The sequence below is a fragment of the Protopterus annectens genome, chromosome 8.part1 (assembly GCF_019279795.1).
Source record: "Protopterus annectens isolate FY-2018-M chromosome 8.part1, PAN1.0, whole genome shotgun sequence".
Lineage (NCBI taxonomy): Eukaryota > Metazoa > Chordata > Ceratodontiformes > Protopteridae > Protopterus > Protopterus annectens.
This window is the reverse complement of record NC_056742.1, coordinates 168062389-168206567: the sequence shown is the minus strand read 5'-3', so window position 1 is coordinate 168206567 and position 144179 is coordinate 168062389.

The window sequence follows — 144179 nt, the reverse complement described above, 5'->3', positions numbered from 1 at the left end:
ATCCATGTACTTAATATAATTTGCTAATATTTTACTTGCTGTATTAATGTTTACAAATGCTAAAATTTTCTTCATTGTTGTACGATTAGCATATTTAAATGTATGCACGATCAGTGGTGGTGATTTGTTAAAAGTTTTTAAATGCTCAAGGTTACGTCATCAGTTAAAAAGCATTTGTTGGATAGTTTTAGGGATTTCATTGTTCTGATGAAGTTCTTGTAGCAATTAAAGAATGAAAACGTTTAACAGTATATTTTAGTGCTGTGGTGGTTTGTTCATTCAAGGAGCAGTTATTTGGTTACTTACTTGGTTTTTGCAATGTTTTTCAGTGTATTGGGAATCTTCAAATTTTGTACCTGTCCTTACTGTGAACACCTGATTTTTTTTTTTTTTTTTTTACTGCTATAGTCCTGGGGCGTGGCTGAAACAGGAACATTTTTGATTGTTCCACTACCCTGGTTAATACACTTTAATAAATAAATAAAAAATACATAGATTCCAATTTCCACACATCATTGAAAAGTTCACAGAGGAAAGGCCAACACTAATCCTCATCACCCCCAACTGGTCAGGAAAGATGTGATTTTTTTTGGTTCATCTGTTAATAATATAGGAAGCTGTCATGACTCTCAGTAAATGAGTCTTCCAAAGTTAAAGTGGCAATTGTCTCTTTGATTTTTTGCTGTTGCCAACCATATCAACCTGCCGGACTTTCTGGCTGTGATGTCGGAAGTGACCAAAACTGCCAATAAGCCTTTCAACCAACCGATTTACTCTACTAGCGCAAGAGGTTTTCCTTTGGACAGAGCAGTGTCACTATCAATCCAGTCAGCTTACGTACAAGCTTGACGTAGCTCAGGCACCTGTATAATTTGTGCATCATTTATTTTCTGTTCATGTCAGATGTGTGTGCTATTTCTAACCCCTTATGATTATGTAGTAGGATTGTGATCCACCACTGGCTTGTCAAGCAGGTCCTGAAAGGAGTGCTGTATATCCACTCATTTTGAAGACTCCTGTCTCTCTGTCAGAGTTGAAATTCATGATTGCTAGGCTTATCTTAGCTTGTTTAAACTCTGTAAGTTGATTTAAAGTTTGTACCTTGGAAACTGCTTTAACCCGCGGTAGTGGTGCTGCGGTAGCATTGTCGCCTCACAGCAAGACGTTGTCGCGTTTGATTTTCAGCTAGAGTGTCTTCTGTGTGGAGGCATGTGTGAATGGGCATGCCTTCGTTGAAGGTTGTGCATCAGGGCTGGTAACTCGGAACGTAAAAATCCACTACCAAACATTATCGGACCGGAGTTCCGCTGTGGCAAACCCTAACCGGGATAAGCCGAAAGACACAACAATAACCTTGGAAACTGCTTTCTTAGATGCAATTAGAGAGAGAAAGACGAAGACAGACAGAGAGAGGGAAAGTGAGAGAGACTGAGTGATTTACTTTCCCATCCTAGGTAAACATCAGCAGTTTGTGTTTTACCTGAAGTGTGCGCCTAAGCGTACAAAGCACAAACAGATGTTAGTTTCCTTTACTTCAAGTTGGGGATGTCTGACAACAAGCAAACTCTTCCAAGCAGTTTGTCAGGTGCATTGTTTTCCGAAATCATGTGGCACACCACCAACCTTAAAATGCCAAAGGTCAGTCCAGTAGAGATGTGGTTGCTTCCAGCATTTGCTTCAGGAATCTCCAGTACAGATATTTGTGCTGCTGTCACTTGATCCTTGGTTTGTACCTTCAGCAAGCCTTACTGTCTCAGTCGTATCTCTAATAATAAGCTCTCCTTTGGGACATCTGTTCTTCAGGTATCAAACCACCTGATGTTTATCATTTTTGTTGTCCTCAAACTCTTTCCACCTTGATGGACATGCTGCTTGGAGATTGAACGTATGCATTTCCTTGGCTTCAAGAAGTGTCCCTGGGGTTATTAGATATAACAGATTCTTACCGTATCAAGTTATGTACAGGGGCACCTTTAATTTGGGTCCTTAGCATGCTCCCTCCATTTCCCTTTGCTTTGACTGCTTCTCCATTTAGCCTTGGCTGTTGGATTTCCTGTACCACTAGGAAATTATATATTTGTGCATTTCTTGTTATAAGTGTAAGCAGCGCAGTCCGTCTGTAAACCAGAAAAATATGACAAATGCCATGGCCTTTGTTTGGAGGGCACACTGCAATGATTTCAAGGTTTGGGGTTCATTTTGTAGGGAAATCAGCACATCAGCTGTCTATTCTTCATGGTGTCATAGCATTTAAGTCAACCCTGAGAGCAGGAGTTTTACAAATAGTTATTAACAACACTACATTTCTGTGGTTCATTAACAGGGGGGGGGCACACTGTAATCCTCTTTGCAGACGTAGTGTGACAAAGGCACTAAAGAACTGATTTTATCTTATCAGGCCATTCCCATTACAACAGAAGTAAACACTTAAGACATTGTAAGCAGAAAAACTGGTGTGTCCCACATATGAAATAACAGTGAAATATGTAAGCAGAGAAACTGGTGTGTCCCACATATGAAATAACAGTGAAATATTTTCATGACCACCTGCATTCATGGTCTTTCAAAAGTTGACATTTGCCTTTCATTTCAGTTATAGCTTTAGTCATTTTCCTTCCAAAAACTCTCAAAAAGTAGCCTTGGAAATAGATGGCTTTTTCTTCCTGTTATTTGGGATCTGGGTTGTCTTTATACTTCTCCTTCATCTCCCCTGATTCAGAGGTTGCTGCAAAGATAAGAACACGAAAGTCTAATAGTACTGTTTAGCATAACACTGGCTTGACCTCTCACTATTTTGCACAGAAATCTATCTCACTGAAGGAGCAGAGTGTTGCATTTCCACATAAACTTTGTCAGATTAACAGCATGGGGGGACCTTTGGCTGATACTCTCTTTTTTTTTCTCTCCAGATGTTCTAGCTGTTTTTAAACAGAATGAGACCTGTCACCATGAATCAAGTTTTATCTAAATGGCACTAGTTTCCTTGCAGGTGTTATGTCATAGTGTTCTTTCTTGTTCTGTTCAGTAGCTCTAAAGTATATTGCTGCTATGTTTAACAGAGGACTGGATTAGCCTTCAGTGGAGTTCCACTTATCTTCTTTCTCTGTTTGTTTGCTTTTATGTCCTGCTTTATCTTTTGCTAGTTTGGTGAGCAAGTTCACAAAAGCTGTCTTTCACCTAAAACTATCAAGTCATTCTTTCAGTACTTCCTGAGATTGCAACTTTTTTATTTTGTGACTGAGAAGTTGATTTTGACTCCTTTAAAACTTGTTTACAAAGAAAACCTCAGGTACCTGTTGAGGCATGTGTGTACTTTGGTAGCAGTCATCTCATCTAGAAGGCTCTCAAAGTTGCAGGCCTCAGTCTGTGAAAAGAAAAATGCACTATTTTGAATATGTTGTTGGAAATTAGTTACCTGGTCATCAGCCTTCATTGGGACTAATGGTCCTTCATTATCCTCAGCCTGCATGAAGCATTACCCCTATTATCCCATGAGGGTGGTCTTTTCACTCCAGAGTGGAGCTGATGTAGGAGGGTCTTCAGTTCTCTTCCTTGCAATGTGGGGTGACAGCCAGGGCAGATTTTGGATGTTTGCATGCTGTATTCTCTGCTTCTGTACTGCAATAAGAACACATGTAGTGGATGCTTCCGAATACCTGTCCCTGCTGCAGTACATGCATACACTATTTGATATGTTGAGGCATCACACCTGTCAGCATTTGCATTAATTTGAACAGATTGTGTTCATGCACTTAAACCTTCCTGCGTGATTTAGCTGACACCGGTCACTCCAAGTGTCTTCTATTACTTGGGCTCACTACTGAAATTCAGGTTGTTTGGACTGCATTCAGGGCTTCATCCCTCTGTGCCACAGGGCAGTCTACATTATACATTTTTTTCATAAGGACAGTCTCACTCTGAGAACAAATTACAATTTTATGTATGATAGTTTCTGAGATCTGACTGTGCAGTTACTGTTCTCCTTCCCAAAACTGTGCTTGAGGAAGAGCACTGTATAGTACTGATGGCCACATGTGTTTTAAGTAATACAGTAAGTATCAAAAATCTATTTGGCAGTTTGACCAGCTGCTTGTATCCTTTGTGAAGGAAAAAGATGAGTGTGGTACAAAGAAGACCATTTCCAAATGTTTTTCTAACTGTAATGTGTTCTGCTGTAAGAAATACAAGAAGTATTTCACCCAGGCATAATTTGCAAATTGGTTAGTTGTGATCGGTGGACTACCCTTGTAAACAAATTTAAAATAAAATAGTGTTTCACATGGTTTAGAGTTTATTCTATCATTTCAGCATCCATGCTATGGCATTTTATTTAATGTTTCTGCTCAGAATGTATACAAGATTGAACCAGTCTTCCTCTGGTCACAGTTTTTATTAAACATTACAAAACAGGCATCCGCTCTAGTATTAGAGCAGATTTGTCATTCCTTTCAATGCAAGGTATGTTCCCTACATCTATTACATCATTCATGGAGTTTTGTTTGTGTCTTTCGGCTTTTCCCGGTTAGGGGTCGCCACAGCGGAACTCCAGTCCATTAATGATTGGTAGTTGATTTTTACGTGCCGAGTTACCAGCCCTGATGCACAACCTTCAACGAAGGTACGCCCATTCACGCATGTCTCCATGCAGAAGACGCTCTAGCTGAGAATCGGTCTTACTGTGAGGCGACAACGCTACCGCAACACCACCACCGCGGGTACATCATTCATGGAGTAATAATTCTTATAATGCATTGTGTACATTTGCAAGACTATACTGTCTGTAACAGTAGCTGTTAGAAAATAGGAGTATTGCTGCAGGAAAGTTTTCCACATAACTTTTTTATGGATCCGCATTCCTTATGGATATTTCTGTGTATAGTTAGTCTTGTCATGCTAAATGCTCTTTTTTTTTTTGCTGCACATTGTATTCACTTAATATGTTTTACTTTATTCTAGAAATATATATTGTATTAGTCATGCAAGATTTGTACTTATTGCACTCTTTTTACAGATGTAGTGCATGGATCGTCCAGATTATATTCTGAAATCTGTGAAAATACATGCTTTAAGCATCTTTCTGACATCAGAAGGGTGCTTAACAAACTTTTGTAAAGCACCTCTAACCACAGTTAAGCCTTAGTCTCATGCTAGAGCTTAGACAGCTTTCAAATGTGTAGTAACAAAAAGCATTTTACATATTTAAAAGCCATAAAACACTTCTTGGCGCCAAGCAGACAGCAGCTGTACAAAAAGATAGAGAATGAGAGATTTAGCTTCCAGTCAGTATCTCTGTGGTAGCACATAGTGTCCCATGGAATTTCAAAGCTGAGAAACATGCATACCTCTCAAGTGTACATTGTTCATTCTGAATCTTAAAAATTCCACATTCCTCTCTTTTCACACTGAAATGGTTTGTCACACATTCAGTGTTAAGAACTTTTTAACTGATATCTGTGGTAAGAAATACTAAATTATATTAGTTCATAAAAAAAAAAATATTAAGTATAAAGTAATGCATCTTAAACCATCCTGTCAGCTTCTTATTTGAAGTTGTTAAACTGTTAGTAACTGTTCCACATTTTGCCAATTTGTTCAACATTATGAGAGAGAGTTCTCCACCTTTTGGTTATGGAATGTCGATGGACGAGATCTGTGTTCTGACACTTTCTTCCTCTTCTTCTTTTTATCTGCATGTAGTAGTACATCAAAGCAGATGAAGCTCCATGTACTACAACGAATTATTATCGAGTTTCCAATCATAAGTAATTCAACTTTCCTTTGACTTATACTGTGTGGATGTCAAAAAATTCACCTTTCAAACTTCACTTTGCTGTTAAAGCAGATTTCCTGACATCCATGTCTTGAGCACATTGCAAGTCAGTTATGATTTAAAATATATTTAAAGCTGTAGTATGTTTGTATAGATTTTTTTTTTGTTATACTTGTATTAATTAAAAAAATTCACTCTTGGGATATTTATATTCCTGCTCCGGAGCATTTGTTGGTACATGACTTTCCCCTTTCTGGGGTTTCAGAAAACAACTGAGTAAGGCTACATTGCATATACCCACAGGGATGGCTGTGTGCTGAAAGAGGTTAGGCCAGGGACTGACAGCCACATCCACCTTCTCATCCACTTTATTATTCCTGCACGGAAAACGTTGCATTTAAACCATCCAGTTTTATACTGAGTACATTCATTCAAATAAAGTTTCCTTCCTGCAATACTGAACAATATGTTCTGTCAAACTTCTGTTTATCACAGTTATATATTGACTAGTAGAGTACTAAAGTAATATACCCTGTTGTTTTGTGCAAAAGAAGGATGAGGCTGATGCATTTATTTACAAATACAATGTCTAGTTATCTGTTAGTGCTTGTTCTATTCTAATGTCAAGTTTTCAAATTCCACACTCATTAATTCTAAACAAGTTTACTTCATCAGATTCTATTTCCATGTTATGTGTAACACTGTCTGATATCCTTTGTTGAAGGTTTGCAGTTACTCATGCCTATGATGTTGATGTAAAGAGTAAAAGCCCCAGCTACAGCCTAGGGAGACCCCAGTCCAATTAGTATCTCAGTCACTTGACAGTGCAGGCAAGGGAAGACAGACATGCCAGCTCCTTGTGTAGGAAAATGATCCTGCTGAGAAGAGTAGATCTCTCATCAAGCACTGGTGGAAGCTGGGGCTGGCAGAGATCACAGCACTGGGAGAGGAAGGATGTGTGGGTGTCCTAGGGCCAAGTATGAGTAAATCCTTACAGGGATCATCTCATTGCCTAACCAGACTTACAAAGGTAATGTCAGCATGTGGGAGGGGAGTTGGGCCATGTAAAAAAGCCTGGTATGCACCTGGGTGATACTCCAGGTACCCACTTCCAAGACACCTCTCTTCCATTCTCCTTCTTAACCTGATGCCAGTCCAATCCAAGAAACAGAACTTGAGCAAAGTCCCTTAACACTCCCCTTCCCTCCTTACCGGCAGCACCAAAACAGATGGTAGTACCAGGGTTGAAGGCTAGTGCAGTTAAAGGGATGGTGGACAGCCAATGGTCAGAAGTGCCACTGGGACCAAAAAAAAAAGAGAGAAATTCATGCCTGTATTTCGTCTTGGGAGAGGACTGGTGGATCAGGGGGTGATAAAATCATCACCCCAGCATTGCCACTGCTCCCTGATGATTCCCTAACTTAATTTTTCCTATCATTTCCTAATTAAAAATGAGAAAAGGACAGCAGATGTCTTCCCTGAATCATCTAATCATCTGCTCCGTCTTCACCAAGATATTTTGCAAAGTAATTCAACTTTCCTTTGCAGCTGACTTATTTGAAACACGTGACTTACTGCGCTCAGCTCTGCCTTTGGCTTTCTTCATACCTAACACTAGGCTATATGCGGAGGCTGTGGATTTTCATAACTATGCGTATGTGTTCATGTATTAATATATGCTTTGTGGCATATAAACAAAGGTCAGTGCAGTTATTTTATGAATGTTTAGCACTTGTTGCTATTCAAGTGACATTTCAGCCATTCATTATTCTTCCAGGAACTGTAGGTAGGAGGGGGCGGAATACTGTATGCAAAGTTAAAATATTCACATTGTTTTTAATTTCTGTTTTTATATATCAGAGTGCACAGATATAGGGCATGACTCACAGCTAGTGAAGATCAGTGCATCACAAAATTTGGAAATATAGTGCAGCTTCTACTGTGAACTACAGTAAAGCAGCCTGTGATGAGTGCACATGAAATCATAGCTCATTTCGTCTTTGTTCAAGAATCAGAAACAAAGCCAAAAATAAAGTGGAAACAAAGGCTCTGAATAAATATTTTTAAATACTAGTCTAATCCACTTCAAAAAATAATAGAACAGGTTTTGCATCAGTAGTCATTTTCTGAACAATATGAAATATGAAACTTTGTCTGGCATTATTGACTAACTGTAATCCTCAGTGATTTACCCCCCCCCCCCAAAAAAAAAAAAATCAACAGTTTTATGAGGGAGAGGGAAAAAAAGTGAAGCAAAACCAGGGACAGGTGAAAGGTATGTGTGTCCCCCAACAATGTTAACATATTACAAGAAAGGCTAACACAAAAAAATGATTGGTGTCAAAGCCATGGTCTAAAACTAAATGGAGAAAAATGCATTATAATTTCCTTTGGCAAAACGGAATTCCCATCAAATTACAGTATTGACAGCACTGCCCTGAGTTCCCACCTAGTAGTGTGATACTTGGTAACACAGGTTGATAGCAATCTGAACTTTGATCACCAAGTTTCAACAGTGGTAAGGAAAGCCTTTTACATAATGCACATCATAAGTAAGGGCATAGCATCCAGGTCAAAGGATGTTATAACTCACTGTACTCAACTCTCATCAGACCACTAATAGAGTGTAATGCTCCCTTTACATGTACCTCACCAGACACCTGCAGGAGCTGGAGAGACCACAGAGGTTTCTCACTAAGAAAATACAGGGACTCCAAACCATCACTTACATGGACAGGCTGAAAGCCCTGTGACTTTACTCTGTATCTTATAGGCTGCTGAGACATGACTTGTGCCTGGCCTATATAGCAATCTCCAACCCTGCCCTAATGGAAATGCTGCACATCCACAAGTCAAATGACTCAAAATCACTTTCTCTAGGGATCTCAACTTAGTTTGTGATATTAACAGATCATGCTGGAGAGACAGATATGCCACCCAGAGACTGATGCTTCTCTGGAATAGCCTCCCTAGTCATGTAAAACAGAGCTCCTCACTGACCCTATTCAGTTGCAAGCTAGATAATTGGATGGGATTCGCCCCTGAGGTGGCACCAATGTCCCTCATGGACAGGGGTAACCAGTGTTGATCACAGACCCGCTCTGTTCATAAATTCGTTCTGCAAACTACCCAAAAAAGAACAAATGGGAATTCTTGGGATTAACATGGCTAGGCTTGTAAAGGCTCTAGGGCCGCTAGCCTAGTAACCTCCTGTGAACCTATGAACCTGTATACTTAACAGTTATTGAGAAACACATTGCCTGAGCAAAAGGATAATTTGCTCTTGCTCAATGTCTTGAAAATGAGATTGTTTGAGTTGCTGTTTGTTTACATATCATTGCGTCCCCAGGCAAAAAATGTGAATGGAGATTTTTTTTACAAGTTTCCCAAAACAGCAGTGTTGCCCTCATATGTGGCACAGCTTTTTACATCCTCGGTAAATGCAAAACAACTTTATATGGCTGCCTGGAACTTGGTATGAGAAGGATGTGCCTTAAAGGAAAATTCTACTGTAGAACTAAAAAAATCTACTTTTTTCACTCTATCTTTGTTTCCTGACCTATTTTAACACCTCAAAATCACTCTAAGTGCTTTATTTGTAATTTTAGCCCATTTTCCACAACATGGCTACCAATTGGGCTTGATGTATCAACGTGATCTTGTTCTCTCTCAACCCTTTCTGTTTTCCATAATGCATTGTATGACTCATGCCAGACATAAGGAAGTAACTGTGAATTCCCATGCCATTGACATATAATGGGATTTGTGTGAGTCACTGTTATCTTCTTTACCTTCTGTAAAAGGACTGCTTCTTTTCTGTCCCTAATCACCATCATTTCTGTTTGGCGCAGACCTTGTTTTACACTATACTTAGAAGTTATCCAGCCACAGCCAGAAATGTAGCTAAACTGCAGGCCATTGTTCAGGATTTTCTTCTGTAGTTCAAAAGGAAATGACAGTACCGTCCCCTCACACTACTGCAGAGGTGTTAAAACTGTCACTGCACTGAGAGACCTTTGCAGAATCAATTCCTCTTGGAGTACAAAAAGTGTATACATAGTCAACTTCTCAACCACCTCATAGACAACAACCTCCTCGCCCCAACACAACATGGTTTTTCACCCATTCCATAGCACCACTGCTGCCCTCCTCTCCTTTACAGACATTGTGAACAACTCTTTAGATGCATGTCTAATAACTTATCCAAGGCATTCGACACAGTGTCACATACCAAACTACTTCAACAACTGTCAGAACTAGGCTGCTCCATACATACTCTGTCCTGGTTTGATAGCTATTTAAACAACAGACAACAATTAGTGAAATGGCACAGCAAACAATCTACCTATCTGCTAAATAAAATAGGAGTACCTCAAGGGTCCATCCTTGGACCCCGGCTCTTTAAAATTTTCATAAACAGTTTACATCTAGTGTTCCCTCAAACCACACTCAACCAATATGCTGACAACTCCACAATCATATCCTCCTCCAAAAATTTTCAAGACCTCCTAAAAATAACCCAAAAAGTATTGAAATCCATAGAAACTTGGCTTAATGACTCTCAGTTACTTCTAAATGCCAAAAAAAACTAAACTACTTATTTTCTCCACCAAACCAACCCCGCAAGACTTTAAAATTTACACCCAAGATAAAACTGAAATTCAGGTTGTTCATTCTGTAAACCTACTTGGTATAACAACAGACAATAAGCTCTCCTATGAACAACACATTCTTAACATTATAAAAAGAGCTCATTTTAAACTTGGTAAACTCTACAAGCATCAAAAGTACATGGCTGGACCCACAAAACTCAAGCTGGCCAAGTTTTTAATTCTTCCCTCCCTCTTTTACGGTACCTCAATTTTCACAAACCTTCACTCCTCCCTTTTTAATAAACTACAGTGCTGCTACCACAAAATTGCAAAATTTGACTCCAGTTTGCAACACAGTACCCATTATTGCCAAGCTATCAAAATGCTTAATTGGTATGCATTCTCCCAATACCTCATTTACACCCAACTAATTTTAGCTCACAAGCCAGTATATAACCTAGACAAATGCCCTGCTCTACTGTCAACCTTTCAACCCTATACCCCCTGTAGAAATGTACGGTCCACAAATAAACATCTTCTGATCTCAAAACCAACCAAAAGAGCAGGACAAAGGCTAAACTCCTGTTCCATAGCTAAATTTTGGAATGCTCTACAAGCATCTATTACTTTGTTATATTCATTTTATGCTTTTAAATCCTCACTAAAAAGCTACTATCTTAAAAAAAAAATCAACAGTTTTATGAGGGAGAGGGAAAAAAAGTGAAGCAAAACCAGGGACAGGTGAAAGGTATGTGTGAATGTATGTATTGCCATCATTTGATCATAGGTCCATAGGTTCATAGATAGGTACTAGGCTATCGGCCCTGGGGCCTATACAAGCCCAGCCAAAAAGGTACCCTGGCTTTTGCCACCCAAGAAAATTATTTTCTTATGCTACTGTCGAGCAGAGCCACGGAGGTGATCCCCGGGGTGAATTTTCTATTTCCCATCCAGTCATCAAGATTTTTCTTGAAGAGTGCTAATGAGGAGCTTTGTTTGATATAGATAGGTAGTTTATTCCAGAGTATGGGAAGTCTCTGGGACAGGAATCTATCCCTGTGGCATGTTCTGTTTATTGTAGTGACAAGGTTTAGGTGCCTAGATTGTGTAGCTTGGAGGGATTGGGATTTCTTTAAGTGGAGCATGTCCAACAGCTCTGGGTTTGACATAGCTTTGTATGTTAGGCAGAGATCACCTCTAAGTAGGTGATATGCGACGGAGTAAAGCTGGAGTTTTTTGAGACGGTCTGCGTAGGGCATCTGTTTTAGGCCAGTAATCCTCTTTGTGAGGTATTTCTGCGGCCTTTCCAGTTGTTGTAGATGTCTTGTGAGGTGCATACCAAAAGGGGCGTTGGACTCTATAATGGGTCTAATGAGTGATGAGCAGAGGGGAACAATGACCTCTTTTCTGGATGAGAAACCTTTTGTGATGAGGTGTGCCATGTAGAAGGATTTCCTGACTGATTATCAAAGGAGAGACTACTGTCCACCTGTGTCCCAAGGTCTCTTATCACACTTTCGGTGTTAAGTATACTACCGCCTATGTTGTAGTTCATGGGTACAGAGTTTTTACCAAAGGGGATGACAATGCACATATAAGTTTTTGTTATATTTAAAACTCATATTTTAACTTAGTAAGTAGTTCCTTGATTTCTGAGTACAAATAACTTGGCTAAGAGTACTGTGAAATCAATTGTAAGGGCATTTGAGCAGGCTACAATTAAATGGTGTACACACACTCAAATTAGCAATAAAAACATTACTAGTTATTCCACCACAAATTGTAACAGCTTTTGTTATCCCTTGGATATATTGACCTTGATATTGCTGAGTATCATCAGTAGATGCCTTCCAGTGCCTGGCCATAGTCCAGCTGTTAGACAGGACACAGCTACATGACAACAGTCTGGGAATTTTATGCAGCTTTACAAGTTGCCTACCATGGAAATAATGGGGCACCTTGCTGCTTGTTCAAAGCACACGAACTGCAGACATACAAGAATGGCAAGAAGTATCTTCTGATAGGCAATGCAGTTGTCCCAATGTGTATGTTCTAAAAATTGGACTGAAACAGGTACTTGTAGAGTGCGTATTTTTATTCACTCTTCTCTTAACATTTTTTAAATAAATATGAGTTATCCTTTTGAAGCTGATGTACATATAATGTTATTATACCCAACATGTGAGAATCTCTAGGGAAGTTTTTTTTCCTTTTAATGGAGCTGGTGGAAAGCAGGTAACAAGGTTTCATGTTTGTGATACTGGAGATTGTCATTAACCATATGATGTCATTATATCTAAAACTGCTTCGTGTTGTGACTGCATAGGGCTAAATTGATCCTGGTTTTGCACTGGGTACAGTGCCTAATCTCTGAAAATGCTAAGACACTCCTGAAGGCAAGTTGATCTTAGTATGAAGCATTCTAAATTTTATGCAAAAGAATCTGTTCATCAACTCTTATTTAAACCACTTGCCCTTGTCCTGGTCACAGTGATAGCAAGCTAAGAATGACAGACTAGCTTTCCGTTTCAAAAGCAAAAAACTGCATTGGGATCTTCAGGCATTCTGTGCCAAGCTGAGACATCTAATCTATTCTGGCTCTGCCCAGTTGACTGTTCCCAGCAGCCTGTGTGTGGTAAACCTCCAAACATTCTCACTTGGTGCATATCACTTACATGGCTCACCTTATCAAATGGTACTTTATTTGACAATTTCATGCACGCCATGGAATAAGATACTAACAGAAGCTACATTTCAGTGCTATGGGGTTTACACCTGTAGTTTGGAAGAGGCTTCAGGTTTATATTGAAATGACTAAAGCTTTTGGAAGACTAATCAGCTGTTTGTTTCTTTTGCCTTAACAGATTATAGTCTTTTAGTGACATAAATTTCTGCCATAATAGTAAAGTAACCTTTAAGTATCGATTAAAAATGAATTATTTAAAGAACTGTCGCGTACTATTTTTATAGCAGAATTGTTTCAGTCTTCCTTTCATTATCAAGACAGTCCTATTCTACTTGACATTCTGATTTATGAAATGCTATTCCCTGGATGCTTAGATATGTAAATCTTTACCGAACAAGTCTGTTGTAGCCTGTTTTAACATAACTTCTTCCTTTAATCACTGTGTGCTTTCTTCATAACTCCCCAAACCTTCATTTCATCATGAGAATTCCTTTTCTAGAAAAGTGCCTGTGGTACGAACCTCACAAGAGATAATTTTGTGAAGCCTGTCTCATACCTTGTAATCAAGCTTATGATACCTGTATTCGCGTTCTGTGTCATTGTTTCAGTAAAGTCACCCAGAAATCATTACTACAGAGGATATCTGATAGAGGAGAAAGATCTCCTCCAGGTATTCAAGGAAATCCAGAGTCTTTATCATCACCTATTATTCCTAGCAGAATTTCTTGTCATTACAGAAATATAGCTTTAAGAAACGTTATAAAAAAAATTGTAACTGCAAATGGTCTACCCACATTTTTATTTCAGTAGTGATTTTGTGCTTTGTCTTATATTTCCAACACATTTGTCAGTACTTTTGCTGTTAAGACTATTTTAACTTTCTGCAGTGGTCTTGAAGACTTCGTCCATCTCACATCGGTCTGTTAATGAAGTTTTCTGAATCAGTAACTGAATATGGGAGCTGCATAGAGTTTACACAACTACCTCCTTATGAAAATGGAGCTCACAAAACATTGCAGGCCACAACTAAATGTTGTTTCAGATCCACAGTTAAAAATAAATTTAACTTGTAGTCAGCAAAGGAGTCTTAATTACTACCCATCAACTACAGTACCCAGTGAACAAATAGAACAATAACTATTTTTGGTTGGGAATAACCCCCGCACCTTGTGAGCTTGTGACTATGCATACATATCCGCACAGTACTAGTCAGTAAAAAGGGAATCAACAAGTTACAATTGACGACACAGAAGTGGATGTTTTATTATTCAGCTATTAGCAAAGTCCCCTTCAGTTGCATTTCTTTAACTTACAGTATGATGTTGAGTATGGAGGTTAGGCAGGCAAGCAGTCATTTGTGCTACTGACTGAAGGATATACGTTTCAACAGTTGAAGCCTGTAATTTTAACATATTCCTGGTTGTGTTTCACTTTTGTTGATACACATTGACAACATTCTATTTGAAAGTGTGCATTTTAATAGTGGTATATTGTTGACTATACAGTTGAAATATTATGAGTTTGTTGCAGCTTTCCTGTCTCATTTAAAATCTAAGCATGGCCAGTTCTGTATGGCTGAGTCTTTCCTAGCAGCGCTAATTTAAAAAATAAATGAAGCTGTCACATATGAAAGACTTAGAGTCCCTGACCTCTAAAACAAGACATTGCCCTGCTAACAGTCCCTGACCTCTAAAACAAGACATGCCCCTGCTAACATTTTTAGACCAGTAGACTACTGGTGACAACCAGATTGCTTATGACTGTATGGTCAAGGAATTTACAGATGTGGTGGCATTGGTGGTTAAATGACAGTCAAAACTATTTTTTTTCCATTTCTGTTACATACAGCTGCAACATACCTCTCAGCTATCCAGATTTTCACAAAATGTTCAGATTTTTGCCTCACATTTTTGGTCTGCTCCTCATAAAATTTGTGGGTTTTGGGCAAATCATTGAGGATTGAAGTCACTAAATAATGACAAACATTTGAGTTTCAGATTTCATATCCTTAAGAAAATGCATGCTGACACATGTCTTGTTAGTGTTGTAACTTAAGTTTATAACAGGAATATTTTAAATCTATCCCTATTTTGGACCTTTGGGTCCCATTCTTTTAGGTTCTGTCTAGCTTTCTTGTATTAAGAGATTGAGAGGTATGAGCTGCATGTATACCTCTCAAGCTCTTAGAGCATGAAATCTGGACAAAGCCATAAATAATGGGGAGACAAAGACCACTTTTTAAAAATTGCTCTTACAAATGTAGAAAGTTGATAGAATAACAGGTTTTGCATTAGCATGAGTTTTCTGAAGGGTATGAAATTCAAATGTATGTCACTATTTTCTGACATCAACCCTCAGTGATTTGCCAGAAAACCACGTTTTTATGAGAAACAGATCAAAAATATGAGACAAAAATCTGGGCACTCTGCAAAAATCTGTACAGTTGAGAGGTATGGCTGCACTGGCAGCTGTCTCTATACTGGTTTTGGGAAAAAAATGCTACATAACTATATACTCCTCTGAGGGCTACTAACATGGATGTTTTATCACTCAGATTTGGTAGCTCTTGTCACTCAGGTCTGAGCAAGAAAATGTTGAACTCCAGCAAGAGTGCCTACAGGATGCATCTGGTAGGTGTGGAAGCTGTTACTTGTATACTTCTAGTGTACGTCATCACAGCAAATATGTACAGTGTGTTCATGAATTATACATAGGAATTAGTTAAAAAAATTAAAAAAAAATAGTGAAAGTATTTTTTTTTTTTTTTTGCAGAGGACAAGTCCCAGACCAACCTACTTATATATGCCCACTCTTAGGTTCTACTACCTCAGAGAAATGGAATGTCCCTTTAGGTTATTTCTGTTTTCAGAATTGTACATTTTATGATTGTGGATGATATTGAAATCTCTACTTCAAAACTAACATAAAGAACTGCATGTATCACAAGCTTTTAAGAATCCTTTTAGAGCTTCCTTGTGCCTGGCTTGGAGACTTGTGAATACAAGATTTGGATTGCTTCTAAAATCATCTGGCCTACAAAGCTGATAAAAGTATATTTTTTTGTAGTTGCTCTAACTGTTTCAGTGATATTTATCACTTATGTGCTGCATTTATTTATTTGGCTGAATTTATCACTGTTTTTCAAGCTGCACTTGTTAAAGAAACTGCATCTGTTTGTTACTACACTGCTCTTATTTTTTTTTTAATAATGTTCTCATATTTCCTAACCTCTGATACTGCAAAAGCTGTTCTGAGTGAGTCTACCAAAATATTTTGTTTTGCAAAGTTTTTGTGTATTGTGAACATTTCTCAAGCTTAATGAACTTATTTCCAAGGATTCCTGATATTGCAGGAATTCTTACTTCTGTTGTAAAGCATTTATTACTGCACTTGAGCTCAAAGCCAGCTTGTTTTACTTTAGAGGTGTTCTTTTGCACTCTTTTGGGAGCAGAGAGCTAAATTTAACCCATTCAAGGTGGGAACTACTGGTTGATAGCTTACTGTGTTTTTATCTGACTGGCCTGAGGGTTTAACATTATAAAAGTCTTTCATCCTGCTCGTATAAAAGGCTCACATTTGTGCGATGTGTAAACATAGTTCCCTGTCCTTGCATATAAGCAAACCTCTCCAGTTTAAAATCCTCTATAGGAAACACTCTTCATAGTCTCCCATTGTTCACAGCTGCTCAAAGAGCTGCCAGTTTGTGCAGAGGGTGGTGCCACTGCAGGTCATCTTATAGTATACTAATAAGCACTCTCACTATGGCCTTTAAGTAACTCTCCCTTACTCCTTCCCATCAAGAAATTGTGTTTCCTCACCATACATAGCATAGGTTAGATTCAGACCTGCTGAATCTAGACTGTTTGGTATCTTAAACCAGCCATCTTACATTAAGAGGGCCTCCCTGCACCCTTGTGGCAGAAATGTGTAGCTTAGGACCCATCTGAGTTGGGGATTGCTGGAGAAAGGCTCAGTTTGGGTCTTTCCTATTGGTAGTTGTGTTAAAACTGTTTAAATGTACCTGTATGTAAGCCTCGCATTTGTGCAGGTTTGCACTTATTTACCAGAGCTGCTCAACATTTGGCAACTTTACCCAGAGGTCTGTTGTGTATCTGCACTGAAATCCAACTCATCCACTGAAAAAAAGAACTGAAAAAATAAGTATATTTTAAGCCAGCACTGCACTTTGTTAACTGTATTTTATTGAATCACTGCTTCATTTCTGCTGTTTGTTACTAAGTCCAGCTAGCCCACTTCCTTCCCAAATACCACATTCAGAAAAATCCTGCTTCAATGGACGGGCAATTTCCCATTCTTTCCTCCTACCAGATTAATTGATATGTGCATCTTGAGGCAATGTAGCAATTGCTTCATCTATACTGACACCCAGTTACTCCTAAAGCAAACTAACACCATATGTGAGAGATGCGAATACACTGTGGAACTGGAGTCAGTTCTCTTACGTAGAAACAAACTAGAAATCAAACAGGTTGCCAGTACACACGCTTTACCTGTCATTCAAGCCTCACTTCTCACACAAAATAAGGTCACAACACATAAACCCACATAAGTGGATGTGCTTACTAAAAGCCTACCAAAAGAACAGAGACCTCTCAAATACACACCACCCACACACACCACTAAGCAAAAAGAAACCACTACACATATCAACACATACATCTGTGTCTCAACAAATAAGCCCCTAAGGCAAAACACATCAAATGTTTTGGTCATAGGCAACTCCATAGTGAGACTTACAGATATCCCCCAAACCAGACTGGACAAGGAGAAGGTCATGATCAGCTGCCTATCAGGTGCTAGGATCTGACAGATCATGCATGCATTCAAGTCGCTCAACAACAAGTACTGTTATGACTCTGTCATAGTCCTTTTGGAGTAAATGACTTGAGACGTACCTCTCTGGACTTATTTGAAGAGAGACATGATGGAACTCTCTGATTATGTGTCCCAGACAGGTATGTCCCTAGCCCTAAGCAGTATCCTACCATCACCCAGGATGATGTCACAATATAAACAAAAAATTATTGAAGTGATTTCAACAATTGGCTCAGCTCCTGGTGTCAAGTCCAAGGGGATCCAGTATCTGTTAGCCTGAGAGGTTATGGTAAACAGACCTCGCTGCTTTGCTAAAGATCGTCTGCACCTTTTCGCCCTAGGCTTTCATATACTGGCAAAGACCCTTGCCTCCCCCATAATGCCTTTATTAGGCAATGTAAAAACAATAAATTTTCCAAAGTAACAATATCTAATTGAGACAAATGCCGGGTCGTGCTGTTTAATGCTAGGAGTTTAAACATGAAACTGAATTCACTGGAGGATGATGACATCTGTGCAGTTACCAAGACATGGTTCAAGGCCACTGAGAGCACACTGGCTGTGCAAGGCTACAATGCCTTCCACACGTTCACACCTGAAATGAGCTTGAAGGAACCAAAGGTGGAAGTGTATCCATCTTCATTAAAAACAAATACACTTTCAGACTGGTCAAACAGCATGACTCTCTTGAACTACTCCATGTCCAATTAACTATTGGAAAAGTACCATACCACATCACTGCTAGGTATACATCCCCTACCATGAACCAGGATAAGCACACCACCTACCTTGATTTACTAGAATGCCTCACCATGCAGCCTAATGCCTTAGTCATGAGAGATTTCAACTATCCTTCCATAGACTAGGGACATACATGAGCAAAAACTTGCTTGCCCAGAGGTTCCTGGACTTTGTTTACAAAAGTGCTCTGGAACAGATAGTCTGCCCTCCCAACTAGGGGCTCTAATGTTCTGGACATAGTACTCACCAACATGGGGGGGGGGGTTACAGTATTTTCCCATGCGAGATGCTGTCCCTGGTTAGGTCAGACCACAAATCAGTCTCAGTTGAAATAACTACTGGAACAGACACCCTTACAGGAACCAAAATTAAAAAAAAAAACTTCACCAAATTAACTACAGCTTAGTAAGCAATGTTATAAAAAGCTTCATGGCATCCACAATCACAGACACCAGTGATCACAATGCAGATGTGTACGCAAATCCCCTGTACAAACACTTAAGCAACAGCATAAAGTCTGCTGTATCTGACTGGATCAAAACCAGGTCTTCCCTTAAAAACAAGCCACCGTGGTGAACTTCAAGTATAAATGGTTTCTATAACAAGAGTAAGAAACTGTTGTCCAACAGCAAGAGAAGTATCACTCTATAAAGAAAGAGTTCCCTCCTAAGCCTAAAGAGAAAAATCAGAAATCGTGTAAAGTCTTCTAAAGCAAATTGTGAAACTAAAATTGCATCCCTAGCCAAGGATAATCATAAGGCATTCTTTAACTACGTCCAAAGTGTAAAAAGGAATGCCCAGCTATGTGCCGAACTAGTTATAGATGGGATTACTCTTACTGCACTAGAAGATATTGCTAACCTGCTAGGTGACAGATTCAGTACAAACTTCACCCCCATCCCCACCTGCCATATCCAAAAGCATACCAGCCCTTTGCGTAATATCTCTAGAGAACAGGTCATCTTTGGGCCCGCCAAGGCCAAAATCATGGCCTGAATGGAACCAGATAATATTCCAGGTTGTTTACCAATCAAAACAAGACCTAGTGGAACCACTTGAGATTCTCTTTAATCATAGCTTGAGAACTGGCTATGTTCCTGCAGAATGGAGAACAGCAAAAGTAATCCTCCTGCACAAAGTGGGGCCATCAACTGACCCTGGGAACTGCAGACCCAAAAGTCTAACCAGCCTCATCTGCAAGGCCATGGAAAGAATTATTGTGGAGCTTATCAACAAGGATATAGGTGACCTCCAAACACTGGACCCAACTCAGTTTGGCTTCATTAAGGGTAGATCATTCTTATTAAACCTAATAGACATCTTTGAGACTATCACCAAAGCCGTGGACGAAGGTAAGACAGTGCACACAGCCTATCTTGACCTTGCCAAGACTTTTGATACAATTCCCAACTCTGGCATCATTGAGACACTCTCCCAGATAGGGATTAACCCTTAGGTTGCTAGATGGAAAAACAGCTTGCTCACAGACAGAACACGCACTGAAAAAATTGGTGACTCCACCTTCGCCAGTAGACCCATCAACAGTGGAGTACCACAGGGGTCTGTGCTGGACCCCTTACTGTTTGGCATCTCTATCTCAGAAGTTCAGGCCAAAGTAGACAGCCTTTGGCTCACCAAGTTCGCTGTTGATTGCAAACTGGGAGCAATCATTGAGTCCCCCAACAATGTTAACATATTACAAGAAAGGCTAACACAAAAAAATGATTGGTGTCAAAGCCATGGTCTAAAACTAAATGGAGAAAAATGCATTATAATTTCCTTTGGCAAAACGGAATTCCCATCAAATTACAGTATTGACAGCACTGCCCTGAGTTCCCACCTAGTAGTGTGATACTTGGTAACACAGGTTGATAGCAATCTGAACTTTGATCACCAAGTTTCAACAGTGGTAAGGAAAGCCTTTTACATAATGCACATCATAAGTAAGGGCATAGCATCCAGGTCAAAGGATGTTATAACTCACTGTACTCAACTCTCATCAGACCACTAATAGAGTGTAATGCTCCCTTTTACATGTACCTCACCAGACACCTGCAGGAGCTGGAGAGACCACAGAGGTTTCTCACTAAGAAAATACAGGGACTCCAAACCATCACTTACATGGACAGGCTGAAAGCCCTGTGACTTTACTCTGTATCTTATAGGCTGCTGAGACATGACTTGTGCCTGGCCTATATAGCAATCTCCAACCCTGCCCTAATGGAAATGCTGCACATCCACAAGTCAAATGACTCAAAATCACTTTCTCTAGGGATCTCAACTTAGTTTGTGATATTAACAGATCATGCTGGAGAGACAGATATGCCACCCAGAGACTGATGCTTCTCTGGAATAGCCTCCCTAGTCATGTAAAACAGAGCTCCTCACTGACCCTATTCAGTTGCAAGCTAGATAATTGGATGGGATTCGCCCCTGAGGTGGCACCAATGTCCCTCATGGACAGGGGTAACCAGTGTTGATCACAGACCCGCTCTGTTCATAAATTCGTTCTGCAAACTACCCAAAAAAGAACAAATGGGAATTCTTGGGATTAACATGGCTAGGCTTGTAAAGGCTCTAGGGCCGCTAGCCTAGTAACCTCCTGTGAACCTATGAACCTGTATACTTAACAGTTATTGAGAAACACATTGCCTGAGCAAAAGGATAATTTGCTCTTGCTCAATGTCTTGAAAATGAGATTGTTTGAGTTGCTGTTTGTTTACATATCATTGCGTCCCCAGGCAAAAAATGTGAATGGAGATTTTTTTTACAAGTTTCCCAAAACAGCAGTGTTGCCCTCATATGTGGCACAGCTTTTTACATCCTCGGTAAATGCAAAACAACTTTATATGGCTGCCTGGAACTTGGTATGAGAAGGATGTGCCTTAAAGGAAAATTCTACTGTAGAACTAAAAAAAATCTACTTTTTTCACTCTATCTTTGTTTCCTGACCTATTTTAACACCTCAAAATCACTCTAAGTGCTTTATTTGTAATTTTAGCCCATTTTCCACAACATGGCTACCAATTGGGCTTGATGTATCAACGTGATCTTGTTCTCTCTCAACCCTTTCTGTTTTCCATAATGCATTGTATGACTCATGCCAGACATAAGGAAGTAACTGTGAATTCCCATGCCATTGACATATAATGGGATTTGTGTGAGTCACTGTTATCTTCTTTACCTTCTGTAAAAGGACTGCTTCTTTTCTGTCCCTAATCACCATCATTTCTGTTTGGCGCAGACCTTGTTTTACACTATACTTAGAAGTTATCCAGCCACAGCCAGAAATGTAGCTAAACTGCAGGCCATTGTTCAGGATTTTCTTCTGTAGTTCAAAAGGAAATGACAGTACCGTCCCCTCACACTACTGCAGAGGTGTTAAAACTGTCACTGCACTGAGAGACCTTTGCAGAATCAATTCCTCTTGGAGTACAAAAAGTGTATACATAGTCAACTTCTCAACCACCTCATAGACAACAACCTCCTTGCCCCAACACAACATGGTTTTTCACCCATTCCATAGCACCACTGCTGCCCTCCTCTCCTTTACAGACATTGTGAACAACTCTTTAGATGCATGTCTAATAACTTATCCAAGGCATTCGACACAGTGTCTCATACCAAACTACTTCAACAACTGTCAGAACTAGGCTGCTCCATACATACTCTGTCCTGGTTTGATAGCTATTTAAACAACAGACAACAATTAGTGAAATGGCACAGCAAACAATCTACCTATCTGCTAAATAAAATAGGAGTACCTCAAGGGTCCATCCTTGGACCCCGGCTCTTTAAAATTTTCATAAACAGTTTACATCTAGTGTTCCCTCAAACCGCACTCAACCAATATGCTGACAACTCCACAATCATATCCTCCTCCAAAAATTTTCAAGACCTCCTAAAAATAACCCAAAAAGTATTGAAATCCATAGAAACTTGGCTTAATGACTCTCAGTTACTTCTAAATGCCAAAAAAAACTAAACTACTTATTTTCTCCACCAAACCAACCCCGCAAGACTTTAAAATTTACACCCAAGATAAAACTGAAATTCAGGTTGTTCATTCTGTAAACCTACTTGGTATAACAACAGACAATAAGCTCTCCTATGAACAACACATTCTTAGCATTATAAAAAGAGCTCATTTTAAACTTGGTAAACTCTACAAGCATCAAAAGTACATGGCTCGACCCACAAAACTCAAGCTGGCCAAGTTTTTAATACTTCCCTCCCTCTTTTACGGTACCTCAATTTTCACAAACCTTCACTCCTCCCTTTTTAATAAACTACAGTGCTGCTACCACAAAATTGCAAAATTTGACTCCAGTTTGCAACACAGTACCCATTATTGCCAAGCTATCAAAATGCTTAATTGGTATGCATTCTCCCAATACCTCATTTACACCCAACTAATTTTAGCTCACAAGCCAGTATATAACCTAGACAAATGCCCTGCTCTACTGTCAACCTTTCAACCCTATACCCCCTGTAGAAATGTACGGTCCACAAATAAACATCTTCTGATCTCAAAACCAACCAAAAGAGCAGGACAAAGGCTAAACTCCTGTTCCATAGCTAAATTTTGGAATGCTCTACAAGCATCTATTACTTTGTTATATTCATTTTATGCTTTTAAATCCTCACTAAAAAGCTACTATCTTAACAACCCCACATGTCTTTGCTCCCTTAGGTTCATAGGTGTGCACTAGGCTAATGGCCCTGGAGCCTTTACAAGCCTAGCCCATAGGAGTACCCTGGCATCGTGCCACCCGACCTAGTTCCCAGTGCTTCTGCCAAGTAGAGCCACTGGAGTGATCCCCGGGGTGAATCTTTTATTTCCCATCCACTCATCAAGATTTCTCTTGAAGAGGGCCAGTGAGGTGCTCTGTTTGACATGAATGGGAAGTCTATTCCATAGCATGGGCAGTCTCTGGGTTATGAACCTGTCCCTCCAGCACGTTCTGTTGATTGTGGTAATGAGGTTGAGGTCTGTGGAGCATGTGGTGTGGAGGGATTGAGATTTCTTTAGATGCAGCATTTCTAACAGAGCTGGGTCAGACATGGCTTTGTAAGTCAAGCAGAGATCACCTCTAAGTAGGCGATATGAGACAGAGAATAGTTGGAGTTTTTTGATTCTGTCCGTATAGGACAAGTGTTTAAGGTCTAGAATCCTCTTTGTTTGGTACTTTTCCGGCCTCTCCAGTTGTTGCAGGTGTCTAGTGAGGTACATGCCAAATGGGGCATTGTACTCGATGATTGGCGTAATGAAAGAAGAGTAGAGGGAGACATTGACCTCTTTCTTCCTGGATGCAAAACCCTTAATAATGAGATGTGCCACATAGAAGGACTTTCTCAGCACAGTGGCAATGTGGTGGTCGAAAGAGAGGTTGCTGTCAGCCTGTGTTCCCAGATCTCTTATAACGCCTTTTGCATTCATTGGACTACCATTGATGTGGTAATTCATGGGAACTGTTTTTTTCCTAAAGGGGATGACTACACATTTTTTGTCATTGAGCTTAAGGCCATCATTCTGACATCAGTCGTTGGTCTCAGTGAGGCCTTTCTGTAGGATGCCATCATCACTTGGGGAGTTAATAATAGCTCCCAACTTGCAATCATCAATACCAGACCCCCATAATCTTCTCCTTATTACTTCCTCTATCCAAAGCAATAACCAATCCACCTACTGTTTCGCCCTAACTGGGGGGGGGGGGGATATATATATATATATATATATATATATATATATATATATATATATATATATATATATATATGTGTGTGTATAGTGAGTGGGTACTAGTGTATATCTCATTTTTAAGACAATGTACTTAAATTGAATTAAATATAATTTCTTTCTTTCTACAAAATGTCTTTATCTTCACCTCTATGTTAAATAGAAGGTGCTATAGTATTTGTAAAAATGTTTGCTATGATGTGATAATTTGTGATAATTGTCGTCTATATTTTTTTATATAGTTTAAAGTCTTTCTTTATAAAATTGTATCACTAACTACCTATCTACTGTAATCTGATGCTGTTATTTTACTCATTGTGGAACTTTTCTCCCCGGGCCCCCATTGAAAATAGGTTTCTGACCCAGTGGACTTTCTTGGTCAACAAATGTCAATACATAAATAAATACATTTGTTAACAGCTTATTTACCCATTTAAATGAGTTGATTGCAAACAGCACCATTTTCATTAATAAGTCAGAGTTACTTCTCTTGATCTAACAAATCATTCCTGTCCTGACCCCATTCATATGTTCTCTGGTTCCCTACTGTATCAAGTTCAAATGTACATCCACATCTGTTTTATTTTAACTCATTTCAAAACACTAACTGCCCCTCCAAGTAATTTCTGAGGAGGTCAGCAAATCATTGGGTGCTTAAAACTTTTTCATCTCACTACTAGCTTCCTTCTTCATTGTCTCTCTGGTTGTCTATAACCTTATCTATAACTCCAGTCCCAGGTCCCACTGCCAACACCTGACACTCACAGTAAATTGCCCAACCTACCTCATTATTGATGCAACCTCTTACATTTGCTGCTGCTGCTGCCAGCTTACAGGGTGAGATTATGGAGGTATAAGGGAAGGAATGAGTACAGCAGTGCCTTGAAGGTAAGAATATTTTTTGGGCTTGATGTCCTTTATTGTAGGAATATTGCTTTCTAGTCACTATGAATACCACCTCGAGTCTCCCCTGAAAATCGATTATTGGCTTAGTGGGACCAACCACCCCACCTTGACAAAGTGTACATAAAATAAACAAATTCTCATGTGACAAGACCCTGTACCATGCAGAAGACCTGAAGCTGGTGTCCTTTCCATTTATTTAATTTTATTGTTTGCTGATTTATCTGATAGAAGAGACTGAAGTAATCATTTCAAGTCACAGATCAAGCTTCACTTTGCTAAAGCTGATGTCTGTTACTCCTTCATGAGCCACTAGTTGGTTCTAAAGTGTTTAGCATACCAGTAACTGCTACTATGGGCTTACAGTATACTCCCTCCTATACGGCCATCAAATTTCTGCCATAGCCGTAGCAAAAGACAACAGAGAAGAACAACACTTTTGCCTCCTCTGGGCTGAATATAATGACAGACATGTGAGTTTTAGAATTCATATTCATTAGAAAAATGCATACTAACACAAATCTTGTTATTCTATGCTGTTTTGTATGCATTTTCTGATTAACCAGTCATTTGTTTATCCAGCCTAATGTCCAGTCCCAGTGAGACTGGATAAGAGAGAGTCTACTATATATACTCTGTCAACAGATACCATCATCTATTGATGATGTTATGGTCTACTTATGAAAGTAGTTTGGCGTTAAAGTCTTTTAAGTTCCATCCTGCCACTAGAGTCTTGAAGACCTCATTATGATGCATTCTTTAAAAAAAAACATCGATCTGATGATGCTAATCTTCATTCCATTCATCACTGATGTGATCTGATGGGTTTCGGTTCCATTCTCGGAACCAAGTGGACCTTCTACTAAACTCACGCCAGCCAAAAACTCTCAAGTTAAGCTTTTACCCATAATGCCCTTCTCTCTGTTACCTCAGATCTCGTTTGCAGCATAGACGTAAAGCCGCATTCAAGTCAGCTCTCAGCTAAGTCTTTGATATTTTTGGATAGATAAGTGTTTATTGGAAAGTTTGATACCTTACTCTGCTTTATTTTTTCCTTGTACCTAATTATCGCTAAGTGTCTCAACCCTCTTTCCCAACTTTCCTGTTAACTACCTATTGGTAATCTTTGTACCATCACTGGTACACTCCCTTCTCTCTACCCACTGTGCAGCTGTCACAGGCCACCATTCCGGAAAATCACAGGAGACTCTATTGCAGGGTGCCCTTTTCTCCGGGTCCTCCTTAGAAGCTCCCACTGAGGAAGCTCCTAGGAAGAAATCATGCAAGAGGAAGCACGTGTACTCCTCTGAGGAGTCTCTCAGCAAGGATATGGATTATGATGAAGGGGAAGGGTCCCCACGATCACCCCCTGAAGATGTCTCTGAAGGAGACATCCTTGAGACCTTGAAACAAAGGGCTGATTGGAAGTTCAAAAACCCTTCCTCCAAGGAATCCGTTTTTCTGCAAGCTTTTCATGCTTGACCATTTACCTCTTGGGTGACCCCGCGTGCAGACGAGCTGGTTCAGCTTGTGGTGCAGCACACGTGGAAGAACTCTGACACTGTTGAAGCAATCCCCAGGAGACCAGACAAGATCCTCTCTCCCCCTGTAGAAAATCCACATTGGAAAGGTTTACCAGTAGATGCAATGGTGGTGGCAGCAGTCACAAAGAAATAGCTCGCCGAGGAGAGCCATACTGTTCACCCGCCTAACAGGGAGTTGCGAAAGGTGAACAGACTGGGGAAGTGAGTATTTGCTTCATCAACCTTTGTAATTCAGTCCTTGAACTACCTGGCACATTTCACCAAACTCCAGAGAGACCTCATCTCTGAACTCTCAGGTACTCTATCAGGGCAGGTGTCTGACGAGGTTAATGACAAGGTAGCCTCACAGCTAGCAACCCTGGAATCAATTTCTAATTCATCCATGAGGTTAATTTCACATGCAATCAAAGGGGCGGCTAGAGCTGTGGGTTCAGGTGTAGTTATGAGACATCATGCCTGGATGCACCTATGTGACTTCGAGGATCCTTTTAAGTCTTCCTTCCGTAACATTCCAGTGGAAGCGTTTTCCCTGTTTGGCCCTAAACTGAAGGACATGCTAGCCTGGTGTGAGCAGGACAGTAAGACCTTGTCTGCCATTGGTGTACATTTCTCCACTCCTCAGCAATCCTTTTCCAGGAACCAGAGAAGTGGGAAATTGTGGCACAAACAGTCTCAGGGTCCTTTTCATGACACATGTGAGTTTAACCCCAGAGGCAGAGGGGGCAACTCTTCCAGAAGATGCTCTTACAGAGGCAGAGGGGGTCTGCATAATCAGGGTTCCAGAGATTCCTTCTCTGGACAACCCTATCAGCGTTACTGAAGAGCAGCCCGATTGCTTTCCTCTGGAAGCAGTCGGGGGACGTCTTTCTCTGCACCCTAATGCCTGGTTATCAATTACCACAGTTTCTTGGGTGCAGAAGATAATAACCAGAGGTTCCCAAATCCCTTTTGACTCCTACCCAAAGCCACCAAAATGAATTCCAGATATTCCACCCAGACTAAGGGAAGAAGCAGCTCTACAAATAGAAAAGCTGTACTTAAAAAGAGTCATCCAGAAAGTCCCACCAGACCAGATCATATCTGGATCAAGATTCTTTTTGGTGCCAAAAAAGACAGGGGACTGGAGACCAATTTTGGACCTCAGCTGTTTATACAAGTTCGTCAGCCAGACAAAATTCTGGATGGTCATGGTTCAGTCCATTCTCCCCTTAATGGAGGAAGGCGATTAGATGTGCTCGATAGACCTTCAGAATGTGTATTACCACATCAAAATGGACAAACGCTCCAGAAGGTTCCTTCACTTCTGGCTGGGAGTCAATCATTATAAGTTCTATGCCCTTCCCTTCAGACTCTCTACAGCCCCCAGAGTGTTCACCAAATGCATGGCAGCAGTGACAGACTACAAGGATTCCGGATGTTTCCATATCTGGACTATTGGCTTCTCACTGCCCTTACCAAACATCTACTGGTAACAGCCTTGTACTGCACCCTCTCTCTGCCACATTGCCTGGGAATCTCTCTAAACTGGGAGAAATCCAATCTAACTCCAACCCAATCCTTGGAATTTATAGGGGTGACATTCGGTATCTGCTCTTGCTTAATCTCTCTCCCAGATCACAGGCTTCAAAGACTAAGGAAGCAGCTCCGAGTGATACTGTGCCACAACGTGGTTCCGGCTCATCAGATCCTGCAGCTGTTAGGGTCAATGGCAGCATCTATATCAATAGTAGCCCTAGCGAGGCTTCACATGAGACTCCTACAGTGGCTTTTGTTAACCCAATGGTATCCAAATTGCCACCTGTTGTCCTTCCAGATTCGAATAACAAATTGATGCAAACAAAACCTTTCTTGTTGGATGAAGTCAGAGACAGAACTTTGGAGTAGATCCTTCCACCCCCCTCAGCCCAGCACCATTGTGACCACGGATGCATCCCTGATGGGGGGGGGAGGGGGGGCATTTTCACGGAATGACTGTCCAAGGCACATGGTTTGATTTAGAGGCCAATCTGCATATAAATGTTCTAGAACTGAGGGTAGTGCTTTTAGAGTTGCAAGCATTTCAGTCTGCCCTTCCTTCAGGAATAATTGCTATGCAATCAGACAACATGTCAGTAGTTTGGTATATCAACAAACAAGAAGGAACCAAATCCTATCCCCTATGTCAAGAGGCCATGAGAGTTTGGCAATTGATGATAGCTTCCAACCGCTTTCTGATAGCAACGCATATCCTGGGGAATTCCAACGTGATCGCAGACAAATTGACCAGATGCATTCTTCTGCCTCACGAGTGGTCCCCTCAACCCCAACTTAGCGGCAAATATTTTCAGCTGTTGGGGCCAGCCTTGATGTGACCTATTCGCCTCCCCATCCAGCCACAAATACAGGAACTACTTCACCCTAATTTCCCTGCAGGGAGAGTCCTCGAGGGATGCTCTTATCCACAATTGGCCCACGGGACTGCTTTATGCTTATCCTCCCATTCCTCTGATTCCTCAAGTTCTGAAGAAAGCTCTTCAGTTGAAAAGCAAAACAATCTTCATAGCACTATATTGGCCTTGACAGGTATGGTTCCCCTTTCTCTGACCTCATCTACTTTGCAGACCATGGACCTTGGATCCAACTCCAGATTTGATTTCTCACCCCCAAGGATTGAGCCACCTGAACTTGATCAGTCTCAAGCTCACAGCTTGGCTTCTGCACTTTCAATGATCGCCAGGCATTGTAAACTTCCCTCTCCAGTATATGACATTATTCTGGCTTTGCATAAACCATCCACCAGAAAACTTTATGCTGACAAATGGAAAAGACTTTCTATTTGGTCTAGACAGAGAAAACTAGTTCCATATTCTGCACCGGTCTCTGCTGTACTCCAGTACTTATCTAACTTCTTTGAAGAGAGTGCCGCAGCTTCAACTATATGAGTTCATTTAGCTGCCATTTCGAATTTTCATAATGGTTTTGGTGACTCCTCCTTAATTTCTCATCGTCTAAGCAAAACCTTTTTGAAAGGAGTCTATCACTCCAGACGTCCAATTAAGCAGCCCACAGAACCCTGGAGTCTCACACTTGTCTTACAATCTTTGACAAGGCCTTCTGTCGAGCCAGCAGCCACATGTGACATAAGTTTCTATCTTAGAAATCTCTTTTTCTGGTGGCTATTACTTCGGCCAGACGCAATTCCAAGCTCCAGGCTCTTTGTACCAAGCGTCCTTATTTGATTTTCCATAAAGACTGAGTATCACTACTGACCAACCCTTCTTTCTTGCCCAAAATAATCTCTGAGCTCTCTATTAATCAGACTATTAATCTGCTAGTGTTTTTTTTCCTAATTTTTCGAACAAGGGAGAGTATTGTTTACATTTACTTGATGTTCACAGACAATTTAGATTTTACTTAGGTCAAAAACAATCTGAAAATCAGACCAGTTATTTATATCCTTTTCTGGTTCAAAAAAGGGAAAGTCAGTCTCTAAAGTGACCCTATCCAAATGGCTTAGAGACTGTATAATTTTCATTTATAACAAAGAAAGAAAGTCTGTTCCACCAAACATCAGAGCTCACCCCAGCAGACCAATGGCAACTTCTGTGGCTTTCCATTCCAGAGCTTTGATGGATGACATCTGTGCAGCAGCTACATGGGCTTCCCCCCATACCTTTGTCACTCATTACAAGTTGGATCTGGTCTCCATGGGAAGACTTTCTTTTTGTTCAATGGTGCTCAGGAATGTTCTTCTATAGGTCCGCTGAAGTGATATAAGGTTGCTGGAGACTCTGTCCCATCAGTGATGAATGGAATGAAGATTAACAACATCAGATAAAGAAGTTATGTTTTACCATAACGTTCTATCTGTGTTGTTGATCTTCATCCATTTATCACGTCCCACCCTCCTTCCCCCTCCTAGAGGCTCCTGGGGGATACTTTGGGTCCTTTTCCTGGATTAAGGTTTTTGCTCGGAGGCAGCCTCTGCTTTACTGATTAGGGCAAATTGGATCTGAGGTAACAGGGAGGAGGGATTATTGGTAAAATCTTAGCTTGAGAGTTTTTGGCTGGCACAAGCTTGGTATAAGGCCGACTCGGGTCCGAGGACGGAACCGAAACCCATCAGATCTCATCAGTGAGGAATGGATGAAGATAAACAACACAGATGGAACATTATGGTAAGACATAACTTCTTTTTTTGTAACATAAGAAATGAACACTATGAACCTAAGAATATCTGTTTTTCTGGGAGGTCAGTCACTTATAATAAATAGTATAATGTGTGCTTGTGGCTGGAATATTACTGAAGTTTTGTCTTTCCAACAACAGACTGTTCTGTGTTGTACAGTAAACATTTCTGATATAATTGTGTATGCGTTTATGTATTAGTTGTTATAGGGCTTACAACTTCTGCTGTTTTCAGGTTATCAGAACTTTAAATTTCTTTGTACTACTCAAGTTATGAAGTCACATAAACCATGAGAGTGGATATCTGAACTTTTTTGCCATTATGATTGCATATGATACTTAATTACCCACGGTAAGAATAGTAGATAGCATGTAAGTGACCAAAACCTTCCATTCTCCCTCATCTTCCCTTTCATCTCCTTTTACTATTACTGCTTACTAAGAATGGCTGTACTGCTTCCTGTTAGTTTGGATATAGGATTACTAGATGTCCACACCCAGATGACCTTATTATCTGGTAAACTGCTTGGGATCGTATTTCCTTAATGAAGACTGTCAGCTCTGCCTTCTTCCTCTCAAGTATCTTGGGCTCCTCTTCCCGTCTGCAGCTCTCATACTGAGCTTTGATCATCTGGGAGTTGCTTCTTATATCACACTGTAGACTGAATTACAAAACATTTGTTCATCCCTTGATGGTGACCTCTGTTCATCCATGCACTCAGGGTCATGGGAAGCAGTGAGTAGGAAGAGAAGGAAGAACTAAATTTAGCCCTTTAACATTAGCTCTCCTTAATGATGGCAGCTTGACTACAATCTTACTAAGAAATAGTTTAAAAGAAGAAATATTGTGATATGGTATAACTTCTGGTTGGCTACTCTTTTATTAATCAAAGTAGTAGCTTGATCCACATTCCCATCTACTGCTGTCTCCATGAGGGCACCAGCCTATGCAGCAAACCCAGAAATAGCCCTAGTGCCACTGCTGCCCTGTGTAAGTCCTTCATAAGGGGAACCAGAGATAAAGCCTGGTGCCACCCTAAAGCCCGCAATCACCCCTACCAGCAGGTGTCTGGCAAATGTAGTCGTATGGGACTATGGAGTGGACAAGTGACAGGATTGCCAGACAATATTTTTTCACCATCGTTCTTGTTATACCTGTCTTCATGGTACAGAAAAACAGCACTGATGTGTGAACATACATGCACAACTACACTGAAAAGTAAGCAACCAAGTTAGCATTAATGCCCAGTGAGCGAGGTATGGAGCAATGTCATGCATTCAAAAGATGGAAGGAGACTTACTGTTGCTGGTGACTGCATGGCCCATATTATCCATTTTTCTCCCTGGAAGTTTTTACTGCACACAGGAACAGGACATGTGTAATATTTTTTATACAGCAGTTCAGTTCTTGAGACAGAATGTCTTGTAACAAGATATTTTGAGACAAGTTTTATTTTATTTACTTCAGCGGGACATCTGCCAGAAGAGGCTTCTTTGCTCTCCAGTGCTTTTCATTTTTCCATATTTTGCTGATGGTGCATGCACCTCTTGTACCCTTCCCCTTTTACCCATTTCCTGAAGTAGTATCATGGCCCTGTGTCACCACAAGTAAGCAGCTCATTATTTGGTGGCCCTGAATACCTGCACATGGTAATCCTGTGTACCAGGATGTGCCATAACTGTAACAAGCAGAAGACAAGCTCTGTACTGCCCCAGTTTGAGGGAAAATAAACCAGGAAGAGACTCGTGGATATATAGTGGAAGAGGAGTTAATATATAACTGATAAGACACTGAGGTGTCACACTGTCTTGTGGAGCGGCCTTAGGTCAACTGGTGCCCTAGGCAGAAGGGCTCCATGGTGCCCCCCCACCACACCACCCCGGTGCCCCCATCCTGGTCTACCTACACCAAATAAACACTGAAAAAGTGCCCCTGCAAGAGCGGCACCCTAGGCGGCCGCCTAAAAAAAACAATGTTCATTTTTTAAAGTATTGTCAGTAAAGTAGTTAAAAGAGTCTCACATAAATGAAACCATGTCATTAGTGGTGTCAGACACGAACACTGCAACTAGATCAGCCTGTCGTCAGGGTGAATAAAAAAAATGTATGTGACATTACTTTGTTAAAGCTTGGTACTAAAGGGGCTAGAGTTTGGAAGCATTAAAGTGATAGTCATTGGATGAAGGATGGGGATATTCTGATACTAGGCACTTGAATATTAAAGTTTAAATGAGAATGGGACTTTATACCATTTGAAGGGTGTGAATGATATGTGGAGAATACTAAAGGAACTCAGCAGTACAGCTGAAGACTGAAAGAAGCGCACACATGTATATTAAAGGAACTCTGCTGTACAGCTGGAGACTGAAAGAAGCGCACACATGTATATTAAAGGAACTCTGCTGTACGTTTGAAGACTGAAAGAAGCTCACACATGTATATTAAAGGAACTCTGCAGTACAGCTGGAGACTGAAAGAAGCGCACACATGTATATTAAAGGAACTCTGCTGTACGTTTGAAGACTGAAAGATGCACACACATGTATATTAAAGGAACTCTGCAGTACAGCTGGAGACTGAAAGAAGCACACATATGTATATTAAAGGAACTCTGCTGTACGTTTGAAGACTGAAAGAAGCGCACACATGTATATTAAAGGAACTCTGCAGTACAGCTGAAGACTGAAAGAAGCGCACACATGTATATTAAAGGAACTCTGCTGTACGTTTGAAGACTGAATGAAGCGCACACATGTATATTAAGGAACTCTGCTGTACGTTTGAAGACTGAAAGAAGTGCACACATATATTTGTGTATGTGTATCGTGTGTGTGTGTGTGTGTGTGTGTGTGTATGGATTTGCTTAATAAAGTAGAATCACCACAGTGTCAAAAGTTCAAGAAAATATAATTAAAAAAAAAGAATATATATATATATATATATATATATATATATATATATATTTATTTTGACGGCAAGCTGCGTATGCTCTGAGACATTACCAGGGAGCATGGAACCAAAAACATATTTTTTGGCCGTGGGATGCCGCTTCCTGCACCTTCCATGTAGCATGGGACTGCCCCACATCCGCTGCCACTCTAAGGTTGCACAATAACGAGAAAAGGGCATACTTCACAACTCTATTATTATTGCACCATTATCAACCATCCACTTTGCTGAGCAAAGTGTGTGTTCAGAATGGCTGTTGACAGTAAAGAAAGTCGACTGCATTAAGGTCTCATACATATGTGTGTGTGTGTGTGTGTGTGTGTGTGTGTGTGTGTGTGTGTGTGTGTTTTTATATATATATATATATATATATATATATATATATATATATATATATATATATATATATATGTCATTTGACTGACTTTCATTTGACCGAGACCAAAATAACTAATTTTCAAAATACTGAAACTTATTGTACTGAAACCTTACAATATTAAATTTCAAAATACTAACTTGTAAACCATAGACATGCACACTTACAACACCAATGATTAACTCCTCCCATAATTTAAAAACTACTTATGTACCCTCCTGACAGAAACCAGATGATATAAAACCAAACTAAGTATATAGACCCCCCAACTATATATACTAACCGAGGCCGGTTTGCAGTACAATGGGTAAAAGAGCATATACCTTTTACTTACCTTACTGTACTCTACATGCTGCCACTACTGCTGGGAATGCACAAAACATCTGTCATATTACTTGAGATACTTCCCATAAAAATCTAAACAATCATACCCACATTTAGAAACACTACAGCACTAGTCTATACATGACTATCGGTATTCTGACAATCAGTACTATAAGTTACAGTAATTCTTTTTATCCCAAGCAAGTCATAGGAGAAGGGAAACCTACATCATGTCTGTGGCTTACAATTCAGTATAATGAGATTCAGTCAAATGAGTTTTCAGTATTTTGAAAATTCAGTATTATGGTCTCAGTCAAATGAAATTTCAGACATATGAAGTAGACCCGTGTGTGTGGGTGTATATATATATATATATATATATATATATATATATATATATATATATATATATATATATATTTATATATACACACACAAACATATGTATACAGATACAGTTTTATATATATATATATATATATATATATATATATATATATAGACGTGTGTGCATGTTTGTCTGTGGGTGCGTATGTACATGTATATGGAGTTTCTACAAGTGCTAAAGTCCCAAGTGCTTGCAGGCCACAGTCTTGCAGCTGGAAACATAAGTGCCTTACAGTTTGCACAGACAGCTGCTTGTGCTTGGACTCAATTGTATATTCAGGCAAATTGTGGCAGCCATGCATGGAAAGTATTGCTGCTGTTCAAACACATAGCCAAGTAGAGTTAAGATAAGTGTGACAGCTATGAGAGTATAACTTTTAAGTTTAGGAACCAGCTGAAAGATTTATGCTTAGGATTAAGGAGAAGGAGGGGAGTTAGGGTTAGTGAGAGATGGAATTTGGGTTTAGGAAGCAGGAGGGGATGTTTAGGTTATGGGCAGATCAGGGACATTTAGGCTTATGGAGCAGGTTGGGGGAGTTTAAGGTTAGGTTAACAATCAAGGAATTTATGATTAATGAGCGGTGGGAGTTACTGAAAGTGAGTTACTGAGGAGTTTAAGGTTAGGGAGTGACTGGAAAATTTAGGTATAGGGAGTAAGAAGGAGTTTTAGGGTTTGGGTGTGAGGAATCAGGTTAGGGTTTGGGATCAGATGGGAGTTTAAAGGTTAGAACTGGGGATCTGGAAGGTCTATGTAGCTTACTAGGATCAGATTTTATGAGGGCTATGTAATTTACTAACATCAGTGTAGTGGGAGGTAGAGAACTTACTGTTTTTTAGCAAATGACAATGAGCAAGTAAGACTCAAGCTAATAGCTGCTGAGCACCTGTAGTATGGTTGGATGTGTACATACAAGTTATCGAAAGTTATCCTCTTGTGCCCAAAAAAAAGCCAGCACAGCTGATTGAGCATGCTGGATTTGCTTTTGTGCGACATTGTGGTACAGTGAGGTTTGAGAATTTGCCCTTTCTCTGCTGTGATGTGATTTCAGAGTTGGTAAATATAGTAGAGGTTGTAGGGGGTAAACAATGTTTTTCTTTTATTTTTGATAGACTGCTGATAGACAAGTTATATTCGATCAGTTGCTGTTTGAATGACTTTTTGATATATGGATATACATATATATATATATATATATATATATATATATATATATATATATATATATATATACATGCACATGTATACAGGCACACACATATTACATATATGCATGTATATACACACGAGTGCCATTCACTCTGTTCAATCTGCTATTCATCAACAGAGTGAGCAGCATCAGAAATGCATCAAGAGCTATGCTGTCAAATGCGTCAGATGTCAAAATAAAGATGATTGCATGATAGTAAAGTTAGTTTGGGTTTGAGAATTTAATGCCAAAACCTTCAGCTAAACTGAAAGTTTTGGCATTAGTAGGTGTGAGTGTGTGAATGTTTCCAGGAGTAAGGGCTAGGTAAAGTGCTGTATTTAGGGTTGTGGGTGTGTGCTGCTGTATGTGGAATGTATCCGAGTCTCTTGCATATTGGCAGTGGCATGGAAATGTTTTTTAAAGTAAGGTGGAAGCTTAAAGTTAGGGGCAGGAGCACTTTTGTCATTAGAATGCATTATTAAGGTGGTGCAGCAGAGTGAAAATGTATCCCCCAAACTTCAGCTATTTACTTTCCTACATTTTAAATCAGGTTTGATACTAACCACCTCATTTAATCGTGGTACAAAATGTGCACTAAGATTTAATTGCCACTGCTGCTTTTTTTGTTTAAAATGTTATCTATGCCAAGTCAGTTAGATGAGAGGAGCAGTGATACAGATAACATTTTAAAAAGAAAAACAGTGTATTGGCAGTTGCATCTTAGAAAAACAGAAATATACTAATTCAGACTGTTTTGTATAAAGTTCTTGTAAATGTTTGTAGATTCTTTGATGGTGTTTTTATGGCAATGTTTGATGACAGTTTTGATTGTTTTTGCATGCTTATTGTGATTTTATTTACCTATAAAATGTGGATATGTGTAGTTGTCTTTAGTTTGTTGAAGTACTGTGAAGAGAAAGTTTGAAAGTGGTTACGTGTTTATTAAAGTGTTATCGTGCAGCTCTCTGTTTTGTTTTTTTTAATGTACGAGTGTGCACATGCACATTTATGTGTGTGTCTATATAAATATAAATAATCTGTATATATATATATATATATATATATATATATATATATATATATATATAGATATGTCTAAATATATGTAGATATATACATGTGTGTATGTCTATACACACACATCTATATATATATATATATAGAGAGAGAGAGAGAGAGAGGGAGAGAAATAGATGCACACATATACAAACAATGGTAAATTCCTGAACATCATTCAATTGAAAGTCATCTTAAATATAAAAAACAGAAACAGTTTGACAAGACTATAATTTATGTGTAAATCAGCGTATTCATTTCTGGTCAAGACCTTCAGCTTCCAGAAAACTCCATGCAATTAATAATTATGGGGAACTCAAAGCAGTGAGAAGCAGAGATACCAGAAAAAATAGAGGTTTTTGGTAACTGAAGTCTCATTTGCTGTGGCTGCAAGTCTCATTAGTGGAGCACACTACATTTCCCAGCATGCATTGTGTTAACACTCCTGTAAATACTGAACTTTTGTGCTAGTTGCTAGGGCTCATAGTACTGTGAGATGAATTTTTGCTGCTCGGGTGGTAAACTGACTCTACGACATAGGTTTTGGAATTAAAATTGTGGATTAACCAATGAGCTTTAACTACATGTATGATATATTTACTGTTTTGGAAGATTGTGTTTAATTTTAACAGAGACACTCTTTTCAGTTGCTGTCTTTCACGTTAATGTGGGACAATGGATTCATTTTTTCTAATTTGTTGTTGCAGACTTTTTTTAATCTCAAATCCAGAGAATATACACTGTAGCTCTTAAAGCAATATTAGTATCTGACTGGTAAAGTGAGGAGCCCTCAAGTAGATATTCTCCATACCCCCTACAACTCACATGCACCGCAGAGCTATTGGATGTCTGAGCGATAACTTTACTTCCTAGTTGTGAATGCATAACAGACACTTTGTTTGGTGATGGAAAATGATATCTTTTTTTCAGCAGATGTAGTATTTGTTGTTTGAGAACTTTTTTGTTGCTTTTGTGGACATGGTACAGAATGCATTTTAATGAGAAATGGTAATTTGCATTAATTTAGAATAAATATTTTAGTCAGTAAACACCTGAATGTGGTACTTAACTTGCTGTCTTGCAGTTGCTGCGAACTGCAGACTTGACACAATGCTTAGCAAATTGGACCTTTTAGTGTAGTTGTTTGCTTTAAACTTTAGAGATTAGGACAGATACCTTCTTCAGTAATTCATAGATGTCCTTCTATTCTCATGTTGCAGTATTCATAACATGAGGGATTCCTTGCCTAGGCAACCCAAACGTCTGGCCGGTATATGAAGGACTTAAGCTACTGCTAGGTACGTGCAATGTTGCACACAGGATGCAGCCGACATAGGCCATAAAATTGATGTCTGCATGTACCATCCCCAGAACTTCTCTGCCGCCAGTCTGAATGCCAGCTTCTATCATTCATCTGATCACCAAAGTTTCTCTACTTTCAGATAAGTGCCCCATTGAGGAAAATGTATTTGTGCTTTTGCTACTGCATGTTTGTCTTAGGTTAATGTCATCCAAGAAGGGCAAGTGCCACTGTGGAAGACAGATTCCACACAAAAACAATTACGATCAGTGTCTTTTTTGCCTGGGGTCTGTTTACAACTACAAGGCCTGCACCATTTGTCAGGTATTTGTTCCTAAGATGCTCCACAGTCGTCTTTTGGCCCTTAATACTTACCTAGAGAATCAGAGGTTAAAGTGATTAGCGCTCACTATGGAAGGTGCCTTGGGTCCGTTGGGTGAGCTTCCAAAGTAGAAGGTGAAAAATGTAAGGCCTGAATCTTTGGCTGTGCCTCTGAACTTGGACACCCTCTCGAGGCCTGTGAAGGCCCGGAGATCCATACGGTGTCTGGCTGTCTTCCCTTGGCAGGAACTAATTTAGAAGCCATTAGGGAGAGTTCCTTAAGCACATCCATAGAGGCATTGCAGACATCCGTTACGGACTTTAAGGGGGAACCTCGGCTCGCTCCTATAGATGAACTTTGCAGTACCTCTCCTGACTTAATGATAGAGGATTTGCCGATGTTGGTGCCTGAGCCTAGGAGTACCAACCTTACCAACCTTGGGCAGATCATCCACATAAGAAGAAACAAAAACAAAAAAAAAAATCTTTCTCCTTCTCAGGGCCCTGAGGTTGATTCTTATGGTGGTTACTCGCCTGAGGAAGGTATTTCCTTTGGTTATACTGTTACAAAGATGAGAGATTTTTTCAAGTGGGAAAGCTCTCAGGTTTCAGAAGTACAAAAGAAGTACTGTGACCTCTTACAGATAGACTCTCCTTCATGCTCTGCTATCCCACTTGTGTTACCAGCCTTTCGGGATGCTTTTCTTTTAGCATCCAAAAGACCTGTTTTTCAACCTCCTGTGCCCAAAAGGCCAGACAGGTTTTATAAAGTCTCTGAGGACAGTAAGTTTCTGTTCAGATGCTCTCCTGCAGACCCAGCTGTAATTTCAGGCTGTGCAGATAAAGCTTCTAGGCTGCTGCCTTCCACTACCTTATTGCCCTCAGATAAGGACAATAAAAAATGGATAGACTTGGAAAAAAAAGGTCTACACCTCTTCCACTCTGGCTTTTATGGCCATTAATTATCAGACATATATGTCTATATATGTACTGGCCCTATTTTTTCAGGCTTCTAAATTGCTTCCAGATCTTCCAGATTCTGTAACCAAGTCCCAACTCTCTTCACTCCTGGCACTTTCTTCCCAAGTTACCAGACACACCATTAAATGCAGTCATGATGCTGCAGAGATCTCTGCAAGATCAGCAGCATCTGGATCTACGCTCAGGAGGTACTCCTGGCTAAGGCTGCAGCCTTTGCCTGAGGACTTCAAGGCAAAAATAATGCATGCACCACTGGACAACTCTGCCCTTTTGGTGAAAATGCTGCCACCAACCAGAAAACTCTCCAAGAGAAGGGAAAACAACTCCAGGAACTGAAACATATTCTTGTCTCTCCAGTTCCAAAATACCATAGAAATTACCCTTCCAAGCCAAACTTTATTTATTTATTGATTTACATTTGCTTACCAGGAATTTCCAACTGGACGCAGGTCCTTTTTCAGTGGATGCCCGGGGAGAAAAGCTCCACATCATGTACATGATAAATAGAGATACAAAGTTGCAGCAATAGTAAACAACATTACAGGTTGTTGGCTTTAATACAATAACAAGATATTGATTATCAACAGTATATACAGTAAATGCTGCAAGTTAAGATAGTTTCTTGTCGTTTATAATATTAGTAACAAAGTTGTCAGACAAGATTTTAAAGTATGTAAAGACAACTAGCTAATTCTGACTGTGGTTAGTAGTGGCAGTAGTATAGTTGGGTTAAGAGTCTGGAGGGGGGTAAGGGGGGTGTTAGTCTGAATTAGAACAAGGACAAAGCCAGTGCAAATTTAAGTGGAATTTGAGCAAAGTCTTGAAAAGGCTGCTGGAAGGTAGAGTAGTTATAGAGGGTGGAAGATTGTTCCAAAGTTTAGATATGGTACATGAAAATATGGCTTCTCCTGCTGAGTCTTTGGGTTTGATAACAGTGAGTTGATTTTTGTTGCTTGATCTTAGGGGCCTAGTGGAGTGATAGGGTTGGAGAAGGGTTTGAAGGGAAGGGATGCTATCGGGGTGGTTAATAAGTTTATGAGCAAGGGTGAGTTGATTAAAGTGAAGGAGTTGTGGAAGTTCTAGCCAGTTTAGTTCTTTAAGGGTGATACAATGATGGCTGTGCTAGGAGGTTCCAGTGGCAAATTTAGCAGTTTTGTTGTAACAAGCATCCAGCTTGTGTAGGTCTGTCTGTCTAAGGTTGATAAGTATGGAGGATGCATAGAGTAGGGCTTAGATTAGCTGGGAAATGGCTATGGAGATTCTAGCCACCTTGGTTAGGAATTGGCAGCTTTGATATAAAGCAGCAAGTTTCTTGTGAACTTTTTTATTGTGAGAGAGATGTGGGTGTCAGTAATTTAGTGTGTTCTGATGGAGAGATGATGTTATTGTCTTTGGCGAGAATGTTGAAGTGGGGGGTGTTTTGGGTGACTTTGGGAGGTTGGAACAGGAGAAGTTTTGTCTTAACTTGGGTTGAGTAGGAGCTGAGCATTGGAAAGCCAGCTTTCTACAGAAGAGAATGATTCCTGTGTGATTTGTTGTAGTTCTGGTAGAGTGGGGGCAGAGCAGATAAGAGTAGAGCCATCTGCGTACTGTAAAAGAGATTCTTGTGTGGTGGCAATATGTAGGTTGTTAGTGAAAAGTGAGAATGGAGGGCCAAGGATAGACCCTTGGAGAACTCTAAGAGTAACTGGGAGGTGAGGTGATAGGTTATCGTCCCAGATTACTGATTGCTGGTGTCCGTATAGATAGCTGTGGAACCAGTTGCAGGCTGATTGTGAGAAGGAGAGGTTGGGGAGAGTAGAGAGTAGTAGCTCATGAGATACCATGTCAAAGGTCTTTGAGAGATCTAGAAATTCAGCAGTAGAGAAGAGGCCATTGTTTTTGTGATGAAATATAGTGTTGGTGAAGGAGAGCAGAGTGGAGGTAGTGCTGTGATATGGCCTGAAACCATGTTGGGTTTTGAAGAGGAGATTATTAGCTAGGAGGTAGTTGGAGACCTGGGTGTTGATACATTTTTCAAGTATCTTGGAGTGAGGGGAGAGGATAGCAATGGGGCGGTAATTGGAGATGTCAGTGGAGGGAGTGCCTTTGTGGAGGGGAATGATGTGAGATATTTTCCATATCGAGGGAACATAGCATTCTGTTTTGGAATGGTTGATTAGAATTTAAATTGGGTAGGCTGGTGTATCAGCTGCAGTTTTCAAGTATTCAGAGGGGAGGTTGTCAGCTGCGAGTTTGGTGGGTTTAAGTTTTGACAACAGTCTTTTTATGTTGGAGGTAGGTACTGAGGTGAAGAAGAAAAGAGGAGTGGGTGGTTTAGGGTTAGGAGTTGGGGGGCTGTTTTAGGGAAGTGTTTGTTTAGAGATGTTATAGTTTCAGTGAAGTGTTTGTTGAAGGAGTCAGCAATACTGCTGGAGGAGGGGGGAATGGACGGCTGGGGGGTATCAACCTTCCCTGGGTGGAGGATATTGTTAATAGTGGACCAAAACTGCTTAGGGTTGTGGTTGGTAGAGTTTATGGTGAATTTATAGTAGAGGGATGTGTCTAATTTTATTTGCTTTATTGCACAGTTCAAGGAATGATTGCCTATCTGAGTTATTTTTTGTTAGTCCCCAGTGCTCCCTGGCCTTATCTCTGGATTTCATTATGGTTCTGGTGGTCTTTTGTAACCATGGGGCACACCTGGATCTGACTTTGGCATTTCTTACAAGATCATGGGTGTTTAGGATGGAGAGGAAGGTACTGTTGAAGAAGAGGACAGCCTCATCTAGGTTAAGGTATTTTACTGGTGACCAGTTAATTTTTTGCAGGGAGGAGATGAAGGAGTTGGGGTTGAAGTTGGACTTGTTACGTATTTGCCTGTGAATAATGGGCTTGAGACTGTTTGTGTCGTGCTGAATTAGGAAAGTGGGGGTGTGGTCACTAAGACTGTCAGGTAAGCAGCCTGCTAGGTAAGAGTGAGAGGCTTTGTTGACTAGGATCCAGTCAAGTAAGGTATGATTGTTAGGGTTTTTGTTGATTCAGGTAGGGGATTGGATGAGTTGAGTGAACCCATGGAGATTAAGGTGAATGGTTGGGAGATTGTTATTACAGGATAGCCAGTTGATGTTAAAGTCGCTGAGAATGATGGTTTCCTGGGGTAGAGATAGAGTAGCTCAGCTCAAGAGATTTTCTAGGGTGTAATATTTTGCCCTGGTGGGAAATAGCATCCTATGATATCGATTGTTTTGTTTGAGTTTAGTTTGAGATTGGCATAAAAGATTATTTCTTCATTGTTGTTGTGAGGGGCATATGTGTTCAGGAGTTGAATATTGAGGTGGTGTTTAAATATCAATGCTACACCACCTCCTTTTTTGGACAGTCTGTCTATGCGAAGGATGTTGTATTCAGGTGGAAGTATTTCCTCACTTTTGATGTGAGGTTTGAGCCAGTTTTCAGTTAGGAAGAGAATATCTGGGAGATATATGCTTATGCTGGCATGTAGTTCTTGGGTTTTATTGCATATGCTTCTGATGTTTAGGGACATTATAAGTAGGTCTGTTGTTTTTTTGTTGGCTAGGAGTTGAGTTGTGGGGGGTTGCTTGGACTAGGGTTTGTGGTTGGGTTGGATTTGGGATGACCAGAGTTTGGATGGATGTCTCCAGCGAGGGCTAGTTTATAGAGGGTGTTTAGGATATGTTTTATATACATAGTAAATTGCTTATGGTATCTTAGGGATATTTTATTTTTGAGTGTGTTAGGTGTTTGGTAATTGAGTGTATGTATTAGGAGGATGTTTTTGATGGCAGGGGTTGTGTAGTTATAGTGTAAATGTTTGAGGGAGGGAGTTGAGAGAGTACAGTGGACGTTATTGAGGCATGTGACTGTAGAGCTTTGGTAGGATGTAATGTGAGCTAGAACTATGCAGGTTAGGATTGTTATTATATTGGGTAGTAGCATGATTGTGTTGGATGTAGGGGGAGGGGGTGTCTATTGGTGTAGTCTAAATGGTGGTAATTAGGGGTAGGGTTAAGGCTAAGAATAAATGTAGCAGTACTGAGGGTGGGTGGGAATAGGGGGCAGGGAGAGAGCGAAGTGAGCATAGCGAACAGAGCAGGCTAGAACCCCCCAGGCTAAAGATTGCAGGGTTAGTGTCTAAATAGCCGTAAGTTTCTAAATAGCCAAATTGTTAGGAGTTATTAGAATCTAGTAGGGAAAAACAATCTATAGATCTGATTTCAGCTGTGTAGATACCTAGTTCAAAGGAAGCAGACAAAAAGTGGCAGTTTAAGTACCTTTTTGCCTCTATTTTACAAGTGGGCAATTCCAGTGTATCTACTGGTTTACCTTTTTTTCGCCTAGAGCTTTATCTTAGTTTACTGATAACTAAAAAGAAAAAGTTTACCTGGGGAATGTATTTACAGCTGATGGGGGTGGGGAGCAGCTGCTGTCCCTAGCCGTGGGTAGAGCCAGTTATTTCTGATTTAGACCAGGTACTTTCTACAGTAGCAGGCTAAGAGAGAAACGTAGCTAGACACCTACAATAACTTATTATTTTTTTTAAAGCCCTTGAGTCCTTGTGGCTGGTTTCTTCACTGCAGATGCAGTCAATGGCCAAGGATTTATAAGGAGAAGAACCCAGCTTCTTCTCAGCCTCACAAGAAGAGCTCACGCAAACATACTCCAGCTAGGTCTCAAGCCATCTTCCACCCATATGACCCCCTTTCCAGACAAGCCAGGTAATCTGTGACTACCTGGCCATACTCACAAAAGCCCCCTATCTCCCTTTGCCTCTGCCACTCCCTATCTACCTGGACAAGCATTACCTGAGACAAATGGGTCCTGTTCATTATTGAAAATGGTTATGTCATGACTTGGAAATCCATTCTTCCCTTCATGGGCATCCCACAACCCCCAAGAGACCAGATCCATCTCTTTCCACAGGTGATTCGAGACTTGATCTCACAGGGGACCATTCAAGAAGTTCCCTCCAGAGAAAGAGGAAAGGCATCTGTTCCAGGATGCTCTTATTCCCCAGGAGAGATGATCCTTGGAGACCAATTTTAGATTTGTCCCAGCTCAGTCTTTTCCTAAAAGTTCCCACCTTCAGGATGCTCACACTACAAACTCTGTTTCCTCTCTTGCTCCAAAATCAAGTGAAAAATGTGGTAACAAGCGGTAAAGTGGAGAGAAAGAAACCAAAGCAGCAGCAAAAGAAAAAATATTCCCTCCAAACCGTCACGCCAGACTAATTTATTAAAAACAAAAATAGTAGAACAATAGCAATAGCAATAAAAATGACAAAGCTTTCGGATATCAAGCCATCCTTCCTCAGTGTTTTACACAAAATAAAAATTAGAACCAATATTTATACTAATAACACGTCACAGCCATTAATTAATCAAAGTGAACACCCAGTTCTTAAAGGTATAGAAACTACATTATATGAAATTTGCGTATTCATTTATCAATCACCCTTTTCAGAACTCTCATGCAATTTGACAGGAGTCTGATACTTCTGTACTGCCCACAGTTGTGAACGTCCCCTTTGTTCTTGAGCAGTGGCACTAATATGCTTGTTCTCTAGTCATCTGGGATACGTCTTTCTCTCCACACTGTTATTAGTATGCTTAGGAGCCATTTCTCCCCTATTTCACCCAGCATTTTTATCATATTTGCTGTGACCTCATCTGAGCCTGCTGTTTTCTCTGACTTCTTTAGTGCTGTTCTTACTTCTTCTATGGCGGGCTCCTCCTCTTCTCTTATCGTAGGCTGTGTCTGGGGCAGTACAGCTTCTGTGTATTTTTTTTTCATTCAGAAGCTGCTGGAAGTAATTCTTCCCTCTGCCTTTGCTATCCTGTGGACTGAAGAGCAGGTTGTTGCTGGCATCTCTTATGAAGGGTGTATGACTATCTTCTTTATCTTTCTGTCTTTGCCTTGCTACCTGATATAGTTTCTTTGTGCCATTTACTGACTTACTTTCTAGAAGCTGGTAGACTGTCTCTGATGCTTTGTTCTTTGCTAATGCAACTCCTTTCTTAGCTTCTTTATTAGCCAGCCATTATTCTTTGCTAGCCTGGTCTGTCTTTTTGATCTTCTACTTTTTCCTCCACTCTTCCTTTTCTTTGATGACTACCTGGACTTCTGCATTCCACCACCAGCTTTCCTTATGTACCTTATTTCCATACCTGGCTCAGCCGCATCTCTGTTCTGTAGTCCTCACACATGTTGTTTTAAGGTGTTGCCATTCTTCTTCAGTTCCACTTACTTCATCCTCTTCTTGAGGTGCTAGGACCCCGAGTAATTCCTTGTGCTTTCTCTACATTCAATTTCCAGGTCTTCAGCCTGGTCTCTCTTGACCATAGATCCTTCCTGGCAACTGTTTGTAACTGATTGTGGCAACCAGTGGTTTATGCTGCGGAACAACTGTTTCACTGGGGATGACATTGCGATCATTGATTCTATTCCAGTGACCTTTCCTTACGAGGAGGAATTCTACCTGAATTGCACGTTGGCTACTCTTGTATATGATTTTGTGACTGTCTCTCTTTCTGAGCCATATGTTGGCTACTATCAAGCCATTTCCCATACAGAAGTCCAGAATAACCTCTCCTTCTTCATTCCTTTTGCCCCACTCATGTGGACCCAGGCATTCCTCATATCTTATGTCTGTCCTGATATGTGCATTAAAGTCACCTATTATTAACACCAGTTTATGTTGTCCTGCTTTTCTAGTAGGTCCTGCAACTGCTGTCTGAATCAAGTCTTTTCCTCACTGTCACAACTCTGCTGTGGAGCACAAGCTGAGATTATGAATACTGCTCTATCATTAGGCTGGAGTATGATTGGCATGAGTCTGTCACTAATTCTGATGACGTTCCTTACTGTTTTCTGACACATTTCCCTCGCCACAATTCCTATACCATTTCTGGACTGTCCTTCTCCTGAATAGTAGACTGTAGATCCCAAGCTAAGTAGCTTTGCTCCACTGCCCTTCCATTTTGCCTCCTGGATACACAAGATATTCAGCCTCCTTCTTAGCATCATGTAGTCCACTTCCAAGCTGCATCCTGTAAGTGAACCTACATGGCGTGTATCAGTTCTTAGTTCATTTTAGCAGGTTGACTGGTTTTACTTCCAGCTTTCACTTAACAGTTTCTAAACAGGGCAGCTGGACACTAGCCGGCTTATTGACTCAGGGATGCTGGGCTTTATGGCAGGCATATACTGGCCAATAGGGGCACATGCAGCCCTCTCACCATTAACATTGGTCCCTGGAATAGGTCAGAGTAGCCTGGGTTTTCAAACTACTTATCACCAGCAAATATCCATATAATATAAATTATAATATTTGGAGACAGTAGTAAACACGACTGAATTACCTAGAGTTATATTGTACTCCACCAAACGGCAGGCTTTGCCACAGCTTACATTAAGTGATCTGTATTTTGTTATCATGAGGATACTGCATGCCACAGTAGATGCCCAAAGCAGTTGATTTATACAACTGTTCCCCCTATAGGGTACCGTGTACAGTCTGTGCTGCCACCCACAGCACCATTCTTTTTGGTGAATTTGGGTATGAGAGGTTTTTGCTGTCCAGTAGTATTGCATTTTTTCAAGTTGTTATCCTTTGGGATTAACAAATGTAACTGATTTTGTTGAAGTGACAGGAGCCAAGTGCAGTTTTGGAAAATGTGGGACTTAAGACGGTCCTAAGGAGTATACTGAATGGCTGCATGTTCAAAGCTAATGTACAAGTTATGTTAGGGTTGTTAAAGAATGTTTTAAGTTATTACATATTTTAGCTCGTGAAGATTGGGTCATTTAGTTGCAGATATGTGTTGGAATGATGGAAATAGAGTTTTGTCTCTGTAAATGTTAGATTAAAATGGCATGTCTCTTTGTAATCATGCGTATACCTTGGAGTTAAAGAATGAAGTAGCTGTCTACTGTTATGTTCTTTTTCTTTGTTGTTATGGTGCATGTTAGTGCTAGAGTTGTGAATGTTGTGTCGTCGGTTTGATTTATGTTATCTTTCTCTTTGTTCAGTGTGTTCTGTATTTGTTTTCGGTTGGGTGTCACTGCCAAGCTCCTGAATGAGCATTGTTTCTTGGTGGGGGTAGACACCACCACATTGCTGAAATGACTTTTGATACATTATAATTGCAGATGGTTGTTTTCCCTGGTTTGATAACTTGGTAATTGAGAGACGCCAGGCTGTGCTACACATAATTGTGAATCTGGTGAGTATCCTCTATTTTAGCAGCCTGAACTTTTCACAAACATACTGTGTGAGCCCCCCCAACAAAGAAAAATGAATTGTTAATATAAGTAGCCATGGAATAATTAATAATTAATATAACCCCTAATGAAGATTTCATTATTAATATAAATGACCCCCACAGAGAACAAATTGACTTCCCTCCAACATATTCAGACACAAATAATATTTTGTAGCTGTTAGCTTCCATTTTTTTTATATTTATTATGCAGCTTTGGATAATTTCTACATTGTCAGAAATATTTACCTTGATTCTTTGAAACTTAAAGCACATTTATGATTTCACACTATCTGTTGTAACAATCATAAAATAAATTTTGTGAAGCTAATATGCTAGGGCTTGACTGAACAATCCATAAAATAATTTTTGCCTTGTCTGTAGTCTTCATTCACCATTTTAACATTTATTATCGTTATTATTAATTTGTTTATGTACTAAACACATAAGCCTAAGTGCTGGTTTTCAAAGTTAACCCCAGAACACTGTCTGATTAATTTGAGTTGCACATTACACAGCTGGAGACTGTGAGGCTCGAACTCTGGATTATATCATAGTGCTCATTAACGTGCCTTAAACCAGTGAACTAATATGTTAACAGCATCATAAAAGGAAGGGAGTTAAAGAAGTCTGCTAAAGTCTTCAGACACATTAATAACTATAAAACAGTGTAAATGTATTTTGTATCACTATGACTGACTTATTTTTAAGAAGTGTACATAACAAATATTGACTTTTTAATGTGTACTGTATTATGAGATGTGTAAAGCTTTTCTGCCTTTAGTCATCTGTTGAGGTTTGACTTCTAAAGGCTGTGATTGTATGCCATATTTAAGTTACTTTTAGATGTTGTTTCCTCCAGAAAGAATGGGTTCTGATTGTCTTAAAAGTGTTAGAAAATTGCAAATCTCTCTTTAGTCTTAATTTTATGTGCACAGAAGAAGTGACTGTGAAATGAAGACCCTATTTAGAGAAGACACCTTTGCAAACCAGAAAACCATTTTCTCCACCACAGAGTATCGTACAAGATAATGTTACAAGAGGGAACAGCTTACTGAAGATATTCCCCCTTAAAGAAAACACTTTCTGTAAAACCAAAAACCATTTCCTATACCACAACATCAAAGAGCCTTTTCGACTAGCAGCATAAGGGGCTACAGCGGTAATTGCAGGGGTGTAGCTGTGGAATCTGAACTGTCTCTTGTGGAATCGACTGTCCTTGATAGTTTACTTTTGTCATTTACGTTAGTAAAATAGACTGAATCTCCTTCTCAAAAGTAATGCACTTACTGAATTCAGGATGTGCTATAGAATAGAGCTGCTAGTTACTTGAACAAAATGTTGCATTTTACATGTACCCGTCTCACAGCTGCTTAGCCTCAGTCATGAAAAATGAAAAAAAAGCTACTTTTATCCCCATCTCAAACTGGCCTGAGAACTTTGCAGTCATCCTAAGAAGTATGCATTAACTTGGGCAGTGTAAAGCGTTAGAAAGCTACTGAGTATTGTCACGTGGTTTCAGAAATATTACTAGACTCAGACACCTGTTTAGTTCCATTGTAGCTCAACAGTATGTCTAGTTTGAGACTTTTGAATCAAATCCAAGAAACATAGACTTATAGTGATAGCCTGCAGTCAAATGTGTTGCTTACAGAATGGAAGAGGAAATCAAAAACCTAGTGCATGTTGCTATTTAGTAAAGGGAGCATTTCTTATACAGCAGTACTCTAAATGGCATATATAACTTATTTTCATTGAAGTGTACGTGATCGTTTACAGAAATGAAGTGCCTAGACTTGTTATGAGAGAATAAGGAAAGATTTTTTTTAGAAATGAAGATAGATATATGCATGATTTTCTTCGTGTTTCACTGTTGCAGTCATCATACTTGGGTTATCCTGCCAGGGGTATTCCTCAGTCGGCCCAAATACCAGAGGCTTAGTATTTCTGCGTCGGTTGTTGTCACTCAAGGACTGACGTCAGGTCATCAGTGGTATAACAACAGGCAGCCGATGCCATGCCATTACATCAGTCTTTCTTGCTGAGGAGCCCAAAACAGAAGAAGTTTGCATGAGTGCCGGTTGGCCGCTTCTTCTGTTTTTCATTTCCGAAATTGAAGCTGAAGTCTTCTAAAGCTAAGCCCCCTGTTGGGGATCCTTTTTTCTTGCTCTAACCGATGTCAGAAAAGGTTAACAATTATCTCGCCTGTGGAAAGCAAATACCACACTGAGAATTCCATTCTTACTGCATCACCTGTTTAGGCCCAGACGGTTTTGTGTTTTGTTCAATGCCAGAACTATACGTTGTCAGGCCCTTATCGTAGCTAAATACTTTTGATCTCCGTATTCCGAATGGCTTCAGTAAGCCATCCGACAACTGATCTTCCGAAAAAAAAAGTAAGGATAAAGACAAAGACAGACCGCACAGGTCCAAAACTGCCAACGATGCTTCCGTTAAGCTAGTCGCCAGTTCGCCGGTACACAGTGAGGCACTTTTGCAGCCCCTGATGCCCACTTCTGTGGACTCACCGGCCACTACCGAGACCCATTCTGAGTCCAGTATGCTGTGAGACTCTTCGTTGATTAAGGATCCTGCAGATGTCTCTACCTTGGATGGGTCCAGAGCCACTGAGCAGGCACAGGCTTCCGAGGAAGTTCTTCACACCACCGATATTCGACACAAACTGACGACTTCATTCACGTCTTCAGTTCTTTCTAAAACTATCGAGTTTCTAAGGCCCAGGGTACGAACTACACCTTAAAAAACGACGACCCATACTCAAGCACCTGCTTCCTTGCCTCATTCTCAAATGCTTAAAATGGCGGAAAACCTTATCATGCTTATTAGGGGAAGCCAGCCTACACCTTCTAAAAGAAAAAGAGATTTGTTCCCAGCAGCTTTATCTGACCAGGAGTCCGAAGACTCTGAGGTTTCAGAATATGAAGACATGCCCTTGTCTGCTTATGAGGATTCAGATGCAGAGGAATCCATTCCCTCTGCCTCTCCTCCAGAGGATTTTTCTTTTGGTAAAACCCTATACACTTTGAGAGAACATTTTCATACCAGATGAAATCAATTTTTAATTAAAAGAATACTTATTGCAAACTGCATTCTGATAGACCAAGTAAACATCTACATTTAATGTTCTTTTTTTTTTTTTTTTTTTTTTTTTTGGCCGTGCAACCCTTCCAAAACAAATGTGTGGTCACTTCATCTTAGGGGAAGCTGGAAGTCCCCCTTCCCCTGTAGCAGTCCAGTATTTTGTCAGATTTTCAGTGAATCGAACCATTTTACTATATTGTTGTCCAATCAACAACTGTTTCCCATGGAAAGGAAATAACGGAGAGCAAGGTACCGGAATAGGTAAATAAAAAGAGCGACCCATGTGAATCACAGAGCACTTGACTGCCAGTAATTTGGTGTTAGTTCCAAATTTTACAACAAAACATTCCAGGAAAGGGTTTGAAGCTGATATGATGACCTAGATGCATAGCCACAAAGCTGGAAAGGCTCACTTGGCTCATTTATTCTTTAGCAGCTGCCAATGAAAAAAAAATGGAAATATTGTGTAAAATGTTACACAAGAAAAGAACTAAAACAGCAGATGTCAGACAATGTTCAATAAAGTTTAAGTGCTTTCTTTCTTTAATCCAGTACATAGCACTTCATTCTAACCACAGGATTTCCCTCTACCTGGCCTGTGCATTATTAAACTACCAGTTGAATTCTGTTTACGCAGCGGACACACTTAGAAGTCTGTTGTTTGCGTCTACCATCTTTTTTGTAACTATTTTTGTGTAGCATTGTCTCCATTTCTTTTACCATCTGGTTTCTATAGACTGCTGCTGCTGCTTTGTGCTTTGTTTATGCCTTTGAGGTAGGTATATGGAGGTTTCTGTAACTTACCTGTCATTTCTTGACTTTTCCCATTGAATTGAGACCCTGCCTTTCCCCTCTTCAGTTGTTGTATCATTTTTCTGCTTTCTACTTTAGTCCTTTTATGTACTGTGTGTATTGTAGGACTCTGTGTTACAGAAATGGAGAAACAACATTATTGTTAAGTTTATACATAGTTTTTTCATAAGGTATTTCTTAATTACACTGCATGCATTTCAGTTTATATGTTGTTTCTGCATAGCTGTTTGTATGATATTTTATTCTCTGTAGTTCCTGTCTAATTTTTTATGTTTGCTTATTACACTTGCCTTACAAATGTCTTTGTTTAAAATAACTATACTTGAAAGGTTGCATTACACCAGTACTATGTATGACATTTTCAGCTGTTACAGTTTTATTCCATGTTATAGTTTGCTCTTAAGGGTCTTCTTGTGTGTGCAATTATTACATGTATCTTATTTATTTATTTATTTCCATTAATATGTTATTGTATAGTTGTGATATTTTTTGGAATTGTTTGGGCCTTCACAGAAAATGAAATGTTCATATAAAGGATCCTTCCTGTAGCAACTTGTAACACGGTTAACAACCAGAGGCTTTTTTTAGTTCCCCTAGCCTGAGCTTTTATAACTTTTGGAAAACCATAGGAATCTGTGACTCATACTGAAGCTGTGGCAATTAGAGGGAGCCCAACTGTAAAACAGTGTGTGTACAGCACATCCTTAGCAGTTTGTGTTTGCCATCTGAAGTGAACAGCCAGTCTATCTCCATTGTTTGACAAGCCCATTAGTCATTACTGGACCTCAGTCTTAGCAGTGCTAAGTATATATTTTCATTTTTGTCTCTTGATATCTTAGTGAGCAATATTCCATGGATTTGTGCCTTTACTAATTATCTCCCATGAGAAAACTGCCAACAAGTGTTTCTGTGATCTTCAGATTCTTTTGTAATATTTAACTTACTATATGCTTTTTGTTTAGAAGAGAATTCTGATTTTTTAAACCTTTTGGTAAATTTGAAAACACAAGCTTTTTTAGAGATTAAGAAGTTGCTTACTCTATCTTCTTTTCCCTCTTCTGTTGTGTCTTTTTCTTTTAGTCAGAATCTGATTGTAAGTCTAAACAATAAAAAAAAAGAAAAAGAAACATAACAATGTTGTTACAATTCTAAACTGAGAAATTACAGAGTTGGTGTTAGGTGTTGCACAGGAAAAGGCATCAGTTACCAAGCACTGCAAGGCTGTTAAACAAGATAGATAATGCAGTTTCTAGCTGAAGATGGTAGGATTTGTCTCTCCTCGTCAACTCAAAAGGCCAGGGTCTGCTGTAGTTTCCTTGTTATTCCTAACACCTCACTGTCTCAATTGGATATTATGAGGTTAGAAACGTCACTGGGACAGGCTTCTTCAATGTTTATAGTGGTATTCATATTGTCACCTGATGCTCATACCTTCCATTTTAAAAAAATTACTTTCAGCACTGCAGACATAAGTCCTCAGACGGCTTGTGTGGAACCTGAAATAATTATGCTTCTGTCCTTGGCTCCAGAGATTCTGCAATTCATTTACTGTGTGATTTTCCAGCTGATGTTGGGACTGCCAGGCATTGGCTCTCAGTGGGTTAGATGCCCTTTTCTGTACTGATTATTATGCAATGGAAAGGATGCCAGATAACTGCAGATGCCGATGGACATCTATAATTACTTCTGCTGCAAATACTGTTTATTTTTAATGTACCCAAATGTATTTTATTTTACTGATACTCAGTTGTCAGCAGTTTTTAAGTTATCTGCATTATAAACTTCTGTTTTGAAAGCAAAACAAGTGCCTTCCATCTTCTCTTCCACATTTATCCAGCTGAGAGGAATATAACGATTCCCTTGTCTACCCTGAGCAGACGTTTTCCCTACATGGAATGGATATAAACTTTAGGGATGATGAGGAATCCCTCCTCTTCTGGTACTGTTACAGGGGGGTGTACCACCAAAATAGATATTACAGATCTCATGAGCAATATACTTTACTGTTAATGAAATAGCTACTGGAAGAAGAGGGGTGGAAAGACAGCTACTCTGTTTCCCTACTAAAATGACAAAGAAAGTGGAAACCTTGATCGATTTGGTAAAAGGGTAAGTTGTTTGTCAGTAGCTTTAAGCCTATAAATTAACTGACACATATGGTGTATTATCAGAGAGAAATTTCTGAAACTAATTAATATTCTTATTTCATCATCATCATTACCCCCCTTTTCCCATGTTTTCTACATGGGGTCAGGACCAGATGGTTTAATGGTTAAGGTCTTTGCCACAAGGTACAAGGTTCGATCCTGACCTCCGACCAGTGCCTGTTTGGAGTTTGCATGTTCTCCCTGTGTCTCCGTGGGGTTTCTCCCATGTCCAAAGAACATGATGAGTGTTTCCATCTCAAACTCACCAATGAATGGAGCTGTGAGCAGCAGCATAGACTCTACATGGTGCCCTATAGGGGGAATAGTTGTACAGACCACCCTCTTTGGGCATCTGTGGTGCACAGTATCCTCAAGGTAGGAGAACACAGATCACAGACTGCATGCCATGACAGGGCTAGCAACTTGACTATGTAAAATATGGCTCTAGGTGATTCGGTCATGTTGACTAATTAATATTCTTATTTAAGGTTTTGTTAATGTGTCTGTCATAGAAGACAATATCTAAGTTGACTCCAATATGTAAAATATGGTAATGATTCCATGGATACTAATTGTTGGCCTGCTGATTCTGGTATTGGCGTATAATGTTTCCTTAACATCAGAGCACAACTTTTACTGTTATATTATTGCTTGAATGATTTTCTCAGAAGATTTTAATGGGATTAGAGGAGAAGGGTAAAACTACATGCATTGTGAAACACTTCTCATCCTTTCATTCCAAACTTTTATAGCAATTTACAAATGTGATCTTAGCTTTTTTGTCTCAAGCTGACAGGGAAGCAACAGTTATTCATACGTTCTGGAATTATCTGCTTAATTCACTTCAAGGCTGCTGAGGCCATGGCACATGACATTACTCAGTGGATGTGAAGCAGGGAAGCTAATACTGGATAGGGTGCCAGCCCATTGAAGAATTCGTGCACATATGCACACTCACTGCACACCTACAGGCAGTTTGGAAGATTGCACATCTTTGTGCATTGGTATAATGAAATAGATGCAACCTGTCGTGATTCTTACTAGATGTACAGTAGTATAAATCAGCCTTAAGGATACTTGGCATGAGAAAGTGTAGATGCTATTTGCTGGCAAAATGCAGCGCTACCCATTTCCCTTTTCAGTCTTACTTATTTGAGGCACAACCTACATAATGCTTTTCTTTTTTCACTGAATACTGAAGATGTATGCAAGTATGTTGAAACAGCAAATGGTTTATTGTGCCATACAACATATCCGAGTCAAACACTTGTCTCATACAACCTGAGTTAAGAACTCATACTATAAGCTCATAATATGACATATGATGAAATTGCCACATTTTATAGCAAAGGTAGGCAAAGATGAATGTGGTAATAAAGCAAAACAACTCATTCATTAATTTATTTTTGTTGGGATTTGCACAACAAATGTGTTTGTCATAACCAGTAAATATAACCAACCAAAAATTGTAGCTGTGTAGATTCCAGCCTGTAAACTGATTGTAGGTTAAATGGTTGTTGTTCAATGATTTTTAGTTTAGTGTTTTTTTTTTTTTCACAGTTGACTTTTTTGGTGCCTCACAGATAAGTAGCCATTAGCTACTCCCAGGGGCATCTGTTCATTCTCTACTGCAACTGACAAGCCTTCCCTATATTATTTCATACCAACATTTGTGGCCTATAATCAGAATGACACACCCTGAGGCAACATCACATTGCTGCTGAGATTTGTTTTTTTGCTCCTAAATTCCTGCCCCATAAATGCATTCTTCTGTTTCAGGGAAGGATGTGCAGTGAGGTTTCCTGGCATATTGTCCTGCCCACCATGGCAACTCAGTCACAGCCCCTCCCCCATGAACAATGCTCCCACATATTCCTAGCCTCCATCAGGGTCACTCAGGAGGTGTGACCAAGTGCATACACCTTAGCCACCCCCCCATGGGCATGTCAGACCCATCAAATGCATAAGCCACTGATCAAATAGATCACCTGGGCTATGGTCAGCACTTAATCTCTTTATGCCACCAACGCAGAGACAGTTTAATTTAGAATGACTTAGATTAGTAAAGCATACAAGCTATAACTTTACCTAGACTGCCACGTTAGCCTTTAAGGATTTTTGACTGAGTGACATGGTGATTTAGAGTACTTTTAAGTAGTTTCAATAACAGCTCTCTGCGTCATAATTACAGAACTGGTTAGTAAAATAGTATCTGGGAAAGAAAAAAACTATGTTTATAAAATGCAAAAATATAAATAATAAGAACAGGAACATGAAGAAATTGAAGTGGCATGAGTGTGCAGTTATTTTGCTCCATAGTGGGTATATCCACTTTTATGATGGAAAAATTCTGACTGTTTCCAAAGTGAAATGAATACAGATTTTGTATAACATTTGAAATGAAATGTAATTATTAAGTTATAAGGTCAAGGGGAGTATAACTTAGAAAATATTGTACCAATAAATGTGAAGTTGTGTACTAAGACCAGTCAGGTTAGGACTAAATCTACTCAATGTGGAGGATAGGAGTTCCAAGAGAGTAAACTCAGCAGAGAAGGCCAGTAGACTTGTGTTTATGGGTGAATTTCAGTAACTGGCTAGTAAGTACACTGCCTGGATGCCAGAAATAAAGAAATACAGAAGACCTGGAAAAATCAGCTACAAAAGTTAGGAAGAAACACTGACTAGAGATAGTTCTGCAGCTGTTCAGCAAAAAGTAATGCAATCTTCAGACATGACTTCCAGAGAACGCCCACACGTTAAAAATGCGTTTTCGTCACAATGAAGACTTGCTCAGATGAATGCATACCCTTCAAGTGTGTATAATTGTGGGTGTTTATGTGTATTTGTTTGGCCGTTCATGGTGCTTACTGTGGATTTATTAAAGGAGTATACTCTGTAGCTTGGTGTTTTCTTCTAAAGTGCTCCTTTTAACAGTTTTTGAGTCATTTGGTATCGAGCACTTTTTATTAACAGTTTATTTGACAACTGCATGCAGACCTGGTTAAAATAAACAAAATACTGATAGAGTATATTAACACAAACAGCAAAAGCGGGAAGGAATAGAATAAGCTTTAAACAGATATTCAGATGAGATGATAAAGCTGCAAAAATCAGAGGTCGAAATGAAGAAAAGGCTGGATGAATATGAGACTGCTTAGGAAGAGATGGTTCAAAAAATAATAGAATTAGAGGACAGAGCACGTATGGAAAACCTGAGATTTTTCAGCTATACTAGAGAAGCTGGAAGGAACAGACTGCATTAAATTTATGAAACCGCAAGTAAGCAACTGGACTGGTATTCCAGAGCAGGACTTATTAGTTGAACGGGTAAATCATGTGTATGCTCCAAATCTAGCTATAAGAAAGCAGCCTAGATCTTTAATGGTAAGAATGCAATCCTACCAGAAGAAAGAATTGATTTTGTTAAAACGGTGGCAGAAGAACAAAATATTAAACATAGGTGACAACAGAGTGTTTGTGGCAGGGGAGCATGCAGGATGTTTTGCAAGGGGATGCAAACCCAGAACCCCCATACAGCCCCCCCTCACACAGCCATTCCAGTGTCCCATTACTTGGCCATTTCTCCCCAGTTGCCATAAACACTGTTCAAAACTCAGTGTGCATACTGTTTTATGCTTTGCTTCTACAATGATTACAGATATTCGGATTTAATTTACCACTTTTATTTCAAATTTTATAGCACACACACACACAAACACATTTGCTAAACAAAGCAATAGTCTTACAATGAAAACAGACTTAACATTAAAACTTCTCTACCTTTGAAGTTCACATTCACTGAAATAGCACTGAAACCCATTTTCAAAGAAAATGCATCTGGCCAGTGGCGGGTTAAGTTTACCTTTGGGCTGTTTTCAAATCATAGGCCCCTTGCATACATTTTTAGGACCATGCAAAAGTTCTTTGATTCACCTTCCTGATTGTATTAATTATAATATATAATAATTTAATTTTATCCCTTGTATAATACAGTACCACTTGTTAGTGTGTTTTAAAGTTATAATTTTGAGCATTTTTCCAGTAAGTAATGGAACAAAACTTATAAACCAGTAATGAAAAACTGCCCATTTCAGAACATTTTAACCATAAAAGGCCACTCCAATGTCTGTCATTACAATGCACCAATATCAATCAATATGCACAATCTCTGCAGAAGTAATTCATCTGAATAATTCCACTTTAAAGAAATCTGAAACGAATAAAGAGGTTGTTGCTAGAAAACAACTTTATATTTCAGTGCTTCATCTACAAATTCAGTGTCTGCTGCCCTGGAAGAATAAATTGCCTGTTACATTACAAAATAGTAAGCTGGTATATTGCAATAGGGAATGGGTGGCAAGCTGAAAAACAGGTTCATCGTTACTAGGCATCTCATCCTAAGGAGGACATACTCAAGACTGCAGCACCGCACCCCCTTAAAATACAAATCTACATGCTGTGCGAGTAGAATCTACAGCTCTCTGCATCAAGATGCAAGTATGCTACCTGCTGTGCTACTAACACTGCTTTAAAATTCTATACCACAATAGTGATACCATTTGCTAAACAAAACAGTTGCACATTTTAAGCAGTCTTAGCATGAGCAGCAGTAAACTTCTCTTCCCTTGAAGCTCACAATTCCTTGAAAATAAATTCTGTCATGAACTTAAAAAAATTGCTAGAATACAGGATTTTTGTTAGTATGCATTTTTCTAAAGGATAGGATGGCTAAAACTCAAATGTCTGTTATTATTTAGCAACTGCAATCCTTTTTAGGAGGAATATGGGGACAAATCTGGACATTCTGCAAAAGCCTGGAGAGCTGAGGTGCTTACCTTCCTCTTATGCATACACACAAACCTCTCAATCTCTTAGCGCAAGAAATCTGGACAAAGCCTGTTATACTGTTGAGGGCAAAGACCCAAAACTAGGGACACATTTAGAAAGTTGCTAGAATAACAGGATTTGTGTTAGAATGCATTTTCTGAAGGATATGAAGTCTGAAACTCAAATGCATGTCATTATATAGTAACTTTAATCCATAGCTCATAGGTTCATAGGTAGGTATTAGGCTATCTGCCTGAGGGCATTTATAAGCCTAGCCAGAGTGTGTCGGCTTTCGTCGCCCCATTGAAGTCAGGCAGAGATCACCTCTGAGTAAGCGATATGCCACTGAGTACAGCCGGAGGTTTTCAGTTGGGCTGCATAGGACATATGTTTGAGGCCAGTAATCCTCTTGGTGAGGTGCTTTTGTGGTCTTTCAAGCTGTTGGAAGTGTCTTGTGAGGTACATCCCAAATGGGGCATTGTACTCTATGATGGGTCTGATGAGTGACAAGTAGAGGGGCACAATAACCTCTTTATTTCTAGATGCGAACCCCTTAGTAATTAGATGGGCCACATACAAGGATTTCTTAATTACTTTGGCAATATGATTGTCAAAGGAGAGATTGCTATCTACCTGGGTCCCCAGATCTCTTATTACCTCTTCTGTATTAAGGGGGCTGCCGCCTATGTGGTAATTCGTGGGTGTTTTGTTTTTCCCAAACGGGATGACTATGCATTTTTTGGCATTTAGCTTGAGGCCATGACTTTGACACTAGGTGTCTGTCTCAGTAAGGCCATTTTGGAGGATGTCCGTGTCAGCTGGAGAGTCAATTATGGCTGCCAGTTTGCAGTCATCGGTGAACTTGGTTAGCCATAGTCCTCCTGTGTTTGCCTGTACTTCTGAGAAATATATGCCGAACAGTAGGGGTCCCAGAACTGAGCCTTGCGGGACACCACTTGTGACTGGTTTAGAGTCAGACCTGGAGCCCACTATTCTTACCGTGTGAGTTCTGTCTATAAGCCAGTTGGCAACCCATCTTGTGATGTAGGGGTTTATGTTCAGGCTGGTGAGTTTTTCTATAATACCCGAGTGAGGAATGGTGTCGAACGCCTTGGCGAGATCAAGGTAGGCTGTGTGAACCACCTTTCCCTCATCTATTGCCTTGGTAACTGTCTCGAAGAAATCAACCAGGTTTAGTAGGCATGATCTGCCCTTAATAAAGCCGAACTGGGTCGGGTCAAGTGTTTGGAGGTCCCCAATGTCTTTGTTAATGAGTTCCATGATGATGCGCTCCATAGCCTTGCAGACCAGGCTAGTCAGGCTTATGGGGCGATAGTTACCAGGGTCAGTTGTGGCTCCTCCTTTGTGGAGCGGAATAACCATTGCTGTGCACCATTCTATGGGCATGTAGCCTGTGGAGAGGCTGAGGATGAACAGCGTGTTTAGGTGGGGGGTTAGTTCGTTCTGTAGTTCGTGCAAGACGCAGCCTGGGACACCATCTGGCCCCATTGATGCTGTGTTTTTGGCTTTTGAAATGGCTGTTTTCACTTGTGCTTCTGTGATTTCCGGGACACTACACTTTTCCAGTATTGTTGTGGGCCCTTTTGAAGGTGACAGGGAGGTAAAGTTTGCACTGAATCTGTCTGACAGTATGTTGGCAATATCAGTAGGTTCAGTATATTTTGTGCTATTTTGCAGTATCTCAGAGCATATCTGCGAGTTGCCACTTATATTTTTGACATAGCTAAAGAAGGCTTTGTGGTTATCTTTCGAGTCCTTGGCTATTTTTCTTTCGAAGTTAGCCTTGGATGATTTTTTGAGGGACCTTAGTTTCTTACTGATACTTATCAGGGATGTCTTTCCTTCTTGGGATTTGCTTTTTTTCTGAATTAGTTTCCTCCTTTTGTTGTATAACCTGTTTATGGCAGGGGTCTACCAGACTGGTTTCCTTCTGTTAGGGGAGTGAGTCTTGGTTTTGCTAGGGATGGCACGATCCATGCATCCTTGTAGGTGCTCATAGAGTGCAATTGTAAAGGATTCTGCATCTTGGGCAGTGTTATCCTTTAGCGTGGGGGCTGTGAAACTTACCACCTCTGACTTAAGTAAGGTGAAGTTTGCTTTAGAAAAGTGTTTCACTGTGGTTTCCTTGGTTGGGAGTGGTGGTGGGGTGTGGACATCCAGGGTGATTAGTTTATGGTCTGATCTAACCAGTGACAGGTTGACCTCCGGTACAGGGCACCTGTCACCCATGTTGGTGATGACCAGGTCCAATATGTTGTGGCCTCTGGTAGGGGAGTTTACCAACTGATCCAGGGCATTTGAGTTGATAAATTCCAGGAAGCGCTGAGCCTGGGAGTTTGTACTCAAGTAGTTTTTCCCAGTTAATGGTAGGGTAATTGAAATCTCCCAAGATCAGGGTGTTCAGTAGGACCTTCATGTTTTCCAGTGTCTCCAGAAAGGTGGAGTGGTGGTCCTGGGTCATGGAGGGTGATCTGTAGCAGGCCACAATTTGCATTGCAGATTTGCCTGATGTTAGTTGCACATGGATGATCTCAGAGGTATCATGCTGCACCACTAACGTGGAGGTGTGGGTATCCTTGATGAATATGGATACACCCCCTCCTTTTGTGTTTCGGTCCGTGTTCTGTGGCCGAAATGTGTGGTATGAGTTGTAGCCCAGTAGTGCTGGAATGCTCTCTAGAGCCTTAAACCAGGTTGCAGTTACTGCACAGATGTCAACGTTCTCCATACTTAGGAGTGCTTCGAGTGCATGCATTTTGAGATTTAAACTCCTGGCGTTGAGTAGCATAACCCTCAGTTTTTTACTTGTGCTGTTTACGGAGGTGGGTTTGAATTTTGAGCCTTGCCTAAAAAAGGCACTATGGGTGCAAAAAGAGCCTTGGCCAGTATTCGAAAGCCAAGGCGTGGCAGGTGCAAGCTGTCTCTTGCGAAGCAACGCAGCTTGTCGAGCATGTCATCCCGGGCTGACAGACACTGGATCCCCTTTGAATGACACCATAAGCTTAGCCAATTGTTGAAATTGATCATTTTTTCTTTATACTGAAGTATCATTCTTGGTGAGGGCAGGATGCTACTCAGGTTCAGGGTCATACCCGCTTGGGCTACGTGATCAGAGAGCTCTTCCATGTCTCTTTTCATGTAGTCCAGGGAGGTACGGCTCAGGTCTTTCACACCAACATGAACAATGACAGAGTCATATTTGTACTTGTTCTGGAGTGACCTGAGTGCTTGTGTTATGTGGCGGATTCTGGCTCCCGACAGGCAGCTAATAGTAACCTTCTCCTTGTCCAGCCTAGTGAGTGAGGCGTCAGTGTGCCTGACTATTGAGTCACCTATTACTAGTGTGTTAGGTATGTTATTTTGCCTTAAGGGCTGTGATTGTGCAGCACATTGATTTTGTGTTTTATGTGTTGTCTGGTTTGCGATGGGAGGTGCAGGTTTTGTGGGTGTCTGCTTTGGAGCTCTCTGATGCTTTTGCAGGTTTTTATTTAGAGCCTCCGAGTATGATTTCATGTATTTATGTGTATCTTTTGTCAGTGCTGGTTTAGTAGGTCTATGTGAGGCTGGAGGTGTGGTGCAAGTGTTAACCTTCTCCTCATGACTGTCTGTTCCAGTCTTGGGTGGAGATACCTTTGCCTCCAGTTTGGCTGTATAATTGCATCTCTCACATATGTTAGTGTTTTGTGGTAGGAGGAGAGGGCTGTCTGTTTACATAAGGCAGTTGTAACATTGCCTCAGGATACCCAGATTCACCAGCTGGACTGGAGAGTACACCTGAAGTTGCCCTTTGGTCATTCCTGAATAGTAGGGTGAGCTGCTAAGTCGCTTAGTTGGTGAGGGGTGGATAAAGAGCCTTGCCCTGCTGGGCAGTCAAGTGTCGGGGTATATTAGTGCTTGCTATTAGGTCTGAGCAAGTGCTGGACTGTAGGATGCTTTTTGAGTGCTTAGGTTGAGAGTTAGACTAGTTTCAAGTGAAAAACTGAAGGAGACTTAGTGGAGCCAGGAATAATTTAACCCTAGCTAACCAGTGCTGCCCGGTGCACAAAACCGTGCAACACGTTTTTTAAACTACTAACTTCTGGGCTGGAACCACTCCTCCAGGGACAGATGGCTGCTCAAAGTTCCCCTCTCTCACAGGTTAACAGAGAAACTACCCTCTATCCAAGTAAGGTATGGGCAACTCAGAAACTTGTAACACAGCCCTGAATTCAACACTAGCCTGAAACCTGGACTATACTAGCTTAGAAAGGCAGGAAACAAGAAATTTATTTATTTATTTATTTTTAAAAGATAAGGCAAAACAGTAAAAAGTACACTTAAAACAGCTTTAAACGACTACAAGTGATAAGAAAAGGCTATCACGCTTTAGTGTGTAGCCTACAACAGTTAAACAATTTATTTAAACAAAAACAACTTTTTAAAAGTGCAGGCAGTCAAATAACTACAATATGTGAAAAAAATAAAAAAAAAAACAAGCTTTTAAATCAACAATAAGTGCTGGAAAATCAGCGTTTAGGTGGAAAACAGTTAAGTACAGCAAGAAAATACAGAAAACTGATAATCACTCCAAAGTCTCTCTTTTAAGCTAGAAGACTTATATCAGTTTAAGGCTTTATAGTGCTTTCCAGTAAGTTAGTTACAGGAAAGATGGGAAACAAGCGCAGATGTGGTCTTTTAAACCAGAAAGTTGAAATAGATGGACAACTTCCTGAATGGTCAATAAACTACAATTCCTGGGCCAAGAACCACTCCTCTTGTGGTAGACAGGCTACCTAATGCTTACCACTCCCACTGATAAGCTAGAAGGTTTCCCTCCAACACAGAAAGGCTTGGGGGGGCTCAGAAGCTTACAAAGAGTCCTGGATACAGCAAATCTGTACCTGGACTAGACTAGTTGCAGAAAAGATGGGGATGAAGCGCAAATGCAGGCTTTTAAGCCAGCAAGTTGAAAGAGATGGAAAACTGCCTAAACGGCCAACAAACTACAGTTTATGGGCCAAAACCCACTCTTCCCATGGTAGATAGGCTACCTGATGCTTACCACTCCCACCGATAAGCTAGAAGGCTTCCCTCCAACACAGAAAGGCTTGGGGGGGCTCAGAAGCTTACAAAGAGTCCTGGATACAGCAAATCTGTACCTGGACTAGACTAGTAACAGGAAAGACAGGAAACAAGCACAAACACAGTCTTTTGAATCATAAGGTTGAAAGAGATGGAAGAGCTTCCCAAACGGCCAATAAACTATAATTTATGGGCCAGAAACCTCTTCTCCTGTGGTAGATACGCTACCTAGTGCTTACTACTCCCACTGATAAGCTAGAAGGCTTCCCTCCAACACAGAAAGCCTTGGGGGGCTCAGGAGCATACAAGCAGACCTGGATACAACAAGTCTGTCTCTGGACTAGATAAGTCACAGGAAAGGCAGGAAATAAGCTAGGAATTTTTTTTTTACCAGAAAAGCAGCCAAAACAGCAGTAAATACAATTCAAATGCAGTGCAGGCTAGCACATGTATATCAATATTACGGCAAATACAGTTTAATTAAATGCAATTAAATTAACAAATGATTAAAAGCAAGTGCAGAAGGCATTAAGTTAGAAGGCTACTAACAAGCAGTAATAAGTGCAGAGTAAGAACAACTGAACAGATAGCCCGCAGAACAGCAACTAAGACAGTTATAGTAAGAACAGCTGAATATATATATATATATATATATATATATATATATATATATATATATTTTTTTTTTTTTTTTTGAGGGAGGGAACACAGCAGGATTAAGAGGCTACAGGGATTGTCTTTCTCAAATGCTCTCTTTGTACACAGTAGGAGTGCCTATGATCTCACTGCACTCAGTTGACTGAGCAAATGAGATAGGCCCCGAAGGAGTATCCAAATACAAACTTACAAGAGGGGCGGGCAGTTTCAAAGCCACCAAGACAAGAACAGGGAGGGTGGATGGGAAAAACAGTGGAGACACAAGAGACAGAAACAGAAACAATACAGCACCACTATAAATAATAGGCAAGTGTATAAAGTGGCAAAATATGTACTTATCAGTTTGAAATAGATTCCAGCTCTGCACAGCAAGTCTATCAGCTTTCCAACAGTTCACCAAAATGCAGTCTGTATTGGAATTACAATGAAATACACCTCAGACGATGACTAACAGCTAGGATGTGGGCTGGCTCAACATCCCCCTCCCTGAAACTAGCCTGAGAAAAAAAAAAGTGGAGACACAAGAGACAGAAACAGAAACAATACAGCACCACTATAAATAATAGACAAGTGTATAAAGTGGCAAAATATGTACTTATCAGTTTGAAATAGATTCCAGCTCTGCACAGCAAGTCTATCAGCTTTCCAACAGTTCACCAAAATGCAATCTGTATTGGAATTACAATGAAATACACCTCAGGTGATGACTAACAGCTAGGATGTGGGCTGGCTCAACAACCCCCTCCTTGAAACTAGCCTGAGCTACCCTGAAAAAAAAACACAGTGGAGACACAAGAGACAGAAACAATATAGCACCACTATAAATAATAGGCAAGTGTATAAAATAGCAAAATATGTACTTATCAGTTTGAAATAGATTCCAGCTCTGCACAGCAAGTATATCAGCTTTCCAACAGTTCACCAGAATGCATCCCAGTAATTTGTCCAAAAAAACCAGAATTTTTATAAGGACCAGATCAAAAATATAAGGCAAAAATCTGGACAGTCTGCGAAAATCTCTACAGCTGAGAGGTATGACACACATACATCCCCCTACCTCCTTAGAAAGTTGATATTTTGTATCATTAGTATGCATTTTCTGAGGATATAAAATCTAAAGCTCAAATGCCTGACATTATTTTCTGACTTCAGTCCTGAATGATTTGCCAGAAAAGCACAATTTTATGAGAAATAAACCAAAAATATGAAGCAAAAATCTGGATAATTGTGAGGTATAACACCTCCCACCCCTTACACACACACACTCCTACCTCCCTCATACTTACAAAATTAATGAAGCTAAAACAAAGGCAATAGTGGTGAATTATGTACCCACATACAAATTGGTCCAACAATATCCATATTTATGGGGAACATGATAAAATGAAGTGTTTAGGAGTATGGATTAGAAATGACTCTGTTGTGGCAGCTAAGGATATCTGGGAAGAGACTAAACAGAAGATAATACAAAAACTGAGAAGCTGGAAGTTTTGAGATACAAGCCATTAAAATGTTTTTTGTCCCTTTAGCCTTATACACAGGTCAGGCATACTTTTGTCAATCGGAGGAGAAGTTGTGGATAGCAATTAAAAAAGAGTTGAAGGATTATTATTGGGAAGGGAAGACAGCAAGGGTCAAGTGGGATAAGCTGATTCTACCAATAGAACAAGTGGACTAGGATTACCTAATTTGAGGGGGTATTTTAGAGCAAAATAGTTAAGGCTCTTATACATAGCACAAGCAGAAAACTGTAATTCAAAGTGGAAAGGAATGATGCTGACACAGGGAGGAAGCTCAAGAAATAAGGAGATATTGGGATTTTGGATGTAGACTCTTAAGGAGAACAATGAAAATCATAGAGTATTATATTCATATACTAGCAGGGAGTATTCTATTCTTTCATCATTAGCACTCTTCAAGAAAAATCTTGATGATTGGATGGGAAATAGGAAATTCACCCCGGGGAACACCTCTGTGGCTCTGCTCGACAGTGGCACAGGAAAATAATTTTCTTGGGTGGCAAAAGCCAGGGTACCTTTTTGACTGGGCTTGTAAAGGCCCCAGGGCTGATAGCCTAGTACCTACCTATGAACCTAAGAACCAAACCAGCATGAGAATGGAGAAAAGAGATTTTACCAATAGGGTTGACTGTGGTCAGGAATACAGATAATAGGCAAGAGGGGGCTGGAATTTATTGGAGAAAACTGGCAAAGGAACCAATGTATTGGGAGCAAATAACTAGAAAGGGAAAGGTAATAGAATGGGAAGAGGCCAATAATTTATTTGGACTGCAAGTTAGAGATTGCCTTCCCTATCAAGGATTGGTATCAAAGTATAGGCAAAGAAAAAGAAATGGGGCCTCCTAAATGAAAGACTAGCACTGGTAGAGTTTTTAATAGAATCTAGAGCCGAAGCTGCCATTAAAAAAGGAATAATTAGTAAATCATATAAAATATTGCATGATAATCATAAAAATTAATCAGAGGAGCATAGAAAGGATTGTGAAGAGTGACTGAATAAGCAATTCACAAAGATACAATGGGGGAATATATGTATATCTGCCAAATGTGCAGCAAAGTCTAGAAGATTTAGGATCTTTGCCTGGAAGTGTTTACATAGATATTTTTATATCCTAAGTAGATTCCAAAGAATTTTTCCTCGGGTGGATAAATGTGTGAACATAAAAAGCTGAATGAACACCACGGCTATAAAACCAAGACAATTTATTCGTACAATATGGACAAGCGCTTTCACGTAACTAAAGTACGCTTCTTCAGATCCTTATCTAAAACAAAATGAAACCATCATTTTATATACATTGACATGACCAAAAACAATCAATCAAATTAACACTTAAAAGGGAAATCCCTAACCTAACTATTTCAAAGAACGTGCATCCAAAACAGGCTTAATATTAATATTATTATTCAACCCTGGTGTTAGGTGTGCCCTTAACCTAAAAATCCATTTTAATTCTATTCTCAATAAATAATTATTATTATCCCCCTCCCTCAAATTTATTTCAACCTGCTGTAAAACTCTAAAACTAAAACTATGTCCTTCCTGCTCTATAATATGTTTTGCTAAGGCATTTTGTATATTCCTATTTCTAATGTCATAACTATGTTGATAAATCCTATCTCTAAACATTTTCTAGTTTTACCTACATAAAAACCATGACAATCATTACAGCAAGCAAGGTACACAATATTTGTACTATCACACGTAGCAAAAAATCTTGGTTCAAAAACATAATTGATGCAAGGATGTTGAAAAACCTGTTCTTCACTTATTACCTGGCACATCTTGCATCTTCCACATGGATAAGTCCCATACTGCTTACTTTGTATTCCTATCTTCTATAGGGAATATATATATATATATATATATATATATATATATATATATATATATATATATATATAGAGGCAAGATTTGAATGAGCCGTATAATGCTTAACTGACAATGACTGGATGGTTTATAAGTGTTGTATAATGTTTACAACTACAGTTATTTCAATGGTGTCTATGATGTAAGTTGTTTGCAACTAAAGTGATATTTTGTATGTTTTTCATTTATATAAATGTAAGATTGCCTTTGTCATATGTGTAAATTTAATAAAGATCTTTGGAAACAAAAAAAAAGAGACAGTAAAAAATATATATATATATTCAATGTGAAGAAAGCAAGGTATCCCTTTATTCGACTGAAAATAGTGCAAAAGGTGTATTGGAGGAAGAGACAATTCACCATCAGGAAGTTTGAAATCCAATTCAGTGTTGAAACATCAAAAAAACAAGCTGTATTGCTGCTTGGGGGTTGGGAACCAACATGTATGATGTTCACAAAAATTAATTACCATGTCAAGGTGTGATTAAATGTTTTTAAAGTAGGATATATTTATTGAGTGGTTTGCTGTTGCTATCTGGCACTATGAAATTGTAACAAAAAGAATGTATCACTTTAAAAGTTTGTAAAGCTGGGGAGGGGCTTGCGAGTGTTCCACTATGCAGGCAATCTTTCAATGTTTGTCTAGCAATCATGTGACTAGGTGGAAGGAAATTTAAACCCCTGCTTCCTGTGTAGGCTTTTTTTTCTGAGGAAGTTGATTTATTCAATTCAACGAAAAAGCTTTTTTATGTGCTTAAATTCTATGTTATAGTATATTAAATGCACTTTGGATTTATTCGACTTGTGTATGGTGTTGGTGTACTACTGGTCGGCTTGCCTGAGTGGATTCCATGTGTGTGAGTTTACAGAAGGTGTGATCAGGGCAGGGTTCAGTGACAGCCATCAGATATGAGTCCATTAGCATATAAAATATTTTAAAAGAAAGCATGAGATGTGAAAATGAAACAAGGATATGAGAACATCTTCAGGTCCACTGCCCCACAGTTTGATGTCATTAGGATTGCTGCATGTTGGAACATCATGTTATTTTATCCTGTCTCTAACAGTAATAGTAAGAATAAAGAAGAAGAAATCATGAAGCACAGAACAGAGAGTGACTGTCAGTCACCAGGGTATTTAAAAAGTACATCAGACTCTCACTTAGGGTATTGGAGATCTCCCAGTTTTTTTTAATAAACATCTTTATTAAATTCACGCTATTTAAATAATGATGTGGGAATATATACAGTTACAGAAAAAAATGTGCATATTTTCCTTAGTTTCATGATTATACAGTTATGTTTTCTTTTATAGCAATTATTATTCACTCAAACATTACATACTTTGCTCAAATCCTGCCTTCTCTTAGATCATCTCCCATTTCTTATCTCCAGATGGGGGAGAATGACATAAGAAAATGTATTCCTCAAGCCCAGCTAGAATATGGGCTTCCACTCATCGCTTCAGCCTCAAAAAAAAAAACCTCACAATCTTTTAAGCTACTTCTAATAAAATTGTCCACTCCGTCACCTTATTCCCAAGTCTAAGTCAGATCATTACTGGTCAGTACTTATAATGTGTAACTAGTTCCCTATCTAACAGAGAGCCAGTCTCATCCTTGACTGTCTCTTGTTCATATTGATTAACCAAAATATCTTTCTGCTGTCTAGTTGGCAGTTTCACTGTACGGGAAAAAATCTGCAATATTTGATCAAAACCACATCAAGCTCCCACCTTTCACATCACTAAAGTAACCAAAATGTGTAGTAGTCATAGGTATTCAGTCCTAGTCCCTAAAGTTTGGCAAGCAATGCTTCCAGCAATAAGGGATACATCAGGCTACCAGCATTTTAGGAGTCAAAGAGTCGCCTTAAAAACAAGTAGCCAGATGCCACTGTTTTCCTAACTCTGATAAATCTTAAAAAAAAATAGTGATCACCTTTCTCTCTCTCTCGCGCTCCCTCTCTAAGCTTATCTGTCTTCTCTGAGTATTCCCTTTTCATCTACTGTCTAACACTTGTCACATTCTTACCATCAGTTAATCCAACCCCCAGATATAACCTTTCATCTAGTTTCCTCATTTTTGTCTCACCACCTGAACTTTTTCACCCATTCTATCCTCTGGGCTGTCAGAAAATGCCTGTTACAGGGTCTTGCTATTTCAATGATTACCTTTGCTCTTTTGTTAACTGTCCACTAGTTTTTTTATTTATACATTTTTTCTTGGGGGGGGCGCCTTGAATTTTATTATAGACTTTATATTGTTCAGTGTCTTGTACTGTATGTTTTGAGCAACATTTTTCCTTTTTAATTGGAGTTCTTTTTCACATCTCACCAGAGAGTATAATAGATCCATGTGCTTCAATGCCCTAACCCAGTTAACAAATTTAAATAAATAAGTAAAAAATTTAAAAAAATTCACAAATTTAGAAACTTTTAAACTAAGGACGTGGTCAGAATTAGAGACTGGGGTGGGACTGCTTTTTCCAAGTCTGTCTAACTCTTAATTGTCTTACATCACTAGAAACTGGATAAAAGAGCCCCCTGGAAACCCTAATAAAATAAAAACAAAAAAAATGTTTAGAGAGAGGTTAAATAAGAGAAAAGACAAAAAAGAAGACCAGCTCCTTGCTATCATAATTACGTTGTGCACTTCCATGGGATCCTCGGGAATTGGCGACCCCTAACTGGGAAAAGCCGAAAGACACAAACAAACAAAACAGTGCTTAAGAGTGAGTGACTAAACTGTTCAGCTGGCTTACGTTGTATTACAGTGATGATGAATCTATGGCATGTTTGTCAAAGGTTACATGCCATGACATTTTGGGTGACACATCAGCATTCACTAACACCTGAGTTACCAAAGAAACTGAATGAACAAAATGCAAGAAATGTCAGCCTGCACTTATCTATTAACGTTCAGCAACAAAAAAGTCATTAATTGATGTTAAATCAAATTCAGTGTGTTCCATATTTTTTCAGTTCAATTCAAAATTACTATTAAAAGTAGGGTAATTTTTGGTGGACTATTTTAAGCCCAATTATCAGTGCACATATTTTCTCGGTTGTAAGTCATTGATTTTTCCTTTACTTGTATAATACATAGCAGCACGCATGATTACATTGTATTTTTTAAATAAATGAAACAGAAAGGATATGTGAATTATTTATTTTGCTCTCATCATATTAATCAAAATGTTTCTTTGGAACTGAATTGTAATTAGTCTCTCTCTCTCTGTATGTGCCACAAAGCTGATAATGAACTAAGGAAGGTAGGTAATTCCATAGGAGCACTGCCAGGTGTATGCTTACTCAAGCTCCCCAAATGGATCCTAAGAACAAATAACAGCCTTTCACTTGATGACCAGAGTACCCTTGGGATGTTACAGGGTGACGAGTTGTAAGTGAGTAGGACTCAGACCATATAGAATATGAAGGGTTAGGAATAAGATCTTAAGCACTGTAGCTAGCTCCATTGCATTGCGAGATATAGTTTTGACTCCAACCCAAGTAACATGGGTTCATTTAGCTGCTCAGGTACCTGTTAGAGCTTTTGTAGGGAGGATGGGGGTGCCTATCCGTGAGGATAAGGAGACAGACTTGAGGCCATCTAATGCCACAGTCCCCACAGAGTAAGGACAGTGACACAAAGTCTTAGGGTAAGTATCCTTCATTACAAGTGCGCAGCAGTGTCCACCTAAATGGAAGAAGCCATAGTAGCTTCTCTGGTGACAAGATTTGCACCTCATCTTCCCAGAGCTGGTTAGATGATGGAGCATCTGTAAAGCTTTCACCCTAGTGCTGAAGATACCCAGAATGGGGAAATGAATGGACTTAGTTTTGATTAGGGGAGGCTTGGTGTTTAATGAGTATGGGGACAAAACATATATGAAAAGAAGCTCTTAAAAAGTGACCTAATCTCAGCAGGTAGGCAGCACAACTCATGGAGAAAATGATCAGCAATTATCAATCAGCATCCGGAACATAAAATTCTATACTCATTTTAGTCAGGTAAGTTTCACTACTCATAAACGCAAGTTAAACAATGGTGTGCTAATCCAAAAGGTAAGATTCCAAGACTTGTATCACTATAGCAAATTCAGATGAAAATATTGAGTACTCTCAATTAGAAGGTATTTGTTGGATACTAATAAGATAATGACATCTGCAGATAACTGGCCTTTATCGACAGCAAATTATTAAATATTAATTCTAGACTGTGCAGAAAGGAGACCATCTCTAATTTGTTTTCACTATATCCTACATTTAATTATATTAACTACAAAGAATGTAGAAGAAACTATATAGCAAGCAAACTACATACATTATTGTTCCCATCAGTTAGTTTTCAGAATATATACTCTGATGGAGCTGTCTACAGGGGAGGGGGTGGCAGTCATACATGTTTTGTCCTGCTGGATGATTTTTTAGAGAAGAATGAAAGTCTTATGCAAGTAATTATGATTGGTTGTTTTTTTTTTTGTTAAACAGGAAGCAGTAGTATTAAAAAAAAAGAGTGGAGTGGTTTCTTTTAGAACAAATTTACAAACTGATAATCATTAATAAGTACTGCAGAACTGTATTGTGAAACAAAAGAGCACAATACACAGAATTCAGGTACAGAAAAATCTAAATGAGGGATGCCATTATCTTATTAGCATCCAAAAATATTGAGGTCATCAACAAAAATATCTCTGCAGTGTAGCCTATCCAGCAGTTTATTCTGTGTAACATAATGAGACTTAGCCTAAAGACCACAGGCAAGCCAAGATTGTTCAGCCTTCTCCTGCAGCACATTGGAATCAGAACTGTACAACTCATAAACAATGTTATTCAAAGTTAAGGAATGCAGACCCTGACAATTAATAATATTGCAGCTATCTGCTGAAATTCCATTATCCTACAATATTCCAGAAAAATAAAATGGTCAATGGTCTGCTTAGTCGTGACACAACATTAGACCAGACATGGAAAGAGTACTGGAATTTCACCAGTGTTCTAGCTAAATTAATGCTGGCATCTTCTCTGAAAAAAGACACTATGCCTAATGAGACTAAGTCAGGAAGTAGAAATAAATAATTCCAAGCACATCACTGTGCTTTTATTTTTTTCTTTAAGTTTTTCCACATTGAAGCATAGCCCTAAAGCTTAACACCAGAACATTTGAGCAGTATTTGAAACGCAAACAAAAAGCATTTTGCAGAATGAAGCAGTGAGATTGGGAGACCAATCACCTGTTTTCTTCAGTACAATTTTTTTCATCCGTTTGGAGACTTTTAGCAAGCAGAAGAAATCTGTTATTTGCAGACTGGCATTATTTTTCATTTTCACCTCAGAATTTGCCCTGTAAAGTATACATAAGTAACATTAAGTAGCCTGAAAAATGATCCATCTTTACCTCATTTGACAGTAGTGTCATAAACCACAACATCGAAAGGGATGATTCAAAGTATTTTAAACAAGTTACTGACATTCGTGTTAAGGAGAATGATTATTGTGCTGTGTAATATTTAGTGATTTTCCATTCTATTTTGAAAAGACAGTCCTGTTGTAGATAGACACTTGCTACAACATGTGTAAAGGAAAATTATATTTATCTGTTTCTGGTTAAAAAAAGTGTGGTTTAATAGTATGAACAAAGTATAATTAGGAAACTGTCACACATACATCCTGTCATACCCACCTACTCTGTGAGCTACCTAGAGTTGCCTTCACGTGCTTTGTTCCACTAGTCCTAGACAGATTTAAGAACTTCATTTGATCGAAAAGGCAGGGCTTTTGCATAGCTATCCAGTCAATTGTATTTGATCAAAAAGTTTGCATTTTATGTCTAATTTCACTTGACTATACAATGAAAAGTTAAATGAAGCACAAATGATGCCCATTTTTCATTAGCTGCTTGAGATTAATTTGCAGGCAAGCTACTTAAAGGAGCTGCCCTTGCAGACTAGGAGAGATAACACATCGCAACACTTCACATCATCTGTTATCTGCTATGCTGTCATATTTGCCTGTAATTAGGTATTTCTTCCAAATTATTATGTCATCATTAAGGACGTTTTGCTGTCACTTGCAATCTCTGCCTATATTCACGTGCTTTGTAACACTTGGAGTTATTTTCCTTAGTGCCTCATCTGACTTTGATGACTGGTACATATTTATAAAAGACTGTTGGAATCAGTACATAACAACATAGGGTTGTATCTCTCCAAATCCATATTGATGACTACATTTATACTTCATAGGTGTATACTAGGCTAATGACTACAGGGGCCTTTATAAACCTAGTCAAATATTCCAATTGTATCCCGCAGGTGTATGTACCTTAGAGGTTATTTTAAGGAGTATGTTTAAGGTGTAAGGTAGAGCAAGATTTACAGGCTGCTTCTGTCCATTAGTGACATTGGTGCTAGACCAGGAGTGTATTTCCAGTTTCCCATCCACTGGTCTAGGTTTCTGTTGAATAGGGTGAAGGAGGAGCCCTGCTTCACATAGATGGGAAGCCTGTTCCAGAGAAGGGAAATTCTCTGAGAGGCATACCTGTCCCTCCATGTCTTAGTTATGTCACAAGCAAAGGTTAAATCCCTAGATTGAGTAATTCTGATGCTATTCATTTTGTGGATATGCAAAAGGTCTATCCGAGTTGGATCGAAGAATGCCTTGTATGCCAGGGATGAATTGCCTCTCACCAGTCTGTAGGAAACACATTATAGAGATAGGGCTTTGAGGCAATCTGCAGAGGACATTGTGTTTATGCTCTGTATTCTTTTTTTGTGAGAAATCTCTGTGGATGTTCCATTTGTTGCACAAGCCTGGTTGGGCACACACCAAAGTTGTACTCGTACTGTTATAAAGTTGCAATGTCTGCTGTCAGTGCTACACACAGAGCCCACCACTGCAAGGCCTTAAAACAACTAAACTGGCTTGAACTAAACAACTACCTGACATACACTTAACTACTTATTAATTGCAAACTAATACATTATCCTAAAAATGCCCAGTAATAAGAAAATATTGCTGCCTTTTGTCCCTTCAAGAGATCTCTAGTCCACCGAAAAATTGCTCCTATGTTCTACTAAATCTAACAGTTCATCAGGAGACTCATTAACTCATTCACTCCAGTGGAGCTCAAGAAATTTGCACTTTGACTTCCAATGGGACAGAATCAAATTATGTCCACAGATTTCAAACAAATGTTCATATCTCTGGAACCATAGGGATTATGAAAGAATTATAAATGGCAAACTCTTTAGCACAAACTATTTTTATAGTGGTAGTATTCTTTAGGTTCTAGGTCTTAAATAGAATTTTATAAGTCGCAGTAAACACAGTAACTATTACATTTGTAATACTTTGTGAGCAGCTTACAATATCTCAGCAACCACTCATGTTACACACATACTGTTAGCAACATTTTATTCATCTAGCTGAGAGCTTTCATATGAGGCTAAGGAGTTCTGTCTGTGTTACTTGTTTGTTCAGATCTTTTAGAAAAATGTGAAAATTATATCTGTATGAATTAATGTCATAAAAACAGTATCTATTTACCTTCAGCAGTTGAGTTTGCTGTTGTGTAAGCCTTAAGATGAAATGTTCTAAAACCTTGTGTATAGCATGGCTTTGGAATTACTGATGCAAATATGAACTGCAGATGCACCATCACTCGGATGTAATAAGTTAAACTCCTGCTTTGTTTCCGTATTTTGGAATGCTGTTCCCACACAGTTAAGAATTGAAAGACAAACTCCTCTGCCTCAAAATAGTGTTGAAACGATATCTAAACCAGTCCTGAATATGTTCTCGCTCATCTTCAGGTTGACAATTCCTGACATGACATCACACTCTTCCCTTAATCATCTCAAATCCTTCCATCTCCATGAGAAGATAATCTCCGCTTCTTTTGTACAACTTCTCTGATATGTACTCATCTCACCTTGTGTCTTGAGTGCCACCTCCCCTGTGTTTCTTCTTTATGCAACCTAATATAACATTATACTTTTACTTGCTCCTTGGAACAACTAAAATCCCTTTCATTCTCCTTCAACTTATCAACACTCTTTCACTCAAGCACTTTTTGACAGTCTCCCTCATCTTATTTTGTCTGTAAAACTTCTACAATCCTTTCACTAACTGTCATGCACAGTACCCAAACATCTATGTCTGTCTCACTTACAAAAATATTATCATTCACATATTTCTTATCTTAATGTGAAGATCCTAGCTACTTGTATAAAATCTGTTACCTGTAACTACTACTTAAATTAAAAGTAGTGTATGAACCTTGTCCTGTAGGAATCTGTATGCAATCCATCCTTATTACCTTGTATTTTATCAATAACTCATAAATATAAATATTATTAACTCTGTATAATTGTGCCAAAAACAATATTGTTTTTAAAAATGTAACTGTTAATTACAGATGTTATTCAATGGAGCTTTTCTCCATGGCCCTCCTCAGAAAATAGGTTGCACCCAGTCAACAAAGTCAAATGCATTGAAATAATTACGTTTTGCTGTAACCAAAATTCTATATATTACCTTTTGTTTATAATTCAGTGTTATACACAAGGACCATGACTGAAATATGTCTGTAGCTGATCAGTATTTTACATCAATTTACAAATTATAATAAAACAAACAAAAAATTAACTGAATAGAATAGTAATATGCCCTGCTTTGCTGGTGATGCCTCTGTCTGGCATGCTTTTCTGTCATCTCTGTGATATGCAGCAGTCTGCAGATCTGCTTTATTCAGAAGGCTAATCATGTCTTAATGGAAGAGAAACCACTGTTGGCTCCTAAACAGGATGATCTACGGGAAATCAACAAACAAAACTAGAGAATCAAAAGAAGAAAATGGGTAAGGCTCAGATTCCTGGATTCTTTTAGTAACTATAAAGTTTTGATGGGGAAGTTTACTGCTCATCTGCTAGGTTACCTTCAGAAGAGTGGGACATCTTCAGGAACATAAGATGGGTGATAATTAGATTGCTTGAGGTTAAGAATTATTGTTTTTACCAGAGAACAGAAAGGATCGGCTTTAGTTTCTTAAAAGTTAAAGGCAAAAAGTATTTTAATGAAACTGAAGCATTTAATGAAGAAGGGGCAATAAAATTCTTTAGTGAAACATGATAAGGAGGTTGAAGAGCAGATGGTGTCAGCTGTGGGCTGCATGACCATTATATGTACATTTCTCTTAAAATGGTGTTATAAATGCAGTTAATACTGCTTGTTGCACACTGAAATCTCATGGTGGATTTAGAGAATGCAATTCAAGAAATGTTAAACGAAATGTGATCATTACCAATGACAAGGATTATAATTATCCAGGCAGGCATTGCACAGCTGCATTATTACTGATGAAGCTTTTTTTAAAGGATTTATGGAATTTGAAGAAGTGGCCTGGAAGATTGTAGAACTTAGATAAGTGTGGATGATGCAATTTTACATTATATGACACCTTGCAGATGTAACAAGAAACATAAAACCTCGGTCTTGGTAGAAATTGACCAGTTAGCTATGAAGTATAAATTGATAGGCATTTGATGAAGATGATTGACATCTGATTCAGTGTCCGCATTCGGTGACACCTTCTCTTCCCTGTGGCTATGATTATAAAGTCAATAGTAACAAAAAAACAGTACAGTCAGCTCCACGGTTCAGAGAATTTTAACATTGACCAGAAGTCATATGACCCATGTTCAAACAGGAGCCTAATCAGTGGAGGACATATCCATGGAGATATAGGGTGAGCAACATAATCATTGCAGGGAGGGAGGGTAGGTATTTCCAAAATCCATTTGAAGGCATATCTGAAATTACACTCCTGCACTAAACACTTAAGGGAATGATGCAGGAGGCTGTGAACTTGCCATGGATTATATTAACTGCATTATGGCTGGTGGTCTTAGATGTATGGAATTGTGCTGCCACACTTACCTGATACCCAGCATAGCAAGCATTACACCACGCTTTACTGGACAGTTGGGGGATGTTAACAGATGTTACAAACAAGAAAAAACATCTCCTGACAGCTGTGATCCCTGGCTTTCATTTCTCTCTCATTTTGTCCTCAGATGATGATGTTCACGGAAATGAATGCACCATTCACAGATGGGGGCTTGAAGGCTGCATAGAGATGGTATCAAAAATGATTTAAAAAATAGTAGTACATGACTTTAAGGAATACATGATATATACGTGAAAGTTTGGTGATGGAAAAGGAGTTTAAATGTCTGTAAAATGGTACTTTTACAGGACATGTTTAACTTCATTGATAATATGAGTAAGAAAACTACCTTTTTAAAGCTGCCAGCCAAGCCCAGAGGTTTGTGGTATATGAACTACGTACGCAACTGCAACAGGGAGCAAATGTGAGTTTAATTCCAGTAATCTGCCCAAGCTTTCAGACTGCTCTTGAAAATGGGCTTTAGACCTAGGTGATGTTACTAGCATGTCAGAATAATAAATAAATAAGCCACTACTTGTTATAGGCTTCTCTATTCTTTTTCTCTTACTTTGTGGTGTGCGTACTGTTGCTTTATGATGAAAGTAATAAGAACTGATTTCACAGTTGCCTTAAGCAGAACTATTTGTTATTTTAACACCAGATTATTTCTTTTAATAACATGTCATTAGTATTGTAAAAGTGGTCTCGAGAGTAATATACCAGTGTACCTAGAATAGTTTTGTTAGAATTGCTTCTTTAACAATGCAAACAAAGGTTTGCCAATGAAATGTCAGATTGGTATGGTCCACCCATATTAAAATATTAAATTCGAAAAAATGCACTAAGTGACAGGGTGAATTAAGGTTTCATATGCAGGATATTTCTTATGCTCTTAATCTGCATATTTTGACCTCTTTCTTTATTCAAACATATCCACACGCAATGAGAGTGGGTGGTGTGACTGACAGAATTTGCCAACAGTACTGTACGTGTAAACCACACTTGCACTTAGAAAACACTTTAAGGAAGGAGAAACATTTTAATAAGAGAGTAGGAAGGAGTGGCATTTCTAGCATTAATCTTCTACTGTAATCTTGCCAGGCTAAATCATAGATTGTGTGTGAAGAGGAAAGTTTTTTTTTCTTCTTCTCAGTGAGTGAAGATGACAGTAGGAAATTGTGCCCTCCAGTTGTCGCACAAGCGTAACTGATGCTAAAAGATTTTTTTTTTTACATTTATTTTAAAAGTAATTGTGCTTCATTTAAACAGTACTTTAATGAGGATACTTTAATTATAAAACAGCTTCCAGTTACATTCAGAAATGAGTTTAAACTGTAGCATTCTGGCAATCTATACAGAGGCAACTGACGGAGTTGCTGCTGCTTCTACAGTGCAGTTTTTTTTACTGTGTTTAAGAGAGTTGCATTTGCTACATCAGTGAGCATTTAGGGTTCCGGGGATTACATCTCCTTCCATCCATAGTCCATTCTTAAATAAAAAGTCATTGGTAAATACAGATTGAAAGAAAGGACAGGAATGAAGGTAACTGTTTATAAGATTTCAGGTTTCATATCTTACCATTTTTCTCCTGTGTGTAATTTATACCCTGTCTTTAATGTGCTGTCCCCTTTCTGCTTTTCTTCATGGTTTACTTATATCAGCACAAGGATTATTGTGGTTAAACTTGTTTACATATCTTCTTCTTCTGTACTTACATTTAAGTGTTTGTCCTGACTTTCTCATTGCAGGTAGATTGTGGCTGAAAAGGGGTCCCTGTGGTCTGCTGTAAATAAATAAATAAAGCCTGAAGCTAGCACTTGTAAAGGATAACCTTCACACCTTCCCGCCCCCCACCTCCAGCTGCTGATCAACATAAATTTTGGAGAGGGGATATGGCAGTAAACGACTTTAGATGCCTAGTTCGGTTTGTATGACCTGGATGGTGATGAGCATAGTGAGTCCAAGGTAATTTCTTTGTGAAGTTTAAGTATGAATTCAAACAAGGACAGTTTAGCAGGCTACTTCTGATTCCTTTGACACAACCCACTTTCTCCAGAATAGGCCATTGTCAGGTTTCTACAGTATAACTCAGCCAAGGTCAGTGGCACAACGACTAGCACACTCACCTGTGATGCAGAAGGCTGACTCAGTCAGTGTCAGTGGCATAACAGCTAGCACACTCACCTGTGATGCAGAAGGCTGACTCAGTCAGTGTCAGTGGCACAACGGGTAGCACACTCACCTGTGATGGTGAAGGCTGACTTAGTCAGTGTCAGTAGCACAACAGCTATAGCACACTCAGTCAGTGTCAGTGGCACAACAGCTAGCACATTCACATGTGATGCAGAAGGCTGACTCAGTCAGTGTCAGTGACACAACAGCTATAGCACACTCACCTGTGATGCAGAAGGCTGACTTAGCCAGTGGTGCAACAGCTAGTACACACCTGTAATGCAGAAGGCTGACTCAATTAGTGTCAGTAGCACAACAGCTATATCACACTCACCTGTGATGCAGAAAGCTGACTCAGTCAGTGTCAGTGACACAATAGCTAGCACACTCACTTGTGATGCAGAAGGCTGGGGGGTGTTTCCAACACCAGGTAGGTGGATTGTTGACACTAAATTGCAGAATAAGGATGGTGCAGCATTCCTGAAGTGCCGTCTTTATGATGAGATGTTATACCAAGGTCCCATTTGCTTCAGTTGGTGATAGCTCAGGAGAATGTAAAAGATCCCACAGCACCTATCATAAAGGGTAGAGGATGTTCCCCAATACTTTGTTCAAATTTTCCCAAGTATTATAAATACCACCTCGGGTCTTCTGTGAAAAGAGGTCACTAGCCTAGTTGGACTAACATGGTCAGCAAAGAATAAATAAATATGGTACACTCAGTGACTTAAATGAAAATGCACATTGGCTCCCCATTGCTAAGAAAGCCACATTACTACTAAGTACCCCGATCTTTAATATCCTCACATAAGGCTGTTGCCCTCCAGTCAAGAGAATACTCCAAATCAGCAGCATCAAACTACTCCCTTAGGAGCAGCCAGGATGTCACAATCACACTACTCTGACCAAAATTCAAATATACCATTGGAAAAACCCTTCTCTAGAACTGGACCTGCCATGTTAAATTCTTTTCCCACTGATGGAAAAAAATGTTAAAACTCTTGGATTACAAATTAAGCAATTTCTTCAAAATTAGTTCAAGTGTACCTGCTTTTATAACACTGGTTAATATATAATTCTATATTTCAGTGTTCATTTACATTGCATTATTTTTTTTATTTTGTATAATTGTTAATACTGTATTGGCAGATTTTTTTCTGTACACTTGTATCCATGGCATGACTAAAAAGGGTGGGTAGACTAGCTCACATATGTGAGCTTTGTGAGATAATAGCTTTGTGGTCTTGCAATACTACCTCTCTGCTGCCTTAACCCCCTGCCGGGAAGGTTGAACCATGTCTCTCCCAGAGGACCCAGAGGAAGTATGTGGATCTGCTGCTACTAAGCTTCTGTAATTATACTCCTTGTTGTTATCTGTGTAAGCTATCTCCCTGCCAGGACAGCCAGCGGCCTACACCCCTCTTATCTTTTCCTCTCTACTCTCACCCTTATCTAATTTCTCTAATTCATACAGGCTCCTTCCCATTCAGTCCTTTTTAGCCCATTCATTGCCCTAGTGGACCAGTGTACTTCTACATTTAACCACTATAGGGCACCCCCTCCCCACTGATATTCCTTTACTTTACTCACTCCTTGCATCCTTCCTTTACTAGCCTTTACTTTCAGTTCTCACTATCCTGTTAGCCCACTCTACCTATTGTATCCAGAACCTTACTTACTCTGTTACAGCTTACTTTCCTGCAATCTACACTCCACTGATTGGCTCTCATCCTTCTCATGGTGTTTCCCGCTCCGTTCGCCTTTCGGGCTCACTCCGCTCCCCTACCCTGCCCCCAATTCCCACCCGCCCCCAGTACTCCCAGCTATATTCCTCTTGTTACCAGACCCACTTCCTCCCTACACCAATCAGTCTGCAACACCTTGGACACACCCAGTATCTTCTAATTACCTCCTTGTTACCACGCCCTCTACTTAGCTACTCTATCAGACTCCAAGTCCACACTTTAATCTCTAACTGATCCTATCTTTACCATTCCACCAGCCTCTACCACTTCTACCACCTCCTTCTTAACTCCATACTCCCCACTACAATCTAGGCCTATAGCATCACATCCTCCTATAATTATCTTTAAAAACATACTTAATTCAAATTAGATTTCTATTCACAAATAACCTTAATTAACATGCTTTTAAAACCTTCATCCATCTCTATTTTACTACTACTACTTCTAAACCTTACCTATCTCCACTACCTCACCCAACCCAGTACCTGCCACCATTCACAACTCTATCATACAACCAGCCATGTAAACGCCCCCTCTCACATTCACACTCACCTATCTCTCCCCATCTGTATCCTATAAAACACCTCCTATCTTTCTCTTATAAAGTACTTTCTTCTCATAAACTCTCCATCCCCATAGCTACCAGAAACCCCTTCTCCATCACAACAGTACCCAACCCTTTTACTAAACTGCTTAATTACCTCTCTAACTATATCCTTCACCTAGTTACCAATCTCTCATCAGGTGATATCCATCCCAACCCAGGCCCCTCTACCTCCACCACCATAAGCAAGCCTCTATTACTTACCTCATTAAACTCCCAAAGCATAGTCAACAAAATAGCAACCCTCCATGCCTGGCTCACATATAATAAACCTGACATCCAATCTATCTCAGAAACATGGCTAAAACCCTATATAAAAGACTCTGAAATAATTCCACCTAACTACTCTATCATTAGAAAAGACAGGTCCCACAAAAAAGGCGGTGGTGTAGCTCTTCTATTTTCAACTTCCTTGTTAATTACTCCCTATGATAAACCTATTCCACACTTCAACAACGCTGAATTACTCCTCACTCTCCTACAAATCAATAAGCATAAACACATATGTCTTGTATCCCTCTATATCCCCCCAGGTGACAATATCTCTACATTAGAAGATATCCTCTCCTGGCTCTCCAGCAACATTAGTAATGAAACCATAATCTTAGGTGATGTAAATATCAACTGGACCTCCATTCAATCTCCAACCAACCCCCTTAACATCAACCTATATAATTTTTCCCAGCTAATCAACAAAGTAACACATCCATCTAAAAACCTTTCCTGTGGCAGTATACTAGACTGGATCCTAGTCTCACATCCCCACTATCACTCTGACAGTGGTACTCTTCCCGACACTCTAAGTGATCATATGCCCATCTTCACTTACCGACTCCCCTGTATTTCTCACCACCCCCACAATTATATTACTACCCGCAACCACAAAAATTTTAATCCAACAACCTTTTCAGATTCTCTAAAAGCAATTAACTGGAACAATCTAAGGACTTTATTCTTAGAAGACGCAGTTTCCCACTTTAACTCTACATTCTTAAAAATACTAGATTCCCAAGCCCCCTTAAGGACAAAGCGAATAAAAAATAATTCTGCCCCATGGCTTACCAAAAACACATTAGCAGCCATGCGCCTTAGAGATAAAGCCTGGGCACTTTACCAGAAAAGTAAGACCCCTGATTCCCACATTGAATACAGAACCCTGCGAAATAAAGTAAAAAAGCTTACTATCTCTGACAGACAAAATTACTTCTTTACCCTCCAAAACAATAATAAAACAAATCCACAGAAATTCTGGAAAGGAATCTCTACCCTCCTCAACCCCAGCAAACCACACACCCCTACCCCTGACCCAAATGCCCCAGATTTAGACTTGGCTACTCAATTCAACTCCTTCTTCATTGACTCTACTAGCAAACTAACTTCCTCTTTTCCTACTTCCACCTTACCATCCAACACCCCCTCACCCTCTCCTGCCAAAAGCCCACCATGCACTTCTCTTCCTTCCCCATTCCCATCTACTCAATCTCAATCTATATCCCCCAACTCTTCTCCCACTCTAACTTCTTCATCATCCTTACCAGCATCAAATACTTTCCCTCTCCACGCTGCTCCATTCTCATTAAAACCTATACCCATTTCTACAATAAAGAAACTCCTTCAAAAATTGAAGCCCGGTACTAATGCACCTGATAACATCCCCTCATACTTCCTAAGCATAGCTGCTGAAGCAATTGCCTATCTCATAAGCATTCTCATCAACCGCTCAGTCCTGGAATGCACAGTGCCCCAACTCTGGAAACAAGCCTTTATCATCCCCCTTCATAAAGGTGGTAATAACTGCAGTGTTAACAACTTCCGCCCCATTGCTATCCTGTCCCCCATTTCTAAGCTACTAGAAAAATGTGTCCAACTTCAACTACTACCACATCTTTTAGACAATAACCTTCTTACACCTACACAACATGGCTTTAGGCCAAATCATAGCACCATGACAGCCCTCCTCTCCTATCTTGAAACCGTAAATAAAGCATGTGATTCCGGCCTAATTGTCTCTACCCTACTACTTGACCTCTCTAAGGCCTTTGATACTATCTCACACAGTCTGCTCTTAACTAAACTTTCCAAACTTAACCTTTCTCCCTCCTCTGTGAACTGGTTCTCCAGCTACCTATCTAACAGACACCAAGGTGTAAAATGGAAAAAGGCCACTTCCTCTTTTCTTAATACCCCCACTGGAGTTCCCCAAGGCTCCATACTTGGTCCTCTTCTCTTTAACATATTTATAAACGATTTTCATAAATCTATCCCATTCTCTAACATCATCCAATATGCTGACGATTCTACCATTATCTGCTCTGCCACATCTACCCCTAAGCTTCTAAAGCTCACACAAGAAGCTTTCTCAATTACTGAGCATTGGATGAAAGAAAACCACCTTGCTCTCAACGCCTCCAAAACTAAACTCATGGTATTTACCCCCTCTAAAACTACTCCCTTCGATACAAACAAATTCTTGATTACTAGTCAAAACAACTCAATCCTAGAACTGGTATCTGAAACTAAGTTACTTGGTGTCCAAATTGATAACCAGCTTAATTTCAACTCCCACCTACAACTAAATATTAAAAAACCCACAAAAAGCTGGGTATGCTCTACTGCCAAAATCAATACCTCACAAAGACCTCTAAAATCGCTCTCTCTTCTTCCTTTCTTATTCCCTCCCTTCTCTATGGATCACCTCTCCTAACTAATCTTCAGTCCTCTCTAAAGAAACAACTTTCCTCTTGCTACAACAAAATCGCCAAGTTCGCTAACGGATACAGGTCGGCCACCCACCACTGTTCCTCTCTCCAAAAACTAAACTGGCTTGAACTTCCACATCAGCTCAACTACATTCAGCTTACCCTAGCCCATAAACTCATTAACAACCCCTCTCTTTGTCCCTCCCTGTCTTCTGCTTTTAAGTTGCACCTACCTGACAGAGTCTTAAGGTCAAACAATCAAAACCTATTAGAAGTACATAAACCAACACGTCCACCAGGCAAAAACCTACTATCCTTTAACCTAGCTCATCTTTGGAACTCACTCCCACCATCCATTCGTACCATCTCTAATCTTTATATGTTCAAAAAATCTCTTCACACACATCTTGCATCCAAATGGGAATGCTCTTGTTCCCATCCATCATAAAAATATGGAACTCTTCATCCTCCATTCATTCATTTGCTACTCAACATAGCCTACATACTTATTACTTCCTTCTTAACTAATTACACTTCACAACAAAACAATTCTACCTCTTTAAAGCCCTAACACTCCTCTCATTTATTTTACTTCATTTAATAAGATTGCATTATTGAATGTACCTCAAATGTAAAAGCAATGACTGTACTCTCTTTTCATTTGTATAAGTATCTTAGCTACCTATTGTTTATACCTTGTCTGTTGGTTTACTTTAAGAGCTTTTTCAATTGTATGTACCTTTTCTGTATGTCTGTTTTTGGAGCTTTTCTCCCCAGGACTCCATTGAAAATGGGTTCTTTTAGGCCCAATGGACTATCCTGGTAAAACAACTGCAAATAAATAAATAAATAGTTATCAAATTTATTTATTTAACATTTGTTGACTGGGAAAGTCTGACTAGGACAGAGCCTATTTTCAGCGGAGGCCAGAGAGAAACACTCCAGATGCATGTCTTTGGAATGTGGGAGGAAACCGGAGTACCTGAAGGAAACCCACTTGAACGCAGGGAGGACATGCAAACTCCGCACAGAAGGCACCCCAGCCGAGAATCGAACTGGAGAACCTCTTGCTGTGAGCTGACAGCATTAACTGTTGAAAAATAAAATAAAAATAAAAATGTATATACCATTGTACCACTTAGAAGATGAGGAAGACAGAAACCATGATTTTGATCATTAAAATCCTGAGAAAATGGGGCCTGAAACAATAAATATTTCTGGAGATAGTGTATAAAGAAGTGAGAAAGCACATTATATATGTTTGTAGGGAGAAATTTTTAGGACAGAAGTGAGAAGACAGTATTTCACCACAAAACTGACTAAGGAATGGCCAGATGTGAAATATGGTGTTAATCTGTGTATGTGTTGCATATGAAAGGGGTTGAGCTTTAAGGAGACTGTATAGAAATTATATAATGTTATCTATTTAGTTTTCACTGATTCTGTGGGTCTACTTATAAGATATCACTGCATATTTCAGCTTTGATCACTGCAATTTATTGGAAAGCTGTTTGTATTGTTCTGTGCATAAGGAAATTTATAATATATTCAATAACAGCATACAAAAAATGTGTGGAGGGTTTGCAAGATGTTTGACACAAACAGAAAATTAAGCACTGATGCCAGCAAATTATGAGGGTAGTATTTTCTGAAGAAAGAAAGAATGTTACTTTCGTGAAACAGACATTTTACACTTAGCACATTAAGAAAAACAGAAAACATGCAGAAGCAGTAGTGCTTGGCAAGAACCAAAAAAAGTGTTCTTCGGTATGATAAGACATTCAGTTGTTAAATAAAGTTTGAAAGAACAGGAATGACAGGATGTTTGCTTCCTCTCCGCAAATATCTTAATCTGTCTTTTTTGTCTTACCCTGCCTTCACCTCTCTTCTTATCTCACTTGCTTCTTCTCAGTAAGTGACAATGTATATTTAAAGTATTGCTACTGTTTTAGATTAAAAAATGTTATGTGCTTGTTTTTTTAACTGACGTCACCCCTCCCCCCATACGTTTTCTATATATTAAGTGCTGTACAGTTCTTCACTGGTGCCTTGAGTTCTGACTAGAAAGTATCAGCTGAAAAGCTCATCCACTTAGCTGACAACTATAAAAATAAAACTAATAAATAGAAACATGAGAAAAGCAAGGGGTTGAGCGAGATGTGTATGAGAAGACAGGAAACAAAAAGTTAGAACCCACAAATTCTGAAACTCTCTGCAGTAAAGATGGAAATATAGAAAACTACAGTGCAAGTTCCATGCAGTGCTTTTGTACTTTGCAGCTCTGTGTAGGTGCACGTAAGCCTATGGTGTGTCACAGGTGCATATGGTAGGAGAATTGAATCACTCTTTCTAGACTCAATGCCTAAGGGTGTGTATCACAGCAGTCTGCTAACACTTAGTGCTGCTCTTGTGCATTGATTAGAAAGAATATGTGGCCCAGTCTGTTATTTCACTAAAATGTTATCACATACTTGCATATTTCATGTAGTTTGCATGGACCCTGCCAGCATGGTTTCTGCCCTCTGGGTGAAGCAGCACATTTTTAGCAGTATGCAACTGATCAGTTTTGAAACCCATTCACCAAGAAAGCTATAAAAGGGTACAGCGAAGACTAAAGTAATAAAAAGGATGTAAGGCAGGAAATTAGAGGTGCTGCATACTTAGAATATGTACTGTCTGGAAGTGGGGGGATAGAGAAAATGTGATTATTATTATTAGCATCAGCCTCATTTTTCTACATGGTATCTGGGTGTTGTATCACCTGAAACCACCTTTGTCGATTCATTGCCACTGTCTTACCTTTTTCATGCTTCGCTATTGCAGGTCTTCTCTCATTCAATCCATTTATCTCCTGGCTGAACATCCTTGGTCGTCTTACCTTCTTGTCTCTTCCAAATCATCTTCACCAACTTGTGTTCTCTTTTCCTGAACATGTGACTGAACCACCATACTCTGTTCTCCTTGATCTTGTCTGCAACTGGGGCTGTTTTGGCTTTTGTTCTGATATCCACATATCTTCATCTGCCCTACAATGTACATCTTGCCATCCACCTCTGTCATTTCATCTCCATCACCTCAAACTTCCTCAACTGCTCTGTCTTCACTGCCAGGTTTCTGTACTATTCAAAAGCACCTTGCTTTTCTGCTTCTTTTGCATTTTTCTGTCGCACACTATGCTGAAACTTTATACCACCTGGCTGCAGCACCTCTGATTCTAGCTTTGACTTCATCATTCATACTTCCTTCTCCTCAACATTGCTTCTACCTAGTTGAAGCTGTTAACGTCTTCCATTATTTTCCTTCTATTTCAGGTTTCAGTTTCTTTTGATTTCCCCCATTTGTTGCCATGACCACTGTCATGTCTGTACTCATTTTCATCCCAAGAGCCTTCAGTTTGCATTCCAGTCATCAATCAGTTACTGAAGTTCGTGTTCAGAGTCTGCTTATACTGTGACATCATCTGCAACAGCAGCTTTGTTGATCTGACCCTCCGACCAGCTTGTTGAACTTTTGACCATAACATTCTAAGATATCAGGGTCTTAAACAGGGAATGAATCATGAGATGTTATAAAATGAAGCAAGAATCAGCATTGTTTCTGTATAGGGATCAAAAGTTAGAAAACTGCATTTAGCCAGGAGAATAGCTAAGGAGTTGACATTTATGAAGTTCAAGCATGCATGAGACTGGCTGAATGGAACAGGTTTGGGTGGATATAGGAGTGAGAGCAGATGAGAAGCAAGATCTGGATTTTGTAGAATTTGACCGGTGCATGCCACCGCACAGTGTCACTGCATATGTTTAGTCATACATAAAGCAAATGTGTTACCCCAACACAGAAGCATGTATTGTGAGAGAAGCAGTTGCACTCTGAATGGTTGAACAAGCTCCGATTCCAGCACTTTCTGGGATTTTTATTGGGTGTTTTATTGTCATTGAATAAAATGGTCTTGTGACTCATTTGCTTTGTATTTCCTGTGATTGACTAAAAGAGCTGGTTCTGAAAGGCAGTCTTGATAAAAGTATACTTTCAAGGATGTAAAATGGACGGAAGCGATTCTGGGTAGAAAAACTAAAATGGCCTAGTGTTTGTACTGAAAGTGATGAAAATAGTGAGGACATTAGCTTTTGTGTGTTTCCCAGAGGACATTGAGGGTAGAAGAGCAAAGCAGTCTGAAATAACATAACATGAGATATAGTAAAAGACATAACACAATTTGAGAACATCATGATAACATTTGAAAGAGGGTGGTACAGAGATTACCATTGCTATCTGACAATAATTGATTCTTCCACTTAGTTTACAGTTCTGGTTATTATTTTTGTGGAGCCCTTCAATATATAATACATTTTCATCTGCTTACCTCCCATATCCCAGAAATGTGCTTGTATGTGAATAAAACATGCTAATAAGCAAGTTGTTGAGTCTGTAAATTGCCTGTATGTGCATATGCTGCAATTGTCTCACATTTCATGCAGGATGGCTTCTCCGCCATATGCCCATTGAGTGATGAAATTTGCTCCATTTGTCCTGCACCCCTGAAGAGGACACATCAGGTATTGAAAACACATTGAACATTTACAGACATTGTCTGGACACTGTGGTATTTCCTTCTGAACACTTCTGAGTGGTTACTTTATAAATCTTGAGTTTCCACACTCTGGGTGCCATACTTATTTTGGCCGCCTATATGTTGCCCTTGTATTAGAGATAAGAAGCAAATGTCCCCGCAAGAACCTCAGCTCTTTTTTTCTGTGTTTTTGCCCCATGCCTGTTCTTCATCAAACCTCCTTCAACTAGACTTGAGCCATTAGTTTCTCTGTAGTGAGTCCCCTCAGTAGGGGTATGAGAGCCATCCAGAGGGACCATCATACAAGCAGCCTTTGTGATACTCTGTGCCCTTGTCAGCATCCCAGCAATAAAGGCATCTGGTATAGACTCTAAACAGTTCCCTGGGTGTGGTATTAGTGACCCCCATCACCACAGGGGTCACTATGCTCTTCTCATATAAGTGTACAGACTTGCAGTACCAGCTGGAGGACTACTATATATATATATATATATATATATATATATATATATATATATACACATATATACAGTTTGGTGACTGAGCATCTTCCCTAAGACTGTCTTAAATCATCACTCTTCCACCAAGGGAATGTTGTGGCACTGTGTGTTCCTAGTTGCCTCCCTCCCCCCAGTTAAATGCACTCATCCACCCTGTGCCAGAGAGTCTTAGTTGTTTCCATTCACTCACACATTTTAGATCTCTTAATAATCTGCACTATTTCAGCTTTCCTCCCGACTGATACTCATGAAGTGTAGGCCCATTAAATGTAACTGTGATCACTAGATCATGAATCAAGCACTGCAACAGGTGTTTTTTTTTTTTTCATTTGGGACCAGCATATGAAATCAAAAGTTGCCACCATTGTTTCACTTTCAGTCTCCTGATTTCCTTGTCCCATAAAGACAAGTCTGATGTCTTCACCATCAATCGACATCATTTAGCAGTTCTACAGGGGGGACCATCAAATGGGACCATGTTTCGGACTTGTCCAAGAATTTCAGGCACAGGGTGATGAAGTTAAGAAACTTGTACTCCAGGCTACACTTCACAGCATATGAATAAGGCACAACATGATTTAATTTTTTTGCTTTGCACCTTTTTCGCCATGCTTCATTGTAATGTGAAGATACAGACATAAAATGTGGTCTAGCCAGCAAATCGGTGAAATGAAGACAATTCTGTTAACTACTAGGCACTTGAGATCTGGACAAATAAAACTTAGGTAGTCATTGCTCTTTCTGCAGTTGCTAGAAAGTCTGGACACATATTTCATACACTGCCATCACTTTTATGGATCTTTTTTTCTCTTATAAAATATATATCAAATCTGGCTTGCAATAAATTGACTCTTCCTACCCCATCTGCTGACTTTTCATCGACTAATGTTAATACACAAAATACTGCATAACACCTCTTTTTCACAAACAACCTCAGCTTTGCTTCAATATTATTTTCCGTCTCATGACTTATGTTCTTCTCATAAGCATCTTCTCTGCATTTATAAACCTCAAAGATCAAATGGAGTTAATCTGTATTCACACTGTGTTGCAAAAACCTGGAATACTATTTCTGAATCAGACTTATACTTCATTACTGTTCCTTCAAATCTTGAGTGAGAGAACATCTGTCCTACAACTGGATCTGTCAATGCCCCATGCCAGCTTAGTTCTCTGTTCAACTATCATAGCTGGAACTTACTGTGAGTCAACAAACTTTCCCATTTTTTTTCTTTCTGAATCATGGCGATAGTAATTTTTTTTCCTGTCTGAATCATGGCGCTAGTAATTTGTCATGAACCATCCTACTAGCCCTCATACTTTACCATTTTTTCTAGCCTTTCCATCTGTAAACATTATCTACTAATTATTTCTTCATTTACATTAGGAGAAAACCCCTAAGCATTGTGCCCACTAGCTTTTAAACCTTGCAGTGAGCTGTTGTGAAATTAAAAAAAAATGTGGCATATTTTGTAAAGTTAAACCGCATTATTACATGCCTAGATATTTTATTTATTTGACATTTGTTTACTGGGAAAGTCCGACTGGGCATTCACCCATATTCAGCAGAGGCCCAGGGAAAAAAGCTCCAAAGCACATTAGCAAAGTTACAATTTTGCATTGATTACAGATGCTATCATCACAGAAAAGAGGGAATAGCAACACTGAAGTACTCCAGCTATTGGATATGTAGTTTCATTGGATTATGTTTGAATGAATGAATGAAATGAACATTCATTCTGTTCTGTTACATCCTGTTTTAATCATTGTCCATTTTGCACTATTTACTGTAAGCAGTTTTGCATTTTTTTTCTACATCTCTGTCTTGTATTTAACTCTTTACAAATTTCTCTTGGCTTTATATTTACATACTTAACATGCCTGGATCTACACACACTTCCTGTGACACTACTGAGATAGCAAAACTATGACTAAGTAATTCAGAAAAGTTCTGTAGTATGCAAAAGTACTGTGACGGGTCTTTCTGAACAGACAAGTCCATTGAGTATAATATAATTGAATTATTTTATGATGCATTGGAACTTGGCTTTATATGGTCATACTTAGTTCAGTATGAAATGCATGTGAATGAATACCAGAGATTAATATTTTGTTGAACTGTTTCACAGTTTAATGATAGCATGCTTTATTTTTAAGGACAGACATTGGTTATGCAGTAACAAGGAAACACCACTTGTGTTTTATTTTTAATATACTGTATTACCTATAGAACTCGGCAGCAGTGATATAATGTCAGGCTAAGAAAAACTGACACAGGTTGGCACTTTTTCTTGATTAGAAGTACTGCATATGCCGCATGGAACTTAAGCACATTAAGATTATATCAGATCAAATGGCTCCAAGATTTTGTAGCAGATCACAGATACATATGATAAGGTGGGATCCCATATTAACTTTATCACAGGGGAAATGTTTTAGCTGCAGATTGTTTTAGTACTTGTCTATTGAAAGTGTGCATAGAAACTCTGGGGATAGCCAGGTCATGACATCATGTTTATTATTTGCAAATTAAGATGTTCTATCATTTTGCTGTATCTGTATGAAGTCATATTATAAAAATATGTTGCTCTATATACATCAACTGAGGGGGTCTCATTATTATTCACTCCCAGTAGGCTCCATTAATTTCATGCTGGGATAACTTTTGGAAACTGCCTGGTTTCATATGTTGTAGCAGAAAAATAAGCCAAAAAACAATGCAGCTGTCATTTCCATTTTTGGGTTCTGGTAACATTACTGACTTTTCACAGCTCTTCCTTGTGCCTCATGGTGTCATCATATGAGCCTTTATATTTTGACAGCTTTGTTAGTATTTCTGCACATATTTATTTCAAGGTGACATATTTATCCGAAAAGATAACTGGCTTGCAAGTATGATTCAAATGATTTAAAACTTGAATTGCAAAAATACAATGAAAATATTATTTGTTAACAAAATTCTATTTCAAGACCTTGATGCTGTACAAGTTTTTGTATTTCAAAATCTGATACTGAATACATTAAATAACCTTTGGCAATGTCATTTTTAAGTTAAAAATTAAATAAATATGTCTAAATGTATGAACACACACACACACACACACTAGAATGCATATATTGTAACATAGTGTAGTGGGTCTCACCCCAGGGTGTGTCAAAATTGATAAAAATAACTTGTAAGTAATGTTGTAAATATTGCTCTACAGAAAATGTATTACTGTTTAAGAGAAGACATGTATGTCTTTGTACTGGGTAGAGAGGTTCTTTTAAAAAGTGCTGATAAGCAATTATCTGACTAGTTTAATGTATAAATAGGAGGATTATGGCCTTGGAGATCAGATAAACTGGCCTATGATTGTAGGAGGAGTTTTCTGCCAGAAACCGCAGTTCTAGGAAGTGTTCTTTGGAAAAGAGAGGCAATCTGATCATATTCTGTCAAAGATTCCAGCCAGGAAGAAGCTGACTGAATTTGCTTTGTGATTAATGTAAACTGGTATGACAGACAGCCAGGTTTGTGTGTTATTTTTATTTCATGCCCTGAATGTTTGTACAACTGAGCTTTTATTTTGCCTTGTGCTTCAATTAAAATATTTTATGGATAAAGTACCTCTGCTATGTTATTTTGACACCACATTGGTGGCTGCAGCAGGCAAATTGCCACATAAAGTTTTGTCCATCAAGCATCCTGAGTTTACCTTACACTGCCAGAAATTTGAGCAATAATTTTCCTTAGGAGAATTGTCATCAGTGTCATAATGTGGACTAGGAGCTGTGTTTTGTGTGTGGAGTGCATCCATGATGCTGGCCCAAAATGACAACTATAGAGCAGCTGCTAGAAACAATTGCTGTGACATCTAATGGGTTGTAGTGTTTGCTAAATCCATGACAATGCCAAGAATTACCTGTTAAACAATAAATCTGGGAGGAAAACCTGTGAAAATACCTTGTAGCTTTCAAACAGTACACCCAGTAGGTGGGCTTGGATTGAAGTAACTGGTGAACCATTAAAGGCCTTCATGGATTCCAAAAGTACTGAATATTAAGAGTATGATAAGGTTACAAAAGCACTGTACACTTGATCTGGTGTTACCTTCAAGATAAAAGCTTTAAAGTTTCATAGCTGGACATTTTCTCCTAACAAAATAGCACAATGTCAGTTGATATCATTTAAAGCATGTGTTTAAATGATGGCTAGAGCCGAAGAATCATCAAATTAAAAGTAAAATTATAGGCCAGTCATTGTTTTAAGAAAGTGCATGTTCCAAGCTTTCTGTAAAGACCCCCAAATCTTGTACTGGTAGACTGATTATTATGCAGTAAAAATATATTTAAACTGAATAATCTAAACCTATGGTAAAGTCTTTGTCATACTCTGGTAACAGAAAATATCAAATATATATCTGTTTTATATATATCTGTTTTAAATACTGGACAAAAGGTGGTCACGTAGCTACATTTTCTCTTAGTAGTGGTAATACCGTTACACCTATGAAAACTGCAGCTAATAAAATGCATGCTGTTGATGATATTGAGCTGATAGAATGCAATAAATACCTTCCAGATTAGGGTAGTTACCTTTCTGCTGTTTTGCCCCTGCAAAAAATAATTATGTGTAATGATGGCAGGGATCTTCAAGGACTACTGACTCTGATAGTATGTTTATGCTCACAAAAAAGTAAGTATTATTGTAAAAAAAAGACCCTTACTAAAAAGCAGTTGAAGTAGTGTGTATTTATAGAGATAGGAAAAAAAAAAAACAGGCCATTACTCAAGTAGAAATACAAACTGTATTTGGAAAGATAGTTCATCCGGTTGCTGTAGTCCCCAATTTAATACATGATATAAATAAAGAAAAGGGTTTCCTCACTTTAAAGATTTGTGAAGGCAATGAGAAGAGGGTAATCCATTTGACAGACTACTCTGTTAGTGTGAGGAGAGGAACCAAAACATGAATAAGCATACAGTTCCATCTCTGTCTAACCTACAAAAAAGAGTGGTGAAGAGCAATCACGTGACAAATTCTTAAGAGCTTATGAAGTCAAGAAAGTTTAAGGCATAGTGCTAGAAAGTCCTAAAGCTACAAAACCTTTGATTGACAGTTGAAACAGAGAGAGAAACCTATATCATTTTAAAGAAGTATATCTGTAAAAACCTTTGACAGGGCAGTCCAGAAAAGCCGAACTAGTAGAAGGAAGGGAGTTGCCAGTAAAAAAAAAATTACAACCTGAAATTGTTACAAAGCAGGATGTATAAGTGTGATTGTAGACTGAAAATGTTGCAGAATTGGGAGCAGAAATGATTGGCAGAACAATGGAGAATGAATCATTCGTTGAAAGGTGTATTCCTCCGGAATGAAGTTAGAAAGTATAGAAAAAATGCACAACTTATACTTTCTGTCATACTAAAGTAGGAAGCCCAAGAAATGGAGAGTTATCTAAGCAGCAAGTAAGTAGTGAGAAAGACAAATATAATAGTAAGACTTTCATTGGGGTAGTTGGGGGGGGGGGTGGTGACAATATGCGGTCAGAGTTCTAAACATATTTCTGTGCATGTCAAACAGAGTCATCAAATAATAATAGTCTGTAGGCAACTGGTATCTGTAAGCAACAAAAGGATAAAAGTGAAGATAAATCTTTTGCAGATTGAAACCAACCTAGAGAGGAAAAAGTAAACTTAGGAGGTGATGTTCAGTCACTATGACACAGGGGGACAGCAACGTAAAATGGAACAAAAAAGTAGAGGGTAGTATATAATGAGAGACAAGATAACCTCAAAAAGAGCTCTCCCTAATGATATTTCTCAAGTACAATAAACAAAAGAAAATTAATTCTGTGCATCAGGTTCATAAAGGAATGGAACAAGGAAAAATAAGTAAGGTGGAGACAGCAATGGCAAATAAAGAGCAGTGGTATGAGTCATCTTTCTTAAGGGAATGTTAGTGCTTTCTACTTCATGACTGACTGACCATTAATTACTACAGCGATAGATGACCTCCAGGTAAGTTGGATAAAGTTTGAAAAAGCGCAGTGGGAGAAAGGGAGTTTTATAAGAAGAAACTGAAAAAAATGTTCCTACTTCTTGCTCATACTTTGAGTTACAAAATGATGTATTTAACATAATGAGTCAAGACAGGAAGTAGTATATCCGCATCAGTATCCAAGCTTTTCAGAAGAAGAAGTGATTATGCTAGCTCATAGCTGTACACTAGGAGGACACCTAGGAATGGACAAAACTAAACAGATCCTAACAACTTTTTACTGGTAAGGAATATTTAAAGAATTTGAGAGCTTGAGTGCTAGATGCCCTGAATGCCAGAGGAAACACCTTACCCAGGTTTTAAAAATACTTTGATTCTTATGTCTGTTATAGTGGTGCCACTTGAACATATTGTTTTGCCATTAATAAAAATCCAGCAGTGGGTTTCAGTACATCTTGGTTATTTTGGACTATGCAGTTAAGTAACTTGAGACTACCTCACTATGGAAGGCTAATGTTAAATCTGTAACTAGAGAATTAGCTGGATTATTTTCCTAAGGGGGGATACCTAAGGATCCAATTGACCAATCTTGGTCAATTGCAAGGGACTCTATTTATGTCTAGAATAATGTCCCATCTGTGCCATACTTTAAGGTCAAACACTTATAAATGTCAGTGTGTAATCTTAGGCAGGTGTGTTAGCTAACCATTTTAAATGAACATTAAAAACCATGCTGAGAAAAGCTATTGATAAAGATGGTAAAAAAGTTCAACCAATTACTACTGTACTTCCTGTTTGCCATTAGAGAACTGTCACAAGCCTTGATAGGATTTAGTGTGTCTGAGTTTTTATACAGCAAGTGCCCTTGTGAACTGTTAATCTGTACCAGAACAACTTGGGAAGAATGAAGACCCAGTTTAAAGGTAAAATAGAGCACTATTCTAACTTACAGGATAGACTGATAGTCATGATACCCATTATAGAGGAACACATGGAAAGAGTCACTACTACATAACAAGAGGCATATAACAGAAGTGCAAGAACTATGGATTTAGACCTGGAAATCAAGTGCCAGTTTTTGTTGTCCCTTCCATAAAGAACAAATCTTTGACTGAATGCCAGGGTCCATTTGAAAAAGTGGAAATATTAAATTGTGTAAACTTCAGGTTAGACATGTTGGTAAAAGAAGGTCAAAAGAGATGTAACGTATCAACATTTCAAAATCGTGGAAGTGAATGTAGATCTCTGTAGTTAGCTTAAAGGTAGAAACTGACTACTAGTAGAGAAACAAAATGGACCTCTGTGCCACCAGTGTAGGTAGATAGCACACTGTCTAAGTTATAGGCAAAAAAAAAAAAAGAGAGAGAAGGGACTTCCTGTTAAGAAAGAAGCAAGTGTTTTCAGAACTACCTGGCAGAACAAATCTGATTGAACACTATATTGAGACATTTCTAGAAGAAAAGGTTAACGTAAAATCTTACAGAATACCAGAGACAGAGAATGCAACAGGATGTGCAAGAAAAACTACAAAAATATTTAAAATGGTGGTAATAAAGGAGTAAAAAAACAGGTGAAACAGCCCCAAAGCCTGATGGAGCAGTTAGGTTCTGTAATAATTTTAGGAAGATAAAGTGATAATGCTATAAGTTAGAAAATATATGTTTAACATAGGAGAAGCATTTGGTATATATTAGAATGTTATCCTAAATAGGGTAGAAGAGAGATAGTTAGGGGTAGCTAGCCAGGTAATGTGTAGGAGCATAGCCAGTGATTGGTAAGGTGTTCTTTTAGAAATAGTTTAAATGTGTGACTGTTTGTGTTGCTTAGGATGTGTTGGAGTAATAAGTTCCAGGTTTTGGATATTTTATTAGAGTATAGAGAGTATAGTTGTTATTGGATCCAGTACCATTAGTAATAATTTATCAGATGACCTTAGAGGCCTGAGGTTTGTGTTTAGTTGAATTAGGTCCTTGAGAGCAGGGCAATTCTCCAGTTTGTGTATGATGTTGTGGGCAGTAGTTACTTGATCAAGCATTAATAGGTTGGTTAGTTCAATCCAGTTGAGTTCTTGGAGTGTGATACAGTGGTGTGATCTATGAGGTCGGTTTGAAGCAAACTTAGCTATTTTGTTATAGCAATTTTCTAGTTTATTTAGATCTGTCTTGTGTAGGTTGGTAAAGATTTGAGAAGGGTAAAGGAGGGTGGATAGTAGGTGGGATCTGGCTGTAGCTAGTATGGAGTTGGTAAGGAATGGTTTGGCCCTGTACAGTGAGTCAAGTTTAATGTGGACTTTTTTGATAGTTAGTGCTATATGGTTGTTGAATTTTAGACAGTTGTCAATTGTGACACCTATAAGTTTTGTTTGATCTACTTGTTTGATTTTAGTGTGGATGGAGGAGTAGATAATGAGGGAGGTGGTTGTTTTTTGGGTTTTGTATTGGAGAAGACCATTAGCTTTGTTTTGTTTGGGTTGAGTATTAGTTAGTTGTTGAGATAGTTTTCAATGTCATAGAGTGATTTTTTTGTTTTCTCTTGTAGTTCAAGATAGGTAGAGGCAGAGCAGATTAGGGAGGAATCATCGGCATATTGAATGATAGAGTTCCGGTGTGCATTTTCCTTATTGGAGTTAGGTTATTTAATATCTTGAGGAACGTATTGTTGAAATATTGAACTGTGAAGTCCAACTGGAGGCATTTTAAAGGAGACCAGTCACATTGTTGTAGCAGTGTATTAAATATATTGGGGGGAGAATATTTTTTTGCTATGAATGTGTTTGAATATTATATTGTTAGGGGTACTTATCCATTTTCTGAGAAGAAAGTTAGTGAATGGTCACTTAGGGTGTCTGGAAGGCAGCCATCTTGGTGACCAATGTTGGGCTTGTTTGTTGGAATCCAGTTTAGTATTGACTGTTTTTTGGTATATTTGTCTATACGGGTGGGAGACTTGATAGTTTGAGAGAAATTATAGAGGTAGATAAAATTGGAGGGGTTATCAGAGGAGCAGGTAAGCAAGTCTAGGTTGAAGTCATCTAGGATTATTGTTTCTTGGTTGAAAGCTGCTGATGACCAACAGAGAACATGTTCAATGTTGAATAGGCTGTTCCTGGGAGGGAAGTAGGTGGTGACTATTATTATTGATTTATGGGAGTTGATTTGGAGGTGTGTTTTTAATATTTGACAAGAAATTATCTTACACCAGTCTCCAAACATTTGTTAATCAGAGTAGTCCAGCTGAGCCAGGGGCCCATTTTCAGTGGAGACCTGAGGAGAAAATCTCCAGAAAATTAACAATTATTACAGAAGTTACAAAGATATAAACAGATAACATAAGTCTACTACTACCACTTCATTTCATATTATATTGTTTAGTTTTGCTTTAATATTGCCTAGTAAAACAAAAGTAAGTGGGGGCTGTGCCCCCACACCCCCCTACTATATATTCTAACTCCAGGTCGCACTACAGTGGGGAAGGGGGCATATCCCATTTACTTGCCAATAATACTTGTCGGTCAAATTAAATTTTGGTCAAATGGGGTCGGGCAAATGGGTGTCGGTCAATCGGAACTTAGGGCAAATGAAGTAGATCCTTCTCATTATATATGTATATATATATATATATATATATATATATCTAAATATATATATATATATATATATATATATATGGTAAGACCTGACAAGTTGAGGTACCGTAGGTCCTTGTACTGTTTAAATTTGTAGGTTGTCTTCATCACGATGATTAGGATGTAAAGTAAGCTTTCCACAGTTCACTATTAACATAGACTATGCATCTGATCTTATAAAAACATTATTGTAGCTCTGAAATTACCTCTTTTTTCATGCAAAATTTACATTTCTAAGTAATGCAGTGTATCAAATATAATATTTTTTTGTAATTTCATATTTGATTGCTGTAACAATGCTGGTATTGCAACATAACCCTACTTTAGTGTAAGCAAAGTTTTTTCCCTGCACTTTTAAAGTTTGTCCTGTTTGTTGCATTTACCTGTTGAGGCTACACACTCAAGTGCGCTAGCCTGTGTTACATATTTGTTGCATTTTCCTGCTGTTTGTTGCAAAAAAGAAAAAAAAAAAAATTATCCTTGTTTCCCCGTCTTTCCTGACCTAGAGTAGTCCAAATACAGGCTTTGCTGTATTCTGGACTTTTGGAAAGTTCCTGTGTTGCCCATTTCCTTTCTTGGATAAAGGGAGACTTCTTTATTCACCAGTGGCAGTGGGGAGCTTAGAGCAGCCCATCTGTCCCTGGAGGAGTGTTCCCAGCACAAAAATCTGGTAGTCTATTGGCCGTTTTGGGCCAATTTCTAGCTCTTTCAAGTCCCCCTGTATAAAACCCGCTTTGACGAGGCTTTGCGTGATTTTGCACATAGCGCAGCACTGGGCAGCTCCGCTTAATTGGGTTTAAACCATTTTCAGCTCCACAAAGTCTGCTCTTCACTTTTTCCCTTAGAACTGATCTAGTTCTCATAATAAACACCCTATTCCTACTCTAAAGCCTGGCACTTGCTCACTAAAGCAATTATATAAGTCAGCACTAAAAAATTAAAAGCACTACACCCTCACAAACTCCCCTTGAGTACCTTGCTCCCCATTGGCACTTTTTTCAATTATAAAGGAATTCCCAATACTATTCTAGCATGTTCAAAGGTCAGTTGTCAATCTCCTCTCCGGTCCAGCTGGTGAATCTGGGAATCTGGGAATCTTGAGGCAATGTTACAACTGCCTCATGTACACAGACAACCCTCTCCTTCTCCCAACAAATTCCAACACATATGAGAGATGCAACCATATAGCCAAACTGGAGGCTAAGCTCTCTCAACTCAGTACTGACGTAACCAGTCAGGAGGAGAAGGAAACTACACTCACTACAATTCCAGTCTCACATAGACCTACCATGACAGCAAACCAAACACATAAACACACAAAAACATACTCGGAGGCTCTAAATAAAAATCTGCCTAAGCAGCAGAGACCTCCAAAGCAGATACCCAAGCAACCACTACCCCAAAACAAAACACGTGCAACACATAGCTCACAAAGCCAGTGTGCCGAACAGTCACAGCCCTTAAGGCTAAACAACACACCTGATACACTTGTAATAGGTGACTATCGTCAGGCACAGTGACGTCCCGCTCACCAGGCTGAACAAGGAGAAGGTCACGGTGAGCTGCCTGTCTGGTGCTAGGATCCGCCACATAACACAAGCACTCGGGTCACTCCAAGGCAAGTACAAATATGACTCAGTCATTGTCCATGCTGGTGTGAATGACCTGAGACGTACCTCCCTGGACTACATGAAAAGAGACATAGAGGAGCTCTCTGAGCATGTAGCCCAGGCCGATATGACCCTGACCTTGAGTAGCATCTTACCCTCACCAAGAATGATGCTACAATATGAAGACAAGATGATCAATTTCAACAATTGGCTTAAGTATTGGTGTCATTCAAAGGGGATCCAATGCCTGCCAGCCTGGGATGACATGCTCGACAAGCCACGATGCTTCGCTAGGGATGGCTTGCACCTGTCACCCCTGGGCTTTCGGATATTGGCAAAGGCTCTTGCCACCCCCATAGTGCCTTTTTTAGGCAAGGCTCAAAAGACAAACCCACCTCCATAGGTATCACAAGGGATAAGAAACTAAGAGTAATGCTACTCAACGCCGGAAGTCTAAACCTCAAGATGCACACACTCAAAACTCTCCTTAGCATGGAGAACATCGATATCTGTGCAGTAACAGAAACCTGGTTCAAGGCTCCCGAGAGCACCCCAGCACTACCAGGTTATACCTCATACCATGCTTTTCGGCCCAAAACTTGGACCGAACCACAAAAGGAGGGGGAGTATCAATATTCGTCAAAGATACCCACACCTCCAGGTTGGTGGCACAGCACGAAGCATCAGAGACAATCCATGTGCAACTAACAGTGGGTAAAACTGCCTTCCAGTTTATAGCCTGCTACAGACCACCCTCCCAAACCCAGGAACCCCACTCGGCCTTCCTGAGAACACTGGAAAATATGAAGGTCTCTCCAAACACCATTATATTGGGCAACTTCAACTACCCAAACATAGACTGGGAGCATTACTCTAGCTCCAACACCCTAGCCCAAAGGTTCCTAGAATGTATAAACTTAAATGCTATGGAACAACTTGTTACCACTCCCACAAGAGGGGAAAACATACTGGACCTGATCATCACCAACATGGGGGCTCTATGCTCCAGACCAGAAGTGTATCCCTCACTGGTAAGATCAGACCATAAACTAATCTCAATGGATATTCACATCCCAACCCCACCCCCTGCCCAGAAAACCACAGTGAAAAACTTCTCTAAAGCAAATTTCACACTCCTCAAAACCGAGGTGGAATCCTTCAAAGCCCCTGGGCCTGTGGAAAATACGGGCCAGACCGCAGAATCCTTTATAAATGCATTCTGTGAACACCTTTAGGAATGCATGGATCATGCAATCCCAAATAAAACCAAGACCCAATCCTCCAAAGGCAGGCGTCCTGTCTGGTGGACCCCAGCCATAAACAAACTCTACAATAGAAGGAGGAAGCTACCACATGATAGAGCAAAATCCCAAAAAGGGAAGGCATCTCTGATTAGTATTAGCAAAAAACTACAGGCACTCATAAAATCGTCTAAGGCCAGCTTCGAGAGAAAAATTGCACAGGACACTAAGGATAATCACAAGGCTTTCTTTAGTTATGTTAGGAACCTGGGTGGGAATTCCCAGATATGCTCAGAATTAGTCCAAAATGACAAAAAATACACTGAACCCACAGACATTGCCAACATCCTAGCTGACAGGTTCAGCACAAACTCCCCCCCAAAAGGGCAAATATCTATCCCAGCAGAGTGCTGCCCCTCTGACATCTCAGATGCTCAGGTAAGAGCCGCCTTCTCCAAAGCAAAAAACAGAGCATCAATGGGACCAGACGGTGTCCCGGGCTGCGTCCTAAATGAACTCCAAGAAGAGCTAAACCCAAACATAAAACTACTGTTCAATCTCAGCCTTACTACAGGATATGTACCCAAAGAGTGGCGTACAGCAACAGTGGTCCCTCTTCACAAAGGTGGTGCCTCAACGGATCCTGGAAACTATCACCCCATAAGCCTGACTAGCTTGGTCTGCAAAGCTATGGAAAGGATCATCATGGACCTCATAAATAAAGATATTGGGGACCTACAGACACTGGATCCTACCCAGTTTGGCTTTGTTAAGGGCAGATCCTGCCTCTTAAACCTGGTCAATTTCTTTGAAACAGTCACCAAGGCCATTGACGATGGGAAGGTGGTCCACACAGCCTACCTGGACCTCGCAAAAGCCTTCGATACAGTACCCCACTCGGGCATTATAGATAAGCTCACCAGCTTAAATATAAACCCCTATGTCACTAGATGGGTTGCAAACTGGCTCAAGGACAGAACCCACATGGTTAGAATTGCTGGAGCCATGTCAGACTCCAAACCAGTTACAAGTGACATCCCACAAGGCTCAGTCCTGGGACCTCTCTTGTTTGGTATATATTTCTCGGAGGTACAGGCCAACATGGAAGGATTGTGGCTGACCAAGTTCGCAGATGACTGCAAACTAGGCGCCATAATCGACTCTCCAGCCGACACAAGCATCCTACAAAAGGGCCTCATAGAAACAGACAACTGGTGCCAGAGCCGTGGCCTCAAGCTAAACGCCAAAAAGTGTATAGTCATCACCTTTGGCAAAAACAAAGTGCCCACAAATTACCACATAGGTGGTAATCCATTAAGTACGGAAGAAGTAATTAGGGACCTGGGGACCCAAGTTGATAGCAATCTCTCATTTGAAAACCACGTGGCCAAAGTGGTTAGAAAAACATTTTATATAGCCCACCTAATCATGAAGGGATTCACATCTAGATCAGGGGAGGTCATCGTGCCTCTTTACTCATCCCTTATCAGGCCCATAATTGAGTACAATGCCCCTTTTGGGATGTACCTTACCAGACACCTGCAGCAACTGGAAAGACCCCAAAAGTACCTCACCAAGAGGATCAAAGGGCTCAAACAGATGCCATATGCTGCCCGGTTAAAGAAACTCCAGCTCTACTCAGTGGCATACTGCCTGCTCAGAGGCGATCTGTGCCTGACGTATAAAGCCATGTCCAACCCGGAATTAATGGACATGCTGCACCTCAGAAAATCCAAATCCCATCGAGCCACGCTCGAGAGACTTGAACCTCAGCACTGAAATAAATAGGACATGCTGGAGGAACAGATTCATAACCCAGAGGCTCCCTTCACTCTGGAATAAAATCCCAGTCCAGGTTAGGCAGAGTCCCTCATTGACTGTCTTCAAGAGGAATCTTGATGAGTGTATGGGAGATCGTAGGTTTACCCCGGGTATCACTTCTGTGTCACTGTTAGACAGAGGCACAGTATACTAACCTCGAAAAAGGGCATAGCAAAATTAATTTAAAATGGGTGGCGAAAGCCAAACACACTCTGGCTAGGCTTATAAATGCCCTAGGGCAGATAGCCTAGTATGAACCTATGAACATTTGAGTTATTGTAAACAGTACTTATTGTGCCTTGTTTTATAAATGCACATGCTAAAATATCTTTGAAGTACAATTGATGGCCATTCTGTTTTTTCACTATGACACCAGTGGTAAAAGAGTCATATCTTGTGCTTTCTTGCCTTGTCACTTAGTGGACTGATATGTTTTCACGTATGACCCATCAGTAGCTGCTCGTTTCCAGGAATAGAATGGAGCAATTCCCCATTCCTAATGGTTGTTTGTTGAATACTCATCAAAATAAGAGAAGCACTAAGTGATGTAGTATTTCACTCTTGTGCTTGTATTGATACAACAAAAAGCTCTGGTATTCTTAATGTACTGCATAACTTTATGCTTGATGACACCACCACCACTTACATCTACTTGTTTTGGGGAGCTGACACAGTGAAAGTAAAACCATGTATTTTGAAGATTCATCACTTTGGTAGCTTGTCTGAATTACATATGCATTTCTTTTATTACATTGTCAGTGGGTTTGTTGAACAAAGCTTTTAGCAACTTAATTTTTCGGGCAGCCTTGTTTAGTTAAGAGCATTCTTTAATTTTAAAATGATTGTTTAAGGTAGTTCTTTGGGAAGTGATTGTCTACACTGAAGTACACATGCACTACCTTTTTACCAGTCACACTCTGGTTCTGAGTAATCTTTCGATAAGTAATCAAAAACATTGCATTTTACTGTTTTTGATTATATAAAAGGAGCCTTGAGACATTAATTCCATGTGGCATGTGCCTTCTTTTCTTCATCAACACCTAAAATCAGAATATCCTCATGTCCTTTAAAGAATAACAGCGTGGATGATCTCAGATTTATTTTTCATATTAAAACAACTGTAAGTGATTAATTATAAGACTTCAATGCTCTTTGAAGTTTAGGCTCTAGTGTAGTTATAAATATGTGTCAGTGTGTGTTATTTAGTTATAGCAGAAGCACAAGTCTGTTGCGGCCTGCTCTCCAATGTGCTTAGAATTTTAAGTCATATTGACTTTAAGTTAATGGACACATGGATTGTGGGGAATGCCTCACTAAATAAATAAATAAACATTTATGGCAAGGTTATGGATAGGTAGATTACCATAATGAGAGGTACATGATATTGATACATATCTCAAAGCATACCACAGAATGGTGTCAATAGCTAGGGTGTGCTTATGCTCTAAGGTATGTGATCACTGTCTGTTGTTTGCATTCTGGAGAGACTGTAGTGTCTTAACATGTAACATCTAAGCCATATCTAAAGGATGGACATTAATCTTAAATGTTGCTCGGCATTTGTAGACTTACAGTAGTGACCCATGTGAATTACTTTGTACTAGTGATGTAGGTACTATAGAAGCATGTTGTATAAGGTCCCTTTTCCAGGCAGCATGCTCCCTCACTCCATTTCTGCAAATTTCTGTAGCTTCCATTGATTGGCTAGTCTGAGTGTGCAGCATTTATGAAGCCAGCCAGGGCTAGACAAGGGTGCATATCTTAGTGTAGTTGTCCTGTTTATGAATCACTTTAATAACTGAAATGTTATTACAACTTGTTATAATTATGAAAAGCACAAAAAGCTTTGTAAGTGCTATTTGTTGGATGTAGATTTATGTGTAATGATTTCATATCAAGCAATGAAAAATGTGTCTTGGAATTCAAATTTTTAATATCTTTTTCTATGGTATATTTATATATACACAGGAGGTACAGATCAGTCAGTATGTTGTTATAGTTTTCTGTTGAGGTATGATGGAAAAATCACTTGTAGAAAACAGAAAAAGGTGTGAAGCTTGTTGCATATAGACTGTCTGCACACTATCAGCTTTTAGTAACGCAGCTATGTGGTAAGTATTGAAATAAAAATCTTTAGGCATTTTAGACTAAACTCTTCTGAACTCTTCCTTTCCCTTGACACTCTTATTTCTTAACCTTGTCTTCTCTTCTGCTAATGCCCTCAAACCACACATTGTCTGTGAAAAACAGCTGATTTTTTTCTTTTCTCTTCTTGTGTTATTTTTTTTTTATCAATGCATGCATTTAGCTTAATAAATCTGTCAGTAAAGCATGTAAAGAAAAGAACGAATAACTTAGAAATGTCAGATCAAGAAGTATAATTATGCTTACACAAGTGTTTAAAAAGTCTTGCCCGTGAAAAAAGTACTGTGCATATAATCCTTGGTCAGTTCATTTTTTAATGTGTAATGCATTATTCTGAAGGCAGAAGCAGAATTCTATTTACCAAAGGAGGTATCTGCTTTGTGAAGGAAACAAAAATTATACCATTAATTTTAGAAGGAAAACATTTTGTTTTACACTAAGTGTATGCTGATCTTTTATTTTTACAGAAGAATCAGAATTTTTACCTAGGTATAATGGATAAAAAGTGATGCATAACAGAAATGTTAACTACTATATATTTTGGAAGCTTCAGCAATAAGATTGCTGTCCCTCGAACAAACTACTTATAAAAGTGAAAAAAAAAATACCAATTTGCAAAACCTTGGCATGTCTTTAGAGTTGTGATATCCCTTCTCTGGGCCAGTGATTAAGGAGTCTCAATCCTCACCATGGACACCTGTGAGAGATGTTCACTTGGAACAAAAATAGAGACACACAGTACTTCCAGTTGCAGCTCTCTGCACCAAGCACAATTTCCCTTAAGCACACACAGGGTACACACTCAGTCCAGGGGCTGTGTTCCCGTCTACCTCTCCAGGCCAGCAATAAGACTCCCCACCGACACAGCTGTAGAGTTGAGTCCTCAGCTTTGTGTTTCAAGCTAAGTCCTCCCACCACCCTCTCTGTGAAACAAGTGCTCTGTGACGCTGCTCCAAGTAGCTGACACACACATTCCTTGAGATTTGATTTTCACACACACACACACACACACACACACACACACACACACACACACACACACCACACCTGAGAAAGACTGGTACAGATTTACCAGCTATGGCCCTCTGCTCAGACTTTAAGGTAGGTACTGACACCAGAATACTCCAAAGCCAGCTACTGTAAGGCTCTTACAAGGATACCCAGTTATACTGAATAAAATGGTAGTGTTGGATCAATGTAGCAAGGCTTTCAAGAGTGGCAACAGTGTTACCAAATAAATATAAGTACTCTCAAAGGTTAAAATATTCTCTGAAAGACCAGTCACAATGAAAAGTTTAAACAAATTTAATAATAAATAATAAAAGAACATGAAAATACTAAATATTTATTTACAATAAACAACAGAATTTCAGCCACAAGAAATAATAAAAATAACACCAATGGAAAGATTCACACAGATATAGAAAAACAATAATAATAACTAATCTCACTATATTTTCCTGACTGGTCTAAATAATTACTGTTCCCTAGTTCACTTACTAGAGCAAGGCAAGATAAAAGGGGTGAGTGGTCTTAATTCCATATCAGGTTTCAACAACAGACTGCCCTGGGACTTCTGTCTCATCTAATATTAAAACATAATTTCAGTGCTGGATTACAGAATGACATCACATACATCTGGTCATATGACTCTGGTTCCCACACTATCCCCTTTACTAGAAACTGAACCAGAATCTAGCACATATGTGTTACCATATGCATAGAGCTTTGCTAAGATATATTATAGCATCTGGAAACTATAAAACCATTTCAAAACTTTCACCCTTCCAGGGTAGCAATTAGTTCACCCCTAAGTACAAAACAGTAGGATTCCTAGTCCTGGTTTTCACAGATATTTTGTCTCTGGCTGCAATTAGAACTGTAAAATACAATCTTTATGGCCTAAACCAGTTAATTTAATTTCAGACTGTTTTGCAAAGTTAGCTGGACTGAGATTAACCTCTTCTCTTCCAGTATCCTCTGTTACAATATATTCATTTCAACAATTACACTACAGTCGGACATACAGGTTTATCTTTTGGGTCTATATTACCTTATGGAAAAACCTGGTCAGCAAATGCCTGTTTGCCAACCAATAAACAGCGAACTGTCACATCTTTGAATGGCCACTTTAACAAATTTTTTCCTAGGGACAAAAATCGCTAGGCCAACCAAAAACTGTAAGATACAATCTTTATGGCCTAAACCAGGTAATTTAATTTCAGACTGTTTTGCAAAGTTAGCTGGACTGAGATTAACCTCTTCACCTCCAGTATCCTCTGTTACAATATATTCATTTCAACAATTACACTACAGTCGGACATACAGGTTTATCTTTTGGGTCCATATTACCTTATGGAAAAACCTGGTCAGTGAATGCCTGTTCGCCAACCAATAAACAGCGAACTGTCACATCTTTGAATGGCCACTTCAGCAAATTATTTCCTAGAGGAAAAAAATGCTAGGCTAACCAAAAACGAGACAATATTTCAAACCCTTCAATGTAGGGGCCTTCGCCCCACCCACACCCACTTTAACTAAATATGCCAACTCCAAGATCACTACAGTGGGGAAAAAGGCAAATTCCCGACAATGGCCAAGCGATTTTCTTACCCTAGGAAAAAATTTGTTGAAGTGGCCTTTCGAAGACGTGAGAGTTTGCTGTTTATTGGTCAGCAAACAGGCATTCGCTGACTAGGTTTTTCAATAAGGTACAAGGTATAAGGTATAATCCATAATTTTTTCTATCCAGCAGGACCGACTGTTGGTACATTTTTAACACAAGCAGCTTTACAAATACATTTTCAACACAAGCATCTGTACAGATCAGTTATTATAGAAATGACATATAATTCTTTACAAAACTCCAGCAAGCTATGATGGCATATGTTACACATCCACTGACCTACTTCTCCTGAAATAGCTGGCAGTACCTCACATCATCACAAGGGTGATTGTAACAGCTGAAGCATTGAACGAGACAAATACTTTCAAAAATGTATCAGCAATCTTACTCATTGACCTGATTGGCAGATTGTAAAACCCTATTACCTAACCTGACAGGGACTGTGAAAACCTGATCATCAGATTAATGGGTAAATGTGGTGTGGTAGGAATATGAACAGGTGGCATATGATATTTGATACCTGACTCACTAAAAGGATTTCCATCTATTCTGCTAGCCCCCCCCAACCTGTTTCAGCACAGCATATTTACTTGCATTTTGTTAAAGACATCTGCTACAGTAGTTTGAGAAAGTTGTGTTACCCAACCCAGAAAGATTCCTTTTGGCCAGCCTTCACATCTGATATCTCCAAGTCCACAGCCAAACCTACCTGTCGTCAGGTAATGTACATTTTTACAATTACCTCCACATAGCTCGCTGGCTGTAAGGTTTTTGGCAGCCCTAGATCAGGTTTTCATTGTTTGGAATTTTTTTTATAGGTCTTTAGTTATTTCAGTTTGAAATGCTTTTATGAAGCCAAAGAAAAGACAGAAAATAAAAATAAAAAAGAAATGATTTTCTGAAGCTTAAAATATATAACAACAAATGAAATATCAGGAAAATTCTGATGAATGGTTACAGCTTGCTTCTTTCATGTTCCTTTGCTATTATGTGAAAATGAATCCATGTCTCTTGTGATGTATTACTATTCTACTGTGGACAGCATAAACACAGTCCATTTGACAGTAAAGGGTTGAGATCTTTCACAGCACTGCTTTCAAAGCAGTCAAGTTGAAGTTTTAGAATGATTTCCTGACACTCAATCCATCCTAAATATAGCCAAGCTCCTTCGTGTGCCCGCCACCTCTTGTTTGAAAACTGTGGCTGGAAATAGCTAAATGAGCCTAGGGGCTACATGAATTGTAAGGGTTCCCAAATGATGGGCAGCAGGGGGTTGTGGTGTACATCTAAACTGCACTCCATTAATTGCATCTGTCTCTCAGGGAAGGGAGCTGCATCTTTATTTTTCATTTGCAGTATTTTTTCCATTGTGCAAGCCAAAGTCTGAAACAAATATTTCATTTTTTTTTAGCTTTTATTTTGTATTTATGCCAGTTCTTCAGCCTTCTAGTGTAGCACACAGGTAAAATTTACTTTTGTTAAGTAAGGTTAAACAAGGCTGAGCTTGTTTTTTCTGCAGCATAGGGTTCCCTTTTACATCCAGTTTGTTTACATTGAACTGCATTATATGTTTTCTTTTTTTAAAAGTACGTTGTTAAAGTTGGCAGATGAACATATATCCCCCCATTCTGAAGGACGTGTTTTCAACAGATAGCAATTGAACTGTTAATTGATGCCACAGTAAAGTTTTTATATGGATTTGTTTTCCGTGAAAAAGAGCTGTAAAAGGCGAAGGGTACTGACATTTCTTTACTGCCAGTGAATAAATATGTCACTCATCATTTAACAAAATATGGCTTTTAATGTTGCTGCAAGAACAGCTGCCAAGAAAGACACTAGTACAAAGTACTGACAAAATTTCACAGCCAAAAATGCACTTTTAAACTTGTAGCAACCCGTGCTGTTTTTTTTTTTACTTTTTTTTTTGGACTAGGACAGTGTACTGTAACAGTCAGTAAAGCAGTGTTCTACATAATCTGTCTTATCTGTGGCCTTGCAGTCTCCGGAAAGCTGCACTTTAAATTTATGCATTATTTTTAGAATACAAATGCTAAATGTAAATGAAGTGTTTGCCAATGTTTTCCAGGGTAGATCTTTGAAGTAATAAAGCACAACAAGATGAAAACTCAGAGATGGATTTTCTTTCTTTCTTTTTTTAAGTCTTGCCAGAATCATAGAGTGCATTCATTTTGAATTCTTACTGGTTCTGTGTATAACTTAGAAATTTCTGGTACAGCACTGAATAGGATTACCAAATCAGAGGAAGGTAAGTCACCTCCTTTCTCTAATTTTCATCATGCCGTCATACCGTACTTTAGAATGCTGCTAAGACAAATGTAATGTGCATGTATCATGTATCATTATTGTGTATTTTCCTACGCTCCTAATATGTGTTCCTCAAATTAGTTTTCTTCCATCCATCTTACACTGTTTTCATAATATTTACATTATGTTTACATATCCTCCTCGTATTTTAGCAAGGCCTTTATAATATTTTATACAGAAGGCCAGTCTAAATAGAGCTGGTCTTTTCTGTATTATAAAGCATTGATATTAATTAGAGAGAGAAATTTGGGGTTTTTCAGTAGGCAGTGATTCTCATAGTGCTTATATGTGGCAGAGTGATATTTCTGGCCTTAGTAGTTGTTGTTTGTCTTTTCAGCTTTTCCCGGTTAGGGGTCACCACAGCGGAACTCCGGTCCGCTAATGATTGGCAGTCGATTTTTATGGTGCTGAGTTGCCAGCCCGACGTCCATCTTTCAGCGAAGGCACGCCCATTCATGCAGTATTAGGAGATATTTTTTTTTCAGTGCATGTGTCAGTACAAATGATAGGATGCTATACTGTTTATAGATACCCAATGCAGTAATATCGACAAAATCATCGACAAGTTAAACAAGACACTAGTTGGTGAATAACAAAGCTCTAGGACTTTGGGTTCAGAGTCAGAAAGGATCACTGATCCATCCTGTGCTCAGGAGTCTAAATGTGCTTGTCAGCTGAGTTTCTAGAATAGTCCCTACATAGCAATATGATCTTGAAGAACAATATTTTATCTTATTTACTTTATTCATTTGCTATCCAGGGTATCACACTAGGTACAAGTGCCTCTCTTTGAGGGAGTACTGGGTGGAAAAGTGACTGGCTTATACTCACAGTTTATAAATGGAGAATGTGCTCAGGAATTTCATACAAACCCAAACTAAATGGCTCAACAAATAATCAAAGGAACTGCATCACAATCCATGCCTTGTTAAATTGGAAACAGAACATATCACCTAACTCTCAAAAAAAGTCGTATCCCTGTACAGCATCACTAAACAGGCCATCAGACCATAATGCCAAATCACTAACAACAAACAAACAGTGTTTGTTATTGCACTGCTCTTACACTTTTGGTGAGAAATTAAACTTACTACAGAATCAATACCACTAACAGCACCACCTCCTTAGACAACATTCTTTGACAACAGAGACAGCTCTCACACTCTGTCCTTCTAGTTAAATTCTATAACTGTCCTACAGCACCCCCCTAAAAACAGCACTTCCACCCACTCACCCACCCTCGCTCTCTAGCTCTCACCCTATTTTCTATTTTAAGCAAATCTCAGCCAAAGATATTAAACACAACTAGAGTAAATCTCCCATGACTGTGTTCCCAGTTTCAATAATCTTAATCCCTCCTTTCTGTAACACTACAGAGAATACATAATCAGTAATTTTTCCATATTGACAACCTTTGCATCACTAATAGTGTCATGCCATCAGTTTGGCAATCTACCAAAGACAAACTGACCACTTACCAAGAAACTGAACCACACCATGTTTCCATCTTCATTAAAACTCCTCACTAAGCCACCCTTGGTAGAATATCCCAACAATTTGTCTACACTCCTCTGTCTGATTACACACACCACACACCAGTACCATCTTCTTTCTGAAAGCATATCTTTTGCTTTGTAGAATCACAATGACCGCTCTCTGAACTCTTACTGATAGCCTCTGTCCACGTTATGCAGTTTTTAATCTAACAAGGGCCGTATTCATAGACCACATATGTGCCTTTGACCTAGTTGACAGCAACTACCTACTCAAGCACTTGTTTAACATGGGAATCAGCCTACTGGAATTTGCTTGCTTTAGATACTTATAGGCACAGCAGTGTCAGCAACAGCATTCATTTAAACTGGGCACCACAATTTCAATTCTCCCCCCATTTCTCTTTTCTGTTTTATAACTAAACAACCTCTAGATCATCCATATCTCCCTTTACTCCTGTTTGTTGTTGATAAAAATGTTATGTGATCCTATCTCGCCTACATTCAGTACTGATGGGCTCGGAGCCGATCCCTCGGCTCCGACTCGGCACGCTATGCTATAGAGCGAGGCCTCTTATTGGCTGAGCTATTTCTTATCCCAGGATGCACCACCACTAATCCCCCAGATCTCGTTTGCCGCTTACAAGCTAGGACGTGGTCTCAAACTTGGCTGGGCTAAGTACTGTTTTATTCAGAGTTTCCTGTCAGGAATTTTGCTATTTTGAACCCAAAAGCTGTTTTAACAGCTATTGTTGTTGTACGAGTGTGTTTGGTAGAAATTTGTTGAGAAAAATTGTGTTTTTTGTTAAGGGAAGGTTTCCCGTTTAAGTTAGAGGGGCCTTCCCCTATTCCTATCTAGCGTTTTTTTGTGTTTCCAGGAGGTCAAGTACCTGCTTAAGTTAGAGGGTCTTGACCCTCATTTTCAGTGATTGTGGTACTAAATTGTGTATTATTTTTCTGACATTGTGTTTTGTCTCTAAAAAAAAAAAAAAAAAAACTTACTTAGTTTTCACTTTCTTTGTGGTAAAATCTTGTTTCTTAGTGTTAGTCAGCATGTCTAAGGAACACAGACCCTCTGGGTTTAAAAAGTGCGCGAGGTGTGGTTACAAAATGTCCATAACGGACGACCACTCCTCGTGCGTTTATTGTTTAGGTGCCAAGCACCTACAGGAGTCCTGTAGTGTGTGTCACGCCTTTTCTTCTAGAGGCCTCCAGGAGAGGAAGAATAAATTAATATTAAAAGGTTTGATTAAGCCCTCCTTCGAGGAGGCCTTATCTTCCTCTTCCTCTCCTACCAAGAAGAAAAAAGCGTCGGCTCCGACCAGTCTGTCGGAACCGACTGCCAAAAAACCTAGGCAGGCTTCTCCATCAGCTCCACGGACTTCGGAGCCGAGGGTGGAACGGTCTGCCTCGATGCCTCCAGTCTCGACCCCTCTGGTTTCGGAGCCGAGGACTGGGGCATCGAGAGGTGGGTCACCTTCATCGGCTCCACTGATTTTGGAGCCGATGAGGGTTGCCGGCTCAGACTCTTCCCCTTCGGCGCCGAAGTCCTCCTCGGCACCGAGGGAAATTGTTTTGAGATCTCCCTCGGAACCGATAGTGGTCGAATCCATTCGGAGCCGGTCCCCTAGTCCTATGGAGCCGATAGAGAAGTCGGTTCGGACCCGATCGGTGTCATCTAGATCCTCCAAGATGTCTGATTCGGACATCGACAGGGTGCTCCTAAGACTTTTCCAGTCTCCGGTGTTTCAAAAGTTAGTTTCGGCTCCAGCCCATTCGGCTTCAGAGCCGATGGTCCACCCTGCTATTATGGTTCCTCCTCCAACAGCCTCGGCACTGTTGGAGCCGGTGCTGGTGGAGCCGATGGAGGTTTTCGGGTCGGGTCGAGCCCGACCCTTACTCCAACTCCGGCTCTTGAGTCGGAGTTCGGTACGCGGACTTCTTCTGACGGCCCCGGGGGGGGATGCTTCGGGACTGATGTTTTTGGTCCCAAGCCTTCCTCTCGGTGCGTCGGCTGCGGGGGTTCCGTCTACCGTTGTGGCCACGGAGGTGGGACCTACCCAGGATTCTGGTGGTCCCGCCTTCAGGGCCATGAGGAGTGCGTTAGCCAAATCTTCTTTGGCTACCTCCACGGTCTCCCCAGCTCCTTCCCTGCATACTGAGACTGGGTCTTTGGCAGTCCCCCTGTCCTTAGACAGCGGAGCCCCGGGGCCTGAGGTTACCCCCACTGGGGGTTCCCCCCCTCCTGGAGGTCCCGCTGAAGCTTCTTCGGAGGAACCCCCCAGGAAAAGATCGTGCAAGAGGAAGCACGTTGACTCCCCTGATGAGTCTCTTACATCAGACACTGATCTCGATGATGCAGAGGGGTCCCCTAAGTCGTCTTCAGATGATGTCTCCTTTGCAGACATCCTGGAAGCCCTTAAACAACGAGGTGGCTGGCAATCCAAACCCCCTTCTGCTGATGAGTCGGTGTTCCTTAAGGCCTTCAGGGCTCAGCCCTCTGCCTCCTGGGTGTCTCCGCCCTTCGACGAGCTCCTGGATTTGATCTGTCGAAGGGCGTGGGAACACCCAGACTCTGTGGAACTGGTGCCTGCTTGTCCCAATAAGTTCCTGTCAGCACCCCCGGAAAAAGAGTTTCTGATGAAAGGTGTGGCTGTAGATGCTTTGTTGGTGGCATCTGCTACCCAGCAAGATGTAGCAGAGGCTTCAACATCCATCCATCCTCCTAATAAGGAGTCTAGGAGCATGGATCGGTACGGTAAGCACACCCTAAGTTCAGCGGCCTTTACATTAAGGTCCCTGAACTATCTCACGCACTTTACCAGATTTCAGAGGGATCTGATTAAAGAACTTTCAGATACCCTCTTGGGTAACCTGCCTGAGCAGCTGGCCCAGACGGTTGGCTCTCAGCTGGCTATGCTGTTGTCCATATCAAACTCGTCCATGAGGCTCATTTCTTATGCGGCTGAAGGGGCGAGTAGAGCGGCGGGTACAGGCATTGCTCTACGGAGACAAGCCTGGCTCCGCCTGTGTCATTTTGCAGAGGCCTTTAAGTCTTCCTTTGCCGACGCCCCCTTTGATGGTTCCTCTTTGTTTGGACCCAAGGTAAAGGACACACTGACCCGCTGCGAGCAAGAAGGTAAGACTTTGACTGCCGTAGGGGCATGATTTTCCACTCCCTTTCGGCCTTACCCCAAGGCTAAAAGAGGAGGGAAAATGTGGTTCCGTAGATGTCAGAAGTCTTACCCCTCACAGCAGGACGATCCCCCTTCTAGAGGCAGGGGAGGGGGAAATTCTTCTGGAAGACGCCGTCCCAGAGGCGGCAGAGGCCCTCGCAACACTGGAGACCGCGAGTCCTTTCGTGGCTCTTCAGCCTTTCACAGTCCCTGAGGGATTGCCTGACTGTGCAGCTCCGGAGCCAGTCGGGGGTCGTTTTTCGAGGCACCTAAAAGCCTGGGAAGGTATCACTTAGGACCGATGGGTGCTTCAAATTATCGCCGGAGGTTACGCCATCCCCTTTTCTCACTCTCCACCTCAGTCCAAAAAAAATCCCGGACCCGCCACCCAGTCAACGGGAAACTGCAGCCTCAGAAGTTTCAAAGCTGCTGCAAAAAGGAGTCATCCAACCAGTCCCCGCAGACCAGATCGGATTAGGGACTTACTCAAGATTCTTTTTGGTGCCAAAAAAGACCGGGGACTTGAGGCCCATTTTGGATCTCAGCATTCTAAACCGTTCAGTCAAAAAGTCCAAGTTCCGAATGGCCACCCTACAATCTATTCTCCCACTGCTGGAGAAAGGTGTTTGGATGTGCTCCATAGATCTCAAGGACGCTTATTACCATATCATGGTACATCAAGCATCCAGGAGACATCTGCGCTTCAGCCTAGGAGGCAGTCATTTTCAGTTCCACGCGCTGCCCTTTGGTCTCACCACAGCCCCCAGGGTGTTCACCAAATGTTTGGTGGTCGTGACTGCTCACCTGAGAAGTCTAGGATTCCAGGTGTTTCCGTATCTGGACGACTGGCTCCTAACTGCCACCTCCAAGCATCTACTATTGTGGAGCCTACAAGCCACGATATCACTGGGCAATTCCCTTGGAATCACCTTCAATTGGCCAAAGTCTGTGTTGCTGCCATCTCAACGCATAAGATTCATCGGAGTAGAGATAGACTCAAACCGAATGTGGGTCTATCTACCTACAGACAGGATACAAACCATACAGGCTCAAGTTCGAGCCTTACTTCCCAGATCCAAAGCCCCAGCCAGAATGGTCCTGCAGCTATTGGGATCCATGTCCACCACGGTTCTTCTAGTTCCCCTAGCAAGGTTGCACATGAGAATTCTCCAGTGGCTTCTTTCAACTCAGTGGTCCTTTCAGGAACTCCCTCTCAGTCACCTCATATGGATCACGGAAACCTGCAAACGGGACCTTCGCTGGTGGCTGGTGCCTTCCAATCTGGATCAGGGACGACCCTTTGTTCCACCTCCTTCTGTGGCCACTTTGACCACGGACGCCTCCCAGATGGGGTGGGGGGGGCATTCTCTGGGCAGGTCAGTCCAAGGCAAATGGCATTCGGAAGAGACCCTACTTCATATCAACATCCTAGAAATGAGGGCGGTGCTTCTGTCCCTTCAAGCCCTTCATGATTACCTCCCTCAGGGCGTAATTGCCGTTCACTCCGACAACATGTCAGTGATCTGGTACCTGAACAAACAGGGTGGGACCAGATCCTATCCCCTTTGCAGAGAGGCCATGAGAGTTTGGGAATGGGCAGTGTCGACCAAACGCTTTCTAGTGGCGACTCATATCCCGGGCAAGTCCAATGTGATAGCCGACAGACTGAGCAGAACTATCCTCTCTCCACACCAGTGGTCTCTGAACATTACAGTTGCAAATCAGATTTTCAGCAAATGGGGAGTTCCGTGTTGCGACCTCTTCGCGACTCCGCTGAATGCGAAGTGCAAAACGTTCTTCTCCCTCACCCCGGCTCCGGGGAAGAGCCCTATGGATGCACTAGCCTGTCCGTGGCCCACCGGCTTGCTTTATGCTTTTCCTCCAGTTCCTCTCCTTCCCAGGGTTTTCCAAAAGGCGTCTCTCTTGGGGAGCAAAATGATCTTAGTTGCTCCTTACTGGCCTCGTCAAGTATGGTTCCCCTATCTTCGGAAATATGCACTGGAAGGTCCATGGTTCCTGGATCAGATCCCAGACCTATTGGTTCATCAGTCGGGACTATTCCACCAGTCCCTACACACCTTAAAATTGACGGCTTGGCTCCTCCTCTTCCGACTATAGTCAGGAATCATACCTTGGATCCAGAAGTTGTACACATTTTATCCTCGGCCCACAAGTCTGCTACAAAGAAATTGTATTCTAGCAAATGGAAAAGATTTGCTATTTGGGCTCAACTCCGGGGTCTGGATCCCATCACTATTCCCGTATCAGAAGTACTGAAATTTCTAACTTCCCTTTTCAATCAAGGCTCTTCAGTCTCTACCATCAAGGTTCAATTGGCAGCTATTTCCAATTTTCACGAATCTATAAACCCACCTTTAATGAGCAACAGATTGTGTAAGACCTTCTTGAAAGGTGCTGCACTTTTAAGACCTCCGATTTCTCATCCTGCTCCTCCATGGGATCTCGATGTGGTGTTACACGCCTTAACTTCCTCCCCCTTCGAACCGGCAGCAACATGTGATTTAAAATTTCTATCGTGGAAAACTGCCTTTCTGGTGGCGATTACTTCTGCCAGAAGGGTTTCAGAGCTTCAAGCTTTGTCTGTAAAACCTCTGTACTTGTTTTTTCACAAAGATAGAGTATCTCTCAGGCCAAATCCATCCTTTGTCCCTAAAGTTTGTTCCAGTTTCTGCCTACAACAGTCATTAGAACTTCCAGTCTTCTTTCCGAAGTATTCTAACAAAGCGGAATTCATATTCCACACATTAGATGTCCACAGGCAATTGCATTTTTATTTAGATAGGACCAAACAAACAAGGAAAACAGATCAGTTGTTTGTATCCTTTTCGGACAATAAATTGGGCAAAGCCGTCACAAAGGTCACTATTGCCAAATGGATCAGGGGCTGTATTACTCAAGCTTATTCTTCTTCTAATAAAGAGCTTACCACCTCTGTCAAAGCTCATTCTACAAGAGCTATGGCTACTTCAGTAGCATTCCATTCTAAGCTTGCCATTAGTGACATTTGTGCTGCGGCTACATGGTCCTCCCCGCACACTTTCATTTCCCACTACAAATTGGATGTGGCATCTAGAGGACGAGCTTCATTTGGTTCCACAGTGCTCAGGAGTGTTTTCCAATGAGCCACCCAGGATTTAGGTGCTAGGGACGCTGTCCCATCAGTACTGAATGTAGGCGAGATAGGATCACATAACATCTTTTAGTTATGTACTTACCATAACTTTAGATGTTTGGGATCCATCTCGCCTACATTCCCAATAACCCACCCCCCTTCCCCCTTCCTTGGAGATCAGAGGATATCAGAAGGTCCGAATCCTGTTGTTTCATCTTGAAACATCTGGCAATGTTATATAAACAAGTTGTGCACGTGTGCATGAATGCGGACAAACAAGATCTGGGGGGTTAGTGGTGGTGCATCCTGGGATAAGAAATAGCTCAGCCAATAAGAGGCCTCACTCTATAGCATAGCGTGCCGAGTCGGAGCTGAGGGATCGGCTCCGAGCCCATCAGTACTGAATGTAGGCGAGATGGATCCCAAACATCTAAAGTTATGGTAAGTACATAACTAAAAGTTATCATCTGGTCCACTAACAATCACCAAGATCTACAAGGGCTTATTTTTACTTGCACATTTTAGGATGTTCTGAAAATTGTCTCTCCATGTGTTTCAACATCTGACTGATATTTTCCCCACTTTGTAATGCAGCTGTTGCTATGTATTACCATGATATTGCTAGTTTTTGCTATTACAAACATTACTTAATATTTCTTTCCATGCATGTGATTCAAAAGCTGAAACTAGAGACTTAAAAAAAAAGCTGCTGTACATTTTACATGGGAACCATAACTTCTTATCATAATGACACCACTTTCTATATTATCTTTAAATGTGAATGTTTTCACAGATAAATACAAAAACTAAAGAGGGAGTAGTGAACTATATTAAAAATGCAGAGTGGAAACAGTTATGCTACAGGAGACACATTTGGAAAGAAATGAGCATGCAAATTTAATAAAGAATTTCAGGATGGTTATTCAGCAGAACAGTGGGGCAAAGGAAAAGGGGAGTACTTATATTAATTGCAAGAGAAGCGCCAATAGTGATAGAAGAGGTCAAAAAAGTAATAATGGTAGATTTGTAGTACTAAGGGGCTACTGGCAAGGGAGGAGGATTACACTGGCATGTATTTATATTCCACCTAAAACTGCTACAATGAAGCTTAAGAAAATTCTTGGAAAAATAATCAGCTTTCAGCAGGGAATGTTACTTATAGCTGGGGACTGGAATTTGATTTGAAACAGTGAGGATGTATCAGGGGGGTTGAAGGGAAATATAACAAGAGAGGGTAGATTTGTGAAGAAATTTATGAAAACATTTGGTGTGGAAGATGTGAATTCAGTAGTTATTCAGAGAGGATTTACATATTATTCCCCAAGGTATAAAAACTGGAACATGTGCATTTAATTTAAAGTTTTGATATGTATCAAATAGCTATTTCAGATCACACACCAATAATAGCTAAAATAAAAATGCGGGGTAATAAAATAAAAGTGAGACACTGGCAATTCTCAACCTATCTGTTAAAAAGAGAGAAATTTAAGGAATGGGTAGTGGAAATTATTCAAGAGTTACTATGGTAGATAGAAATGTGTTCTCATAATACAACTAGAGAGTGGGATAAAATTAAAGTGGAGTTTAAAAATAGTCTGGAAATAAAAGAAAAGAGAGATGGCTAAGAAATAATAATTATTTAGAGGGAATGACAAAGGCTGAAGTATTGCAGAGTTGGGAGAATCTCACAGATGAAGAAGAGATGCAATTACAGAATTCTAAAGAGAAAATAAGGGACTACCTTGATGATATACATGAGTTTAGAAAGATTACTATTAATCAACATTTTTTTTTATAATAACCCCAGAGTGCAAAAACTTTTAGCACAACAGTTCAGGCAGTAAAAAGTAGAAGGATTTGTTGCCAAGCATATGGATCCTGTAAAAAGGAAAATAACCAAAGATCCTGTAGAGGTACTAGAAATATTTCAGCAATGTTATGAAAATCTGTATGAAGCAGAGAAATGTGGAAATTAAGAAAAAGTAAATGGAAATGTTTCTGGAAGAATTAAATATGTCAAGGTTAGAGGTAGACGAGGCTCAATTAATAACAGTTAGGATAGAAGGAGATGACATAAAAATGGTGATGTATAACTCATCTACAGAAAAGTCCCCATGAATGGATGGTATTCCTGTGGAAGTCTGGAAGCTAGGAGGGAAGAAAGTGATAAAGAAACTGATAAAGATCCGGAAAGTTTTGTTTAACAATATTTTAAAAGGAAGAGAAGCACCGACATCCTAGAAGAAAGTAGTAGTGGCTGTAATACCTAAAGATGGTAAAGACCCACCAGATCCAGCTTCATATAGGCTCATTTCAATTCTAAACCATGATTATAAAGTGTTTATGTCTATAATTACTAAAAGAATGGCAAAAGTGATGGGAAAAATTGATAGATATGGATCAATGTGGTGTTGTGGAGAGGAAGCAAACATCTGGCATTACTAGAACCATGATGATCCAGAGGGAAGCAGAATGTACGAAAATACCACTGCTATTGGTGGGTCTTGATGCAGAGAAAGCATTCGATAAAGTAAGCTGGGATTTTATGAGTAGGGCAATAGAAGCATTTGCATTCCCTGACAAAATTATAAGGCTGATTAAGAAGATATACGAGGGAGCAGAAGTGAAAATTAGTGTGTGTATGTGTGTGTGTGTTTGTTTTTGTGCGGGGGTGAGGGGGTTCCTCTCTGAAAAGTTCTGTTTGAGCAGAGGAATTACGATGGGGTGTTGTCTGTCTCCTTTGTTATTTGCATTATATCTAGAACCATTGGTAAAGAAAATAAGGTTCTCAAAATTCAAGGATATAATGGTATGCCAGTCAAGAAAAGTTGGCTTTATTTGCAGATGATGTTATTTTATACAGGATAAAACCAGAAAAGGACTTTTTTTTTTTTTTTTGCTGTGGAGCATTTTGAGACAGTTTCAGGTGTTTTCAGGATACAAGATTAATTCGATAAAACAAAGGCAGTAGCTGTAAACTATGTACCCACACAGAAATTGGTTCTGTGATATCCATATATATGGGGATCTATATGTAGTAAGGCTGTTCTGAGTATAATTCTGGTGGTTCCCAAAAAAGAAATTTCTAGAAAATGGAAATCTAAGTCTAAACCAACTATACTAGAAGTAGTGAATGTAGTGACAGAGATAAAATGACTGGAAGTGGGATCTTCAGAAAAGGTAGGAGCAAATTCCCTAGAAAAAATGGGAATCGTGGGAACAATGAGGTTTAAGGGAAGGCAGGAATTTATGAGCTATGTAATGTTTGACTGACAATGACTAGATAGATTATATGTAATGTATAATGTTTACAGCTAAAAATGTCAGTTTTTTTCATTTATATAAATATATGATTCCCTATGTCATAAGTAATAATTTAATAAAGACGTTGCTTGTTAAAAAAGGTACTATTTCTTTCCCTTTTTGTCTTTACATATAAATTCTCCATATATCAGTTAATATGCATAATCCCACTCTATATTGAGTATTGGAATGTTTGACCATTAATACACGTCTTTAGATGTAGTTTCATTATTATTGTCATGTAATAAGTTACACCACCTACTTATAAAAAAAAAATACACTGCATATTCATTAAATTTTCACATTAGATCAGTTGCTTTTAAAATAAAGGTGGCTTCCCTTGAAAAATACGAAACCCAGTCCTATAGGTTCTAGCATTCCAAACAAAATGCAGTCACTTACATCTTTAAAGTATTTTTTTCAGGGGAGCTTCACACTACCTGCACCCCCTGTGCAGGGTGTATTACCTCTGACATCTATACTTCTCAGTAGTAGATGTACTCTGAAATACTGCAACTTTGGACTTGGTACAAATGTTGAGGATTGTAAACTCTTTCAGTTCTGCTGTTTTAAGTACCTCATCTTCAGTCATCAGAATTTCAAACATAAACCCCTGAAGGATATTTTTATTTTGCACAGTAACTTTGCACCATCTTTTATTGACATTTTATTTATGCAGACACCTAGTCTGCCATTTTGATCAACATGAGGTTTTCTTGTATCGGACACCACATTGTCAGTTCTACCTTTATGTACTAATTTCTACAATTTTCCAACATGGAGAGCTCTTGTACTGCTGAGCTGACCTTGTCAACATTTGTTGTGCATTTACTTTCAACATATATTCACAGTTTGGAATGAGATTAATAATTTTTTATAAGCTCTTTATACAGATAATTTTATTTTTCAAAATCTTTTAATTTTACTGAATGTAATCAATAATCCTCACTTGAATAAATTGGATTTGTATTTAATATGGACTATACTAGCAATAGCTAGAAAATGCATAACCAGAAGATGGAAATCCAACACAGCAACCACCATGGAGGAATTTTTATGTCTACTGAAAAAAGTCTGTTTTAATGGAGATCAAAACTAAAGAACTGAGAATCCATCCCAAGCCATTAGTCAATAACCCATGGAGAAAAGTTTTGACATTGATTGACACCTTGTAATTGGAATCAGACGCTTCCTGATAATTTAAATATAATGTATCAACATCATTGTTTTTACATAGATCTGTTGTTATCTTGATCTATTTGTCAGACAAAATGTAAATATTGCATATAGTTGAATATTTATTGTAAACAATCATTCTGATGTTTTAAATCAAAAGAAAAAATGATTTGAGTAAAAAAAAAAAAAAAAAAAGATATATTCACAGTAACAATAAATGCAGGGAGACTTGAGCTCTCATTTACTGTGCCGGACTTGCAGACTTCTGTTCTTCAAATAGCATGTTCAGTAGTTGCAGACATAATTTTCTGTACATGCAGAAATCACATGCATGCAGCAGTAGTAATGCAGATTTGTTATGTCCAGTGAATAAAATTTATGGTCGCAGTTAATAGGAAATCTGTTTAAAGTCATAGCCTTTTGAGGTGAAAATACCAACTGTAAGGTAAAAAGCAGGTATGTTTTCAACTGAATTTTCCTATAAAACATATTTTGTTTTCCTTCCACTATACTGTAGTCCTGAAACTGTAAGTTATATGATTACAACTGGTTAAATATTGCTCATGTATAGTTTTAGACTAGACAGTCATGTTTAGACTACATTGCTGCACTTGTGGTTTTGCTTGAATCTGTCTTAGTTTCAATGAGAGAATAAAACGGACTGAAAACTATCAGTTCATTTGCTGCGTTGATTGTTTTTCAAGTCGTCCTTTCTAGGTAGAATACATTCTAGTCAAAAGACCATTAGCTTTCTGTTGTCATGCTCTTCTAACAGGCTTTCTTATATTCTGTTATATAACAGCCCCAGTATTGCTAAATTAATTATTCATATTGTATTGATTTTTTTTATACATTTGATGACTTCTCAGCTGAAGACACAGTTGCTGATAGACGTTTTTATAAACTTATCTGAACTTTCTATGAGGTCAAGTACAATTTTACAACCCATTCAAAGAAACAGCATAGAAGGGTTTTCAGAGAACTTTTAAATGTCTGGGAACTGTTGAAGGAAATAATAATGATAATGCAGGATGGAGGTTATAACTAGCTTTAGTAATTCAATAATGAAAACGTTATCAAGACACATGATTATGTAAGAGAGATGGGATTGAGAGGTGAGTGAAAGTATATTAATGCATGTTTCAATAATGAGCCTTAAATATATCTCATGAAACCAGCTGATTTGACACTGTTAGAATATTAATTTCTAATGTCTATGAGTTTCTTAACTGTCCCATTTCCTAGATTGCAGATCTTTTGGCCTATGGAAATTTTCATTGCTGCCGACTCTTAAAGTAAACTTTTAAATAAATAACATTGTATCATTTATTTCTAATCACAATTGATTTCCTAGTGTTCCATTGCAAATATATGCGGGAGATGCCCAGTGTATCTACACGTGATAAAGGAAGCAGAAATTGTACTATAAATTTGCCTAATGAATTCATATTTTTGTTGAGGAGAAGTGCCATCTTTAGAAAAGTTAGAACATTGTTTTGCATACTTACGTAATTAAAACATCCTTATTGCTCAATGATTGTAACAGAAATGTAGAAATAACACCTATAAGCTAATAAATAGGTGTGTTTGTTGTATGTACATCATAGCTAAGTACAGTATATAATACATGACTTGCCTTTTATTGAAAATGTATGCTATTCTGGAGCCCGTGGATAATCCAGTTATTAAAATATAAACACATACACAAAAGAAAAATCTCTAGCAATGGATGTTACAGATGTGCCAATGACAAAATCCTCTGTTTAACTGTGTGGCTTGTTTTCATGTATTCTATAGTTTTGTCAAAGCTTACTGCAGGAAACAGAAAGGCACATTTCTTAACAGATAATAAAGTTATTTTATTTGAATTAGTTCTAACAAATCAGCATTTGAAAATTTGATTGTATGTTCGTTTCTTGAGTAATGTGTAAAGTGTGATAACATAATTATTAATAAAACTTTATATTCTTATTGTTGTGTAGTTAGGGGGAGGGTCTACTTCACATGACCTAAAACCCATTTGACTGACTTTCATTTCACCAAGACCAAATTATCTAATTTTCAATAGTGAAAACTCATTTGACTAAATTTAATTTCACTGAATTGTAAGCCATAGACATGATGTGGGTTTCCATTCACCTGTGACTTGCTTGTGATAAACAGAATTTCTGTAACTTACCGTGCTGACTGTCAGAATACCAATAGTCATGTAGAAAGTAGTGTTGTAGTGTTTTTAAATGTGGGTATGCCTCTTTATATTTTTATGGGAAGTATGTAAAGTAATATGACGAATGTTTTGTGCATTCCCAGCAGTAGTGGCAGCGTTTAAAGTACTGTAAGGCAGGTAAAAGCTATATGCCCTTTTCCCCACTGTAGTGCGATCCTGGAGTTAGTATATATAGTTGGGGGACACAGCCCTCCACATTGGGGGTGTGTGGGTGGCGTAACCCCCCCCCCCCACTTAGTTTGGTTTTATATTGTCCGGTTTCTGTTAAGAGGGTAAGTAAGTAGTTTTTAAGTTCTGGAAAGAGGTAGCTATTAGTGTTGTGAGTATGTTTGTCTATGGTTTAACGTTTAGTCTTTTGAAATTTAGAATTGTAAGCTTTTGGTGAAATGAGATTCAGTCAAATGAGTTTTCAGTATTTTGACAAATTAGGTGATTTGGTCTCGGTGAAATGAAAGTCAGTCAAATGGGTTTTAGATGATGTGAAGTAGACCCAGTTAGGGCCAATTTCAGTATTTTATATTTGGCCAAAATGTGTGGTTAAGTAGGGGGGAGTGCAGGCCATTATCAGAATACTCAGATTTCACAAATGAACAGCTGTTTCAATTAGTATATCCTGCCTAGTTACTACCTTAATGCTAATAAATAAATAATTAAGTAAATGTTTAATAAATATTGCATATGATGTGCAATGCCACAAGAACAAACCTTTCACTTTCCCAAAAGGCTTTTGACATGCCTTTAGTAATTTTTCTGACTTCTAGTTAGATACTGGTCTTCAAGAGAATGTGATTTTAAAAATAATGTGCCTTTTGCTCAGCATTTGTAAAACACAAATAATAAAATCAGTGAGAAAGATAATGTTGTTAATTTATTTGTTAAGCAGATAAGTGAGCTTGTCCTGATAACCATTTCAGCCAGGATTCAATCCAAGAGATGGGTAAATTTGAAGAGTTATGCAAATTAAATTTGAGAAGCATTTTTATAGAAGTGTGAAAAAAATAAGATATATGGAAACACAGTACATAGCTTGTGAAATAACATATACAGTGGATATTAAAAGTTTACACACCCCTGTTAAAATGCCAGGTTTTTGTGATATAAAAAAATGAGACCACAATAAATCATTTCAAAACCTTTCCCACCTTTAATGTGACCTATAACCTGTACAATTCAATTGAAAAACAAACAAATCTGTTAGGGGAAAAATATAAAAAATAAAATATGTACAATATGCTGGTTGCATAAGTCTGCACACCCTTTAACTAATACTTTGTTGTATGTGCACATCCTTAAACTAATACTTTGTTGAAGCACCGTTTGCTTTAATTACAGCATTCAGTCTTATTGGGTACACACCTGCCATCTATTAAAGAGACTCTGATTAACCTCTGTTCAGCTGTCCTAGTAGGATTTTCCTGACATTTACTCAGTTGCCTGCTGTAGCAAAAGCCTTGGTTTGCAGAGAGCTTACAAAGCATCAAAGTGATCTCATTGTTGAAAGGTATCAGTCAGGAGAAGGGCACAAAAAAGTTTCCACAGCATTGGATATACCATGGAACATAGTGAAGACAGTCATCAAAAAGTGCAGAAAATATGGGACAACAGTGATGTTGCAAAGAACTGGACGTCCCTCCAAAACTGATGAAAAGACACAACGAAAATGGGTCAGGTGGGCTACCAAGAGACCTACAGCAACACTGAAAGGGCTGCAGGAATTTCTGGCAAGTACTGGTTGTGCACTACATGTGATAATCTCTAGTATTCTTCATATGTCTGGACTATGAGGTAGGGTTGCAAGACATAAGTTTTTACTTACACAGAAAAACATCCAGGCCTAGCTAAAAATTGCACAATACATCAAGTCTCCAAAACGCATGTGGGAAATGTGTTATGGTCTGATGAGACCAAGGTTGAACTTTTTGGCCACAGTTCCCAAAGGTATGTTTGGCACAAAAACAACACTTGGCATCACCAAAAGGTCACCATCCCCACGGTGAAGCATGGTGGTGGCAGTATCATGCTTTGGGGTTCCTTCTCTTCAGCTGGAACTGGGGCATTAGTCAAGGTGGAGGGAATTATGAACAGTTCCAAATACCAGTCACTTTTTGCCCAAAACCTACAGGCATCTACTAGAAAGGTGAAGATGAAGAGGAATTTCACCTTTCAACACGACAGTAACCCCAAGCATACATCCAAATCAACAATAGAATGGCTTTACTAGAAGAAAATTTAAGTTTTGGAATGGCCCAGCCAGAGCCCAGACCTAAATCCAATAGAAAGTCTGTGAAGTGACCTGAAGAGGACTGTGCACAACAGATGCTGTCCCTGTCTGATTGATTTGGAGTACTTTTGCAAGGAAGAGTGTGCAAATTTTGCCAAGTCAAGATGTGCCATGCTGATAGACTCCTACCCAGGAAGACTGAATGCTGTAATTAAATCAAAAGGTGCTTCACCAAAGTATTAGTTTAAGGGTGTGCACACACAACAAAGTATTAGTTTAAAGTTGTGCACACCTATGCAACCAGTGTAGTGAACGTTTTTTATTTTTTATATTTTTTCCCCTAACAGATTTGTTTTTCAATTGAATTGTACAGTTTATAGGTCACATTAAAGGTGGGAAAGGTTTTGAAATGATTTATTGTGGTCTCATGTTTTTTATATCACAAAAAGCTGGCAATTTAACAGGGGTATGTAAACTTTTTATATCCACTGTATACTTCTCATACCTTTGCTTAACAAGTACAAATATCGACCATTTTGGAAATTATATCAAAATGCATTAAAATTGTAGGAATAGTATAATAGCTAATATGTGGATATAGTGCCCATGGAGCAAAGACTTCAGACATTATCTTTGAAATGCTGACATTTGTTATAATCAGTTAGGTGATCCCTTAATGTATCTACTTTCAAGAAAAAAGTAAAGTTATTTTCTGATGTTAGGAGGAAGACTGTTCCAGTTAGCTGGTCAGCCTTCATAACTATCCTCTGCTACAAAGTTAGAGGAATGTGGGTCTCCTCAGAGTAAGTGAGACTAGCACAACCGTGTAGATGGTGGATCAACAAATGTATTTTTTAATTAAAAAAGTAAATGCTGTGGTAGCCCCCTACCCAGTGGGCCCTAGGCAGCTGTCTAGGCCGCCTAGTGCTTGGATCCAGCTCGCTGTTATGAAAAATGCATTACATAGCAGTAGAGAAGAACAAGCTTTTGGATGTACTCAGTTTGTGTCATATGTTCCTGAATTATTCAGTACTTTGAAACTTAGATAAAAAGCTCAAACTGCAAAAAAAAAGAAAAGCAAGGTTAATTCAGGAATACATACTGTTTCTTAAAATAAGAGGATAGTTGAAGAACACAGTTGTTTGGATAAAACCAGCAGAAAACCTCTGAAACACACTTCCAAGGTAAGGAAGTGCAGTTAAATTTAAATGCAAATAATAGTAAACTGTTTATAAAAGAGTTGTTTTTTATCTATTTTTCTTCTACATTTAAGCCTAACCTTAGCATTTTTAGGTAAAATATTGTCTTTCCCTGTTGCTTCAAACATATGCACATCCTTTATTTCTGATTCACCACCAAAGCTTAGTAATACCAGCAGAAAGCATAATATTTTATAAAGATTTTTTTCTAGCATATGCATGCAGGTTAACAAATCTCTTACATAAACGCTCCAGGTGATATCCTTTAGTAAGTTAAAAGTTTACAACAAAGAACAAGATGTCAGAAGAAGTTTATTTTAAAAGGAAAGTGCTTTACTTTGTGAATACTTATTTATTACTTCCTGTCACACTGGTGTGAAGAAGATACATTATATGCTGTTATATCAGTCAGGAGAATATACCGATCATATGAGAACATGGTATAGGGAACAGTTTTATATCAACAATTTATTAACAGTATATGATTTCAAAAGTGACATAAAATTCTCATTTATAATAAAACAAATTATATATTTTCAGAAATGAATTTATTGTTTATATTAATCAACTCTATTGGATGAAACAATATAGCACTTAATTGCTTTTCATGCCACAGCACACCTCAAAGGTTGGGTAATATTTTGTACATCCTCTAATACTCTGGATGGGAAGTTCCCATCTGCCATGCCATAGGCCTTAAAGCACAGCTATACTACTCTAAATTATAAATTATCTATGTATACATTTAATAGAGGACTATGGGTAATTTGCAAGCTTGGAGGTTTAGGGTTATGGAGAGGAAATGTTCCCTCTAAGAGAGTGGTAAATGTGTAATAACCTTTCAGCACAGTTAATAGATTTGGAATTAATTAAAAAAAAAAATCAAAGCTTAGAACACATTCCTATTGAATTGGGGTATCAAATATATAAGAGAATGCGGCAGAAGAGTAGGGGAGACAAGATGTACTAACGATACTGTGAAATAAATGACATGCAGCAGCTTGTGTTTCCTTGAGACATGTTTGAAAAAGTGATGACCATGAAGGCCAAAGGATTACATCCTGATGGACTCTACCCCAAAATAACGAGGGAGCTAGCCTGCCCCTTCGCCACACTCAAGTGATAGCTGCCTGTAGCTGGAAGCAGTACTTACTTCAACAATGAGCAGATAAGGGTACCTTTCAACAACAAGATGGATATGTTCATCAGTGATGAATGATGTACAGAATATAATGGAATAAGAGTTGAAGAATGCCTGAGAGGTAAAGGTAATAGAATGGGAAGAGGTCAAGAGTTTATTTGGACTGCAGGACAGAGATTGCCTTCCCTATCAAGGACTGATATCAGAGTATAGGCAAAGAGAAAGAAATCTGGGATCCTAAGTGAAACACCAGCACTAGTAGAGTTTTTACTAGAACCTAGAACAGAAGCTGCTGTTAAAAAAAGGAATAATTAGTAGAGCATACAAAATATTGCATGATAATTATAAGAATCAATCAGAGTAGCTTAAAACGGATTGGGAATCGAGATCAGATAAGCAATTCACAAAAAAACAATGAGGGGATGTATGTATGTCTTCCACATATGCAACAAAATCTAGAAGATTTTGGATCTTTGCTTGGAAGTGTTTACATAGGTATTTTTATACCCCATGTAGACTCCAAAGAATTTTTCCTCTGGTAGTCAGCAAATATTGGAGCTGTGATGGGGAAGAGAGAGATAACTGGGAGCATATTTGTTGGCAGTGTAAAGAGTTTGCAGACTTTAAACATTCCCTGCAGACTTCTCTGTCAGAGATACTGGGTGAGCACACTGGTGTAACTAAGGAAATTTTTTTGACCTATGATACAAAATTGGAGTTGCCTAGAATTAGTAAGGCTTTGTTGAGTCTAATTATGGTGGCTGCCAAAAAAGCAATTACTAGAAAATGGAAATCAAGGTTTAAACCAATTTTACTAGAAGTAATGAATATAGTAACAGAGATAAAACAACTGGAATTGATAGCTTCAGGAAAAGGGTAGGAGCAAATTACATAGGGAAAAAATGAGAATTGTGGGAACAATACATGCAGAGGAGGGACAAAGTTTTAATGATGGCAGGATTTGAAAGAGCAATGTAATGTCTGACTGACAATGACTGGATAGATTATAAGTGATGCATAATGTTTGCAACTACAATTATGTCAACATGGCTTGTAATGTATAATGTTTGGAACTAAAATTAGGTCAGTATGGTTTGTTTTCATTTATATAAATGCATGATTGCCTATGTGATAATTTAATAAAGATGTTTCTTATTTAAAAAAAAAGAGTTGAAGAACACCTAGAAAAATAAGTATTGCTATAGTCTGTAGTGCTGATTCACAGTATATGAGGCTCTTAGTCTCATTTGATAAATGAGATGTCCTTTGGTTCATAGCATTACTAGACAAAGGTTGAATAACAAAATATATATAAATACATCCGTGTATGGAGCTATCAAAGCCATGGACTACAAAGATGTTAGCATTTTCTTTCCTTAAAGAGCTTCTGTAAGAGAATTAGTTAATCCATTGTGTGTGTTTGAATATCTTCTGCTTCTGCAATACATACATATAAATATTTCAAGCATGGACATTGGTGCCCTTCTAGCTTGCCAATATACAAAAAACACATGCTCCCATAATAAGTGTCCAGGCTGTTCTAAAAAGAATCTAAACTAGTACTTGCTTTAATGTAATTTGGTAGTCTGTTCCATGCATCAGATATTCTCTCAGAGAACCAGTTAGCACACTTCTCATTCCTATATAATCTTCTGCATAGGTTGTCTGATGATTCTCTAGTACTTTTTGATAACCCCAAACATTCCCAGAGGTAGCTGTCTCTAAATGACCTATATACCTGAATAATATCTCCTCATAGATATCTGTAAGAGACACTGTACAAGTTCAGATATTTTAGTATTTCATAATAACTTAAATTTTCACATCAATGGATGCCCTTGGTATATTTCCTCTGTACTCTTTCCAGTTTATTCATGCTTGTTTTTTATACGGTTTCCATATTGTTATTCCATACTCAAGTTTGGGTCTAATGTAACTAGCAAACAGTGACTTCATCAATTTTGATTTCCTAGACTTTATTCATCTTTTTATACAACCTATAGTTCTATAACTATCATTAACTAGTTGGTTGATATGATTAGAAAAACTCAGAGCTGAATCTACCCATATACCCAGGTCCTTAAATGAGTGTACAGTTTCAATCAGTGTATGCTGTATTAAAAATTTACCTTTCGATTTATGTCTCACAAATCTCATATGCTTAGTTTCTGATGCATTTATCGGCATATTATTCTCCTGTGCCCAAATGATCAATTTAGTCAACTTATTTTGATGTCATGCCTTATCTGTAACACATGTAATCAGTTTACCCAATTTCAGGTTGTCTGCATATAGACTGTAGAACACCTCAGATGAAAACGTTAGGTTTAAAAGATACAATCTATACATGTAAGGGCCTGGGACAGAGCCCTGGGGACACCCTGACTGTAACCAAGGATTTCACCTGTCCAGTTACTGTATGAAACTTGCCATGTCCTATTTGTAAGCCATGCAGCTATCCATCTTATCAAGAGTACATCAATACCTAGTTGTACTGATTTATTGATTAGTGTTTTGTGCATGACCCTGTCAAATGCTGAAGGTAAATCTATATAAATTGCATCACAGCACAATTTTTCATTCATACTGTAGCTGTTATTAAATTGTTATAGAACATCATGTTACAGATGGTTTGTTTGTTTGTGTCTTTCGGCTTTTCCCTTTTAGGGGTCGCCACAGCGGAACTCCGGTCCGCTAATGATTGGTAGTGGATTTTTATGTACCGGGTTACCAGCCCTGACGCATATCCTTCAACGAAGACACGCCCCATTCACGTATGCCTACACACAGAAGACGCTCTAGCTGAGAATCGAATGGACAACGTCTTGCTATGAGGCGACAACGCTACCGCAGCACCACCACCGCAGTCATCATGTTACAGATGGTAATAGATTTATTTTCAACATAAGCATGCTGATATATGGTTTCAAGTCCCAACCTATCCAGTTTTGATAATAACTTATCTAGTATTACCTTCTCCATTATTTTTTCACATGAAAGTAGACTTAAGGGTCTATATGACTGTGGGTTTGTCCTACTCACCTTTCCCTTGAAGACAGGTTTTAATAAGCTCATGTCTCCAATCATGAAGAATCTCTCCGTATTTATATGGCCTAGTGAATAATAGATATAACGGTACCATACGTTCTTGCTGACGTGCTCTCAGGTCATTGTTACTAATTCCATCTCCTCCCTGTGCTTTGTTTGGATCCAGTTTGTGTGGTTCTTTTTCAATATAATCTAATTTGATTCCAGTATCTGGGGTTACTTGGATGTCACTAGGACAACTTATCACCCCTTTTGTGGAGCCAAACTGTTTTGCATAAGATTTTGTAAATATTTCTATAATCTGTTGTGTCTGAGAATACATTTTAGAATCTGCACACAGTTTATCAATTTGTGTGTCCACTCCTTCCTTGTCTTATGTATCCATAAAAGGTTTCCTGTTATGCTCAATATCTTTATATAAATTTTCTTCAAATTTTTGTTGATCTTGTCTCACACTCTGCTTAATCTGTTTGTCCAGCTTGTTTATTTCAGTTTTCAAAGTTGTAGTTCGACGTCTCTTCCATTTCTTATATTGTTTGTCTCTCCCCTTAGTTAAATGTCTTGTTCTTATGGAAGTTTATCCCCCTGATATTGTGTGCCTAGATCCTGATGTTAAACATTTTTTTTTATTTTTTTGCACTCAAACAATTTCTCTTTCAAAATTTTCTACAGTCCATCTGCAGTTTTTCCAATGAACACTTCACTCCAGTTAGTTTTACATAGTGACCATTTTGCTTCCATATAATCTGTAATTAACCTTCTGTGCATTGGTTTAGATTTCAGTTTGGCAGAATTATCTAGCATCAAATTAACCTTTATAACCTCATAATCACTGCACATCAACAATGGTAACACTTGACCTGAAGTAATAGTAATTTCTTTAGGAACACAATGTCTGTCTAGTATGTTCTGTCCCTTGGTATGTTTTTTTACAATCTTAAGCAATTGTTGTTCCTGAATATACGTTGTGAATAATTTCCTTACTAATATTGTTGAATCAACATTATTCCAGTCTGTACCTGGTAAATTTAAGTCCACAGCTAATATTATTCTTCCCTCCTGTGTTTTTTGCAAGAAAAGTATGAATTCCTCTAGGTCATCTGCACTTGACTTTGGTGATCTATACACTCCAACAATTGTTATATGTTTTAGGTTGTCTTTATTTTCACAGTTATACAGTCTGTAGTATTAGTGTTATCACCGAACATGTAATAATCACAGGTCTCATAACTATCTTTAATCCCAATCATAACACTTCCACCTGATTTTTTGTTAGAATGTCTGTTACAGTTGTTGTTGTTGTCCCGGTTAGGGGTCGCCACAGCGGAACTCTGGTCCGCTAATGATTGGCAGTTGATTTTTACGTACCGTCTTGCCAGGCCTGACGCACAACCTTCAACGAAAGTACGCCCATTCACGCATGTCTCCATGCAGAAAACGCTCTAGCTGAGAATCGAACCGGACAGCGTCTTACTGTGAGGCTACAGTGCTACCGCAGCACCACCACCGCGGGTTATCATCATCTCTACAAATATAAGTATCAATTTATCTGAATCTCCAATTGCAAGAATATCTTTGCTCACCTGCTCTGAAAAATCTTCAGCTTCTAATACAGTAATATCTGCTCTGTCATTACAAAGGATACATCTTCATCACCATTCTTCTTATTAATCCCACCATTTTCATTGTGTATTAAATTCTCATCCAGCTGACATTGTAAATTCACAGCTTCAGCCATGTAGTCAACATCTGTCTTTCTCTCCTTTTTTCTTACAGTAATGTTCTTCAATCCTTCCACCTTCAGTTTTGATTTCCTGCCCCTTGCCTCTTTTTTCTACCTTCTCTTTTGGAAGAATGAAGTTTTTTCTGTAAATTGAAGGTTTTCAGATAGAAAAATATTATCATTCATTGTAACCTGTGTGTTACATAACAAAGCAGTGTCCTTTTTAGTATGTATTCTCTTTGCTTTACAGTCATTAATCAGTTTCATTTTCTTCCTTATTTGTTGAGAACTTCTTCCTTCCTTTCTTTTTTTCTCCTCTAAACAAACCAGATCCTCAGATTGCTGAATATTTGCATCCAGAAGTCCAGAGTTGCCAGGGGCATTGTCTTGTTTCATAGGGGTTGAATGATCTTTGCAGACACTAGATGCATCATTTCCTAAATGTGTTGTATTTGTTCTATGCCTAACATTATTTAGTTCACCAGTCCATCCATTAATATATGATACAACAGTTCTCCAAGCCATGCCAATTGCACAAAAGCAGTCATCATCATTAAATCCAGATTTAATTCTAACAATGGTAAGCAAAGCATCCAACCTTTGACATGAGGAATACAGATCACCAGTGTTATCAGCTGTTACCTTTAAATATGTATAGCATTTATTACACTGTACAAGATACTTGTGCATTACCAAATCATTAATTGCATAGTCATTTAAGAATCAACTTCTATGACAAAAAATCACACCAGTAATATACAACTAAATACTAAAGTAAGTACAGTAAAGTTGTTCTGACCATATAAGTTCTGCAACTCGGACAAAAGCAGTAATTCCTTTACGTTGTGTGGGAATGTGCACAGTAGCTTCTGCTCACTCTGGCTTGCAATCACACTTTTTTTTAACAGTAAAGATCAATAAATCACAAACCAAGGTAGGATTGTTTAGATATGCTCAGGATTTTCAGTCTGTGTGAATTTATAGCTGTCTAGGCCCCTTGAGGTGGCTAGACTTGCCTGTTTAAAACCTATCCCTTTCGAACAACCAACAGTGATGGATCTGTTGTCTAAAAATTCTTCTATAAGGAATGAAATTGTTAACACTTTCAAAACAAAGTTACAGTGTTCATTCTTTCATGGCTTTACTTGGTGTTTCATTGTGTCAGAGATGTATTTTTTAATCTCTGTTATATACTTCTAGTTCATTACATACACTCATTTTGACGTATAGTTTTCTCTTTAGCACATAAAAGCATATGAAGATTTGGAGATCATTAGTTCTGCAAAGAATGTGTTGAGATGGATACAGTATGACAGAGGGAAACTCAAGAAAGCAGCAAATAAAAGTGAAGTACGTATCACATCTATATTGCTTATGTTCATGTTCATAATTATTGCTGGGTAACTTTAATGACAAAAGCCACGGTAAGCTTGTTCTTTGTTTCAAATGATGATAATCTTTCTGGAATGTGAGATGATATAGATGATAAAGCATTTCACAGAATCTTAGTAATGTAAGGTTTGCTGTGATATGCTCACAAAAAAGAAGCAATAATGGTAGTTATGTCTAAATGGAGCACTATAAAGTAAAATAAGGGTGTTGATGTACAGCCCATGCATCATTGATAATACAGCTGAGAGGCTGAACCTTTTAAAGAAGCCCTGGTGAAGCCACAGCACTAAAGCTGTGTCCTGTGTAGGATCTTCATCTTATAAAGGAAAAATCTGTGCTAGGCATCACCTTAAGGACATTTGTAATGATGTATAGTTTTTGAAGCCTGCTGTTTAATGAACATATGACTCACGGCAAAAGCAAGAGTATTTTAAAAATTCAGGTCGCCTTCATTTGTAATTAGAGCCATCATACAAGGATTCTCTGAATCATTGGCTCTAAATACATTTGAGGGTGACACCAGCACCCCAGCTATATATAAACAACTCTTAGGCAACAGTACCTTGAGGTGTATTATGTTTCATTAACAGATTTTGATTGTCCACAGTAGTCAGTGGACAGAATTTTGAAAATCTCATTTTATCACATATTGAATAAAATCATTAATCTCAATTACAAAAAGAAAGAAAAAAATATGCGTATGAAGTATACCAGAGAGTTTCCCCAGACTGAGTTACCTGTGAAGGATTTTTTTAAATTGAAGAATACTTTTCCTTTTCACCAACAATGATTGTAATCATATGTTTTTTGCCAGCATGTGCAAGGGCTGTGAAGGAACTAGAACAGGTAGTGTTAGCAAAAAGGGCTTATTGCACCAACACTGAAATATGTTGTTGTTGTTGTGCCTTTCGGCTTTTCCCGGTTAGGGATCGCCACAGCGGAACTCCGGTCCGCTAATGATTGGCAGTTGATTTTTACTTGCCGAGTTGCCAGCCCTGATGCACAACCTTCAACGAAGGTACGCCCATTCACTCATGTCTCCACGCAGAAGACGTTCTAGCTGAGAGTCGAAACGGACAGTGTCTTACTGTGAGGCGACAACGCTACCGCAGCACCACCACTGCGGATACACTGAAATATGTACAGGTATAAATACTTTTTTGGTAGAGAAACGTCCCTGGTAACATCTTTTGTCAAAGGCAATAATAGTTAAATTGAATATGCTCTGAGTCTACTTTATACAGCGCTCTCACCTATAAATCTGCATACAGAACGGAGGTCAGTCCATCACAGTAAATTTATTGTTAGTATGTTGACTTCATTTCTACCCTGTACTGCATATCCAGTGATTCACATTAGATAAACGCTAACTTGTTTCCCACTGAATGTTACAATAATATATTTTGGATCATTTCTTAGAAATTATTTTATCAACACTAATTTTAATGAATGTTGGGGGATACTCTAGCATTCACTGTTATATGTAATGATTCATTTCAGAATTAAGAATAGGATGTTTTATACATCATTTTGGCGAGGAAATGATTGGCAGCAAATTCATTGTATTGTTCTCATGTTTTAAAATGATTTCCTTTAATCTGCTCTTTAAAGATGGGTGTTAAGTGAAGATTGTGAAAAATAGATTACTGCCTTCATTAATACAGGTTTGACCTACACAGTTTCCATGTATTTTAATGATTAAAAACCAAAGTACTAAATAATAAATTATAAGAATTTATAGGAGTCATCATCCAGAAATTAGCTTACTGAATGTTCTTATCATAATAAATCTGAGTGGGTGTCTAATTCAATGTTAGTTGAATAAAACTGTGTTTTGCAGCTAGGTATTAAAAGACTATTTATCTGAAGACAGTAGCAGTGGGCTGAATCAAGGGTGATGCAGAAGGCAGGTACTGTACTCTGTTCACTATGCCCCATACACTTTCCAGAGCAGGCATTAGTTATACTTAAATAATAGTTAAGACTGGTACAGTGATATGGCAAACAGTGCATCATTAATTGATGCAATCAAAGACATTTTACTTAAACAGTTATTATGCATGTCTCCAGGCACTTTTAAAAACAAAAGTTAAGCACTGTTTAGAGTCTTTTTTAAATTAACTTTCATGTTTTTCTTTATGTCTTATTATTGTACATATAACTGGGTCTTTATGTCTGTCTGACTTTATCAGATCTCTTTTATCCCTTATTTACATAGCTCTGGGACTCTGACTGTAATGGTGTTGTTTATTTAAGTACAGATTTTAAACTACAGCTTCCAAAAACAGATTACACTATTGTTTTTATCCATGTTTCAGCCCAGAGGATCCATAAAACTGTGTTAAGAAATGAAGTAAATAAAAAGAGATGGTTTCAAAATGCACAGTTGACTTAACTATCAAACTATGGTACAGAAAATGAGCAATGCTAAAGTATGCTGCTAGAAACAAAATCTAACAAGTGAAAGATGTCAGCAGCAATCCTGTTTTAGATTTATGGCATGAAGAAACAAGTGAGTTATTATAGATTGTGTGTATGCACAACAGTGCGCCTACTAGAAGAAATGTAAAAGTGATTTTGAGGGAATTATTGTACCAGAAAAAGAGGGACTAATAAGAGCAGTGTGCTTAACAATTCAATGTAACAGGTGATTGGCTAGACGAACTGTGATGTACAAAATTGTAAAATAAGTCAGAAACAGGTAAATAATCGTCTGTGAGCATGCTCATTTTTAGTGAGGATAGGTACCTAGTGTGAAGCATGGGTATGGCTGACCAAAAGGAGGGGCAGGAATGGGTAAAAGATAATCTAAATAGTAAAAATCAGTGTAAGCAGGGAAAGCTTTGTAGTATGGAGAAAACAATGTAGACCATGCCTGGTCTTTTAGCCACTGACCCTATTATGCTATACAGAAAGGAACATTTAGCAAGAACTGTGGGGCATCTTTTACAGTGCTATAGCATGTATAGTCTTAATAGCGAGCGCTGTTTTTTTTATTGACCTTATATGAAGAGGTTCCTGTCAAAGCCCGTCTGCTCTAGAGACAGATGAACAAAACTGAAAATGTCCACTACAGTTTGAAAAAGGCATAATTCTGCAAAAGGATGGTGATCTCCTTGTTAGTGTTCATAGTTTACCTTATCAGTCAACATGAATTTATTTATTCATTCATGTATCTACGATTCATCTCCGTTTCGTTTCTCTTGCATACTGTTAACCAGCTGGCCAAGGCATTTCCTCTTCCTGCCAACCATAGCTTTTCAGGGGGAGAGAGACAATAGCTAAGTGATCAGAGGCTATTTATGCATGTCATGCCACGCTGTCCTCTTTCTCTCTCAGAAGACCAACAGATTGCACAGTGCCTGCAGAGATGGGCCCAGTGCGTGGCTACTTGTTTCCATTCTTCAGTGTCCTTTTTTGTAGAGTAGTGCATCTGCACATGCTTATCCCAGTACTTTGAATGTCAGTCCTTTCCATTGTCAGGGTACTGTTCCAGCTGCCACCATTCCCCCTGTATTGGGTATGACCCTTTCACCTCTTTACTCACATCATTCCCTATCTTTCTCTTCCAGCAGCCAGGCCTGCTGTTTCTACCCAGTTTATAGTGGCTGCTCTGGGTACAGGGTCAGCTCAATCAAATAAATTCCTAAATATTCCTGAAGTAGAGAACCTGAAAATGGATTTACTGTACCTATAGTCCTTAAAATGGCTTCACAGACCTTACCAGCTGAGTTGCTTTTGTCATAAGTCTTTTGTTATCCATGGTCATTATTCTTCAGAAGTGGAAGTAGGTTAAAGCCATTGCTGTACCACAGTGGGTCATCCTAAATCCACTTGAAATGATAGAGCAGATAAATACAATGGCTAACAGTGCTGTTAACATTCCCATTCAGTAATATTTATTAACTGCTTATCCATTTTAGGGTTGCAGGAACCCACCCACCCTAACATGGAGTGGGAGTAGACAGAAAGGCAGTTCTGGAGAGGATGCCAATCTGTTATAGGACACACACACTGTGAATGTATACTTGGGGACATTTTTGAGTCTGACCAGTCCACCTACTGTATGTATTTGCCTTGTTGGATGAAAACCAAAGTCCTCAGACAAGGTCCACTTGGACTTGGGAAGAACATGCAAACTCTGCATGTCTCCTCTTCTGGGAACTGAAATGCAGAACCAAGATCTGTGAGGCAGCAGTTCTGACAAACTTACGAGTTTGCCATCCATAACCTTTTTTATTGATTGTTAAGTTTGACATAAGACCACGGGCCCCAACTCAGAATGTCATTTCTCATAACATATGAGTCAGGTTAAAGACTGTTAACCATTACGACTTATTTTGTATGTATTATGATGTATATGTGGAAGCTTGGAGCCAATTTTCCTTGAGCTATGGTGTAGAAACTGACCACTGGATTCATAGTGGACAGCTCCATAACTGTATTCTGCACACTGTATTTTGTATGCCATCTTTTAGTACCATGATGCTTGTTTTGATTAACCCCATAAAAGTCAAACTGTACAGTCCTGTAAATTCAACTGCACTTTAATTTGGGGAGAATACTGTATGAAATAATAATTCTCATTTCAATAGGTGAATAGATAAGCAAAACCAAATCTAATTCATTCAGTTTCTATGCATAAAGAAACTGTTTGTATAATACAATTAACTGTTCTTAACAAAGCTTTAGCTTTCCATTGCAGTAACCTTTTTTATGTAATATAAATTTCAAATCCTCTAATAATGTATCTGATATTTTGTAGTAACTCACTCAGATCTAAAACAGTGGTTACAAATGTAATTGCTTCATCCTTCACTGTCTTAAGTTCAGATTTTTTTTCTCATATACTGCTGAAACAGTACGAAAGCTCAAAGCTTTTCTAAAGAAAATATAAATTTTGTTGCATTCAATATGCTGTGATGCATACTCATCCAGGGCATTAAGTCTATGCAAACTTTCAACATCACTTTTATTATAAAGCTTCTATGGCTTTACACTCAAATCATCTTTAAAGAAAAAGCAAACATAATTTTTCCTTTGATTATTGATTTTACTCTGTATATTGCGTGTGTCACTGTGAATTATTGTGACATTGTAACTGGAGCCTGTCTTGCATCAGTTTTTGCTAGGTCTAACATTGAATGTGGTTTGTAAGTACTTACAAAGTATATTGTCTTCCTGTTTCTTCTAACGAACTTCACATTAGTGTTTCTGGTGACCACAGTTTCTCCCTATTACTGTCATCCAAATCTTTCTTCTCTTCCATAGACACTGTTCTGAATAGAAATTCCTCCAGTTTGCTTTATATCTCAGTATTTCTTACCACTTTCTTGTTTGGGACTTCTTTGCCATGTATTGACAACCCAGTATGTCCTGCAAGCAGACAGGAGCCTTCTGTTGCATATCATCTCCATTTGCACAGCCACTTGCTTTACCAACTTCAGTAAGGAAAAATAACAGATCCTTCCTGTATACCACAACTGTCTCCATGTTACCCACTTAGAAGACAGGAACTAGGAATGTGTTATTTTCATTTCAGCAACACCATTCACACTTTCGGCTACAACTCTGACATTGTTCACCATGTGCACTTCTGCTACAACTTCCCTGGATACCACCTGCCTCATGAAAATCCTCCATCATTGAAGATTTCCCCTAGTTTTCTGGACAATGTTGTGCTAAACATTAGAAATACTACCATGGGGGATATCTCTTGTAAATGTCACCTGCTGACTGAGATCTGCCTGGGCAGCAAAATACGATAATTCTGTCTTAGCTCAGTAGGGAGGGTCCTAAGTCTAGTACTGTACAAACCTAGCCCAGAGTTTTGTATAAGTGGCAACATTTTGAGGTGACATGTGATTTGGTGAGTGTTTCTCATATGTTTGTCGGTTTCAGTGTTTCTGGTGAAGATATTTAGACATTCATCTGTGCAGTCTGTTGTCTTGAAGTACAACAGTGCCATTGTACGGATCTATCTTTTAAGGTAACGATCGGTAAAATTATCTTTCCAACAGAATTTTACTTTACATTTGATGACATTGTGCTTAATTAGGTGAACAGATGATCATATTGTGGCATGTTTAAATATTTTTACACAAAGCAAATATAGTGTGTGCAGAGTGATAGTTGTAATATTATTGTCCTTTGGGTACAAGCATTTAACATTGACAGACTTGTTTTACAGGGAAGGAGGTAGCATTTTCATGGCAACAACTAAGCAAAATTATCCAAAACAGGAAAAGTTGTCTAATGAATGTAAAAGGGAAATATAGAAGATTTTCATTTTTCTGATTTAGAAATGAGAAGTAGAGGAATATCCTGAAGCAAAACTGTTTCGCCAGAAATAAAACTGTATTAATGTCTATAGATGTGTGTTTCTCAGAGCACTGAGACCTACATTTCTCTTTACAGTTTTTGACTTGAAGTAAAAATAAATTATTGAGCACTGACAGGCTGTTGACCCTGTGTAATTTTTATCTAAAAAAGCAAAGTGTAAGTATGTCAGAACTAGACTGATATCAAAGGATCAGAGCCATTCCTGTTAAAAACCTAATGAATTGTGTGTGTTTTTCTTTCTTTTTTTTTTTTTTTTGTAGTGCCTCTGTGGATGTTCCTACATCTTGCAGTATCACTGACTTTGAATTAGTCTGTTGCTTTTTTGCTTTAAGTTGAACCTTGCACCTCTTCGAGTCCCTTTTGTGCTCTTCTCTTTTTTCCTTGAGATAGTACCTGACGCAGATCATCATCTGGATATGTACTGTTCCAAGTTCTTAGAGTGTGTCTAAAGCTAAAGCAGTCTTTGGCCAGACACACTGCTCTGAATTAAACTGGCTGCTTTCCTTTTGAAGGTTGATACTAAAACTGAAGTGACCTTTCAGTATCCAGCGAAGTGTTGGAAGATATAATAGTGTAGTATTACTTCAGAACATTCCAACTGCTGGCATACATCAGTTAGAGTTAAATTGCTTTATAGTAGTACATATATAAAAATGTGTTATTTGACCAGGAATTAGTGTTTTCTGAAATACTTGCTGGCTGTTTTATATTTTTGAAGACACATCTCGTAGCCTAGTTCTACTGAATACTACTTCTGCACTGCACATTTTTATACTGAAAGTGATTTCTGTCTGCAAGACTATGACAGGCAGACACACAGACCATAAGTTAGAGTCATTGTAATAATGGAAATA